We start from the raw sequence: 144,179 nt of genomic DNA, 5'->3' as shown, positions 1-144,179 counted from the left end.
CAACACTCAAGAATAAGAAATTCAAAAAAAGCTCAATGATTTAATCAAAATATTGTGTTTAGTCATGTCACTAAAGCACATTGAACCCAGTCTCTATCCTTCCAGATTTGATACTAAGCATCCAGGTTTGGATGAATTTTTTTAATCAGCAAAGGGGACTACAGATTAAGGCAGGATAGACATCTACCTTACATGTTTATTGAAAAATAGTTGCAGCAGGAAAAGTTCAAGAACACAGAATACTTATAGATGCAAACCTGAGGTGATGTAAGTGTCATTTGCTGTTGTAATTGTTGCTGTCTTATCTGCCCTTGCACAAGACGTTGATTATATGCTCTTAGTTGTGGATTCATGCTAAGGTTACTGATAATACCCATATTCTGCATTCCTTGCAAGGCCTGGGCAGAAGAATTTCCTGGATTGAACTGACCAGCTTGAACTAAGCCTTTCTGCCTTGGCTGCTAATAATAAAAGAAAAAGGGAACGATGAATTAACACCAATAACCAGGAAGTTCAAGATCTGTTCACATACAAAATTGAACTCCCAAAGATTCTTATTTTTGCACAAACAAATTTCTACAGTTCAAATTAAGAGTTCTCAATTCTCAGGAACAAGAAAGTCAAATTATCATCTAAAATATGATCACACAAATTAAATTCAATTTTCTTCAGACCTAGTAAACTATGCAACCAACTCAATAAGCGCTTGAATATCTAAAACTAAAAGTTTGAAAATGTTCAATAGGTGAAGAGGAGCATTTTACCTTTTCAATCAGAAAATATTTATCCAAGGTTTTAAATAACAGCTTAAGCGGCTGCATATGTGACTGTCCGGGTGGATTTGAAAGGGAACTGCATAACATATTGGATATGTGGTCCACTTTAGTTGTTAGCATGAATAAGCAATCAAGGAATCCTTATCAGTAATTTGAGACTGTTTAGACTCAACCAAATTCACTTAAAACCCTAATAAAATGTAAGTGTTAATTTAAACACTTGTTTCGCAAGTGATAAATACTTTACATGTTAATCATCATATTTCTTATATTTATAGCCTAGTATACATTGATAATTAACAATGATTTATATCTAATGTATTTTGCATCTTATGTTTAACTTATATCTTTCTATGTAAAAATATGAATTAAATTTGTTGATTAATATGCCTGATTTTGTGTATACATGTCATTTTTACCAATCAAAATTTTCAAACTATTTTTAACACTGACAGCATATGTCTTTCATACTGCATATCTACTATCCACTGGCTCAATCGCATGATGTTTGCATGAAACCTTGATTTAAGAGTTACTTTGCTATTGAACACGTGTCCTATATATCACCCATGGGCAACTGAAAAGCTAATGCTTCTTAGACCTTCAAGTGGGTGTAAAACGCACAATACAATGGGTAGGCAAGGATCAAGGGGTATAAAACATACAATACAATAGGTAGGGAAGGATTGAGGGGTGTAAAATACACAATACAATGGGTAGGGAAGGATTGAGGGGTTAAAATTAATAGCAGGGAGGCTTATGGATCAGTATTCTTGCTATAGCTAAGTGGCAAACTTACAAAGCCACAAGATGAGAAAGTACAAAACAGTGAGTAAACTTATGATGAATTCTAAATGGAACAAAAAAACGAACAAATCTTCAATCAAGATTAGTAGAACCTATCATGCTTATTCATAAATACGTTGTAACTACGAATGTATTAGGAAGTACCTGTGATGACAATTACTTCCTCATATCAAGAGAGATAAGAACCTCAAAAAGGAAATAAAATAGAGAACGACATTTTCCAAATCAAAAGAGATATTCATACCTCGCTTCCACCAAGGGTTGACACCAGTCTTATTCCATAGCTACTATTGCTAACAAACCCAACTACTAATAGAATATCCCACAAAGTTATTATAATTATAAATATTCTAACAGAGTAAACTTCAAGTTTGTGTTTCCTTGAGCATGGAGAGTATAAGAGAGAGAAAGAGAGCTTCATGGAAAGTTGGAGATTGGTCGACAACCATAAAGGCAGCAGGTGGGCTCAAAGTCAAGGCAGAAGTCAAGGAGGTAGCCAAGGCAAGCAAGGGGACTGCAATGATATTTTCTGTTCAAGTTGGACAGATTAATTTTGAGGAAAGGAAGAGAAAGTTTTATTCTTTCTTTCTCTCCTTATCTAATTACTACCCAAAAGAAATATCCATTTCTTCTCTCTGCTCTCCATGACTCCATCCTTATTTCTTCCTCTACTCCAATCTTTCTCATAAAAGAAACACAGCCCAAACCACATAGTTATTCTTACCTAATAATACCCCAACCAAAAAAAACACTAGATCACTGTTGCTACACTAACCACACTCCAGGAATAGTAGGTGTAAAGAATGATGAATGGATTTGTAGTCTCATTCCAAATGAATGAACATCAAAATTTGCTTGCAACTCTATAATAGACCATGACAAAGAATTTTTACTAGAGATGAAACAACTTGAAAAGATATTGGGTCTTAAAACTGATATTGAACACTTCCCAAAACCTCGAGTTGTTAGGAAAGGTTCGACATATATTCATATTCTCAAAACTGCTTCATGTGTGGAAAGGCTCTAGGTTCAGTGGGGATCCAACTAATTCCAGCCCTAATATATGATATTATAATAACACCAAGACGATTCGAATAAATGAACCCCCCACTTTGATGCAATATTAATGTTGATGATTGACCACGTTTTGAAGCAGGATAGAATCTGAGCCATAAGTTTCGGAATAGGAAGATGCTTGGTCAACGTGTAAAGGAGATAAATGGGTAAGGTATTGCAAGACTTTAAAGCTGTTATGGCTAATGTTTCCTTTGGAGAAATCAGAGTAAAGCTAAATGCAAGAGCAACCGTGTGTTGGCAAAAGTTATGTGTAACATAACTTCAATGACAAGAAGATTGGTGTGACAGAGCAATAAGCTGAACTGCTGAAAAGAAGTGTTTCTAAACAAATGATAAATACAACAGCAACAATCAAGCCTTTATCCCATTAAGTGAGGTTGGCTATATGGATCCTCCTACACCATTAACAGATGATAAATAAGAGTTCAAATTCTACTGTAACAGCCAACCGACTACATTATGATGCCTCTAGGAATCGACAAAGATAATTGCTTGTTTCGTCTTTAGTATAATTTTTTTTAATGATATGATACTAGATACAGCATGATGTTGGAAGGTTCCTTCTTCTTTATGAAGCAATTAAAGAACGCGTAGGAGCAATTAATCAAGGATTTAAACACTTCGATGTGAGTTCTAATAGTCACCCAAAATAATTAGTTTCCTTTAGATTTTTCTAAAGATAAATTGCATAACAGCCAAGATCTTAGAAGCTATACACTGGTTCCTCATTAGGAAGGAAGATGATAAAGAAGTTTATATTTTGGTAAACTTGTTATCTCTAACGTGTGAGGAATTAGGAGTTCTTTTCCTTGAGAATCTGAAAAATCATTGTTTCCCGAGAAAACAGGAATATCGGAAGAAAGAAGAGTTGTTGCATAACCTGAGTAAGCATCTGAGACTGCAGATTGAAATGCTGAGTAGTCTGTGTAGGTAGCATCGGAAGCTGGGCCGCTTGTGTAATAATCCCTGATCGACCCATCCCTCCAGCAGCAGCGGCAGCGGCAGCAGCCATCTGCTGCTGCTGCTGCTGGATCTGAGCGCCCCCAAAATTCACCTGCCCACCATACATCCCCGCATGCTGCCGCATCGCGCCAGCAGCCGCAGAAGCGCCGAGCTGCTGCTGGAGCTGGCTCAGCCGCGTCATCGACCCGGATCGCTGGAGGTTCTGCTGCATCTGGTAGCTCGACGGCGACATCATATTTTGCTGCTGCTGCGCCTGCTGCTTCTGCTGCTGCTGCTGGCCCTGCATCTGCGGCTGAGATTGGAGTTGCTGCGACGACGGCAAGGGCTGTTGCTGCTGGGATTGAACGCTCTGCTGCTTCGAGGCGTAGTCGAGCGCAGCGGCAGGGCTAAGAGCATGGGATTGAGACAATTGAGGGGAGCTGATCTGGGAAAGGTCACCGACGGCCATGGACGGAGAAGGGGGAATTTGCGGGGACGGGAGGTTAGGGTTGGAGTTGGCCGGGGCTATTGTGCCATCTCCGCCGCCAGCTGGGACCTTGTTGGGGGAGGCGGACGCGGGGTTCTCCGCCATGCCGATCGCTTTCGCTCTCTCTCTCTCCCTCTCCCTCTCCCTTTCTCTCTCTCTCTCCAGCAGCGTCGGATCGAACGATCGAGGTATCAGCGGAGCGACGAGAGGAAGGAGATCAATTATTTATTTTATTTTCGATTGAAAAATATTAATTACGCTTGATTGGCTTCGGTACTTAAGGCCATCACATTCAACAATATTTTTAAAACGGCAATTTACTAAAAGACGTACTACAGTTAATGTATTTATCAAAAAGCACATTACGATTTTATATTTATCAAAAGGCATAGGTAAGTGATGTATATTACCGAATATAACCCTACCGCCAACCAACACCTTTGATCAGTCATCAATTCCCAGGCATCCGAACCACATTTTTAAAAAACTTAGATATTAAAAAAAAACGATCATTAGGGTACTTCCCTCCTTCGTGACATGCGAGTGCAGCTCGGTCTTGTGAAACCCTAGTTTAGTGTTCGTGAGCCATCAGTTCGAGTTTTTCTCAAGCGTCATCTAGCTAGCATTTCAGTTTAATTAAAAACCAAGAGTGTTCGTGAGCCATCAGTGAAGGATTCTAAGGTTTACATTACATTAATCAGCTAGTATCATAATGGCGCAAAGACGTCGATCGGGCGAATCATCATCCTCGCCACATCAATTAGCTGTAAAGGTTATCATTTTACAAACTCTGTGATATTGAGAAGCTGAACTAGTATGATTTAAATTTTTTTATTTTTATAAAGTATAGGGTTCAGTTGATGTTGGACAGAAACTGCATTGGAACAGTGTCCTCGGTCACTTTAAAAGTTTTTTTCAACCATCCACGAAGAAAGGAATGCATGGAGGCGGTGTTATTTTACATGACCGACACATAGTGCTGATCAAACAGTCACCCTTTCGTATTTTTTTGGACATAGAAGATATGCAGCACATCCGTGGGATTTTGGTAAATATATTTGAAAATTGAGATTCAAGTAGTCAAACCTTTAGATTCTCAGGTACAATTTATAAATTTGTATTTTAATTACAAAGTAGTTGTATGGTAAAATTTAAGCTTTTGCTAAACTTGGGGCTGATACGATGCCGTATCAGGCCCAACGTGGGCCTGATACGACATAGTATCAGGCCCAACGTGGGCCTGATACAGCATCTTATTAGGCCCAACGTGGGCCTGATACGATGGAGTATCAGTTCTTGATATGACATTGTATCATGTCCACGGTGTTCCTAATACTTTTGTATGTGTTGGTAGAATTCTAATAATAATTTAACTTGGTCAGGTGTTCCGGTTTGCTTCACAAGAGGAGACGTTTCATTGCTGCTCGGTATTGCAGACCGAGGAGCTTCAATTCCGATTGATTCAGCTAAAGCATCCAGTGACCTTTTTCTAACTTACTTCTCAAACAAAAAAGAAGCTACTAGATCAAGAATTGAGGAGTTGCTTAAATTTTATGGCAATCGCGTTGAAGTCGAAGATGATGTTTTATTATTTTGCAAATTCTATATTTTGTATATATTTGTTTGTGTCTTATTTTCTTCTAGTACATATAAGGTCCCGTTAAGTCTTATAGATATAGTAGATGATTTTGAGAATCTTGATAGATTCAACTGGGTTGAATCAATCCATGAATTTATGGCTCCACAATTACTTAAGATTGGGGACATATTTTCATCAACTGAGATAAAACATGCTAACACCAACCTCCCTTACCTAAAGAGATTTGCTGGTCTTTTGGCAGTAAGTGTTTAATTTGTGTGAAAATTTTTAATATTTTGCGAACAATTATAAAATAGTTAACCCTTGTCATGGTGAATCAGGCATGGTTTTTGGAGCATGTTCCAATCCAAAAACCATACAAAATAAAAGGAGCCAGAATAAATAAGTGGAGGAATATTCCTTCACATATTAGTAAGGTGAGAGAAATGATTAACCAAGTTTCATCTGAAGAGGTAAATTTAGAATACTTTGACTATAGTTTGGTAAAAAGTATGGTTTTAACATGTGGTTTAATATTCTTACAGGTTGTGATTAACCTAATCCCTAACCAAGATGAAAGATCATTGGTTGAGAACCTTGCTGGCGTTGAGGACAGTCCACATGCAATGGAGGCATCACAAATTGAAGTGAGTGTAGGAGGAAGGCAGATTAATAAGGATTGTTGTAATTGCATTATGCAAGCAAACATAAATAAAGACCTAACAATGGAGAACATACAATTGAAGGAGAGGGTGAAAGAGTTACTTAAAATAGTTGAAAAAAAAGGCATGGAATCTCAATATAGCGAGCCTGTAGACGATCCTCAAATTGAACCTGTAGGTGTTACAACAAAAAGTAGGAGAGGACGTGACAGAAGTCGCTATGATTACAGGGATACTCCAATTGATAGTCCATTGTGGCTCAAAACTTTACCTAAGAGGCAGTGTAGAAATATACATATAAGTGAGCCTGCGGAAAAAGTTACAAGTATAGGAGAAGGAAAAAAATTTGTCAAAGAATATGTTGTTGTGGGCAAGGGGAAAGGAAAAATAGGTTTGGATGAAATGGAAGAAGAAATTAATATTGTACAAATGATGGAAGATAAATCTGATGAAGAGGCAGACAAGGATGTAGAAATGTTTGCCAAATATGACAAAATGAGGAAACAAGCAATTGCTGTAAGACGATATATGCAAATTTCTTTGCAATTTGTTAGATATAATGGATTATCTAATTGCCTTTTTTGTTTGTATGCATAGTATGTGAAGAAGCATTTTAAGTTTTCCATGAAAAAAAATAAGACGAAGAGGTGGCGTACTTGTTAAAAGCCTTGGAGGAAATAAAGTACGTAAATTAAATAGTTGAATAGTAAAGTATAATATATGCATATCTGATTACATATTTGGGCTAAGGTTATCAAAAAGGAATTTGTAAAAATAATCTGTGATTTGTTTACTTTGTAGGTTTACAAATGATATAGTTTGGGAGGAACCACCCTTTTGTTTAAATTTGTATTCCCTTTTATCTGGTGTGAATGGAGAAATGTTGACAAGAGGGGATGTAATCGACACGTATTGTAAAATTTTATTTAGGGGGGCATTCCCGTCTGGAAGCACATACAACAAGTCAATATATTGTTCAACATTCTTCACAGTAAGGAATTGATTTGATTATAGTTAAAAATAGAATTCTTTTTATTAGTTGGTTATGTATGTATGACTTTGCATATTTGTAGTCATTAATGAAATCGTCAAGTAAGTTTGCCTTCGAACACATGATAAAGACGGATAGACGAGATGAAGAGGTAAGGTATATATTTATACCTTTGTGCAGTGATAATGCACACTTCCACTTGCTGGTGGTCGACACCAAATCAATGACGTTCAATCAGTACAATTCTCTTGCAAGTGGAAGTAAATACAAATATGAATTTGAAGCAGCGGTGAGCATCTAATAATAATGATATTGTTTGTATTTTAATATAAATGCTAGTTGATGGAAAATGAAAATTTCCTCTTCAATGTTCAGGTATCAGATTTTAAATTATATAGTCGTGAGCACGTTGCTGCTATTCATCCAAACTTGGAAAGGCATTATCCGTTTGATAGATGGGTCTCTCGCACAATTGAATGTCCACAACAACAAGCAAGGTAAATCGAGCACAAGGTGTGAATATAAATAATTGATAAAAAATTATTGACAATTAAAATGCTGTTGTTCTTTACAGCGTTGACTGTGGCTTCTTTGTGATGCAATACATTCGATGTCTCCTATATGATATGAAGATGGACTTCAAACAAGGAGACATGAAAAAGATTAGAATTGATGTAATGGTAGCAATTTTGAGGGATAAATATTTTCAAACATTGGATTAAATATCCAGTCTTGTAAGGCAAAAACTTGTATAGATTGTAAATGCAATTATTACGTAGTGTAGGACTTTTAATATCTTTGTATGTAGTCTTTGTTGTATAATACGGTGGTATGTAGTGTATGAGAAGATTAGAAACTGTCACTGGAATATTAATAATATTGCATAGTGATTAGTCAGAAATATAAATCACAAAATACAAAATGCAATGTTGGTGCTTATCAGTGGAAAGAGACAATGTATATAAGTTGTAATGCGCACCATTTCTATCTTCTCAAAACTGAAATCATGGTAATGGTTGGGATTGTTTAAAAAATCAAATAGGCTCGGACCAACGGAGGTTTCCAGAGCACGTCACTAGGTTCCGTGCCAACTGCCACGGAGCAATACCTTATTAGAAATGGGGTATAAATACGTTTTGACACCAAATATACCATCTTCCCAGTTAGAACTTCACAGGGAACATGATTTCAGGTAGAACCAAGTAGGGGAGGGGCATCAGTGGGTTTTGGTGAAAACCCACTGATGGACCTAGACACATCGGATTGGACCCATTTCAGCTCTAGTGGTATTCTGGAGTTGCAAGGACTCAGAATCTGGTGGCAAATAATAATTTAAATATTTATAGGTGCTGGGAAAATTTTAAAATGCAATCAGCCTCCGTTGGGCCGATATCAGTTGGGCCTGATATCCAAGCATATCAGGCCCAAAGTCGCCTTGACACTTATAAATGGCAACTGGCACGGAGCCATACTTCGTAATCCATGGTGTATAAATTATGTTTGACACCATAAATACCATCTCCCCACCATGACCTTCACAGGGACTTGATTTCATGAAAATCCAAGTAGGAGAGGGCCATCAGTGGGTTTTGGTCAAAACCCACTGATGGACCTAGACACATCGGATTGGACCCATTTCAGCTCTAGTGGTATTCTGGAGTTGCAAGGACTCAGAATCTGGTGGCAAATAAATGTTTAAATATTTATAGGTGCTGGAAAAATTTTAAAATACAATCAGCCTCCGTTGGGCCTGATATGCTTGGATATCAGGCCCATACGCTTGGATATCAGGCCCAATGTGGGCCTGATATTCAAGCATATCAGGCCCAAAGTCGCCTTGGCACTTATAAATGGCAACTGGCACGGAGCCATACTCGTAATCCATGGTGTATAAATTATGTTTCGAATAAATATACCATCTCCCACCATGACCTTCACAGGACTTGATTTCATGAAAATCCAATTAGGGGAGGGTCATCGGTTTTGCTCAAAACCCACCGATGGACCTAGACACATCGGATTGGATCCATTTCAGCGCTAGTGGTACGGAGTTGCAAGGACTCGAATCCGGTGGCAAATAAATGTTTAAATATTTATAGGTCTTGGAAAAATTTAAAATACAATCAGCCTCCGTTGGGCTGATATGCTTGGATATCGGGCCCAACGTGGGCCTGAACGGATATCAGGCCCAACATGGGCCTGATATCCAAGCATATCAGGCCCAAAGTCGCCTTGGCACTTATAAATGGCAACTGGCACGGAGCCATACTTCGTAATCCATGGTTTATAAATTATGTTTGACACCATAAATACCATCTCCCCACCAAGACCTTCACAGGGGACTTGATCATGAAAATCCAAGTAGGGGAGGGCCATCAGTGGGTTTTGGTCAAAACCCACTGATGGACCTAGACACATCGGAATGGACCCATTTCAGCTCTAGTGGTATTCTGGAGTTGCAAGGACTCAGAATCTGGTGGCAAATAATAATTTAAATATTTATAGGTGCTGGGAAAAATTTAAAATACAATCAGCCTCCGTTGGGCCTGATATGCTTGGATATCAGGCCCAACGTGAGCCTGATACGCTTGGATATCAGGCCCAACGTGGGCCTGATATCCAAGCATATCAGGCACAAAGTCGCCTTGGCACTTATAAATGGCAACTGGCACGAAGCCATACTTCGTAATCCATGGTTTATAAATTATGTTTGACACCATAAATACCATCTCCCCACCAAGACCTTCACAGGGGACTTGATTTCATGAAAATCCAAGTAGGGGAGGGCCCAACGTGGGCCTGATATGAATATCATTTAATAAAGCAGTATTCTATCTCCCCCTAATATAAACTCCAAGCATTCTTACAGGGGCCTGATCAAAATAATAAAATAACATCAATTTTAATAGTCACCTTCCATAGGGTAGAAAAGAAAAGGTGTGCACTGTTCGGTGCCAACTGACACGGAGCCATACTTCGTAATCCATGGTGTATAAATTATGTTTGACACCATAAATACCATCTCCCCACCATGACCTTCACAGGGGACTTGATTTCATGAAAATCCAAGTAGGAGAGGGCCATCAGTGGGTTTTGGTCAAAACCCACTGATGGACCTAGACACATCGGATTGGACCCATTTCAGCGCTAGTGGTATTCTGGAGTTGCAAGGACTCAGAATCTGGTGGCAAATAAATGTTTAAATATTTATAGGTGTTGGGAAAAATTTAAAATGCAATCAGCCTCTGTTGGGCCTGATATGCTTGGATATCAGGCCTAAAGTGGCCTTGGTATGGTATCCTTTCTTATAAATTTAATTTACAATAATTTTATTCACCATAAATTTTAGTTACACAAACAGTAAATCATTACTACAATAAATTATTACAATTGTTCACTATTTCTATAGTTTAAAATTTTTGTCAGACATGATTTTGTGTCCAAGTCTAAATCTATAAGCTCTCATATCAGCTTGTACAAAGTCTGTAGATCTCCGGAACATCAAACTCTCTGCATAGCGCATTATAAAAAAAGCACAATCCAACCTACAAAACAAATGCACAATCCATCATAGAAAAGGCAAATAGAATTATTATGGAACATACACTAATACTTACGATTTGCTTTGTGTGGGGCCAATAACTTGCATCGTTTTATACTCTCTCCCGGAGAATGGTTCTAAACCTTTATGCCATATGTGATAGTATGACCAGTTCAGCTCCTTAAAAAACAACACCTACAAATATCAAACCATAGTAATTAATACATAAACAATGATTATTGGATATAAGAAATTTGTTACTTACAGTTTGATTAAAAACAGAAGTGTAATTTTCTGTGGTGCCAAGAGAGTTATAATGAATTATTTGTCGTTCCTCCAGGTCCATGACCATTAGATGCCAATGATCATCTTGGTTATGTAAAGGACAAAAAATATATCTAATGTCCTTGTCGTCATCTGTTTTTGCAGTTTGTTTCAATGCATCCACGTGCATCATTCCGAACAAGTCCTATACAAATAATAGAGCTATTATGGTGACTGCATCCAATATATAATTTAAACAATTTACAATGAGATAAGGGACATACTGGGAATCCAACCCCACAAAATATGGATGGGTGGTATGGTGAGTTAGAGTGTTTGGCTTCATTAGCAAGAATATTCCAATAAACATTTATGCAATCCCCATTGGTATATTGTGTCCAATCAAATATTGTCATAAAAGATTGCATATCTAAGGAGAAATTATCATTTGCCCATATTGGTTGCACCGTCACCCTACACACAAATATACAGTCAATGGTATTTAATAAATTGAAAATAAAAAAATTATCATTAACCTCCAATAATAATCCTTTGTTGACATGTGGGTTAAGAATTTAGGTTGGCAACTACGTTACCTTAACTGACTGAGCTTCAACAATGCATCGGCTATCACATCATCTTTGCTCTTTTTAAAAAATGTTTTTGCTTGCTGAGATAATTAAAATAATACTATGTCATTAAGGATTCTAAAATAACAACTTACCTACTCTCGACCGTACCTTCAATATTTTGGTTTTGACCTTGTTAATTTCATGACATTGTGTTTCTATCTGTGATGAACTTGTATTTTCTGTCTTTGATGGTGCAGGAGCATCTGGTTCGACACTAAGAACAACCTGTTTGCCTTTTTTTTTGGTGCATTGGGATATCAACCTTCTCTGGGTTCTCTTTCTTTTGGGGCCTACCCGAAAATTAGTTGGAATTATAAGCAGATTAGGGGCTATGCATTCTGAAGCTTGGATTATGCCTTCTGATGCTCTTGGAGCCCCTGATATGCTCTGTATGACTTGTTGGAGCTCTTTAATCTTATTTTCGGCATCGGCTATGATTTTGTCTTTTACAGTTAAAATTCTGTTATCCACGTCAGAATTTATAGTGTCAGCCTTGTTGCCACTCGTATCCCGTTCTTTACGCAGTTCACTTATTTGTTGATCCTTTTCTTTAAGCATAGCTTCCATATCAGCAATCACAATATCCTTTGCTGCTACTAGACTATCCTTTTCTTCTATCACCGTTGCCAGGTTTTTATTAGCTTCCTCCAAACTTTGAGAAGCTTTATATAATTCTTGCTTTAAACTCTCAATTTTGTTATCCTTTTCCTTGCACAAACTACAATCTACGGCATCGTCACACTGGAGTTGGCCTTCTTCGGCTTGATGTAAAGATCCTTGGCTAACCAACTCAAGATACTCAGATGGCTGAGGCCGGTTTGGTAGTAAATTAAACTCTGATTCTGTCGGAATTAACTCTACTAAAATTTTATCTGCAGTTACACGGTCTATCATTTTTTTTACTGTGTCAACATGATAGTTAGGCCACCTCCATCGTAGTATTCTTGGCAATTTTTCTGGATGGTCTGGATCAATAATGCTGATGTGCTCACACACCCATACCTACAATATGATTATAAAAGTAATTCATAATCTTTACACATATCTTGCTATATATGTAATCGGACTTACAGCTAAAATATTTGGAAATCCCTTTAGCAAGGGGGCCTTGGCCGTTGCATCAGCAACCTGTGGTTTTGGTCTTAATGTAAGCTCCAATCCAATGGAGTCTAATTGTTGAGCCATGAAACTGTATACTGCATTGCACCAGTTAAACCTAGCTAAGTTCTCAAAATCATCTACACAGTCAATTAGGGAGAGCACATGTATTCTGAGAACACTGCTACTCCCACAGAACAGAACTGTTGTAAAAAAATACAGGATAAAAAGCTGACAGTACAGCTTGTCGTTTGATCTATACTTCCTAATCAGTTTCTCTAAATGTTTGGCAGAACAATCCGATTCTCGGAAAAACTCCATGTACAGTGCGCTTGAAGCCTTATTTAAATCGAGACGAACTATATCTCCATTGTCGGGTAGGCCAAGAATCAGTCTCACATCTACCTTTGTAAAATTGAGCTTCTTCCCATGGAAGATAAAGTTTTTTTCCTCATGATCCCAGTTATCAAACATATTTTGTACCTGAGCTCTTACAAAAGAACTATCAGGGAGGTCGAGGATCCAAGAAAAAGGTGTGCCTCGAATCATCTGTTCTTGTTCTGAAGTCGGGTTAACAGAAGAGATAAACTTTCTGAAGTGGCAAATGGTACTTTTTCAGTTCATTCTTTTAGTTCTTCCTCTGTTGACGTAACTTTGATAAGTTGGTCGATCAGCACACAGACTTGTGGAGACTTCTTTTGTTGCCATTGCGAACCTATGTACTGTATAACCAAACACAGAAAAACTCTACGCTCTTATTCTAACACACCCACACAAACCCTAGGTTAACCGGTTATAGAAAGCTTACCTAAATGAGCAACCGACCTCCGTACGGAAATGATTCTTGAACGCCGGTGAAGGAAGAGTGGGTTTTGGCCCGGAGCTGCGTTGAATGGCTTCGAGAAGAAGATGAAGAACGAAGCAGGAGAGTGTGCGCTTTTGCAGATTGAAACTTGGGCCTGATATCTCATTAATTTATTTTATCTAATCGCCTCGATTTATATGTAAGATTATTTATTATTAATTTGAAATATTACTTTTTATATTATCAGTCCCACGTTGGGCCTGATATCCAAGCATATCGGCCCACGTTGGGACTGATATCCAAGCATATCAGGCCCAACAGAGGCTGATTGTATTTTAAATTTTTCCCAGCACCTATAAATATTTAAACATTTATTTTCCACCAGATTCTGAGTCCTTGCAACTCCAGAATACCACTAGCGCTGAAATGGGTCCAATCCGATGTGTCTAGGTCCATCAGTGGGTTTTGACCAAAACCCACTGATGGCCCTCCCCTACTTGGATTTTCATGAAATCAAGTCCCCTGTGAAGGTCTTGGTGGGGAGATGGTATTTATGGTGTCAAACATAATTTATACACCATGGATTTCGAAGTATGGCTCCGTGCCAGTTGCCATTTATAAGTGTCAAGGCCACTTTGGGCCTGATATGCTTGGATATCAGGCCCACGTTGGGCCTGATATCCAAGCGTATCAGGCCCACGTTATCCAAGCATATCAGGCTCAACGGAGGCTGATTGTATTTTAAATTTTTCCCAGCACCTATAAATATTTAAACATTTATTTGCCACCAGATTCTGAGTCCTTGCAACTCCAGAATACCACTAGCGCTGATATGGGTCCAATCCGATGTGTCTAGGTCCATCGGTGGTTTGCCAGTTGCCATTTATTTTTTCATAAGGAGCATGGTAACACATTTTGAGTTTATAGAAAGGGGGAGATCTTATAAATTTATAAGAAAGGATACCATACCAAGGCCACTTTGGGCCTGATATGCTTGGATATCAAGCCCACGTTGGGCCTGATATGCACTCATATCAGGCCCACGTTGGGCCTGATATCCAAGCATATCAGGCCCAACGGAGGCTGATTGTATTTTAAATTTTTCCCAGCACCTATAAATATTTAAACATTTATTTGCCACCAGATTCTGAGTCCTTGCAACTCCAGAATACCACTAGCGCTGATATGGGTCCAATCCGATGTGTCTAGGTCCATCAGTGGGTTTTGACCAAAACCCACTGATGGCCCTCCCCTACTTGGATTTCATGAAATCAAGTCCCCTGTGAAGGTCTTGGTGGGGAGATGGTATTTATGGTGTCAAACATAATTTATAAACCATGGATTACGAAGTATGGCTCCGTGCCAGTTGCCATTTATAAGTGGCAAGGCGACTTTGGGCCTGATATGCTTGGATATCAGGCCCACGTTGGGCCTGATATCCAAGCGTATCAGGCCCACGTTGGGCCTGATATCCAAGCATATCAGGCCCAACGGAGGCTGATTGTATTTTAAATTTTTCCCAGCACCTATAAATATTTAAACATTTATTTGCCACCAGATTCTGAGTCCTTGCAACTCCAGAATACCACTAGCGCTGATATGGGTCCAATCCGATGTGTCTAGGTCCATCAGTGGGTTTTGACCAAAACCCACTGATGGCCCTCCCCTACTTGGATTTTCATGAAATCAAGTCCCCTGTGAAGGTCTTGGTGGGGAGATGGTATTTATGGTGTCAAACATAATTTATAAACCATGGATTACGAAGTATGGCTCCGTGCCAGTTGTCATTTATAAGTGGCAAGGCGACTTTGGGCCTGATATGCTTGGATATCAGGCCCACGTTGGGCCTGATATCCAAGCATATCAGGCCCAACGGAGGCTGATTGTATTTTAAATTTTTCCCAGCACCTATAAATATTTAAACATTTATTTGCCACCAGATTCTGAGTCCCAGAATACCACCAGCTGATATGGGTCCAATCTGATGTGTCTAGGTCCATCAGTGGGTTTTGACCAAAATGGCCCTCCCCTACTTGGATTTTCATGAAATCAAGTCCCCTTGAAGGTCTTGGTGGGGAGATGGTATTTATGGTGTCAAACATAATTTATAAACCATGGATTACGAAGTATGGCTCCGTGCCATTGCCATTTATAAGTGCTAAGGCGACTTTGGGCCTATGCTTGATATCGGGCCCGACATCCAAGCATATCGAGCCCAACTGAGGTCGATTGTATTTTAAATTTTTCCCAGCACCTATAAATATTTAAACATTTATTTGCCACCAGATTCTGAGTCCTTGCTACTCGAGAATACCACTAGCGCTGATATGGGTCCAATCCGATGTGTCTAGGTCCATTAGTGGGTTTTGACCAAACCCCTGGCCCTCTCCTACTTGGATTTTCATGAAATCAAGTCCCTGTGAAGGTCATGGTGATGGTATTCTGTCAAACATAATTTATACACCATGGATTACGAAGTATGGATCCGTGCCAGTTGGCACGGAACAGTCCACACCTTTTCTTTTCTACCCTATGGAATCGATTACTACACTCCCTTTGTGCATGTTTTAACACATCTATATTTCACTACATATTAATGTGACTTTGAAATTACGAACCCCTTCCTGTTGAATTGAAATGTATCGCATTTTTATTTGACACAATGGAGATATGGTGTGAAGTATTATTTCTGCCTTGCAGGTGATGGTTTACACTTCTCATACCTACCATAAAACTGTAACACAAACTAAATACTCCATAAACGTATATAACAGAAACATCACTTTTAACGACTGTTTGTCTTACAAACCTATTTATGTACTTCATACAAAACATATGCCTCAACTCCTCGAATTTACAATTCAGTCAAGATCCAGGGGCTGGCGGCATTCTATAGGTCCTCTGATTATGGCCCAGTTGTTTGCACCTGCTGCATTTGATTTTTACCTTCCCATTATGTTTTGACTCGATCCTTGCCTTCTTTCGCCTACCAGGCTGCACAAGGCTACGTGGACATAGCACTATAATGTTGTTGACACCCCTAGGCCAAAATTCTTTGCTTCGACAGGGGTAAATACGATCCATGTATGTCGTTTTCCAATTATGTGAATGAAAGTAATGCTCACAATATGGGAGTGTATCCATATTCTGGTGAATTATGACGACACTTGCATGTGAGCAAGGCAATCCTGAAATTTGAAACTCCCCACAGTTACAATATTTCCTCTCCAAATCAACAATGTATGAAGCACCCCATGTCTCTACTTCCATTTCGGATTGAGAGTAGGGGTGGACTTTATATCGTCTAGCTTTCTCTCTCCTTGATTGCATTTCTTTGGTAGCATGAGGTGTCAACGCTACATACCATTTCGACGCTTCCTCCTTACGGTTACAGAACCATTGAGCTACCTTTCTTCTGGTATTATCAATTAACCTGTTTATCGGAAGTTCACGCGTCTCCTTGAACAAAGCATTTAAACTCTCTACACAATTGGTGGTTAGCATTGTGTACCTTCTCCCACTAAAGTGTGCATTAGCCCATCTTTTAGGGTCAATGTTCTGAAGCCACTTATGAGCATCTGGATGTTTTTCAAGCATGGACTGCATTATGAGATCATATTGTAGTGTTGTGTTTGCTCGAGCAGCTGCCCAAAACAACCCTAAACCTGACCTACTGCCAGTATCTGTTACCATATTGCAAGACATGTGGTGGCAACAAAAAGCATGATGGGCAGTAGGGTAGACTTTCCTAACTGCTGCTATAATGCCACGATGTCTATCTGATACTATACTCATTGACTCTGGATCAACATTAAAGAATCTCTTCGTATGATCCAGAAACCACTCCCATGCAGACCCACATTCAACTTCAGCGATTCCAAAGGCTACTGGGAGGACATTGTCATTAGCATCTATTGATGTAGCCATCAACAACACACCCGGATATTTGCCTCTTAGGTGTGTGGCATCAATTCCAATTAATTTACGCAGATAAGACCTAAATACTCTCCTACAAGCTCCAAAACCCCAAAAACATCGTTGGAACTGATTATCCCCATTCCTGTGTAGTGCAACATAGGTTTCAGGATCCCTTACTCTTAACTCACGCAGATATAGTGGAAGATCTCTATATGCTTGATCATAATCTCCAACAACTTTCTTCATCGCTTTCTCTCGAGCTATGTAAGTTTTTCTATAGGATATGGTCACTCCGAACCTGGCTTTTATATCTGCTATAATCATACTTGGCTTGTATTGTTCATTAGCAAGAAATTGCTCTTCAAAAAAAGAAGCTACAAAGGATGAAGAGCATGCTTGATGATCAGCACTTTCCCTAATGGTGCCACATTGGTGTTCCTTTATATATTTCGTAACAATGAACTCGACATCCCCCCTGCAACTACTCTCCACTTACACGGTTGATTGAAGCAGACAGCTTTTACTTTATTTTTCCGAGTGTCAACTGGGTTATATCTCATATGTTTAACCATGGCATGCTTCACAAGTTGATTCTTGAACTCGTGTCGAGACTGAAATATCTGTCCTACAAAAAATTCATGCTGATCTGTTGCCTCTTCAATTGGCCTTTGGAGCAATCGAGAATTTAGAATATATGGATCATCAGCTATTGGGAACTCCTCCTCTAAGTCACTATACTGCTCTTGAGATATTTCATATTGTTCAATCTGCTTATCATCAGCAAAGAATTCTTGTACATTTGTATTGCATTGCATTTCCTCTCCATTTCGGTTATAATACCCTTCCTCCTCACTCCAACTAGGCTCATAGTAATCAACAAGTGTTGCACACGGGTTCAGAACCTCATTTTCTTGAATACTAGCTTCTTCATTTAGATCAAATGTGAAATTACTGCTCGTATTTCTATTTGTGTTATGCACACAATTATACTATGAAGATGATGGAATATTTGTTCTGGATACTTCTCCTACATTATCTGCATGTCCAATGCTAGAAGTTGCATCAAGAGTATTCCATATCTCATATAGAATTTCATCAGTTATATGATCATCCCTGATAAATAAATTAAAAAACTATTTTAGTAAATTTGCAACTACATAATCATTTTTTTAGTTAAATTGTAATTTTGCTCAAACTAGGAACGGTCTGATATCATATGTATCAGGCCCACGTTAGGCCTGATATCTATGATATCAGGCCCACATTGGGCCTGATATCTATGATATCAGGCCCACGTTGGGCCTGATATCTATGATATCAGGCCCACGTTGGGCCTGATATCTATGATATCAGGCCCACGTTGGGCATGATCTCATAGATATCAGGCCACTTTTGAAGCAGATACTTCTTGTAAACTAGGACCACCACTGACTAAACCCTAGCCAAACTTAACTATCAACGTCAAAAACTAACGTGAATTAAATCGATTAAGTCTTCTATTACATCATAATTCAGGTGTTATTGAATATTATTCCCCACACAACCAAAATTAACCATAATACCACTTTTTGCTGCCACCCTTCACAGACAAATGGTGTACTTTTTATTTACCTTCACTACCCTATTTTACAGTAAAAAAATCCATACATACATGTCTAAATCTTTAAATGTGTGCTTCTACTCATTTCCCTCTTGCAAGAAGTTTGTCCTTCTCGGCTGACCTTCTTAACTTAATTTGTCCTTGGTCTCCTCTAGCAACTCTTACGCAATTATGCCATAAACCTAACTGGTCTATTGCAATCGCCAACCACCACGAGCAGTAATGGCAAGCGCAGGGTTCATATTTTTTTTTCTTTCAAAGTTTATAACACCACACAGAGGGACGAAGGGAGAGAGACGGTGAGAAGACGTGTATCCGAACCACAAATTATTTTTCTATTCTACTTTCGGCTTGGATGCTTGGAAAAATGTGTTTGAAAAAGGCGGTTGCCAGGTTAGCCAGAGGGGTAATCTGGGGATTGATTTTGGTAAACTCCGTCTTTTGGTAAATACAAAACTGTGATGCGTTTTTTGGTAAATACATTAACCGTAGTACGTGTTTTGGTAAATTACCATTTTTTTTTAAAATATATTTTCAATAGATTATATATTTTGAATATTTAAAAAAATATTATGATTATATTTTTTTAATAAGTATCCAACTCTTAATTTCAGAGATTATTGATCTCGTTTAATCCCACAAAAGATTCCCACATGTCCATCTGGTAAATTCAAAAGGCACAGGTCATGACAGATGATGGATTCAAATTCCATGGGTATAGAAGCTCGTATTATTTTTTTCCATCACCAGTATAAACAAGAATGATAGAAAATTCAATAACAAATTAATCTTAAATTAATTTTCAAAATAGAAGAGGTGGAGCTCTAGACCAGTCAAATTAAGCTAAGTGGATTATGACTTTCACAATATATCATCATTATAATATTCATCATAAAAATATAAAGTTCACTATCACATACTCATTATAACAACATATCTCTTTTACTCACATTCTTTTTAACATTAACACTCATTATTTATGAGTCTCGCAATCCACTCAATCATCTTAAAATTATATTATATTAAATAAATATATTTTAAAATATTTAAATTATTATTAATATTTTAAATAATAATCTTACTTTTTAAAAAATAATTTTACTATTTTTCAAAAATAATATTAAATTTTTTAAATATATTTATTAAATAAAGTAGATGTTAGTGAGAAAATGAAATTACAAAGTTAAAAAACGAAATTATTATTAAAGTGTATACTAAAAGTCTAGCTTTTGTAAACATTTATTTGTTGAAATAAAAGAATCACATTGGTCAATATTTACATTTATTTGTTAAATGTAATTGTTCAATTAATTTATATAGTAGATAATATGGAGTGTGGTGTCACACTTAGAAGATCATGTTGTCGGTTCTCTATAAATTATAAACAGTTGCTCGCGATTAAGATGGAAAGGAACAAACCATCAGAATAGTCGTAGTGTAATTAAGTATTAGTTTATTTTGACTAATAAATTACACCGATACACTTTAAGTGTATTGAGTAGGATCATTTAGGTATGTTCTTTTTGTACTGACTTAGTAAAAGAACTAGACCTTAGTTATTATGGAAGTGTGTGCTCTTAATCCTAATATAATAACAAGCACATATATTTAATATATATTTCTTTGACTTATCAAAGGGTGAGGTTTAGCTCGATAAATCAATATGCCCGATAAGTTGGGAAATGATATTACTTATAGTATGTATTGTTGATTAAAGAAGGAATCTGTGTCCTAGTTATCTAGGTTGAGAATGTCCCCAAGAGAACTCATAAGGATTGTCATGTTAAACCCTGCAAGTGGACCTAGTTCGACATGACAATAAAGTTGAGTGGTACTACTTTTGGAGCTAGATATTAATTAAATGAGTTGTCAGTAACTTACTTAATTAGTGGGCATTCATAATCTTAAACACAGGGAGACTAACACACTCATGATAATGAGGAGCCCATAATGTAATTTGGGATTGGTGCGGTAGTGCGGTAATAACTCTCTAGTGGAATGAGTTATTATCGATGAACTTGAATTATGTGTTCGGGGCGAACACAGGATACTCAAGCTCATCGGAAGACCAAAACCAATTTCTCCTCTATGTCCCTGTCGTAGCCTCATTATAGCCTCAAGTCCATCCAAATGTAAGGCTCTTCTTAGTGTCTAAGAAGTGGGCCGGTCCAATGCTTGGTGACCAAGCAAGGGCCGGCCACATCCTCTCCTATAGGGGCCGGCCCTTTGCTTGGTGACCAAGCATGAAGGGGTCGGCCACAATAATTCAAAAAGGGAGGGTTGTTTTGAATTTTTAAAATATTCTCTTTGTAGAAAACTATAAGTTTTAAAAGAGAGATTTTAATTTTTAAAACTTTCCTTATTTGAATTAGGCCATATGTTTAAATAAAGAGTTTAAAAGATTTTAAAACTTTCCTTTTTTAACCATCCTCATGGTTTAAGAAAAAAAAGGAAAAGAAGTTTTAAAATTTAAATTTTCTATCACCATGTTAAAAAAGGAAATTTTATAAGAGAAGTTTTAAATTTTAAAACATGGTTTTAATTTTTAGAACTTTCCTTTTTAACTCTTACTTTAGGAAAGAGAGCTTGTAAAATTTTATAAGAATTTTTCTTGTAAAATTTTATATAAAAAATATTTATTTCTTTCTCTTGTGGGGGTCGGCCAACCTTGCTTGGTGCCCAAGCAAGGTGGCCGGCCATATTAAAATAATAAAATCATCATCCAATTAATTTTGGTGATTGATTCAATCAAGAGAAAAGAAAAGGAAAAAGGAAAAGGAAAAGGAAAAATTAGAGGAAGATTTTAATTTTTGTAAAAATTCTTCCCTTATTTGCCTTGGGCAAGTAATATAAAAGAAGGGGTGAGGAGGCCTTATGTTATAACAATTCTTATTCTCTTGTTTGGAGACCTTGGTGTGGTTGGCCCTCTCCCTTTCTTTTTTCTTTTCCCTTTTGCTCTCTTCTCCTTGTGGTGGTGGCCGAATTTTACAAGAAGAGGAAGGAGGCTTTTGGGTGGTGTTCATCTTGGAGGATCGTCGTCCACACGATGTCCAAGGCGAGGCGAGGAATATGGCAAAAGATCTCGAGGTCATTAGCATACAAAGAGAAGGTATAATTAGCAATTGTTTTCCGCATCATGCTAGTTTTTCTCTTTGTAAGAATTCTAAATACAAGAGGCAATTAGATTTAGTTCTTCAAATTTATTTTTCGAGTTTGTGTTTTCTTCTTTTTCGAACTTGTGATTCGATTGTTCCTTTTGGTTAACCTAGAGTTATTTAAGGAAATAAATATTAGCTTTTTTTAAAAGGCTTTGCCTAGGCGGTGGTGGTTGCTCCCATATCCAAGAAGGTCATGTGCCTCGCCATGCAGTCCTGGAAGCTAATTTTGGAAATTAATATTTATGGAATTAATAACCTAGGTAGATTTGAATCAATAGTGTTAAGTTCCGCTTGCGATTCAAATCTAAACCATTAAGAACAGATAATTTAAATTTGGAATCAATAATGTTAAGTTCCGTCTGCGATTCCTAATTTAACTTCTAAAGAACACAATAGGTTGTTTAAGGAAAGGTTCGACACTTGTACAAAAATTTTTGTACAGTGGAATCGGTACGTTTTCCTAGGATTAACCAACAATTGGTATCAGTGGAATTGGTACGTTTTCCTAGGAATCTGTGTCCTAGTTATCTAGGTGGACCTAGTCCGACATCACAATAAAGTTGAGTGGTACTACTTTTTAAGCTAGATATTAATTAAGTGAGTTGTCAGTAACTTACTTAATTAGTGGACATTCATAATCATAAACACAGGGAGACTAACACACTCATGATAATGAGGAGCCCATAATGTAATTTGGGATTGGTGCGGTAGTGCGGTAATAACTCTCTAGTGGAATGAGTTATTATCGATGAACTTGAGTTGTGTGTTCGGGGCGAACACAGGATACTCAAGCTCATCGGAAGGCCAAAACCAATTTCTTGTAACGACCCGACCCTTTGGCCTCTTGGGCGGCCCTTGTGGTGGCCCACTGGCGGCCCCTTAAGTCGTCGGCTCATTTGGCGACCTCTCATGTCGTCGACCGACGACCCTTTGGCCGTGTCGTTACTCACTAGGACTTTCCACCCCTGGCAGTGGATTTTTGCCTCCCCCAGGATTCGAACTCTAAACCTCCAGGCTTAAGTATTAGAGTTTATGAATCCTGGTAACCAAGTGAGATGAATGGGCCAAATGAGCCGCCAAATGGGCCGCCAAATGGGTCGGGTCGTTACAATAAAAAGGCGCCTTTTATTGTAACGACTCGGCCCATTTGGCGGCCCATTTGGCGACCCTCGGGTCGTTGACCGTCGGCCTTTAGGTAGTCAGCCCATTTGGCGACCTCTCATGTCGTCGACCGACGACCCTTGGCCGTGCCGTTACTCACTAGGACTTTCCACCCCTGGCAATGGATTTTTGCCTCCCTCAGGATTCGAACTCTAAACCTCCAGGCTTAAGTATTAGAGTTTATGAATCCTGGTAACCAAGTGAGATCACTCTAAGGGCGGTTGTTACCTATCTATACTCTACTTACTAGTGTCACTTATGCTAATATTAGCAACACTTAGATTTATCACGGCCCCAGAGGAATTCCTACCAAAAAATTTCGACAGAGTCTCCCCTGTACCGGTGACCAAATCCATAATAAAAACAATATATACGCAACCACAGGCGGCTGGAACACATTTTTCACAACCACGCAGTAATAAAATCACACTATAACCAAAGCAACTACTCTAGCAAAAGCAACCAACTACATCACTCCACAAATAATAAAAGTAAAGTGCGGAATAAACTTAAATACAGTCTCAACTCATAATAACACTTAAGGAAACTAAAAGAATTAAACATAAAGTCTTGATAATTTTGCCAGCTAATTCTGGATCTCTCCACAGTCCAGTCATCACACACCTTCATCACCACCACCACCTTGTCGCCTCCCTTTCATAACTTAGCTTTTCCTTTATCTGCAGTAGGAGGAAAGAAAATAAAACTATAAGCGAAACGCTTAGTAAGTACTAATCTATCTCACAAAAACTCGAAGTGCATAAAAGTAATGCAACAATACTAAATCTGAAATGCTAAAAGGAAAGCTCATGTACTCATGGTATATAGAAATAAAGCTGAATACTAAACATACTCACTAACTGACAGGAAAATAATGAAACTACTACTGTAGGCTCAGAATTAAAGAAACTAACTTCTATTGATTCTAAGCATAATACTTGTTTCATTTTCTTATATCTTTATACCAGAAATTAATCTTTTAATTTCTCTTTTACTTTCTTCTTCTTTTTCTTTTCTTTTCTTCTTCTTTGGGCCCAGACTTAGTACCATCTTTGTTTTGAGCGCTCTCTAATAGTGACTGAGGTAGCGAGCCTCTAGTCCTATAAGGTAAAGACCTTGGTCTTACCAGGGCCAAGACCTTGGAATTGGTCACCTGGATTTATTTAACGACAACCTTGGAAGTCTGGTACTAGCCTCTTACTTTAATTTACTAGTTATTTCTTTTTAACTAAACTCTAGTCTTTTCTTTACTCATACTTCTCATACTCCTTAATTAGAGCTTATTAGAATCCTGTAGATATATCTAACAAGTGTAGGATTACAACTAACCAAGCATGCTATATAAAAATAACACAAGGGAAGCAGATCTGAACTCTCTAAGCATGTTATAAAACAAAGCAAAGGAAAGCAAATCTGAACTTACTAATCATGCTATAAAATAGAGCAAAAGAAAGCAACTTTGAACTTACTAATCATGCTATAAAATAGAGCAAAAGAAAGCAACTTTGAGCTTACTAATCATGCTATAAAATAGAGCAAAAGAAAGCAACTTTGAACTTACTAATCATGCTATAAAATAGAGCAAAAGAAAGCAAATTTGAACTTACTAATCATGCTATAAAATAGAGCAAAAGAAAGCAACTTTGAGCTTACTAATCATGCTATAAAATAGCAAAGAAAACTAATACTATGCACTTAGATTAAAGGCTATTCATATGACAATTTATTCTAATCAACAAGAAATCTATGAGCTAAATGCAACTAAAAATCTGCTCATGCTTCATTAGTTGTGCACGCCTACTGCTACACAAAGAAAACTAGATGTTTGATATAAAAATCTGGATTTGCTTGACACTTGGCTGTTCTTTTTCATTGCAGCAAGGAGAAAGAAAGAACAAAATCTAAAACTGAGATAAACAAATCTATTTCCTTTCATGCTCACTGCCTAAACAACAAAATTAAAATTTTCAAGGCTATATATAATCCGATCAACACTTATATAACAATAGAACCAACTAAGCATCTTCGGTCAAGGCTTGAACACTACTACAATGTATCCGAAATTTCATGAACCAAAAAGGCAACAACCAAATCAAGCCACACCTATCTGTACAGAATCCAGGAAATAGGAGGAACAAGAGCAACTTCGAAAACTAAAGGAAGATTACTAAATCCTTATCAACTAAATTCTGCATGGCATATTCCGGAAGCAAGAAAAGAAACTAAATCCCTAATCAACTTCAATTCTGTACAACATGATCCGTAGGCAAGGAAGAACTAAATCAAAGCTTGAAATTGATCAGATCATCTACATGTTCCGAAACAAGCAAGAAAAGAGGGCTAAATCCCTAACAACTAAATTCCGTACAAACACAATCCGAAAGCAAGGAAAACAAATCGAAGCTCGGAACTACTCCTACTGCAGGTGAGTAGCAATTCACCGAGCGTTCTTGGACTTACAACCGAGAAGAGGAAGACTCTAGGGTTCTGGAGCAATGGAGATCTCGGCTTCTCCCTCGTGCTCACGGCGCTCCTTGCCGAGGTGATCCCCGTACGGGTGAGGACCGACCGGAAAAAGCCCTCGCCGGCCGCGGGAGGGATGCTTGCTTGCTGCCGCGGTTTCACCCAAGAGGGAGTCGCGCCGTCGCGTGAGAAGAAGAGGAGAGGTTTCGGGCTCGGGAAGAAAATTTAGGTCTTTTTAAAACTAGGGTTTTCCATTATAACTATACCCTAAAATTCTTTTCGATCCTACAATTGGTATCAGAGCCCGGACTGCCAGAAGGTTTAACCGCCGACTGTGCATAAGAGCTATGGTCTGATTGAGCCATGTGGGTACAATATTGACCTCAAATAAAGAAAGTGGGGGCTCCTATGTTCGGATCAAGAGGACCAGACACTAGGCAGGAAGTCCTAGTTGCGACTAGGCAAGGAAGTCCTAGTAGGTCGGGTGGACCGAGGGGCAGGAAGACCTGGTGGGTCGAGATCGGACGTGGGAAGCCTATGGTCCTTTGTTTGAGGGGGGGATTGTTGGGGTTGCAAGGTTGCAAACATAGTCCCATATTGGAAACACATGGGAAAGATCATGGGTTTATAAGAGAAAAGATATTTTTTATTGTAACGACCCGACCCATTTGGCGGCCCTTGGGTCGTCGACCGTCGACCGTCGACCGTCGAGCGTCGACCGTCGACCGTCGACCGTCGACCGTGCCATTACTCTCTAGGACTTTCCACCCCTGGCAGTGGATTTTTGCCTTCCCCAGGATTCGAACTCTAGACCTCCAGGCTTAAGTACTAGAGTTTATGAATCCTGGTAACCAGGATTCATAAACTCTAGTACTTAAGCCTGGAGGTCTAGAGTTCGAATCCTGGGGAAGGCAAAAATCCACTGCCAGGGGTGGAAAGTCCTAGAGAGTAACGGCACGGCCGACGGTCGACGACCCGAGGGTCGCCAAATAGGCCGCCAAATGGGTCGGGTCGTTGACCGTCGGCCTTTAGGTAGTCAGCCCATTTGGCGACCTCTCATGTCGTCGACCGACGACCCTTTGGCCGTGCCGTTACTCACTAGGACTTTCCACCCCTGGCAGTGGATTTTTGCCTCCCCCAGGATTCGAACTCTAGACCTCCGGGCTTAAGTATTAGAGTTTATGATCTCAAAGTGAGACCATCTCACTTGGTTGCACCGGATCATAAACTATAATATAAGCCCAATCTAGAGTTGAGGCAAAATAAATCTAGTCGATCGACACGAGGTCGCCAAATGGGCCGAGGACAGCCAGTTAGGCCGCCCAAGAGGCCAAAAGGGTCGGTCGTTACAATAAAAGGGCGCCTTTTATTGTAACGACCCTTGGCCTCTCATGTCGTCGACCACCGGCCCTTATGTCGTCGGCCCATTGGCGACCTCTCATGTCGCCGACCGACGACCCTGGGCCGTTACTCACTAGGACTTTCCACCTCGGGTTATTCCCCCAGGATTCGAACTCTAGACCTCCAGGCTTAAATACTAGAGTTTATGAATCCTGGTAACCAAGTGAGATGATCTCACTTGGTTACTAGGATTCATAAACTCTAGTACTTAAGCCTGGAGGTCTAGAGTTCGAATCCTGGGGGAAGCAAAAATCCACTTTTAGGGGTGGAAAGTCCTATTGTAACGACCCGACCCATTTGGCGGCCCATTTGGCGACCCTCGGGTCGTCGACCGTGCCATTACTCTCTAGGACTTTCCACCCCTGGTAGTGGATTTTTGCCTCCCCCAGGATTCAAACTCTAAACCTCCAAGCTTAAGTATTAGAGTTCGAATCCTGAGGAGGCAAAAATCCACTGCCAGGGGTGGAAAGTCCTAGTGAGTAACGGCACGGCCAAAGGGTCATCGGTCGACGACATGAGAGGTCGCCAAATGGGCCGACGACATAAGGGCCGCCAGTTGGGCCGCCACAAGGGCCGCCCAAGAGGCCAAAAGGGTCGGGTCGTTACAATAAAAATACGCCTTTTGTGAGATAGATTAGTACTTACTAAGCGTTTCGCTTATAGTTTTATTTTCTTTCCTTTTATTGTAACAACCCGGCCCTTTTGGCCTCTTGGGCGGCCCTTGTGGCGGCCCTTATGTCGTCGGCCCATTTGGCGACCTCTCATGTCGTCGACCGACGACCCTTGATCGTGCCGTTACTCACTAGGACTTTCCACCCCTGGCAGTGGATTTTTGCCTCCCCCAGGATTCGAACTCTAAACCTTCAGGCTTAAGCATTAGAGTTTATGAATCCTGGTAACCAAGTGAGATTATTCTCACTTGGTTATCAGGATTCATAACTTCTAATACTTAAGCCTGGAGGTTTAGAGTTCGAATCCTGGGGAGGCAAAAATCCACTGCCAGGGGTGGAAAGTCCTAGTGAGTAACGGCACGGCCAAGGGTCGTCGGTCGACGACATGAGAGGTCGCCAAATGGGCCGACGACATAAGGGCCGCCAGTTGGGCCGCCACAAGGGCCGCCCAAGAGGCCAAAAGGGCCGGGTCGTTACATTTCTCCTCTAGGTCCCTGTCGTAGCCTCATTATAGCCTCAAGTCCATCCAAATGTAAGGCTCTTCTTGGTGTCCAAGAAGTGGGTCGGTCCAATGCTTGGTGACCAAGCAAGGGTCGGCCACATCCTCTCCTATAGGGGCCGACCCTTTGCTTGGTGACCAAGCATGAAGGGGCCGACCACAATAATTCAAAAGGGGAGGGTTGTTTTGAATTTTTAAAATGTTCTCTTTGTAGAAAACTATAAGTTTTAATAGAGAGATTTTAATTTTTAAAACTTTCCTTATTTGAATTAGGCCACATGTTTAAATAAAGAGTTTAAAAGATTTTAAAACTTTCCTTTTTTAACCATCCTCATGGTTTAAGAAAAAAAAGGAAAAGAAGTTTTAAAATTTAAATTTTTCTATCACCATGTTAAAAAAGAAAATTTTATAAGAAAAGTTTTAAATTTTAAAACATGGTTTTAATTTTTAGAACTTTCCTTTTTTAACTCTTACTTTAGGAAAGAGAGCTTGTAAAATTTTAGAAGAATTTTTCTTGTAAAATTTTATATAAAAAATATTTATTTCTTTCTCTTGTGGGGGCCGACCAACCTTGCTTGGTGCCCAAGCAAGGTGGCCGACCATATTAAAATAATAAAATCATCATCCAATTAATTTTGGTGATTGATTCAATCAAGAGAAAAGAAAAGGAAAAATAAAAGGGAAAAGGAAAAATTAGAGGAAGATTTTAATTTTTGTAAAAATTCTTCCCTTATTTGCCTTGGGCAAGTAATATAAAAGAAGGGGTGAAGAGGCCTTATGTTATAACAATTCTTATTCTCTTGTTTGGGGACCTTGGTGTGGTCGACCCTCTCCCTTTCTTCTTTCTTTTCCCTTTTGCTCTCTTCTCCTTGTGTGTGGTGGTGGTGGCTGAATTTTACAAGAAGAGGAAGGAGGCTTTTGGGTGGTGTTCATCTTGGAGGATCGTCGCCCACACAACGTCCAAAGCGAGGCGAGGAATACGGCAGAAGATCTCGAGGTCATTAGCATACAAAGAGAAGGTATAATTAGCAATTGTTTTCCGCATCATGCTAGTTTTTCTCTTTGTAAGAATTCTAAATACAATAGGCAATTAGATCTAGTTTTTCGAATTTATTTTTCGAGTTTGTGTTTTCTTCTTTTTCGAACTTGTGATTCGATTGTTCCTTTTGGTTAACCTAGAGTTATTTAAGGAAATAAATATTAGCTTTACTTAAAAGGTTTTGCCTAGGCGGTGGTGGTTGCTCCCATATCCAAGAAGGTCATGTGCCTCGCCATGCAATCCTGGAAGCCAATTTTGGAAATTAATATTTATAGAATTAATAACCTAGGTAGATTTGAATCAATAGTGTTAAGTTCCGCTTGCAATTCAAATCTAAACCATTAAGAACAGATAAGTTAAATTTGGAATCAATGATGTTAAGTTCTGTCTGCGATTCCTAATTTAACTTCTAAAGAACACAATAGGTTATTTAAGGAAAGGTTCGACACTTGTACAAAAAATTTTGTACAGTGGAACCGGTACGTTTTCCTAGGATTAACCAACAATTATAACTAAGTAGCTAAAATTATAAAGTTGGGAAAATGAAATTTATTTAAAATCATCATATAATTATGAAATTGAAATGTAACAATAACTTAAATAAACCACACTATGATGAAATTAAAAATAATATATAAAATACTAATTCACGGACTGTTGTTGTATTGCCCCTAGATATGCTCAACTAAGTCAACGCGAAGTTTATGATGAACTTGAATATCACGTAACTCGGAATTTGTCGAAAGATAATCCTGAAATCCTCAATTTGAGCCATGGATAGGTTGTGCGGGTTCATCACCTTCATCGTTATACCAATTTGTCACATGACTTCCCTCATCCTCAACAATTATGTTATGCAAAATAATGCATGCTAACATGATTTGTTTTAATTTTTTTCCTATACCAATAATGAGTTGGACCTCTAACAATCGTCCATCAAGATTAGAGCACCTCAAATGCCCGTTCGACATCTTTTCTTGCAGACTCTTATTTTTCCTTAAACAACTTCTTCTTGGGATCCTCTAAGTAAGGAAAAGTCTTAACGAAAGTAGCCCACTGGAGATATATTCCATCGATTAGATAATAACCCTTCGTATATGCAATGTCATTTACCGTGAAATTAATCTCCATCGTATTTCCTTGCAAGATGTTGTTGAATATGGGAGATTCATATAACAAGTTAATATTGTTACGTGAACCGCGCGATCCCAAAGAATGCATGTCATATCCACAAGTCATGAGATGCGATTGTTTCAAGTACGATTGTTGATGACTCATGTCCCCTTGTAAATTGACTTTTCTAAGCAATTGGACAATTTTTTCATTTCCAATGCATACGATCAAGGCTATCCAACATGCCAGGGAAGTCGTGTCTCTCATCATGCATTTGAAGAAGACGTTAAATATCATCAACATGTGGCCTTCTCAAGTACTTATCACCAAATATTTCAACCATGTATTCATAGAACTTGAAAAGACACCTAATAGCAATTGATTCACCCATACATAGGTACTCGTCAAGATGATCGGCGGGGACTTCGTAAGTCAGTTGACGAATCGCAGTGGTGCATTTTTATAGTGGTGGCAACCCTTTTCTTCGCATAGCATCGTTCCTATATTGAAAAAAGTTGAATGATTCTCTAATGCATTCACTATACGGAGGAATAACTCTCTTCACTGCTTCGCATTCGAAATCGTCTTCGAAATATTTTATCGTAATACACCGGGGTTTATAGAGAAATAATCATTGACAATCCTTTCATGCCTGGCTTCATGATTTCTTTATACGCACCTTCTTCTTCTACGTGTGTCCCTCCTCTGATATGCTTCCATAAGTTGTTGGTGTTGTTGAAGAACCAATAACATCAGTTCTTCACCCATATCATAAGCTTGCTCATCAATTTCAACATGGGCTTCATCTTCGCTTGTCGAGCTGAAACTTGAGCTAAAGTTGCATGTAGAATGAGACATTTTTGGAGGAAACACGTTTTAATATATGTGTTTGAGAAATGGTATGACAGTCGAATGAAAATCTCGTAGCACAATGTGTCTATATATATTGTTTTTCTCATGTAACGGCTAGTTTACAACTGCTAGTTGCAACGGCTAGTCTGCAACGGCTAGTTGCAATAGATAGTTTACAACGACTATTTTGAAAAATTATAATAATTGAAAATCACATTAATTAAAATGAGAAATACAATAATTAAAAATTACAATCACTCGAAAATACAATAATACTATAAAATGAACGTCGAGTAAACAATTTAGATATTCCATCTCGACCTAATATTCTGGCATAGACATTGATGTATGATAAGCTGCTTCTTTGTCATCTGTAAGGTGTCTTTTTTCAATATTTTATACTCCTTCAACTTCAAGCGATGATTCTTAGCTTCAAATTTAGACAAGGCCGCTTTTGCCTTAATCTCCTCTACTTCGAGTTACTTTTGTTTCCAATCGACTTCGGACTTCTTCACGCTTGTGTACTCAATGAACTTTGTGAAAATATTGTTATAGTTTCAGATCCTCCATGGTCGATTTTACTTTGTCTTTTCCCTTTCTTTTTACTGTCTTCTGTCCCATTGGACGAGTATCTTCATCATCCAGGTCTATACTCACATCTTGGTTGGAAGAGGTGTTATTTTCTCCCGACTCTGAGGTTCTTGTCTTCTTTGTGGCCACAAAGTGATCAGCGGAATATGGAGTAAACATTAGATGGTCTTTGACAATTCTCCGCACATGCTCGAGATTGAATGCAACACCATTATTTTCGGATCGATATTTTTCGTACTCAAACCTCACTATATCTTTGTCACTGTGACCACTTCGATATAAACTGCAAACACTATTATAATTTGTATTGAATCGATATACCTTCTTTTGAATTGTATTGTACCAATGTGACCGTATAATATTTGCACTTCTGGTTTTTGAATCTGGGGACGATTTTCATTGTAGTAGCTTGCAACACGTCCCCTTAAAGCATCCGCCTTATGATCATTGCCAATTATTGGATCATCGTTGATAGTGACAAAACTTTTCGCTAAGACCTCGTCTTTAACCTTTGTCCAACTTGAACGCTTTCTTGTACCCTTAACATTTGAAATCGCTTTTTCAAAATTGACCACTTCAATTGGGAATTCACGGTCAAAAAGTTGAATCTCCGGGACAAAAGTCGGAGTTGCAAGTTCATTCAACATCGAAGGAGTGAAAGACATACCAGTTGTGTGCAGGGTACCCTATCCATGAACAACCGACGGCGTGAAATACGGATGACTCATGTTTTGCCAATATTCGGCTAGAAACAGTTGATATGGACATCGAGGGGCATAATTCAGATAATTTATAGAATTTTCAAAACCTTAGAAATTTTGAAGATTTTATGGAGGAAACGACATATTTGAAAATAGATGTGGGTATTAATAATTTGATGGAATTTATGGATTTTGGAAAGATGAATATTCTTGCAAGTTGTTTGTAGAATTTAAGAAATTTGTAAAAATATCTTATTATTTTCATCCATTTCGGACAGAAAATGAGATTGTAAGAACTTAAAAAAAAAAATAGATGGGGAGAATATTTATAGATGGAATTTCGAACTAGTCATTAAAAAACTATTCGTTTTATTCAATTATTAATTTTAAAATTTTAATTTTTTAATAAATAAAATTAAAAAAACACACACACGCTTTGTTGGCTCATCCCACGTTGCTTGAACCTGTTCAATTCTTTGAATGCGTTCAGTGGAGGAATGTTATAACACTCCTCCATAATGGATGTTAATACCCAGAGATATTATAACACCCCTATTAATAGAGCATTACAGATGCTCTTATTCAAACGTATTTTATATGGTTACTAAGTAAAGTCAAGTGAACTTGGTTTGTTTACTTGTTATTAAGCTCTAAATTCTAATTTATTTAATGCAATCAAGTCTTGAGTTGACTCGACACATCGTTAGACAACCAACTCTCTAAGTAGATTTTACTAAAAAAACAAATCTCAAGAATGGTTAAGTTATTGAGCCAACAATCTTACTTTATTATGTAAGTCCTGACAAATTTCTTGTCAAAATTTCAGTTAGATTTATTTAGAAGTTCAATTTTTTTAATAAAATATTAATCATTTCAATTAAATCAGTTGAATTTTAATTTTGAATTTTAAAAACTGATTAAAAGTTTTTTTATTTTTTTATCCTTTCAATTTGTAAGTTTTAACAATAAGAATAAAAAAAATTGATTAATCTAATTTTAATAAATTCAATTCAGCATTTGAACCAAATACTCACCTTTAAACTTGACCTCTCAAACTTTCAACAAATTTCAATCAATCTACTAAGCGCATAGTCAAACTTTTTATCAAGAAGCCAAATCCTTGGTAAATTTTTAACCTTTTGTACTTTCAATCAACCTGCCCAACTTCAACACTTGAAATACATATTAGAAATACAACAACATACAAAAAAATATAATCGAACGGGACGACTTAAGCATGTTGCAGAACAGAAGTAGGTTAAATTCCACTCCACACATAATGTATATTAATAATTATTTATATAAAGAAATTTTTAATAAAACTAATATATTAATGAAAGTTTAAAATAAATTTTATCTCCAGAAAATGTGTGAGTTGTTTGGACGGGGAAATGAGAAAGGGCTATTTATAACTGAAACGGACAGAGAAGTTAGAACCCTGAAAAAGGCCTTCTACTATATATATGCAAGATATCATGAATCTAATTGAGGGTCCGATAATCAGGTAATCAGAAGTAAAAGAGGTGTGATAGTCAAAAGTCAAGAGGATATGTCAGTCAGAAGTCAAGGGGACATAGTAATCAGCAGTCAGGAGGACGTGACAGTCAACAATTAGAGAAAGAAAAAATGGGTCGTCTGACGTCATCAACCGCATGATTCCCGATCGGGTGCTTACATATCAGGATCCTAGATCTGAGATATGGGATGTGACCGGGGGTAATGCCTAACCTGACCTGACTGGTCGGAGTTTCTTAGCTCGGGTTACATATCTAGACCTGGTACTCTCGGTAGGCTGACTCTCGGTCGACTCTTGGGCAATCCAAAAGGGAAGATGAGGCTCACCACAGCTCGTCCCTCTCATCAAGACTCAAACCAGGTGTTATACTTGACAGATCATCCCAAGCTGTCCCTAGTCAAACTCGGGCGAAACAGAAGGCGCTAGACGACAACAAGGTCAGAGAATCGTAACTGGCTATCAGAGAATAACTGCTATATGTCAAGGAATATTTAATGGTTTGCGGTCATCTGCGAATAGAACATTCTTCCGGTCCATGAGAGGGTGCCGCGTGTTCTCCATTACTTGATAGGTCCTGACACCTGACATTCTTTGACATCGGTCAGTCTCCAGATGTACGCACGGTCATACAAAAAGGGAGGTCATCTCCCTTGAGCAGGTACGCTCTCTCGCACATTCACACTTGTCTTCTACAGTTCTTTTTCCTTCGTACATTGTTCTTTTAGGGAAAAAGTACCTGACTTGAGCGTCGGAGGGCCTGCGCCGGGGACTTTTTCCCTGGTGTCTGGTCTCTAATGTTCCATGTGCTTGTCTAAGTGTGCGCAGAGCTTAAAGTACCGAAGTACTGCCGACTCAGGGACAACCATTCGTCAACGCCACATGAGAGTTCGTTCTCTTGGGCACGTACGATAAGAGTGTCATAATTGGGTTCCTGTCAACACCAGTAACAACTCATCTGGCTTTCATCTGACTCAGATTTCAGATAGAATCAATTTGACGTCATCTGTGGGAACTTCCTTCACCTATTCTGGAGCGTGAAGATGGAGGAGACCGAAAGAATCAACATCACCATGATGGTAGGGGAGTATGAACTGTTCAAGGAGGCTAAGAGGCGGGGGCGGCTTCCGAAAAACAAACCACTACTTCACGGCCGTACAAGATGCCTACGATTTCCAAGGACCCGACTCGCGTCTCGAATAGGGGATCTAAGAGAAAATAGCCCGAGGATTCCCCTCCATCCTTCTATCAGGAGTCTGGTCTGGACTATTACCACAAGGGCCCGAACTATTACAATAAGAAAGAGCAACCACATACCTCTATCACGGAGAGCTCCTCGCCTAGAGATTCAAAGAAAGAGAAAGTCATAGTCCTCAGGGAGGAGCCCGGGGGAGCTTGAGGAGCAAGTGTCCTTCTCTCTAAAGGTACTCGAGGAGAAGCTATCGAAGAGGTACAAGCCCCCAGCTATTGAAGAGTATGACGGTAGCAAGGACTCAGAGGATCATCTTCGAAAGTTTCGGAATGTTGTGCTGCTGCACTAATACAGCGACGTCATCAAGTGCCAAGTGTTCTTAAACACTCTGTCTGGCTCGGTACAAAAATGGTTCGATGGGTTGCCGAATGGGTCCATCACCTGCTTCCATGACTTTAAGACTATTTTCCTGCGCCATTTCGCTAGTAGCAGGAAGTACCAGAAGACAGACCATTGTCACTTTGCCCTCAAGCGGGTCTATAGAGCCCTTGAGAGGCTATATCAAACGCTTCAACCAGGTAGCCCAGGGCATTCCGTCCGCCACCTCTGAAATACTGATGAGCGTCTTCTCCCATGGTCTGGTGGAAGGGAAGTTCTTCCGAGCCTCATCCGAGAGCTTGTGAAGAACTTCGATGAGATTCTAAGGAAGGTCGCCAATTACATCAACGTAGAAAAAGCCCAGGCGGCACGGCGGAAAGTGGACAAGGCACCTACTCCTCCCAATAAATCGGAGAAGAGGTCGCCCCAATCGCCGACTCAACCTCTTCCGCGTACTAGGGATTCCCACCCAAGCAGGACTCTCGAATGGCCCAAAGGGTAGAAGCTGTCCAAGCCCCAAGACCCGATCAATGGGGACCTCACTATTACACTTACCACCGGTCTCACACCCATGCCACTGGGGATTGCATCTAGTTCGCCCGTGACTCTCAGCGTGTAGCTGAACTAGACCTGTCTCCACTTGAGATCGCGCCCAAACTTCAGAGGTTGCTGGCTAGCCAGCCTACTGCAACAGGTCAGTCAGGTAAATCCCTGCCAGAAAATATAGGTCAGGGAAGCTAGTAGCCAGGCCGGGGCAAGGGGCCAGGGGAATCCCCGGAGGAGGAGAATAAGGGAAATGCGATCATCCGAGAGATCAATATGATCTCCGAAGGGCCCACGGACGGAGAGTTGGCTAGGGCTCGAAAATCTCATGAACGTCGCCTGGAGATACATGCTGTAGGATGCAGTCGAGAACAAGCTGTCAGGTCCATAATCAGTTTTGGGCCGCAAGACCTAGAGGGGTTGGAGCTCCCTCATGATAATGCCCTAATAATCAAAGATGTCATAGCAAACAGTCACGTGGCCAGGGTTTTCGTTGATACCGGAAGCTCTATCAACGTGCTGTTCAAGAATGCATTCGAGGGCATGCAGATCGATGCTAGTGAGCTCCAGCCTGTGACCACTTCATTATACGATTTCACCGACAATGAAGTAAGACCGATGGGCCAAATTAAGCTAGTCATCTCTCTGGGTAGCAAACCCCTATTGAGGACGCGAAGAAACACTTTCATTGTGGTGGATTCGCCATCCTCCTACAACGTCATCTTGGGAAGACCAGCATTGCATGAATTTCGGGCGATAGTCTCCACTTTTCATTAGAAAATTAAATTCCCTGTGGGAGATCAGGTCGGGGAAGTCAGAGGAGAGCAACTGGTCTCTCGTAGATGTTACATCGACATAGTGAAAGTGGAGGCCCATAAGGCTCAAAGAACTCAGGATGAAGAGATCCACGTCATCCAAGAGGAGTCTCTACCCATAGTAGAGAACTCATCCCTTGGGAGGAGGTTCAACTCTATCCCAAGCTAGTGACCTGCTAATCGAGATCAAGACAGATCTGGTCAAATGCTTGACACATAATAGAGACGTCTTCGCTTAGTCCCCCAAAGAGCTACCCGGCATCAAGCCTGGGGTAGCTGAACACAAACTACATCTTCTGCCTGATTCCCAGCTGATCAAGCAGAAGAAGCGGAACTTCTCGGCTGAACAAAATAAGATCATCCAAGATGAGGTGGATTAGCTCTTGAAAGCAAGATACATTAGAGAAGTACAATTTCCACCTTGGCTCTCTAATATGGTACTGATATCCAAACTTAACAAGTGGAGAGTCTGCATCGACTCCCGAGACCTCAACCGTGCTAGCCCTAAGGACTGTTACCTGCTACCCAGAATTGATCAGATAGTAGACTCAACCTCGGGCTGCGAAAGAATCTACATGCTAGACACTTACTTGGGATACCACCAAATCCCTCAAGTGCTGGAAGATCAGGAGAAGGTTAGCTTCATCACGACAGATGGTACTTTCTGTTATACCGTCATGCCTTTTGGATTATGAAATGTAGGAGCTACCTACCAAAGAATGATGGATAAGATCTTCCGAGAGCGGATAGGACATAACGTGAAGGTCTATGTGGACGGTAACCTCATCAAATCCACCTTAGCCATAAATTTGATTTCTGACATAGAAGAGACTTGTGGCACGTTACGACAATATGGGCTAAAATTAAATTCATTAAAGTGTCTGTTTGGAGCTCAGGGAAAAATTCCTAGGATACCTCGTTACCGAGCGGGGAATTGAGGCTAACCCAGAGAAGGTTCAAGCACTTCGAGACATGAAAGCGCCTCAGAATCTGAAAGAAGCACAAAAGTTGGTGGCCAGAATAACTGCGCTATCAGGTTTATATCTCGGTCTGCATATCGAGCACTGTCTTTCTTCAAGGTGCTCAGGAGAGAGACCAAGTTTCAATAGGATGAAGAATGCAACCAGGCATTCGAAGAGTTGAAAAAGCACCTGGTGATCTTGCCCTCACTGTTTGAACCTATTGCAGGGGAGCCACTCTTGGTCTATCTGTCAGCTACCCCTGGGGTCATGGGAGCGGTGTTGGTGAAAGAACAGGATGATGTACAATGGCTAGTATATTTCTTTAGTCATTTATTGAAATGGATCGAGTCTCGATATACGTCCCTAGAGAAGTTAGTTTACGGATTGATTCTCATGGCCTGTCGCCTGCGACCTTATTTCTTAGCGCACCCGATCACGGTCCTGACCAATAGTACCATAGGGAAGACACTTACCAACATAGAGGTGCTTGATCGTCTCATCAAATGGGCAGCTGAGCTGGAAGAATATGACATACAGTATCAGCCCCGAATGACGATTAAAGCACAAGCTTTGGCAAATTTTTTTACGGAGGTCCATCAGCCTGATTTGGAGGAAACATGGAAAGTGTATGTGGACGGGTCATCCACTCAGCGGGGAAGTGGAATAGGAGTACTCCTCATATCTCCTTAAGAAGATATCATGCAATTGGCTGTTTGATTAAACTTCAGAGCCACCAACAACGAAGTGGCGTATGAAGCACTACTAGTAGGATTGCAAGAAGCTTGGCATGTGGGGGCAACCCGGGTAATCATTCACTCAGACTCTCAACTGGTAGCTCAGCAAGTGGTTGGTAACTTTGAGGTTAACAATGAGAAGATGCAGCTATATAGAGAAGCATATGAGAAAATGAAGGAATACTTCAAGGAAGTTACAGTGATCAAGATTCCTTGAGCAGAAGACCAGAGAGCTAATAAATTAGACAAAATGGCTAGCTTTATGACCACATGGGTACTGGATAGGTTGATAACCCAAAGCTTCCTAATAGTTCAGATAGACCAACAGAACAACATAGAAGAGTCGATCGACCGGAGAGTCTCAATGATCATTTATCTTCAACAAGGCACCCTACCTGCCGATCCTGAAGAAGCTAGATTGATCAGGAGGAGAGCTCACGTATACACTCTGATTGGGGATCAGCTGTACATGTGGGCATTTTCTAGACCACTGCTCAAATGCTTAGGCACGGATGAGGTGGAGTATGCCTTGCAGGAAGTACATCAAGGGTGTTGTGGTAACCACGTTAGAGGAAGGATGCTGGCTCAACAAATATTACTGGTCTGGTATTTTTTGTCCACTCTGCAGAGAGATGTCCAACGATTAGTGAATACCTGCCTATCTTGCCAAAAGTATCAGAACCTGACCCATCGACCGACCAATACACTAAAAACCTCAATAGTCACATGCTCCTTTAATCAATGGGGCATGGGCATTATAGAACTATTCCCAATGGCACCAGGTCAGAGACAATTCTTACTCGTAGTAGTCGACTACTTTTCTAAATGGGTGGAAGCAGAAGCCTTAGCCAGGATTACTGAGGGAGTCGTTATTCAATTTCTATGGAAGAACATCCTATGCCGATTTGGAATATCGCACAAGCTGGTCTTAGATAATGAGAGATGGTTCCAAGGACGCAAGATCCAGGAATGGTGTCAAGGGTTTGGAATAACCCAGGCCTTCACGTCCGTGGCTTATCCTCAAAGTAATGGACAGACGGAGGTCACCAATAGAGAGATAGTTTGGGGGTTGAAGGTCAAGCTGGATCTTGTAAGCGGTGATTGGGTGGAAGAGCTGCCTAGCATCCTTTGGGCATACCGCACGACTCTACGAGAAAGCACCGGGCTCACCCCGTTGCACCTGGTCTACGGTAGTGAGGCAGTTGTGCCCATAAAATTGGGGTGTCATCCGTCAAAAGGCTGCTGTATGATGAGGAAAATGTCGAGCGGCGATTTTTAGAATTGGACTTTATCAATGAAACCCAAGAACAAGCAGCCGCCCGATTGATTGCATATCGGCAACAGATGTGTCAAAATTATGATAGGAGGGTGATTCCCCGCTTCTTCGAAGAATGAGACTTACTATGGAAAAGGACAAAGCGTGTAGGAGACGTGACCAAGTTAGCACCTCAGTGGGACGGGTCATATAAAGTTGTTAAAATGGTAGCGTCAGTTGCCTATTACCTGCAAGACGCTCAGGGTAGGAGGTTGGATTGCCCATGGAGTGCTAACTACCTCCATCCTTATCGTACCTAAGTAAGTCACTCCTTTGTAAGATTTGAGATCGAGACAGCATGACTCGTCTGGGCATAAAATGGCCGGTCGGGGTAACTCGGTCTAGAATGTGGTTGAATCTTCTTTAAAGACCTGTTCGAGTCCTCGTGCTAGTGCTAAGCAGCTCAAGCTCCATTGGGTAAAGACTAACAAAAGGTATAAAATCCAAAGAGGAAGCAGTACATAATGAAAATTAACTTTTATAAGTAGGTCGGGCAAATGTACCATATACAATATAAAAGATTATTTAAATTCAGAAAAGATATTGTCGGGCATCTCTTTGAGAATCCGACGATGGTCTAGAAAGTCCTCAGGAGGGTTGAGGGATAGATACCCTCTCTCCTTGAGTTGTTGGATCACTCCTACTACACCATAGGCCACAGACCGAACGAAACGATCCCCCACTTGAGATCCAAACTCTGAAAAAACATAAGTATTCTTCCCGACTCGCTTGTAGATGATCGCTCTCCATGGCCTTATAAGTCTCTAAGGCAATAATAGAGCTAGATAAGGCAGACTGGGTCTGAGACAGCTCTACCTGCAAGGAGCCCAACTCTGTTGTTTGAGACTCTAGATCCCTTCTATGGTCTTTAAGGAGCATATCCTTGGAGTTCAGCTCCTGGGTTAGGCGATCCATCTCATGCTTATGCATAAACATGAAGTCCTCTAGGGCTGCAGTTTGCTAAATCAATTCTGATTGTGCCTTCTCCTTGAGGGTCAGCTCCTCTTGGCATTTAGCCTCAATTGACTGTTGTAGAGTCTCCAGTCTCTTCTTATCATCCCGTAGTCGGTTAGCCTCCATTAAGGCTTCACCTAAGAGCTGTTCCTAGGATGCATTTGCTTTTCTTAAATTCTCTACCTCTGCTTTTAACTAGGAGACAATCGAGGAAGGGTCAGATAGTTGCAACTCCAGGTCAGCAACACGATCCTTTAAGATCTTCTTCTGCTGATGTATGTGGGAGAACGTCTGACTTAGTAGTAGTGACTTAACAAACACCCGTGCAGATAAGCTACAAGTTAGAAGAGAAGAGGAGCAATAAGAGAGAGTGAGGGCTTACCACAGTAGCTCTTTCCAAGAATCGGTCCAACTGAGCAGGCAAGCAAAGAGTATACATTTGATGCAAACACTCCTCCCAATGAGTCACTAATTGTCCCCACAGTAGGATACTGCAAGTCTTGGCAGCTGGGTGATGACACAATCCCCATGAGAAGAAGGCTGAGATTGTGATGGCCCAGTAATGGTCTCGCTGGAGTTAGGTTGAGTAGACGTGGACGGTCGGGAGGAGGAAGACCCAACCTGGGCAGTTGGGGTAGCCTGGAATGGTGGCGCGGAAGGCCTTTCTGTAGCAATCTCTTCCTTAACGTATGGATTTCTTCCTCGAGGGTCCCCGCATTAGCCTTCTGAGGGAGCGATAGAGCTGACCGGGACTCGGGAAGCCAAAGTGGGAGATGGAGTCGACCTGGGTGCTTGAGTCAAACTGGGCCCTTCGACTACCGGACGTGACTCTGCAAGTCTGCGTCTAGGCCGCTGAGAAAGTGATTGTTCATCCGAGTCTGACTCCTTTGATGAAGTCAGGGGCCGACGAGCAGGAGAATTGGTGGAGTACACCTTATAGGTTCAAGAACAGAACGAACATAGGGGGTTGCCTAAGCGGCGAGACAAGAAATAGTTGGGGCAACCGCCCCTAGAGCGGGCAAAGCAGAATGTGAAAGACCCCACCTATCCAAAATTATGCGTCTTCGACGATTTATTTCCAAATCTTTTAGTGGGAGAGGCCTGGTCAGGGATGTTCAAGTCAGAGTATTTTCTGCAAGAAAGCACCAGAATCAGAATAAGATGGTGAAGGTAGGTCAGTGCAGGATAATCCTTACCTAGAGAATGTGGTAGCTTTGAAGACATGTGGCTCAACCTGAATAGAAATAGCACATTTTCCGTCAGAAGCATGAGCAAGTTGAAATGCCAACCTTCCAGTTGCGCGGATGCCTCCATAAAGTTGGGGTATGTTCGATAATCCCCCAGATAGGGTGCCAAAGAAAGGGTTGATCGCCACTGGGTAGGCCACTCCACGACGATGGGGAAACATAGGAAAAAATATTTATCCTTCCATTCTGATTTCGACGATGGGGGGGGGGGGGGGGGGGGGAGGGGGGGGGAAAGAAGGCAATACAAGTACGGGCTTGGAGACGGAAAAGACCCTCATTATGGTGATGATGGATGAAGAACCAGTGGAATAGACGAGGAGTCCAAGGGGCGTCACACACTTCACAAAGGAGAACGGATTCACACAAGATCCACATGGAATTGGAAGTAAGTTGACAAAGAAGAATGCAGAAGTAACGACTCACGTCAGAGAAGAAAGAGTGGATAAGAAAACGGAGGTCGGCGACAAACTGCTCTTTGAAAAAAGTCACATAACTCGTCGGAAGGGAAGAGACCCTATGAACCTCAGAGGGTATGATGATGTGCATCGCCATTGGGACTTCGTACTTTAAGCGGAGATCATCCAGATCTACACTGGTGAAGGTCAAGACTCCATGAACGTATGCAAGCATAGGGGAGTCCATGAGAAGTTGCAAACACAAAGCAGAAGAGTCAGAACACAGAAGATAACATAAATAAGAGGAAGACTTAAGCTAGAGGCAAAAGCTAAGGTTCAGTGGAGCGGTAGGAGAAGGATATTTATAGTTGTCAAGGGGGACGCAGAGGGCCTCGTCATCAGCGCCAATCATGTGATCCATACATAAGGTAGCTGGCTTCAGCCATAGGCTTAAAAGCAATGCTGGCCATAGGATCGGCATAGAAAATTATGCTCAGAGGTAGTGTCAGAAAAAGCTGGGGTGTGGGACACATGGTAAAAAGGGGATAAGGAGTTGTCATGGCTTCGCGAATAGGCGATGCTACAGTAGCTCTCCCTCAGACCTGCAAGGGGACTATTAGGTATCATGGCCCGGGACTAATCGAGTAATTAGATCGCGAAACTCGGTTGGGGACCCTAGAGTATGGTGGCTCGCGACTAATCAGACTCGTGACTAATCAAGTAGCTAAATCGCTAAACTCGGCCAGGGGATTGAATCAACCAGTCAGGATAGATGCACAATTAGGTAAAGTGACCTTCACGGACGCATGCCCTGACGCTTGCATAAGTGTTAAGCTGACCCGGCCTAACCAGGCAAAAACCCTAGACTAAAGCCTACTTAGATATCAAACTAGCAGGCCGCTGATACTTAACTGAGCCTTAAGTTGACCAAGCACCTGCAAAAAGGATAAACACTTAACAAACTACTCAAACATATAAGATGAAAGGAGCATAGGACTCGGGCGAGCATAATAAGTAAGCAATACACTGCATACGAGTAGTCTGCTCGATCATATATTTTTCATAATTTCCAAGGCTACAGAAAGAGGTGAGACCTTACACCCTGGTAGAAAAAAGAAGAAAGTTACAAGGTGAATACAGACTAGTCAAAGGAGGGGAATGCTTCGTCAAGGAGCTCTTTCAAGAGACGGGCCCGGTCCAGGAAGGTATTAGGGGGAATTGACTGGAGAAAGCCTTGCTCCTGCAGCTGCAACAAGGCCCCTGTGCTACCATAGCAAATCATTTGATCAATAAGGTTGCCTATCTTCAACCCGAACTCTTTAGAGGTTAGGTAGGAGCCTTTGTAAGCTGCCAGACGAGAGCTCTCGCCCTCTTGATAATCCTTCAGCTCTTCCCCAGCTTTGAGGGCTTCAGCCTGTGCCTCAGTTAATTCTAGGCGTGTGGCTGTGGTCTCTGCCTTAGTCGCTGAAAGTTCATCTCGCAGAGACTTGAAAGAAGCTTGAGACGCCTCCCACTATTTCTGAAGGGCAACCTCTCGATCAGCGTCAGCTGACAGATATGCCTTTTTGGTCGCCAGGTCCCTCTCCAGGAGAGTTGTACGCCTCTTGGAACTCCCACAGTTACGAAGAGAGGGTGATCACCTCTGCTTTCCTCTCCTTTAGGTCAGCTAAGATCTAGGCATGCCGCAAGCCCTCATACTTAAATTTGGACTCGCTAGTCTTTAGGGCGGTCTGCAGGGACTGTACTTTCTCCGTTTCTGCATGAGTCATGCCTCTGACAGCTTGGTTCTTCTCCTCAACAGTATGCAAATAAAATTGGATTGGGTTGTCAGTAGTGGTCAGGTAAAAAACGCGGTTGGCAGTCATAGAAGACGTCATCTCCTGAATACGAGCCCTCAAGGACTCATTCTCCTGATGTGGACCGGCCACGTATTGTGAGAGGCTTAGCCCCTTGACACAGGTCTGTCAAGAGCAGAAGGAGAATTAACAGTATTTCAAATACACGAAAAAGAAATAGATAAAACTCACCGATACTAGCCATTGAGAGAATAGGTCAACCAACTCCAGTTGGGGGCATTCCAAAACCTGGTCGGTGGTGCTTTTCCATGAGTCAGACAGAGCCCCATGGAGTTACACCTAACCACAATTGGGAGATATGCTGGTGGAAGGACTGGAGCCCAACACTTGTAAGGAGGGCAGTTGGAAGGAAGAGGTGAAGGCACACCAGCTCTTGAAGCGCTCTTTAGGACGAGAAGAAGGAGCAGGAGCCGAAGTGGGTAGTTGGCTCGAGGATGGTAGAGTGGAAGGCGTAGAAGCCTTGGGCTGGTCTTCCACTCAGGAGAGGGTCTGTTCTGGGGCGGAGACTTGAACAGGAGAAGAGGCCACATCCTCTGTGGTAAGGGGAGTGCTTGCCTGGGCAAGGGGTTTGGCTTTGGAGGACTCCTGAGACGTAGGTAGCCTCTGAGGTGAAGACTGGACTGATGGGGTAACGTGTCGCCTTTTATGCCGAAGGCGTAAACGCTGCTCAAGAGTTGGAGAAGGAGCCCTCTCGCCAGCAGCTGCCTTGGTGGGGATGGATTCAGTTCTAGGGGCCTCAGGATCCCCAGACTATTGAGAAGAAGCCTCTATTGAGGCGCTAGCCTGAGGAACTTCCTGGCCTGCCATGATCTCTTAACCTTGCTTCCGTAGAATCTCGTTGTGCATCGCAGAGGAGTCGAGCACCAAAGCGCAAAACATGACAACTTCTGCAAGCAAAAAGAAGATACCTCAGTTAGTGAAGACCTAAAATGAGAGATATTAGATCTTACCAAAAGGAGCGCTCAAAGGCGTCGGGATGGGGCTAAGCCCAAAAGTGTGCAACACACTCTCTCGTAGCAGAGAGGAAAGCCGAAGTTGCACTCCCTCCAGTTTCTCAGAAGTCGTGAGGTAGTCTGGTCGATGTTAATGGTCCCTTAGCTCGAAGGGAGCTTGAAAAGTGTGACACCATTCAACAGGCCAAGACACAGGTTCAAGTAATTGGACATAGAAGAATCAAGACTTCTAACCTTTATTGGAAGAAGGCATTCCTTCGAAGAACTTATATCCGGTCCGAGATTGTACCATGAAAACATCCGGTTCTAAGTGTTTAAGGGAATATAAATAGTGGAAAAGTTATGGAGTCAAAGGGATTTGATATAGGCGACAAAGAATCATCATTCCACGTATAGCGCGAAAGACATTGGAGGCAAATTGAGATAGGGAAATATCAAAATACTGGCTCAAAGAAGAAAAGAAGGAAGGGATAGGAAAGCGAAGACCGCTGAGAAGCTGATCTTTGAAGAAAGTCATGAAGCCGGCGGGAGGAGGATAAGGATGGTCATTAGACCCCAGGGGGCGAAGCTTGTATACCTCCAAAAGTTGCAAGCTAAAATGAATACACCTAAGGTCACTCCTATCCAAATCAAAATGGAAATACACGTACCAGGGTACTACCATCTCGCCGACCATTGTAAGGTCGAAAAAGGAGGGAGCAGAAGATGAAGGAGGAGAAGTACTTACATAAGAGATGCACGAAGAGGAAGGCGAGCGAGCAAAAGCAAGTAGAGAAGGAAGGGTCGAAGGAAGGCGAAGCGCTAATGAGCAACGACAAATGACCTTTAGGGTTTTTAAATCAAAACCCTTAGGGAACATCGGGATGTGAGCTAGACAATTGAAACGACAAAGCACACATCAGCCATCGGATCTAGAGGAGAAGCACCCTGGGGTCATGTGCAGAAAGCTTGCGTCAAACATCATAACAAGTAAAGTTCGTGGATCACGTGTCAGCTCCCTATGAAAGGGTATTTATGATGGAAGTGACAGGGAAATCATGGAGGTGATATGCAAACAGGAGCACCCTACCTCATGAAGAGCATGCCTCGAGGATCAAAAATTTCAGACGACAGCCTCAGGAAATGAACCAAGAGGCGGTGGGAAGTGTTGATCAAAATTTGGCGCCTCCACCCATCCTCGGAATCAGAGTAAGATTCAAATTTGACTAAAGTCTTATGTAATGCACTTTGTGATCGCAGGAGTATTAGGCTAAGTCTATGAGCATAACTCCTTAAAGCCACAAATGCTGCCCTTCTAAACCAATTCCCGGTTGGTCTGCTAAATTCATTCACAGTAGGACTGTCAAACGACTTCTAGGTCGGGATTCCAGACTCTCACCGTAGCGTGAGTTATAAGTGAGCATGCTCTCACACCTCCAGACTCTAGCCCCAGCACGAGTTATAAGTGAGCATGCTCTCACGCCTCTAAACTCTTGCCCCAACACGAGTTATAAGTTAGCATGCTCTCACGCTTCCAGACTCTTACCAAGTGCGAATTATAAGTGAGTGATGCGGATGTAGCCTTTAGGATTTGGTAGGAATTAAGAAGAAAGAGGGGGGGCATTTTGATCATTTGAGGTTTTAAGGGTTTGGTTTTTAATGGTGGCACTGTTCACCAAGAACAAGGGGGGCTTCATTTTGGGGCTCCGCCGCTGCCACCAAGAAGAGGAACGACCTGTTCTTTATCTCTGGGCACCGCCTCCGAGGGTGACGGCGGACCAACCACTTCTTCCCACCTCCTCTCCCCCTCATACATGCCGCCGACTTCGCTTGCTTTGGATCTACCTCTCCCTCTTCCTACTCGTTCGCCGACGGCGAACTCGGGCGTCATCTTTGGCGCTGGGGTCGCCCCAGTCGACCTCCGACGCCTCCTTCCTCCGTCATATGCCAGTCGCCTAGGCTGCGAATAGTAGCAGCTAGATCTCCTCGCCGCCTTAGGCCATCTGCCCGCTGCTGCCATGGACCCCTGTGGTACTATGTGCTGGCTTCGTCCCCTCCAGCAGTTGCCCATCGGCCGACTCACAACTTCTACTAGCCTCACAGCGCCATCGTCGTTGCCCCTCGGTCGGTCCCTACAGTTTTTCTTCGCATATTCACTACAATCGACTCCAGTGGCGCTACAGCCGCGGTCTCTGTCGATTTCAGCGCAGATCCGACCCACCGCTGCGCCCCTGGTAGCCACCTGTGGGGTATTCGTCCATCGAGCCGTTGTACTTTATCCTTCGTATCACCAATGGTATTGTGAGCTATTGTTATTGACCAACCTATGAGTCGTGACTGTATATCATATTCCGGCTTGCGTGCCGATGTCACATGACGGCCGTGTCGCCGTTGTATTTCGATTGTGTCTCACCTTTCGGATCATGCCGTATTCGGCTCCATGTCGTCACCTCTGAACCTCCTCTTCGGTCAGCTCAGATGCATCCACTATTCCGAGTCACAACAACTCGATCAGCTTCACTACCAGTTCACCGATCCACCCAAGGGCACCCCCCCCCCCCCGGGGCTAAGGTACGTCACCGTACTTGTCTTATGCTTATTTCATTATTTTGCTATTATTCAACTGCTTATACATCTGTGAGATCCGCCTCGAGCATCGGGGTACCGGGGAGAGGTAACCCGGTCGTTGGATACAAGTACTGTTGACCAGAGGACTTCGGACGACTTGGTCAACGAAGAAGACAGCTCGCCACCGGGTCATGGGGATGCGGTCAACTTTCCAGACACGACACACCGGCAGGTCCATCTTCTCAGCTTCCCGACAAGAACATATTTGGCGCTGTCTGTGGGAACACACCTGATCTGGAACGTGAAGATGGGCGATGCCGAAAAATTCTACCATCCTCATGACCTTGGTCAGTTTGTGCGTTAACTTTTCTCTTTCAGTTATATGATCTGTCCTAGTTCCTCGATCGAGGACCCCCGTGTCGATCGGTCGGGCATATATTATTTGAGCCACGCGCTCGATGTCGAAGACCCCGTGTTGATCGACCGGGCATATATTATCTGAGCCATGGGTTCGAAGTCGAAAGCCCCGTGTCGATCGGCCAGACGTATATTATCTGAGCCACGGGCTCAATGTCGAAGGCCCCGTGTCAATCGACCGGGCGTATATTATCCGAGCCACAGGCTCGATGTCAAAGACCCCATGTCGATCGACCGGGCGTATATTAACCGAGCCATGAGATCGATGTCGAAGGCCCCGGGCCGATCGGCCGGGCGTATATTATCCGAGCCATGGGCTCGATATCGAAGACCCCGTATCGATCGACCGGGTGTATATTAGCCGAGCCACGGGCTCGATGTCGAAGGCCCCGTGCCGATCGGCTGGGCGTATATTATCCGAGTCACGGGCTCGATGTCGAAGGCCCCGTGCCGATCGACCGGGCGTATATTATCCGATCCACGGGCTCGATGTCGAAGACCCCGTGTCGATTGGTCGGACGTATATTATTTGAGCCACGAACTCATTGTCAAAGATCCCGTGCCGATCGGTCGGGTTTGAGTTATGCTAGAAGACCGTCGAGCGACGACATTAAACCCCAGAGTCGAATCGGCGACTATAAACACCCGGCTTGAAGACCGTCGAGCGGCGACATTAAACCCCAGAGTCGAACCAGCGACTATAAACACCCGGCTTGAAGACCGTCGAGTGGCGACGTTAAACTCCAGAATTGAACCGGGGACTATAAACACCCGGCTTGAAAACCGTTGAACGGTGACGTTAAACCCTAGAGTCGAACCGGCGACTATAAACAACCGGTTTGAAGATCAACTAGCGGTGACGTTAAACCCCTGTCTTCACAAACCAGCTTATCGAATATTCTATCTCCCCCCTTCGGGGTCGAGCAGTCTTCACGAGCATTTATCTTCCCCGTTCGGGGTTGTGCAGGTGTCACTGGTCTCGGACCAGCTTCAAATATTTTATCTCCCCCGTTCTGGGTCGAGCAGTTTTTCACGAGCACTTATCTCTCCCGTTCGGGATCGAGCAGTCTTCACTGGTCGCGGGCCAGCCTATCGTATCTCATATCTCTCCCGTTCGGGGTTGGGCCATCTTTAATAATCACGGACAAGAGTGTCCACTGGTTTCAGACCAGTATATCTCACGGGCTCTATGCCCGCTCGGCTAAAGACTTTCGCTTTGGAGCGCCTTCGTTTCCTAGACTACGCTTCCATTCAGCTCACAGGTGATGCACCCGCTCGGTATCATCCCACTCAGTAGTACTCGATTGCCGGGTTGACATTTTAGGATCACTCATTTGACATTCTATGGGCCACTCGATCAGCACTCTCGTAGTCATCCGGCCGGTATCGCTTGGTCGTCCGTTCAGTCGCACGCTTGAGCTAGGTCGCACGCCCGACATCGCGCGCTCAGCATCATCTGCCCGGCGTCTATCCACCTGATCGACATCCTTTTGGTGGCTCAGTCTACTATCATCTTACTCGTCGCTCGCTTGATGTTTCGCGGCTCGCTCGACATCGGTCCGATTGTCGACTTGGTATTATTTCTCGTAGTTTGCTCGACATCGCTACCATCTCTCGCGCGACGCTCTCGATTACTCGATTCGCATTTTTTCGGTTGCCGGATCGGCACCTTCTCGATCGCGCCCTCGGCTCGATCTCCTGCCTTTTTGTTGGTGCAACATTATCTCCGCTACCTGGACCACATTATTTCTCGTCGCTCGCGCGATACTACTTGAGTCACTTGCTCGGCATCGTCACAACTACTCGTTCGAAGTGATAAGACGAGCCCAGTGATCTGAATGTTGGTGCAACCTTAGGTCAAGGTTGACCTGGTTGACCCGACTCGAGTTGACCTGACTCGAGTTGTATTTTGATGTTTGACGAGAACAGAAGAGAGTTGTACTTTGATGGGAGATTGTTGGTGCAACATTAGGTCAAGGTTGACCTGGTTGACCTGACTCAAGTTGTATCTTGATGTTTGACAAGAACAGAAACTTGGGAGGTTGTGGGTGCAACCCTTGGTCAAGGTTGACCTGGTTGACCCGACTTGAGTTGATCTATTTCGAGAAGTCCAAGCAGGGAGCTTGGCACGGGAAAAGTCCAAGTATGGAGACTTGGCACGGAAAAGTCCAAGCAGGGAGCTTGGCACGGGAAAAGTCCAAGTATGGAGACTTGGCACGGAAAAGTCCAAGCAGGGAGCTTGGCACGGGAAAAGTCCAAGTATGGAGACTTGGCACGGAAAAGTCCAAGCAGGGAGCTTGGCACGGGAAAAGTCCAAGTATGGAGACTTGGCACGGAGAAGTCCAAGTATGGGAGCTTGGCATGTGGAAGTCGGAGAGGCTCTGCACTGCTCTCCTGACTAGGTCGAGAGGGCTCAGCTCGCTCTGGACCGGATGTGGAAGTCAAGAGGGCTCGGTGGCTCGTTCTCCTGACTAGGTCGAGAGGGCTTGGTAGCCTGCGTTCGACCGGGACAGTCGGAGAGGGCTCGGTAGCTCGTTCTCCGGACTAGGTCAGAGAGGGCTCGGTAGCTCGTTCTCTAGACCAGGAAGGCAGATAGAAAATCCTAGTGAGTGAAACTAGGTGAAAGTAAAAGACCTGGTGAGTGAAGCCAGGCAGGGGAAAGACCTAGTGAGTGAAGCTAGGCAGTTTGGAAGTCCTGGTGAGTGAAGTCGGGCAGATGGAAAACCCTGGTGAGTGAAGCCAGGTAAAAGTCCTAGTGAGTGAAGCTAGGTGAAAGTCCTGGTGAGTGAAACCGGGCAAGGGAAAAATCCAGATGGATCAAGGATGATCGGACATCTGGTGTTGGAAAGACCAAGTGGGTCAAAGGGATTGATCAGTGGATCGATCCAGTGATACACTGGGTATCTGGATCGGTCTGGTGACCGATCAGTAACCAAACAGTAGCCTACTGAGTGTTATCTGATCGGTCTGCAGACCGATCAGGAAACAACGATCAGAAGGCAAGAAGCTCGGGAGAAAAGGAAGGGGATCGGTCCCTGGACCGATCAGAGAAAGATCTGATTGGTCCTGGGGACCGATCAGGATGAAGCTGGACCGATCAGGAGCATGCCTGATCGGTCCAGACCTTAAGTCCAGAAAGGTCCAGGAGGGCTTAGCCTGATCGGTCCCCATGACCGATCAGGAGCTCTGTGGACCGATCAGGATGGAGCCTGATCGGTCTAGAACTATCCGTTATGAGTGACAACGGCTATCTTCGTCTTCTTCGATGTCCTCTTTGCAGTGCAGGTTATAAAAGGAGATCGAGGGCTTCTAAGCTTATACTTCTTCCTCTTCTTTCTACTGAGCTGCTGGTGTGCTCTTGAGCTTTGCTGAGTTCCAAAGCTTCGTGTGAGCTTCCCCGGCTGGTCAGCTGCTGCTGTTCTTCCGTGAAGTTGCTGCTTCATCAACGGAAACCAGTCGAAGGCAAGCAAGGTGTTTTACATTCATATTGTTTGTATTTCTTGCTGTATTTCTATCTTGTTGTTGCAAGTTATTGTGGCGAGGTTTCTCCACCCAGAAGGAGTTGTTATTAGCCGGTTTTCCGGGGTCTCATCCACCGACGGATTGATAGGCTTCGTCCACCTTACGGACACGCCGAGGAGTAGGAGTTTATCTCCGAACCTCGTTACATCATCGTGTTAGGTTTGATTTTCTTCTCCTTCCTAGTTTCGTTTCTTGTTTTTATTTCCGCTGCGCTAACCCTAGTTTGTAGAAAGAAACGCGAATTTGGGGTCGGCTATTCACAGCCCCCTCTCTAGCCGCGATCATCGATCCTAACAAGTGGTATCAAAGCGAGGTCGCTCTTTGCCGGATTAACACCCGAGGGAGCACAAGCTAGAGATGGATCTATTTGGAGAAGATGTCACGATTCCACCCTTCTACGATCGCGACGACTTCGCGTTTTGGAAGGTAAGAATGAAGTAATTTCTTATGACTAACCTTGAAAATTGGAGTTGTGTTCAATTAGGTTTCAAGCCTCCGATGGACAAGAGAGGATAAACCCTAGAGAAGAAGGAGTGGACCAAGGAACAAGTCCACCAATCCCTAGTCAACGATGAGGTATTGAAAATTTTTGAATTCTCATTACCTAACGATATCTTGTGTAAGATAGGTGGTTACAACAATGCCAAGGAGTTGTGGAACAACTTGACGAAGTTCCATGAGGAGAGCTCCAATTCAAGCCATGAAGAAGAGTCAAGTGAGCCAAGTAGCTCACATCATGGAAGTGTCGAATTAGAAGTTGAGGGCCACTCAACATCTAAGGATGAAGTGGAGGAGAGTTCTTCTTCAAGTTCGGAGCAAGAAGAAGAAGCTTCTATCTCCGGAAGGGATGAAGAAGAGAGCGTTCATCCATCCTCAAACCTAGGTAACTCAAGCATTTTAATTTCTAGCAAATTACACATAATGTGCTTTGAGTGTAGGGAATTTGGGCACTACAAGAGTAAGTGTCCAAGGAGGATTAGGAAGACTCCACCGGCGCCAAAGGTCAAGGAAGTCGGAGTCCCGATACGCAAGGGCAAGGAGCACGTGGTGTGCTTCCAATGCAAGCGAAAGGGACACTATAGGAGCCAATGTCCGAGGGGGAGGCAATCTCACAAGGACAAGAGATCGAGCACATCAATAGGGGGAGCTAAGGCAAACCCTAAGGTACCCTCTAAGGCTCATTTTTGCAATTATAATAAGACACATGCTAGTAGCCTTATTGCAATTGCCAATAATGATAAACATGTTAACCTTAGAAATCAATACATGAGCTTAGGAGCCAAACATGTTAACCTAGATAAGGACAATTCTAGAAATGCTAACCCTAGAATTAACTCATCTAAGGCTAAGGAGAACCTAGGTAGAAATCCCAAAACTTCTAGACATATGCCTAGGAATACCTCAAAGAAAAATGATAAATTAAAGCTTGAGGTATTAGAGAAAGAAAATCAAGTCTTGAGGTCAAGACTTGACTCTCTAGAAAAGGCTCTTGAGGATTTGACTCTAAGGTTTAAGGGTCAAAAACCAATGTCCAAGGACAAGAAAGGTTTGGGTCACAAACCTAAGTCCCAAGTGGTCAAGCCCACTTATCACAATGTTCCATTCGATTATGGAACAAAATCTAGGGCTAGAAAGACCATCACCAAGGTCACAAGGAGAGTCACCCCTAGAGTTGATCTTGATGAGTCCCAAATGACCAAGGCTTTAAAGCCTAGGAGGGTCATTAGAAGGGTTGCTAGGGAAGTCATCCCTAGTGAATACTTAGTAAACCCAATGAGCTCCAATAGGTATTGGGTTCCTAGGAGCGTGATTTCATCACGCTAGATGAGTTAGAGTGTGCCAACCTTACTTGAATAGGTAGTTAACCTAATCATGGCAAAAGGTGGCACTTTAGGAATTTTCAAGGTGTAATCAAGCCTTGGAAATGAAATGGAAAATCATTCCTAAGGTGTTTAGGATGTGCCAATCACAATTGAAGAGTTTTCTAGGGTCAATCTAATTGGCACATAGTGATCTAAAAATCCTTAGTATATGATTTTAGGTCTAATACACTTAGGAATATGGATTTTATGGAAAAATGATCAAAAATGGCAACTAAGGCTAGAGTTAGGTATTTTCTATACCTTTACGTGTTATTCGTCATATATTGCTTGCCATATGCCATGTCATGACATCATACTTATTTTATGATCATTTAAAATGTCATGATAATGCTTAGATTAGTTTAAATGTCATGCTTTGTTTAAGTTTCACACTTTATGCCATAACATCATGACATCGGCACATGTTTTTACTTATGATATCATTATATGTCATGTCATCATCTTTTGCATTTAAAATCAATTAATTTGATTTAAGGACAAAAACACAATTTGATATGGCAAATTGTTATTTAGAAAATGCATGAGAACTTAGCCTAAGCTAACCTAAACCCATATCTCACATCAAAATTGACTTGGATGTGTTTGATACACCTTAGACGTGTGTGAGATATTAGGATTATGAGTTAGGATCAAGGTGCATAGTTCTTGTACCTAGATGAACCTAATTCGAAATTGGGGGATCATAGGGAAAGCTTGTGTACGAGTCATGTACATTTCGCCCTAAGATTGTGGTTCCAAATTAAAGGGTTTAAAATCATTTCAAAATTGATTTGAAAACCTTGATGAAGCTTTTCTAGTGAGAGCATTCATCATTGAACAAGTTGATACAAAGATGAGTTAACTTTGAGCTATTTCAAAGACTTGTGAACTTTGTATCAAGATTGAAAAATGGAAGTTATTTTCATAGAAAACTATTTTTCCTTGATAGTATATGTTATGAGGAATGTATCCTCAAAATTTCACAATTTTTGGAATTTTCTGTAATTTTCTAAAGGTTTCTGAATTTCGTGGAGACAAATCAGAACTTATCGAATATCAGAGTTGTGGACCGATCAGAAGAGTTTCTGATCGGTCCAGGGGAGCCTGGATCGGTCACTGTGACCGATCCAGAGGAAGACCTGATCGGTCTGGTGACCGATCAGGGTGTGCCAGTTTCGACTGTGCTGTCTGAAATTTCAGCAATGAAGTTGGGGTTTTGGATTTCTAAAGGGTTGAAACTCTCCAAGACATTGTTGGTGCAATGGTCAAGGGGGAGTTGACCTTTAGGGGGAATTTTACCTATTAGTCAAGGGGAGTTGACTTTTAGGGGAGTTTTTACTCCTAAAGACTTGAGTGATATGGGATTATCACTAAGTTAATTGTTGACCTTAGTATCAAGGGGGAAATTAAGGGTTTCAATGAAAGGTATGGGACTTTTATTAGGAAGAAACTCTTGACCTTGATTCACTCTTTTTTATGTGTGTCAAAAAGGGGGAGAGTGTAGGTTTGGGGAGAATGTTCAAGGAAGAACATTAGAAAACCTAAGTTGGGTGATGGTTTTGTCAAACATCAAAAAGGGGGAGATTGTTGGTGCAACCTTAGGTCAAGGTTAACCTGGTTGACCCGACTTGAGTTGACCTGACTCGAGTTGTATTTTGATGTTTGACGAGAACAGAAGAGAGTTGTACTTTGATGGGAGATTGTTGGTGCAACATTAGGTCAAGGTTGACCTGGTTGACCTGACTCAAGTTGTATCTTGATGTTTGACAAGAACAGAAACTTGGGAGGTTGTGGGTGCAACCCTTGGTCAAGGTTGACCTGGTTGACCCGACTTGAGTTGATCTATTTCGAGAAGTCCAAGCAGGGAGCTTGGCACGGGAAAAGTCCAAGTATGGAGACTTGGCACGGAAAAGTCCAAGCAGGGAGCTTGGCACGGGAAAAGTCCAAGTATGGAGACTTGGCACGGAAAAGTCCAAGCAGGGAGCTTGGCACGGGAAAAGTCCAAGTATGGAGACTTGGCACGGAAAAGTCCAAGCAGGGAGCTTGGCACGGGAAAAGTCCAAGTATGGAGACTTGGCACGGAGAAGTCCAAGTATGGGAGCTTGGCATGTGGAAGTCGGAGAGGGCTCGGCAGCTCGTTCTCCGGACTAGGTTAGAGAGGGCTCGGTAGCTCGTTCTCTGGACCGGATGTGGAAGTCGGAGAGGGCTCGGTAGCTCGTTCTTCGGACTAGGTCAGAGAGGGCTTGGTAGCTCGTTCTCTGGACCGGACGAAGTCGGAGAGGGCTCGGTAGCTCGTTCTCCGGACTAGGTCAGAGAGGGCTCGGTAGCTCGTTCTCTAGACCAGGAAGGCAGATAGAAAATCCTAGTGAGTGAAGCTAGGTGAAAGTGAAAGACCTGGTGAGTGAAGCCAGGCAGGGGAAAGACCTAGTTAGTGATGCTAGGCAGTTTGGAAGTCCTGATGAGTGAAGCCGGGCAGATGGAAAACCCTGGTGAGTGAAGCCAGGTAAAAGTCCTAGTGAGTGAAGCTAGGTGAAAGTCCTGGTGAGTGAAGCCGGGCAAGGGAAAAATCCAGATGGATCAAGGATGATCGGACATCTGGTGTTGGAAAGACCAAGTGGGTCAAAGGGATTGACCGGACACTTGGTAGGGAGTCTTAGCAGGTCAAGGGAGTGACCAGATGCTAAGCATGAGATACCAATAGGTCAAGGTTGACCGGATATTGGTTTGGAATGCTTGGGACTTGATTTGGGCAAAAACCAAGCTCTAGATCGATCAGTGGATCGATCCAGTGATACACTGGGTATCTGGATCGGTCTGGTGACCGATCAGTAATCAAACAGTAGCCTACTGAGTGTTATCTGATCGGTCTGCAGACCGATCAGGAAACAACGATCAGAAGGCAAGAAGCTCGGGAGAAAAGGAAGGGGATCGGTCCCTGGACCGATCAGAGAAAGATCTGATCGGTCCTGGGGACCGATCAGGATGAAGCTGGACCGATCAGGAGCATGCCTGATCGGTCCAGACCTTAAGTCCAGAAAGGTCCGGGAGGGCTTAGCCTGATCGGTCCCCATGACCGATCAGGAGCTCTGTGGACCGATCAGGATGGAGCCTGATCGGTCCAGAACTATCCGTTGTGAGTGACAACGGCTATCTCCGTCTTCTTCTATGCCCTCTTTGCAGTGCAGGTTATAAAAGGAGATCGAGGGCTTCTAAGCTTCTACTTCTTCCTCTTCTTTCTACTGAGCTGCTGGTGTGCTCTTGAGCTTTGCTGAGTTCCAAAGCTTCGTGTGAGCTTCCCCGGCTAGTCAGCTGCTGCTGTTCTTCCGTGAAGTTGCTGCTTCGTCAACGGAAACCAGTCGAAGGCAAGCAAGGTGTTTTACATTCATATTGTTTGTATTTCTTGCTGTATTTCTATCTTGTTGTTGCAAGTTATTGTGGCGAGGTTTCTCCACCCAGAAGGAGTTGTTATTAGCCGGTTTTCCGGGGTCTCATCCACCGACGGATTGATAGGCTTCGTCCACCTTACGGACACGCCGAGGAGTAGGAGTTTATCTCCGAACCTCGTTACATCATCGTGTTAGGTTTGATTTTCTTCTCCTTCCTAGTTTCGTTTCTTGTTTTTATTTCCGCTGCGCTAACCCTAGTTTGTAGAAAGAAACGCGAATTTGGGGTCGGCTATTCACACCCCCCTCTCTAGCCGCGATCATCGATCCTAACACTGAATTCACGTTCGGTAGCGATTCTGTTTTGGGCTTGGTCTAGTCAGTCGGACTCGCACCTCCTTCGATTAAACTTGAAGGGGAGGCTTGTGATGCGGATGTAGTCTTTAGGATTTGGTAGGAATTAAGAAGAAAGAGGGGGTGTTTTGGTCATTTGAGGTTTTAAGGGTTTGGTTTTTAATGGTGGCACTGTTCACCAAGAACAGAGGGGGGCTCCATTTTGGGGCTCCGCCGCCACCACCAAGAAGAGGAACGACCTGTTCTTCATCTCTAGGCGCCGCCTCCGAGAGTGACGGCGGACCAGCCACTTCTTCCCACCTCCTCTCCCCCTCATGCATGCCGCCGACTTCGCTTGCTTTAGATCTACCTCTCCCTCTCCTTACTCGTTCATCGACGGTCAACTCAGGCTCGTCTTTAGCGTTGGGGTCGCCCCAGTTGACCTCCGACGCCTCCTTCCTCCGTCGTATGCCAGTCGCCTAGGCTGCGAATAGTAGCAGCTAGATCTCGCCGCCGCCTTAGGCCATTTGCCCGCTGCTGCCATGGACCCCTGTGGTACTACGTGCTAGCTTCGTCCCCTCCAGCCATCGCCCATTGGCTGACTCACAACTTCTGCTGGCCTCATAATGTCATCGTCGTTGCCCCTCGGCCGGTCCCTACTGTTTGTCTTCGCAGATTCGCTACAACCGACTCCAGCGACGCTATAGTCGCGGTCTCTGTCAATTTCGGCGCAGATCCGACCCACCGCTGCGCCCCCGGTAGCCACCTGTGGGGTATTCGGCCATCGAGCCATTGTACTTTGTCCTTTGTATCACCATTGGTATTGTGAGCTGTTGTTATTGATCGGCCTATGAGCCGTGACTGTATATCATATTCCGACCTGCGTGCCGATGTCACATGCCGGTCGTGTCGCCGTTGTATTCTGATTGTGTCTCACCTTTCGGGGTCATGTCGTATTCGGCTCCATGTCGTCACCTCCGGACCTCCTCTTTGGTCGGCTCAGATGCATCCACTATTCTGGGTCACAGCAACTCGATCAGCTTCACTACCAGTTCACCAATCCACTCGAGGGCCCCCCCGGGGCCAAGGTACGTCACCGTACTCCTCTTATGTTTATTTCATTATTCTGCTATTATTCAACTGCTTATACATCTGTGGGATCTGCCTCGAGCATCGGGGTATCGTGGACCGGGGTAACCCGGTCGTTGGATACAGGTACTGTTGACCAGAGGACTTCGGGCGACTTGGTCAACGTAGAAGACAGCTCGCCACCGGGTCATGGGGATGCGGTCAACTTTCCAGACATGACACACCGGCAGGTCCGTCTTCTCGGCTTCCCGACAGGAACAGTGAGCATGCTCTCACAACCCGACGATCTCCCGGTCGGGATTCCAGACTCTCGCCTAAGCGCGAGTTATAAGTGAGCATGCTCTTACGCCTCCAGACTCTCGCCCCAGTACGACTTATAAGTGAGCATATTCTCACGCCTCCAGACTCTTTCTCCAGCGTGAGTTATAAGTGAGCATGCTCTCCAGACTCTTGCCTCAACACGAGTTATAAGTGAACATGTTCTCACGCCTTCAGACTCGTGCCCCAGTGCGAATTATAAACGAGAATACTCTCACACTTAACAACTCATGGGTCAACTTTCTACACTATTGCTCCCGAGCGGGTTATCAGCAAGCAGAGCCTTCACTAACCCCCGTCCCCCTTAGGGTCTGCATAAAGTAAGAAAGTGCCAGAGAGGAAAAGAAAAAAGAAACATGAATAAAGATAGAAATCCAACCAGATTTACATTTATTTGATAAAATACAGAAGACACTCCTCAAAAGCTCATTTTTGCATTTAAGACATCTAAGCGATCAGAGTTCTCTTCCAATATCAGCAGTCGATCGACACTTTGAGCAAAAGTGTTTCGCTTGACCTGCCTGCTCCAGATGGATTCGAGCCTGTGTCAGCTCAGCCTTAGTTGACTGAATAATGTGACGTTGCTGAGTAATGGTTTCATCTATGTTCCAGTTCTCTTCTTGAAGAAGGGATATGGAAGAGGTGTTTTTTTTTTCAAATAGATCAGGAATTGGACTTGACTTTCCAAGTCTGAATATGTTTTCTATTTCAGCGCCACCTTATCCTGGACCCGAGATTTATCGGCTAACCAAAGTTCCTCAATTTCTCGGCGAAGAGAAGATTGAAAATCTCTATCTTGCGTCACCTCGACTAAGGTCGTACCCCTTTGGGCAAGCAGTTGAGTCATCTGATCTAATTGTTGACGGAGACATAATAGTTCATTCGACTCGGAATTCAGATCCATGATTAAGGGACATCAGTAGAAAGAAAGTACGACTCTAGGGATGGTGATTAGCCTCCTTTTAAAGAAGAGGGAAAAGAAAAGGCAACTTATGCAGAAGTTAAAGTGACCCTTCCTCCTAGATTGATTGAGTAATTAAACAGATTACATAACTGAGGATCTGGGAAAAGGACCAGCATTTAGAGTCATAATGGCGAAATAAATGAAACCAGGATCTGGGTCTAGTCAGTCGGACCTGAATCTCCTTCGACTAAACTTGGAGGGGAGGTTTGTGATACAGTGCATAATGGTAGGGGACATGGCAGTCAGAAGTAAGAAGGACATGACAGTCAGCAGTTAGAGAAAGAAAAAGTGGGATCGCCTAACATCATCAACCGCATGATTCCCGATATGGTGCTTATAGATCAGGATCTCATATATGAGACATGGGGTGTGACCGGGGGTAATGGCCGACTTGACTTGATTGGTCGAGGTTTCTTAGCTCGGGTTACATATCTAGACCTGGTACTCTCGGTAGGCCGACTCCCAGTCGGCTCTTGGGCAATCCATAAGGGAAGATGAGGCACTCACCACAGCTCGCCCCTCTCATTAAAACTCAAGCCAGATGTTATACCTGATAGATCATCCCGAACTACCCCTAGTCAACCCAAGCGAGACAGAAGGTGCTAGACGACAACAAGGTCAGAGAATCGTAACTACCTGTCAGAGAATAACTGTTATATGTCAGTGAATATTTAATAGTCTATGATCATCTGCGAATGGAACCTTCTTCCAATCCATGATAGGGTGTCACACGTCCTCCATCATTTGACAGGTCCTGACACCTGACATTTTCTTACATCGGTCAATCTCCAGAGGTACGCACGGTCATATAAAAAGGGAAGTTCTCTCCCTTGAGAAGATACGCTCTTTTGCACATTCGCACTTGTCTTCTACGATTCTTTTTTCCTTTGTACACTATTCTTTCGGAGAAAAAATACCTGACTTGAGCGTCGGAGGACCTGTGCTGGGAACTTTTTTCCTGATATTTGGTCTCTAACGTTCCATGTACTTGTCTGAATATATGCAAAGCTTAAAATACCAAAGTGTCGTTGGCTCAGGGACTACCGTTCGTCAACACCACATGAAGATCTGTTCTCTTGATCACGTAAAATAAGAGTATCATAAGCATCTCCCCATCAACACCAATAACAATAACTGATCCGGCTTTACTAACAATTTAAAGGATCTTTTCTAAATTCCTTCACAAATACTACGACAGTCAATACTCGAAGAACAATAAAATAGTCAAAGCTAGAGAAGAGAACCACACAGTCTGGGACCTTCCATGTCGTCTCATCATCATCATCACTCAACTAGTGAACAAGGCATGCTCAAAAAGCATTTTCTCACTTTGCAGGAGCTCCACAAATCGTGAGACTATGGAACATCATTCATACATGCCCTCGTGGGAACCAGTTACAAGGCACTTCGAGATAACAGAAGCAGCCACTGATTGATTTGCTCATAAGATGATCAGAAGGATCTCTTGTGAAGTCATGCATGCATTGCTTGTCGAGGAGAAGAAGCAGGATAATGAAGCAAGCATTTCTTCTACTTCTTGCCTTCTTCCTCTTCTCCTCGAGGGCCTCAGCTTTCGATCTTAGCAGTCGAGGTGGATTTGGTTTCTGGTTCAACGGAGAAGGCGGCGCCGCCGCCGTCCCAGCAACCAGCCGAGAATACAGAGCTCTGCAGGCTTGGAAGCGGGCGATCATGGAGGATCCGTCGGCGATCTTGAGCTCTTGGGTCGGCCCCGACGTTTGCTCTTATGGAGGTGTGGTTTGCTCCCAGGACCCTGAGGGCATCTCCCCCTTCCCTGTTGTCGCAGGCATAGACCTCAACCATGGCGGCCTCCGGGGCGCCCTGGTCGACGACCTCTCCCTCCTCACCCACCTCTCTTTCCTCCATCTGAACAGCAACAGGTTTTCAGGCACCGTCCCTGATTCCTTCAGGGAGCTCTTGTACCTCGTAGAGCTGGATCTGAGTAACAATCAGTTCTCCGGCGGCTTCCCCATTCCCACCCTCCACATCCCCGGCCTCCTCTACCTTGACCTCAGGTTCAACAGCTTCTCCGGTGAAGTCCCGGACGAGCTGTTTGTCAAGGAACTGGATGCCATTTTCCTTAACAACAACCAGTTCGGAGGACAGATCCCCATGAACCTCTGGGCCTCCCCTGCTTCCGTGATCACACTGGCCAACAACAACTTCTCCGGCTCCATCCCTGCCAGCTTCGGCTACATGGGCTCCGGGCTCAGGGAGGTTCTGCTCCTCAACAACAAGCTCACAGGTTGCGTTCCTGAGGGGATCGGCTTCCTCGCTGACATCGAAGTCTTGGACGTGAGCTTTAACTCGCTCGCTGGCCACGTTCCCAGCTCGATGTCATGCCTGTCCGACCTCGAGGTGCTTAACGTGGCGCATAATATGCTCTCGGGGGAGCTGCCGGAGCTGGTCTGCGACCTGAGGAGCCTCCTGAACCTGACTGTCTCCTACAACTTCTTCACTGGGTTCAGCCGGGACTGCGACGGGCTGTTCTTCAGGAACGTGGGGTTTGATTTCTCCGGCAACTGCATACCGGAGAGGAACATGCAGAGGCCTCCGATCGAGTGCATGGGAATTCCCAGGGGAGGGCTCAGCTGCCTAAGGATACCGTCGGCGAAGGAGACAGCTTGCTCTGGGGCCGCGAGCGTGGGGCAGAGCGGTCGCTGGATGCCGGGAATGCCCTTCACTTCGCCCATTCCATTTCCTCCTCGGCCATGAGCTTTGCCTGATTGCTCTGCTGCCCTGCACATAGGCAAACAATTTGCATAAACAACAACAATAAATATTTTTATATGACAATGAAAAATTGGTGGGGGCAAAAACAAAAATTACAGTGTTTTACGCAACCGCGAGAGTAACTTTCAATATTATTCATCTCGGCCATGAGTGTTTGACGGCAGCTTTTCTTTTAAAATCGGGAGACGGACGGTAAGGAATGTTGAGAGAGCGTAATCATATTTTTAATATAATAGGGCTAGAGTCGATTCTGTAAAATACCTATCAACTCCCTAAGTTATTATTGAACATAATTTATCTCCATAATAAGAAATCATTTTAGAGGAATCGTCGAGATAATGATTTTATCTTTTACTGTCAGTATTATTCATCTTGCCGCCCCCATGGATAGGCACAATAGATGCCTATATGAGTCCTTATTTCAATAGGATTAATTTCAAAAGATAAAAAAAAAGTTGGTTGTATGACATTTTTAAATTTATCTATCTATATTCTATGATGATACGAGGATAATATCATTTGGGATGAATGATCATCTTTTGACTCCAGTCGTATTCATCTGGCTTATCTATTTTCACAATTCTAAAAATATATCCTAGTCCTTCTTTCTATAACAATCTCAAAAATTTTATTTTGTCCATTTAAAAATTTACTGCTATCCATTTATATTATGATAATTGCATGGATGACCGATTCAATTGCATAAAAATTTTCTATCGATCATTAAGATAAATCGAAAAATATTGGTCAATTCATAAACCCGCATTTTTTGATAATGCCCTCATTTAGAAGAAAAATTCTCGTACAAATACGGTATAACTTAGGTTCAAATCCTAAATGTTTGGATAACAACTTAAATATCTTATCACACATCGTAACGTAACCAGAGACATTTATATTATGAATCTAGAGAGCATGAGGTTTATAAAATTAATTTTAATTTACATTGATGGGAAGTTTTCTATATTAATTGGTCAATTTTAGACACTACAAAAAAAACAAGCTTACTGACGAAAATATCCGTCGGCCTTCCGTCGCTACATGGCCATTCCGACGGATTTCCGACGGAATAATTTTCGTCGGTAGAATATCCGCTAGCCAACATTCCCGACCGAAAACATAATTCCATCGGTATTTTATACCTACGGAAATTTAGTTTCTGTCGGTAATTATACCAATGGAAATTAAACTCCGTCGGTATTGTTTCAACATTACACCTCACCACATAATAGGAAACTCCCGACGGAACTTAAACGTTCCGTCGGGAAATTGCAATAATACCGACGGAAAAAGTGTTTCCGTCGGTATTCCCGTCGGTGACCTATCGAAATTAAGTTTCGATAATTACCGACGGAACGATTTCCGTCGGTATTCCGACGGGATATCAAAAAAAATTTGACAGATTCATTCCATTTACATGCTATTCCCACATATATTTTCCAAATATATAAACAAACCATCACAATTGATGGTTTCAAACCATCCACACAACAAATACAATTCACAGCAAATATAATCTACATCAAATATAATCCACACACATATATCTATCATATGATAATCACAAACTATTAAAATCCACAAAAAACTATATTCCATACAATCCATAGCTAACCAAATCTACAGAATATATATTCCACACATATCCATATCTAAAATCGAGTTTACATAATATATACCGAACTAAAATGTAGTCCAAATAATACAAGAACGCGAAATCATAAAGAAAATCATGTAAAAAGACAAATACAAAATGATCTATAAATAAACAGTTTGCATATATATGTATTAAGCATTTTATATGAAATAATATCTGAAAATATGTAGTAAAGAGCCAATGTGTAAATAAAACTGAACGTGACTCCTGAAACATATAGTAATAAAACTTTTAGAAATAAACATGTTATAATATCAAAACAGGCTCACGTTCTATATAATAAATAAAAAACTAAAGTGTAGTTGAACAAACCTCAAAAAAGCTAACGATCATCGTCTGATGGATCTTGAGTTTCCTGTGGCTCGGAACCCTGTGATGCCTGGGTGAAAGAAGCCACGATCACCCGCATTTGGGCCATGAGATCTTCATTACTCTTGTCTTGTCACGTTCAGCTCTCTTCTTCTCCTCATCAGCTCTCCACTGATCCATATCAGTCATCCTCTGATCCATTGATTTCAGTTGAGACCACAATTCTTGATTTTCAAGTCTTAAAGACTGCATCTCACTAGAAGAAGAGGAACTAGCACGACCTATTGGATTCCTCAAACGATCAAATGCCACTTTGGCTTGAGAGCCAAGGCGGTAGAGGGTGGAGTTTTTTGTCCTTCAACCGACAACATCATAATAAATCTCATTTAGATCGTCGGTGGATAAAGACTGTGACTCTCCACCCTCTGTTGATGGTTGAGATGCCTGAGCCACCCTTTCTGTCATTTGTTACTGCATAAAAAATAATATAATATCTAATTTGATCTGTATTACTAATTACTAATCAAGATAGAAATGAGCAAATGTAATAAAGTTAATTATCTTACATGTAGAGTTTGAGATCGAAAATCAACAAATGATCCATCCTTCTTCTTGTGGGTCTTCAGAAAAATCTCCATACATGTAGGCTGTCGGGCAAACTCACGTTCCTACATTCAAAAAATTAGGGAAAAAATTAGTATGCTCAACAATACAAGGTTGGCAATAAATACAAAATTTGTTACAAAGTATAATTTTAAATTATACTCACCAGATCCATGGTATGCTCAACAATAGATCTGGATCCTGATGTATGCCGAGCGGTTCCGGTGCTCGGGCCATCTGGCTTTGTATTCCTATTTGCTTTTGCCTTTTCGGCATTAGCTTGCCACCTTTCTGCAGCCCAGGTGGTCGTCCATGCACTCCATATCGCCTCTGAAACATACGCAGGCCTAGTGTCCTTCTTTCTCATGTAATACATATGATCTCTGTAGAGTTTGACACAGTAAATATTCCATGTAGCTTTAAATTGGTCTTCTTGCCCGTCCACCCATGTATATCTTTTCTGTAATTATAAGTTAAACATTTAGTTAATTGATAACTATATTATATAATGTGAATTAAATATATTAAATTTACTTACCACAAATTCATTATAATAAAATAGCTTCATCTCCTGGTCTACATGCTTACATGTAGTACCAGACGTGCTAACTCGTTCCTTGAATTTTGCAGTGATATATGTGGCAACTCTGTGCCCATCTGGAGTGAACATGCACAAAATAATATTAAGTTAAGAGAAATATATTATAACTAATGTTATATATAAACTTGAATAATTAATAAGACAATATACTTATGAGTCCCTGACAACGGTAAGGACCTTATGACCACGGGGTGCCACAGGCTGCTGCTCTGCCATGATAATATCTGCAAAATAACATTGCAACACATCATAATAAGGTCTAAAAACTTGATAATATAAATACAAAACATTATGGAAACATTACTTACCGATGAAAATAATAATGTTAATATTTAAGCATCATTAACATCTGACTAGTCAAAATTAACAGTTTCTATGTCCTCATTGCTAGATGAGCTTAGTTCAACTTCATCCTCACTGTTGGACATCTCCCCATCATCTATCTCTTCGTAAATGTCTTTAGCATCTACAAGTAATTGAGAAGTATATTGGAGTTGTAAATCAACTGAATGTATCTCCACTTCATCATTCTGAAATGCATCATGATTTTGAGCAGTGATTGTGTTCGACATCTCTATGGTCGAGCGAGGCTTGATTCGACAAACAGACAATCATTCACTAGATCTTCTTCTCTTCGTAGGGTATTCAAGATAGAAAACTTGACCCGCTTGTATTCCAAAAATAAAAGGCTCAAACTTGTTGAATCTTTTATTTGCATTAACCTCAACTAAATTATAATTTGGATGAATTCTAGTACCTATTCTTGGGGTCGGATCATACCATGAATATTTGAACAACACACACCTCTTTATTGGTAATGCAGGATATTCAATCTCTATGATTTCGTCAAGTCTACCATAGTAATCAAATTCAGTGTTATTGTTGTCCACAGATCCTTTGACACAAATACCAGAATTATAAGTTAATCTCCGTGAATCTCGTTGTGCCACGTGGAATTTAAGACCATTAACATAGTAACCAGAACACACCTTTATTTTACGAAGGGGTCCTGATGCAATATTCATTATCCTATCATCTTGCACATTTGATATTCTACGGTCTTTCACCTATAAAAATAAGTAACATATATCTTAGTACACTTCTTAATAAACATGAACTCAAAAATTTCACAAATTTTCTAACTTACATATATTTGAAACCACAATGCAAATTCAATCTCTAACTTTGTAGCTACCTCACTTGCACCAATTGATGGGTTTTGTAGATATAATTGTTGTTCGTATAAGTTGAGAAAATAAGTAATTATATTAAAATTGGGATATCAAGCAAAATAATTAAACGAAAAGGATAAATGTTTGATTTAAGAAGTTTACTTACTTTATGTATGGTTTGATCTCTTCACAATTTAAAAGTATATATGTTCTTGTAGCATGATATTCTTCCTCGGTTAACCATCTAGCAAGCGATGCACCCATTAACTTACTAGGAAACTTAAAAATAGAAAGCATCGATGGATCTATCGGCTGACAACCATCATCGGGATTTCTAGGACACTTGCGATGTCTTGTTTGCACACTATCAACAAAATAATATGAGCAGAAAGAAGATGCTTCTTCTACTAGATAAGCATTGCATATTGATCCTTCAACTCTTGCTTTGTTACGAACATTATTTTTTAATTTCCTCAAAAACCGTTCAAATAGATACATCTATCTGTACTGCACAGGACCTGCTATTTGTGCCTCGTATGGTAAATGTACTGGTAGATGTTCCATTGAATAAAAAAAACTTGATGGAAATATGCGCTCCAGTTTACATAATATGAGTGGAATGTCTATTTCTAGCTGAAGCATATCATCTATCGTAATACACCTTGCTGTCAAATCTCTAAAAAATAGACTCAATTCAGTGAGTGCTTGCCAAACATTTTGAGGAAGTAAGTCATGGAAAGCTACTGGAATAAGTTTTGCATAAATACATGACTGTCATGATTTTTCATTACAAACATCTTTAATCTATTCATATCCATGCATCGAGCCATATTTGAGGTATAACCATCTGGAAATTTGATTTCTTTCAACCAATTACATAAAGCTTGCTTGCCATCTTTATCCAATATATAACAAGCCTTTGGAAATCTATTAGTTATTTCATCTTGATGCAACTCTGGTCTATTGACTAGGTCTTTTAATTCCTCGCGTGATTTTGCAGTGTCTTTAGTTCTTCCAGGCACATTCATCACAGTGTTAAAGATATTATCGAAGAAATTTTTCTCAATATGCATAACATCTAAATTATGTCGAATAAGCAGATACTTCCAATACGGTAACTCCTAAAAAAATACTCCTTTTCTTCCAACCACACTTGCACATCCTAACAATATATTTATTTATCTCATCAGAACCAGATTGTGATACTGGTAGAAATCCATAACTATCAATTTGATTAATGATTTGTTCACCTGAAGCATGGAGTGGAGGGGGTTTTCTGACTACAATATTTTTTAAGAAATTGTTCTTATTTCGCCTAAGAGAGTGATCAAGTGGTAAAAATTTACGGTGATTATCAAACCAAGACACCTTCCCACTGTAAGGTAATGAAAATGGATTAGAATCAGTCATGCAGTGTGGATATGCTAATTTACCAGTCGTGCTCCAACTCGACAACATTGAGTATGCTGGAAAATCACTGATCATCCATAATAATGCAGCATGCAATCTAAAATTAGTTTTGCTTGCAACATCATAAATCACCGACCCTACATTCCATAATTCATTTAACTCGGCAATCAGAGGTTGTAAGAAAACATCTATCTTCTATTTGGGATTGGTTGGACCAGGAATAAGTACTGTAAGAAACATAAATTCATCTTTTATACACATCCATGGCGGTAAATTGTACGGTGTTAATATAACCGGCCAAGATGAATATTATTGTCCTGACTGTCCAAATGGCTGAAATCCATCTGCAGAAAGTTCTAATCTTACATTACGTGGTTCCATTGCAAAAGAAGGAAATACAACATCTAGATGTTTCCATGCAGGTGAATCAGAAGGATGACACATTATACCTCCATCGTGCTCATGCTCATTATGCCACGTCATATGGCAAGCTGTAGCAGCAGATGCATACAAACGTTGAAGTCTAGCAATTAACGGAAAATAATACATCACTTTCCAAGCTATTTTTTTCTTCTTCTGCCCTGGTATGCGAGTACCATGATTATAACGAGAGTGTGTACAGATTTTGCATTCACGCAGATCATTGTCTTCATTCCAAAATATCATGCAGTTATTTATACAACAATCAATCTTCTCCACAGGCAAACCTAAACCTCTGATCAATTTTTTTGTACTGTAAAAACTATCCGTCATTATGTTATCAGCAGGAAGAAATTCTGACATCATCTGACAAATGTCGTCATAACATCTTTCTGAAAAATGATGTTCTGCTTTCATATTTAATAACCTTGCAGTAGCTGATAATTGAGAATGACCAGAGGGAATGTCTTTCCACACTTCTCTTTCACTAGCCTTTAACATTTCATATAGTTGCTGATATTCAGGTGTTGGTGTTTCATCTATATTGGAATAATCAATTGCAATATTCATCGTATCATGAACCATTGATTGCATTGCAATATCAATATTAATTGATGCTTCAGGTGCGGTAACAGTTGTCCTAGATGACGAGCCACCAAAATGTCCAATTGGTTCATATAAATAAGGCTCTCCGTGACAGTACTAATTGTAGTAATTTGGCACAAAACCATTTCTACATATATGCATTTTTACAATATCCTCATCACGGAAATCTCTATTTTGAGATTTTTTATGATTACATGGACACCGTAACTCAGCACCATTCATACATTCAGGGTGACTTTAGCAAAGTTCACAAACTGTTCAACTTCAGCAATAAAATCATCTCTGATAAATCCTTTTTCTAATCGATTATGCATCTAAGCTTTGTTCATAGACTTTTTCACCTAAAACTAATATATTGAGAACTAAAAATTAACATAGATTAAGATACTAACACAAAACAAACAAACAGACTATATTATGTTATAAATTAACATACTAACATAACATATTTCTAAATGTAATCATGTTAAATGACATACAGTATAATTTAGTAAATTTTATCTGAAGATGTATAGGTCAACTGGAGAAGAGCAGCAAATGCTATCTGTTTACAAAATAAAAATAATTTAGTTAAAAAACTAAGACAAAAATAATTTTCAAGTTGCTCGCGGCACCAGCCGCCAGCAGTCGGCCGGCACAGCCAGCACAGCCGCCAGCAGCCAGCTGGTGGCAAGCGGCCGCCGGCTGGCGCAGAAGCCCGCAGGCGGCCGATGGCGGGTGCAGAAGCCCGCTAGCGGCCGATGGCGGGTGCAGAAGCCCGCTAGCGGCCGAAGGCGAACGTCGCCAACCGCTGGCGGCCGGAGAAACCCGCTGTGGGCGAGGAAGCCCACTGCGGGCATGCGCTGCCGCTTGTGGGCGCAGGCCGGCGGCAACTGCCGATCGTCGGGAAAAAAAGGGAAAAAAAACAAAACCTAACTTGCGATCGGGATCGGGAGAACGAAGAAGCTGTCGGCCGGCCGCGCGCGCGAGGGAAACAGCGAGGCTAGGGTTTTTTTAGGGAGAGTTGTCGACGGAATTCGAATTCCGTCGGTAGACTTTATTTTTACCGACGGAATAACTCATTCCGTCGGTAAAATCCTTGGTTCACCGACGGAATTCAGATTTCCGTCGGTACCACAAGGATTTACCGACGGAATGAGTTATCCCATCGGTAAAAATAAAGTCTACCGACGGAATTCAGATTCCGTCGGTATTCCGACATAATTCCGTCTGTGAACCAAGGATTTACCGACGGAATGAGTTATCCCATCGGTAAAAATAAAGTCTACCGACGGAATTCGGATTCCGTCGGTATTCCTGTCGGAAATGCTGATTTTTTTTGTGAGATAAAATTGAGTAATAAATCATTCAGAAATTATTTAAAAGTTTAATATTTTTAATAAAAAATCTTAAAAATCTATTAATAGTGTTGATTAGTGAGAATATATTTAAAGTTTTTTAGTCTATCAATTAATTTTATTCCAAGTTCACTCGGAATGGAAAATTTGCATGTACTCCTCAATTACAATTTAAATTTTGTATGTAGTCCCGACTCAATAACTTATGGTAATCGCTGAAGCTTACTTGAAGACAGCTGAAGCATACAAGCTGCATGCATCTTTAAAACAATATGGGCTGACTCCAGAATCAATAACTTATTCAATACTGAACGATTAGATAGTCGGTCTCACAATGTCGTGCGAGTTCGCAAACAAAGCCGAATTACTGGATGGGTTGTAAGCCCCCTGAGGTAGCAAGAAGCCTGATTGCAGATGTATATATTTATTTGTTCACAGCATATCAGTCATTCCTATGCTGATTTTATAATAATGTCTAAATTCCATTAGAAAAGATGAAAATTTTGTTTCTTCATTGTATACAATCACCTGATTGCATTGCGAAGATATCCATTTGGATATGGTTGCTGTACGATCAGATAGAAAGATGTCGATTATAATCATCATTTTGTATTCAAATACTGATTTTATTTTTGTTTATTAAACTTTTAGATTCTTGCAAAGTTCAATTATTAGAATTTGTTTTTTTTGGATATATTGTCTTTATTAGCAAGTGTTATCTTGCGTGTGTGTGTTTTTTTTTTTTTGGTCTCAAGGCCCATTTTTGAAGTTCCAAATTCAGAATTTTATCTTGGTCAATATAACAATTATCAGACACATTATTGATCAATGGGGTTGAGGCATTTTATAAGGTTAAATTGATAAATTCTCCTTGATCAACAATATAAAAGTTTTAAAATTCCAAGTTCGTGAAGATCCAACCGAGAACATTTCCTCAAACCAACTTAATTAAGCCACACAATAAAGCAAACCTGACCTTGTTTGGGTTCAATGCTTGCACAATCATCAAGAAGATATATAGGTTTATGATCTTATCAAGTTGAGAAAGGAAGCTTTGACGCAAAGTTATTGTCGTGTCACCTTGATGTCACGGATTCGCTAAGTCTTGAAAATAACGTCTTGCAAGGTAGGATAAGGCTTTGCTTTTAGTATAACTAATAGATAATTGCATTATTCATCGCACATCACAAAATAATCAACTTGATTTTAGAACTTGATTCAAACATAACATCGAGGACCAAAGCTTGACCTCAACAAATGCATACAGATTCTTGTTGTGTTATGGCCCATACAAACAATTTCGACACAATGGAATATGATAGATCTTGTGCTCGAGATCAAATGCATGGATTTGGCTTCACATTCTCATTTGATTTTCCCTGAACGTTGGCACAGGTTGATGTTGTCGTCTTGTTCCCTCTTGCATCGCCGGTGTAATGTAAGTCGATATCATTTAGTATCACACCTTGACATGGAAACGAGCTACTACAAATGAACTTGATGGCTTCCGCCGAGGAAGAAGTTCCCTTGACATTTGTGAACTTGATATCATAGATTTGAACACGAGATGGATCCTATAGCAAGCAAGATCAATAAAGGGAACTTATCGTTAATACACACACGAGCTAGCTTTGAACACCAATGTTTGCTTACCTTTTTGGCGCAAGAAACATAGGGGCAATACTCTTGGTCTATTATGATGGGGTTGAAGACGTTGTTCATGGTGATGTCCTCGTAGGTAAAGTGGGCAGCCTTCAACAGAGTTGGAGAAGATTGCCATGTCTTGATCCGCAACCCGTTGGTCGTGCCATTCAAGGTGCAATTCCTAACCGTCAAGCCAATGACATCGGTTTCGCCCGAGTTCTTACCAAGGCTCCCGACACTAATGCCATGGCCAGGGCCACAATGCACATTAGAGATGGTTAGGTTGGAGTTTCCTGGTCCAATGGAGATGCAATCATCCCCAGTGCCAATGGTGGCATCTGTAATGGTGACATTGGTGGAATCAGCAACATGAATGCCATCAGTGTTTGGGCTGTCTCCAGGGGCACTGATGGTCACAGACTCGATATCGAAATTCTCTGATGAAAAAATATGAATGTGGAACAGTTTGCTATCCACAGAGGAAATGTTTTTGATCTTTGCATTCTTCACAAAACTGAACACCAATGACTGCGAATTGCAAAATGAATATACAGATTCATCAAAAGATATATTCATAAGATTAATTAGGGTTGTAAACGAACCAAACCGAGCTAAACTTTATGTAGTTCAACCTTGTTTGATAAGCTAACCGAACCTAACAATGCCAAACTAAGCCTAAAATCAATTAAACCGTTGAAATGATTAGCTTGGCTTGAGTTTGATAGTGTTATCGAGTTCCTAATTCAAGCTTATTTAGTTTGTTTGAAGCTTTTATATTTTTTAGCATGTTTAGTTTTGTTTGTTTATTTTCTTTGAAAGCTTCTTTGCTTAATTATAAGTTTGATAGTGTTTTGTTTGTAGATATTGTTCATGAATAGATGAGGTCAGGAATATTAATGAGCTGAATATGTATGTATTTAAATTTATTCATTAAGTTTAACAAGTTATTTAAACCTATCTATTTAATTAACTTTATGTATATTGAACGAATATAAACAAATTCTTGTAAAATTGAATACTAAATTTACTCATGAACATTTGACTCATTTAGAACCCTAAATAAGATGTTCTAGCACTATTATCATAAATAATTAATAATAATCAAGTTAATCCTTGTGAATTTCAATGAACATTAAAGAACCTAAATTATATTTGTAAATATAATATTGAACGATATTAAGAAACAAACTAAATAACAAGAAAAACTTATATACCATTGGGAGAATCTTGCAACTCCATTTCTTTGGACATTTATTGTATGGCCATGCCGAAGATCCTTGTCCGTTGAATATTCCACCGCCCGATATCACTAGTCCATTTATGTATTGGAAGTTAACCCAATTTTTAGTGTAAGCATTGAGGTTGGTCGATGCAAGCAATTGCCCTCTCAAATCGATTGCCATGACACCTTTGCAAGGCCCTTTGAAGAATAAAGGACCGACCAAATACGATCCTTTGGGGATTAGTATCGTTGGATTCCCTTCGACGGCACAAGATACATCCCATGCTGCTTGAAAAGCCTACGATCATATGAAGAAGACAATTCAACATATATACTTAATTACGATCGAATAGTTTCAAAGGACATGATCAAAATCACCTTTGTGTCATCATTTTTGCCATTTCCTAGTGCTCCATGCTCCTTCACATTATAAACATTGCTCGATTGGGCAACACATGTATCGCACCATATCGAGAACAACAAGCTAATTGCAAGGATGGCGTTGTTCGAATCCATTTGTTATGGGCCTTTGTAGCTAATATCTACTCCTATTGTTGATGGTCGCTATAATGATGTGTTCTATACATACAACAACTACTATTGATGCAAGTATAGAACACACACACAAAAAATAAAAGCTTTGATAACCTGAATTGCCTGACTTCTAATCATTTTATAGGCAAATCCAGTCAAAACTTTCTTTTATGTTTGTGGTTAGTAGAATTGTAGTTCTATATTTAATATCTCGATCGCTAATTTCGTTGTTGCCATGGCCTATTTTTATAATAGTATGATTGGCCTTTTTTTTTGTTTTTACATTAATAATATATATAGCTAATTGGTCTCTCTAGTTGAGCAAAAGGTTTGTCTCATTGGTATAAAACCACATTATATAGTCATAATTGAATAAAGACCTCATAAATCGGGTTTTTATAGTTTAGTCGAGTTGGATTAGCTTGACCCGCGAAGAAATACATATATACTCCACTTGTTTTGGATTTCTTCTCCTCCCTATATATCCTCTCACTCATTCAATCGAAAGGAGCTATCAAAGAATTCAACCGACTAAATCGGATCGAGATAATGGATACTTGCTTCATCTACTTCTCCTATCAATCTTTTACAAATCAATTGGTCACTTATTGTTTGGGCAACAATGATCCTCCTTGAGTATGAACTTTTCAAGCTACCCTTGTAAGGTTTGTTTGCAACTAAGGCGAAAAAGATAACTTCTTAGGGAAGAGCCACCAAAGATGGCATTGGACAACAAGATGATGATGCAGTTAAAATCGGTCATCGATGAGGTGGGCTTTGTAATGGAGGGTGTGCCTCATCTCGGTGATTATTTACTTGATCTCCTGGTGGGTGGTTCGATCGATCATCTTATATATAGATGGTCTCAAATTTAAAAATTAAGTTGATGAGTATTTTTTTTCTTCTTAGATTTGTTTTTTTCTTATGTTGTTCATTGTATTATTCATTGTATTCATCTCTTAGTTATGTTTTTTTTTATTTTTTATATTTTGTAAAATTTGTAAATTGTTATTTAAATTTTCAGTTTTTGAAAATGGAAAATATGAAAAGTGGAAATGATTTTCACTCCTCGACAACTTACAATTTAATTTTTATTTTATGTACCAAAACAGAATAAATAGCACTAAGTTTGCAAAATTGAAGCCCACTAAAATAGATTAGAAATATTCTTAACAAAATATAGCTTGATATTCAACATTATAAGTCTTTGGGCAATTAGCAATATAAATAGTTAATTACTTATTAAACTACTTCCAAGTTTAATACTTCAAAATTTTATTAATGTCAAAATATCCTTCTTTTCATTTTGTTATCACAATCAATAACCACATTCATAAAGAAACATTAATAAAAAATTGAGTTAGTAATAATAAAATAAAATTTATTTAAATATAAATGATAATATTGTTAAGATCCAATCTAATAGTATATGACAATTCATATAATTAATTCCATAAGAATTTGATTATGGTTGTTATTATATTATATTAATAATCTTTTTTTCTAATATTATTTGTTCACAGGCCTATTCAAATCCACTTCAAAACAATCCAACATATTCTGCTGTCAAGTAATTACTCAACTCTTTTATATATATATTTTTTTTTTCAATGATGAAATTATTACCGTGTGACCTTATGGTTACGGGTTCAAGTAGCGGAAATAGCCTATTACAATATAAAATAAGATTATGTATACTAAATACAATATGGTTCGACCCTCCTGCTTTGAAATCCTGTATTAATCGAAACTTCATGCACCGGGCTATATTTTCTGATGTGTTTTCCTTTGTTCACGAATTTAGACAATATTTTGTGAATGACGACGATGCCATGGCACAAAAGGTCAGATATCACTAATGCATCGATAATAATTTCACCATATGTTTGATAAATTTTCTTGTTTTCTGAAAATTTAACTGACTTGAGAACTATATTGCACGCATTTCAGGTTGTGGTTCATAAGAATGATCCGAAAGGGATGCACTTCCGGTGAGCTGGGCCTCTGCAAAAGGTAGGTTTCACCGAATGAATGCCCCAAATATAAGTTATAGAGATCATTGATATTTCACTAATCTTGTTATCTTTTATGCTTCTTCAAGTGTTCTTTGAGTTGGATGAGGTGCATGCTTGCATTGTGACTTGTGGAGGTTTGTGTCCCGGACTCAACACGGTGATACGAGAAGTAGTGTGTGGACTATACAACATGTATGACGTTCGCAAAGTTCTTGGAATTGAGGTGAGTACAATTGTGTAGTTAATTTGATTTACGGGGTTGCTGGATATAAATTGTTAATTTTGATAATTTGTCAAATTGGTGTTATATTTTGATTCGAATTGATGGACTTTTGGATTTATTTGGTTTGAGTAATTGACTTTGGAGTTAGATTTTTGTTATTTAAGATATATCTTGAGCTAATTCAATTAGATACTTTTTATTCAAGATTGGTGCCTCATATATTTTAATCTTGGTTTTAGGTGAAGATTTGGACTCATTGATCACACTCGGATGCACTCAAGCTAGTTAGATTGAACTTGGATTCGACCCGCACCAATTCATTGTTGAACTTGGCGGATTGAATTAGTTTTTGTTGCACCTGAACGGAACTAGGCAGTGAACCCGACCCAAGGCTAAGCTCAAAATCGAAACCCCTGCACGGTGAACAGTGGCTTGCGCTACTGTTCATCGTGCCAACTTCTCTTTCGCGATATGCAGCGACGCAAGTTCCATTTGCACTCCAAATCTTCGATTTCAGTTCCGTCTTCAAAGCGAATTCATAATCTACCAGACGATCAACAATAGAAGGATAATCGGGATCGGAGGGCGTTCCCCAGTTTGCGATTCCCATTTCTGAGATCGGTAAAGTCACAGATTTGTGGGCGTTCCCCAGATCTGTGGCTTCCACTTCATCTCAGAGGTCTAAAGGGATTCTCCTGAAGCTTCTACATTCACGCCATCTTCATTTTCGCGAACAGCTTGTGCATCGACCTGATCAATCGATTCCAATTCTGTGATTCCGTTGTCTTCCCCTGTTCTTTGTGTAACGAGGTGACGAGCTTGAAGGGCGTTCCCAGGAGCTCAGCACATCTTGTTAACTAGTTGGAAACATCGATGTGGTAAAGCTTGAAGGGTGTTCCCAACAGCTCCTCTGCAGATCAGCAGAGAAAAGGGATTGGATCTATGATTTGAGTTGTGAATGCCCACTTTTATCTAGTTTAAAGATTTATTTTCCAGAATTCGTGTTTGATTTAGATTTCCTTTTAGCAAATTACAACCCATATTTGAATTCAGCATGTCAAATAAGTGAAGTTAGGATTATTGTATCTTGACTACATGTTCAACTTGAAATTCTGAGTTTCATAGTTAATCTTGAGATTGAACTTCCTAATTGTTAGCTAGATCAGTTCTTGAAGTCAAGTTTGTTTGCTTTGGTTAATGATGTTGTTTCTTGTAATCCTAGCTGAAAGTTAGAGTTGAATTCTTGCAAAGTTAGATCAATTGAGTTGGTCAGTTTTCCTTGTTAGTTAGTATAATGACTTTGTTAGTTAGTTTAGAGGATAACTAGTTCTTACTAATTTTTAGTCTGAACTTAATTTGCTTCATTCGGTTTAGTTTAGTTTTAGATTTTCGTAGTGTAAGTTGTTAAAGTGTCATTTAGTAAAATAGTTCTAAGTATCTAGACAGTTTTCTTTGAATTAAGTTTGTTTAGCTCAGCTATTTGGTTGATTGGGATAAGGATCTGAATTATTTTTGATTCCTTTCATTGCATTAGAGGGATAACTTCTGCTAATAGAGTTTTGGATAGAATTTTAATTAAAAGCATGAATTCCATTTTCAATTCAAAAATCCAAATTAACAATTTATATCCAGCAAACCCCTTAACTACACAATGATGATATAATAACGAGCCCAGGATCGAATCTCTCGAGGAACTAAAAATAGGATGATAATCTAGGATTGTATGTTATTCCTATTTTTAGGGTTTTAATATAGAAATGGGGGTTTCGGATTTGATTCTAAAATTAACAAATTGAAAGCATAACTAGTAGGAAACTAATCTAATGCATAAATGAAATCTACCTAGGTGCCAACAATCAATCCATAACGCATTGTCACCCTACGTTATGATTAAACCATCAATAGTCTTAAACTAAGAATGAAATAACAATACATAATTAAATCTGATCCAAAGCAAGAATTAAACCCTAACTTAAAACTAAACCACTTAACAATTAACTAAGCATCACACAAGACTTACACTAAATTGCATCAATGAAATTATAACTACTAAACACGAATTAAACTCTAACAAGTTAAAGAAATGCTAGATTATTGATACGAACATAACAAACATCAAAAGAAATCTGTTCTAACTACAAAAACAGTGAATAAATGAAATAAACCGATCCAACTCACAACCAATCTACACAAGACAACAACTCTTGCCGTCACACAAGAAGCCGGAGATGAGAACACCCAACTCCGATCATCAGTGAAGAACTTCAGCTGCGTCTCAGTTCATAATTGCTTAGCCACACCAGAGGAACGCCTCCGGCAAGCTAGAAACAACCTGGAACCTGAAAATGGCCGAAAATCTAGAATTCTGCAAATCTGGAACTCTGAATTTAGATGGGAGTTGTGGATTGTGAATGATCGTCGGATGAATCTCAGGAACACCGGAGGAACACCGCCTAATGTCTCTGATTGGAAGGGAATCACAGATCTGAGGGAACACCCGCCAAATTTATGGAAAACTGAGTATCGAAGAAAATAGAACACACGCCGAAAAGAACGCTTGTCGGCGGCTTCAGATGATCGGAGAAGCTCCCTCACCGACGTCGTCGCTCGAGAAGTTGATAGGAGAAGGAATCGGGGTCGGAGATCACCGGAGAAGCTCGCACCTCCCTGCTGTTCGACGCGAAGCTGTGTGGAGATTTCGACGAAGCAAAAGGCTACTGTAGCTTCTCATTTAAATCAGATCTCAGATATGTGATGGACGACTATGGGTGATTTGGATCCTGATCAACGGTGGAAAGTCACTCAAAATTCGATCTGAAGGTATTGATCTTGATCAAGGGTCTGGATCTACTCTTCCTTAGGTCGGATGGGCTAGATCTTCAATGGATGGTTCAGATCCCTCCTGTTCTTGATGAATGACCCATAATGCTCCAAAGCTTGATGTCACGCCCCAGAGGAGTCCCTGTCCGAAGAAATTTCGGCAGCACCTCCCCTGTACCGGTGACAATCTGAAGCATTTCTACAGACATAATATACCTCAGCCACAGGCGGCTGGAATTTACACACAACCACGCAGTTAATAATCTCAGCCTACACGGCTGGACAATTATATCCAAAAACCAACACAGCGAAAAATACATAAAGACAAGTCCATACAGCAAAAAAAAACACACTGCTAGCCGGCTAGGCTTACACTACACAACAACACAACACCCCGGAAACAAAAACCGGATCACACAAAGCCAAATACTTACATCTCATATACCAAGATAAAATAACAATAAAACGGAGGTATGTCTTTTGATGTGACGTGGGGACCAGCAGACAGGATGCTCCAAGCGACACCATAAATAACCTGGTACCTGAAAAGATAGTGTCAACGAGGGTGAGTTCAACAACTCAGCGAATACCAATGGACATGAGTAGTAAGATATATCTAACAGCAACAAACATGGAATACAACTTCCTAATCATATATAGGGAATATGTAAAACTGAAAGGTAACTGAGGAAGCTGTACTCACCAGGAACTCCTATCCAGACAAAAGGGTCGACAAACCGAAAGTGTCAATAATCCTGTATGCAGGTCAAAAGTATGCATCCAACCAAAATGCAGCAACCAAATGCAGTAAACACAATCATAAGAATATAAATGCATCAATGCATATGATGCTAATGATGCGTCCTGGTCACCCCTGACCGGTCATCTCACACAAATGGTGAGACCAAGTGGGTAGGTGTGACAACCGTGCACTCTGTCGTCACTTCCTCGATGAGTGGCCGAGTGGACGGGATCTTGTCGGTGTCCCATCCTGTGACCCCAAATCATAAATGGGGAGCTCGATGCTCTCATCTCCGGTACGATGACGGGAGGTATCTCTGCTACCAGCTGAGTCACGACCAGCGGAGCCAAGCGAGTCCACCGTCTGCGGCTACTACTGCTACACTAAATGCCGTGAGCCAAGCAGGCGGGCCACGGCTACCTGAGTCATATGACCAACGGAGCCAAACAAGAACCGCCACACCTGCATGATATACCACTAAATCATGAGTGGGAGTGTGTGCAGTATATGTGGCGATGAGCTCAACCATAGTGGAGCCGACAATCGACATGCAATCATGATGCATGTCACTATGCATAACAAAAACTGATCAACATAACCATATCCATATATACAAAATAGGTACTGTAAAAGCGATGGTCACATACCAAGATCTAGAGTACACAGGTCAGATAGAATATCAAAAACCTATGTCCTGAATATAATAAGTATGGAATATCCTGATCAGCATAGAAAAATCCATATATACATAATATGGGTACCACAGTATCAGTAGGTCAAATCCACGGATCTAGGGTATACAGGTCCTCTGTGGTATAACAACCTAGATCCTAAATCTATCCCCCTTCCAAAACATATGTACCAACAATATACCCAGATCAAAGAATCAAAGTCTAGGTACACGAATCATGTATGATATACAAATAGAGGTACACAAGCCAGGTATGGTATAAAAACCTAAGTATCAGATATTCTAGATACACCTGCCAGAAATAAAATCCAGAACCTAGTCCTAACCTCAGTAGAGCATGGTATGTCACTTACTCTAGGAACTAAGGTACTCATGGTAATACAGTACTCATGCAATAAGATACTCATGGTAACAAATCACGAGATATAAGCACGGATACATAACAAGCGACAAACCTAACATGCTATGGATATCAAACAGTGACATACCAAAGACAAACATGTTCATTGTTTGTAGCTATAAAGTACTATGCATATCCAAATGCCGATATCATAAAAGATAAGTCAAGAGGTACCCGCCTCCGATATAGATCGAATCGAACCAATCCGATGTCGAGACGCCCAATCTCGAATCACAGTCCTGTAACAATATGATATACGGATTTAGCTAATTACATATAAATTAATTAGCTAAATCATATCCTCGAGAAATTAACCTAAATCCAAATCCAATTATATATGTATCAATTCATACCTAGAGCATGTATCAAAAGTGTGCCAACTCACTCCATAAACCAAGCACTTACCTTACTGTTGCAGGATGGGGTTACTGCCGAAATCAAAAACACCCCCACAATATATAAAACCTCACCAATCCGTGACCTAGATTAGCAGCAAAGAAGAACATGAACTGCGATCTAGCCACAGCCCTAATTCCACAGCTAGGTATGGCCCTTACCTTCAAGATTCGGCTAGGGCAGAGAAAATATGGGTCGGCACTAGGGCTGAGGAGTGGCAACAAGTGGCAGCGTCGGCTGTGGTGAAAACAGGAGTGCTAGGGCAGAGGCGACAGCGCTGCTCTGGTCTAGTGAGGCAGCGGCTTCGGCAGGGCTCAGTGGCGGCCGGCTATCGGGAAGAGGCGCCTGTGTGCGGCTCGGGGGGAAGAGGGAAAGCCATTCTGCCGGAAATGGCTAAGGCACAGGGGGTGCGGCGCTGGCTCCGTGTGTCGTCGACGGCTAGGGCACCGAGACAGAGAAGAAGTGAGGAGATGGGTCGGCGGCGGTGCTAGGGGCACGACGACGGCGATGTCGGGCAGAAGGGTGCGTCGCAAGGAATGATGAGAAGAGAAGGGAGGCGGCTGGTATCGGCGCAGAGGAAGAAACCGCCGGCACCGGCGGTTAGGGCTTTTGGCGTCGGGTTCGGGAGTGAGGGAGAAGAGAGGTGCGGGTGAGGGCTTGGGGAAAAGAATAAGAGAAAAAAAAAACAAAGGAAATAGAAAATAAAAAGGAAAAGAAAATAAATCTTTTCCTTATTAAAACAGGGTAGCCTAAACTGGCTTTTCCGGGTCCCGTTTTTATCCCCGTGAACTCGTCCGTACGAGCTCCGAAAAATTCCCGAAAAATTTCCAAAAATTCCAAAAAAATTCCCTCATTAATATTGGCATGTTTTCGGTATTTTACATTCTCCCCCACTAATAAAAATTTGGTCCCCAAATTTCAGTATTAACCATCAGCAAATACTAACAACAGATATAGAAAGTATAAATGCTGAACGGTAAATTAAAGCACATACCTCAAGTGAAAAGATGGGGTATCGAGCTCGGATCGTATCCTCGAGCTCCCAGTTAGCCTCCTCATCCGAATGATACTGTCATCTGACTTTAACCAGTCGGATAGTCTTGTTCCACAACTGATGCTCTTTCCGGTCAAAAATCTGTACCGGAATCTCCTCATAAGTGACGTCAGGCTGAACGACGCTGTGATATCTGTCAGTACATGTGTCGAGTCGGATATATACCTCATCAGCATAGACACATGGAATACGTCGTGAACACCCGCCAAAGCTGGTGGTAGCACTAAACAATAAGCTACCGCTCCAACCCTTCCCAAGATCTAGAAAGTGTTAGGATCCTTCATACGGAGGCTAGAGAGGGGGGTGTGAATAGCCTACCCCAAATCGTCACGTTTCTACAAAACATGTTAGCGCAGCGGAAAATAAACACAGAAACGAAAGGGAAAGAAGAGAAACCTCAAACAAACCGATGTAACGAGGTTCGAAGATAAACTCCTACTCCTCGGCGTGTCCGTAAGGTGGACGAAGCCTATCAATCCGTCGGTGGATGAGTCCCCGGAGAACCGGCTAATAAATGCTCCTTGTGGGTGGAGAAACCTCGCCACAATACTTGTAACAACAAGAAAGGAGTACAAGGAAAGCAAGAAGCAAATACAAACAACAATATGAATGCAACACTCGCTTGCCTTCTCTGTCGATCGGAGGCGATGAAGCAGCAACTTCACAACCCAAACGCAGCAGCTGATCGACGACTGGAAGCTCACGCGAAGCTTCGGTAGCGAGCTCAACAAAGCTCAGAACCTCAGAGCATAGAAGCAGAAGCTTCAATCCAAGGAAGAAGAAGAAGCAGAAGAAGAAATTTAAGGCTCGCAGCAGCAGCCCTCCTTTTATAACCTGCGAAGAAAACGAAGAAACACAGAAGAAATCTAGCCGTTGCGTCGCAGCTAGTACTGAATCGATGCGTGGACCGATCGGGCTCGTGGATCGGTCCACGGACCGATCCATTCCCTAGCCTTCACTTCTGTTCCGTCCCGATATGAGAAACCTCCGATCGGTCCGTAGACGATTAGGCTTCTCTTCTCCGAACTTCTTTGCGCCTCGATGGTTATCGATCGGTCTCGGGCCGATCGAGATAACTCTGATGAACTCTTGGATGGTTCTTGATCGGTCCGGTGGCCGATCGGGCTGTCTTCCCTGGATCGGTCCCAGACCGATCCAAACTCCAGCCCTAAACCTCAGGCTTCTACACCAACATCCGGTCAACCTTGACCTGTTGGTTCATCATTCCTAGCATCTGGTCACTCCCTTGACCTGCTAGAATTCTCCACCAAGTGTTCGGTCAATCCCTTTGACCCACTTGGGCTTTCCTCTTCGTGCCAAGTATCCGATCACTCTCTTGATCTACTTGGATTCCCAACACCAGATGTCCGATCACCCTTGATCCATCTGGATTTTCCCTTGCCCGGCTTCACTCACCAGGACTTTCACCTAGCTTCACTTACTAGGGTTTTTACCTGGCTTCACTCACCAGGATTTCCAATCTGCTTGACTTCACTCACCAGGACTTCCAAACTGCCTGGCTTCACTCACCAGGACTTTCCCGAATGCCTGGCTTCACTCACCAGGACTTCCACTTTCACCTAGCTTCACTCGCTAGGATTTTCACCTGGCTTCACTCACCAGGACTTTCCACTTTCACCTAGCTTCACTCGCTAGGATTTTCACCTGGCTTCACTCACCAGGACTTTCCACATCTGGTCCAGAGAACGAGCTACCGAGCCCTCTCTGACCACAGTCAGGAGAATGAGCTACCGAGCCCTCTCCGTCTTCCCATGTGCCAAGCTTCCATACTTGGACTTCTCTGTGCCAAGTCTCTATACTTGGACTTTCTCCCGTGCCAAGCTCCCTGCTTGGACTTTTCCGAGTCAGGTCAACTCACCTCGGGTCAACCAGGTCAACCTTGACCACGAGTTGCACCCATAATCTCCCAAGCTTGTATCCTTGTCAAACATCAAGATACAACTTTTCTGTTCACGTCAAACATCGTCATAACTCGTCAAACATCAAAACATAACTCGAGTCAAGTCAACTCGAGTCTGGTCAACCAGGTCAACCTTGACCTAAGGTTGCACCAACAGAAAGGTCCAAAGTATCGAGGAGCTAGCTTGCCTCTGAGGCCAAATCTCTTCACCCCTTTCGTGGGTGAAACCCGCAGAAATACATGATCACCAATAGAGAACTCCAAAAGTCTCCGTCTCCGATCAGTATAACTCTTCTGGCGGTCCTGCGCCTCTGACATCCTCCGTCTGATAATACGGATCATCTCTGCCTCATGCGGAGCTCTATGAGGTCCCGACAACTGGGCCTGAGGTCCCGACAACTGGGCATCCCCAACCTCATCCAGAGGGTGGGTGTCCGACAAGACCTACCATACAACACTTCAACGGTGGCATTAGGATAGTCGAATGCAACCCGTTGTTGTAGGCGAACTCTACCAATGGCCAATGATCCGCCCAACTGCCTCCAAAATCCACTACACAATACTTCAGCAAGTTCTCTAGAGTCTGAATGGTCCGCTGTGACTATCCATCAGTCTGAGGATGGAAAGCTGTACCGAAACAGAGTTGCGTGCCCAAGGCCTACTGCAGTCTCTGTCAAAACGAGACGTGAACCGGGGGTCTCTATCTGAAACAATAATCAACGGGACACCACGTAATCTGATGATCTCCCAGCAAAACAGATCTACCAATCGATCCAGGAAATCAGTCTTCCGGATCGCTAATGAGTGCGCAGATTGGGTTAATCAATCAACGATTACCCAAATCGTGTCATGACCTCATCGTGTTCTAGGCAGACTCACCACACAGTCCATGGTAATATGTTCCCATTTCCACTCAGGAATAGAAATCCGCTAAAATAATCCGGCAGGTATCTGGTGCTCAACCCTCACCTGCTGACAGACAAGACATCTATCTACAATATCCACGATGTCTTTCTTCATACTGTTCCACCAATAGGAACACCTCAAATCTTGATACATGCGTGTCTTGCCTAGATGGATCGCAAATCGAGAACGATGAGCCTCCTGAAATAGCTCCGACAAAACCGGGTAAGACTGAGGTACGCATAATCTGCCTCGGAAGTATATAATACCCTCCTCGTCTCGGGTGAACTCGGTTTTGCTGCCCGGAAGCTATCTGGCTGCCTATAAATTGCAAATGCTGATCAGCAGCCTATACCTCTCGGATCCTCGTCCTGATCGACGACTGAACAACCATGGTAACACGAATACCTTTCTCTGTCCATTCTTACTCCTCAAGGCCTAACCTGGAAAAACCTCGAATCAAGTCTGTGACCACAACTCGGTGGCAAGCAAGAGTCCCTCCGGACTTCCTGCTAAGTGCAACGGCAACAACATCAGCTCTCCTCGGGTGATAGCTAATGGTACAACCAAAATCCTTCAGGAACTCCATCCATCTCCTCTGTCGGAGATTAAGTTCCTGCTGAGTGAACAGACATTTGAGATTCTTATGGTCAGTGAGAATCTCAATTGTAACACCGCACCGATAATGCTGCCAAATCTTCAAGTCAAACATACTAGCATTCAATCACAAGTCATGTACTGGGTAGTTCTCCTCATACTCCCTCAACTACAGAGAAGTAGAAGACTACCCTGCCGTGCTGCATCAAAACAGCGCTCAACCCTGTAGAGATGCGTCGGTATAGAGCACGAATCCGTCATTCCTAAAAGATAAAACCAAAAATCGGAGCCGACACTAGTCTCCGCTTCAGCTCCTAGAAGTTGGTCTTGCAATCCTCAGTCCAAGTAAACTTCACGCCTTTCATGGTCATGCGTGAAAGTAGCATAGCTATGCGGAAGAAACCCTCGACGAAAGGTCTATAATATCCTGCGAATCACAAAAGACTGCGGATCTCCTACACTGATTTCGGCTGTTCCCAACGGTAACAACCTCTATCTCCTGTGGAACCACGGTACACTCCTACTGGTGACCGTGTGTCCCAAACATCATCACAAAAGACAATCCAAATCAGCACTACTGATAATCACATATAGATATTCTCGTCGAATCATCTCTAGATCTATGCAAAGGTGGTACACGTGACTCACCTCGGATCCGAAATAGATCACCACATCGTCAACAAAGACAATGGAAACCAATCTAAACATCCTAGGAATACCCATATCATCGAGTCCATGATAACATCTAGGCTCTGTAAGCCATAATGATAAAACCAAAATACATAATGTCCGTATCACAGACATTCCTAACAATAAGATCCCCAACAATAAACAGATCTAATCACCAACGATATATAATCACTAAAGAATAGAACCTCCAGTGTGAGAGCAATGCTCTATCACACGAAATACCACATATGTGGGAGCAACGCTCTACCACAAGAAATCCTCCATATGTGGGAGCAACGCTCCACCACAAATAATCCAAAATATGTATCCACAATAAATATGGGAGCAATGCTCCGCTATAAACAATCCGCAATATGTAGGAGCAACGCTCCACTACAAAACAATCCCTAAATATGTGGGAATCCAGAATATATGGAAGATACGCTCTACCACAAACGATCCATAACATGTGGGAGCTATGCTCTACCACAACAATACATAAGTGCCCAAGCACCTAACTATCCAGTTTGAGACTACACGAAATCTCTCTACCACAGATCACTGTGGTTAGCCTAGGGTATATCAACCTAGTAAGCAAATCAAATCCATAGTCAACTCTATCATCATCCTAGTGGGTCAGTCACCCACTAATAGGAGAAGTAGTTGACAGGGTAATACAAACAATAACATAATGTAGACACCAAGCATTCTACATTCAACATAGGTAGAATCATCATGATACTACCCACCATACACCTGGTACACTCAACACATGTATGATCGACATAATCCTCCAATTAGTACACACCAACATACTCATAACACAGGTAAAAATCAGTGTAATACCCTCAACATTACATATCGAACTCGTGTGCATAATCATCGTAGGTATATTTGACAATACACCTCAAACAACACTCACATGACATATATATCCGCCTATGCCAAGAGTATAATCAACATCAACTTCCAATAAAGCATACTAAACCCAGGTGCACTCACATATCAAACATAAGCAACAATATACCTCAGATACCACACCAAACACATCTGCTCATATCACAACTCAGATTAAATCGATAAGATATCTTCAATAAACCAACCAGACCACTCAGGTATAATCTACTAGAAACCCACAACAATCATAACTGGAAAAGTATGCACCCACTACATACAATTAGATCGTCCATCAAAATGCTCCTACAACCCGTAATAATCGCCTGTACACACTACATAGATATGCAGAATCAGCATATTTAATCCAATCTACCACACAAATCCTATGCCACCTTCTAAGTTATCCCATTAGGTACATACAGTCTAAAATTAAAGTACCCATGAAATAAGATACATCGATCCTCTATCGACTGACCAAACCGACAATAGTATATGGCTAATTCAGTCCTTTCCCACGTCAGCATAAGCTAGGTACTCGATGTGCTCAAGATATCCAACTAAGCACGAATAACCCAAGATTCAAACATCTAAAAGTAAAGTAGGTCAATCCCCTACTGATCGGATCAACAAAACTAATCGGTCATCAACTAACTAATCAAGAACAAATAAAGCCTCTACAAGCGTCTAAGGTAAATCAACCCACGACTACCCCAAGTCAATATGTGTAAATCAGTTTTCTATTGACCGATCTAACCAGAGTACAATAATCATCTACCGACGAAGACTAACTAAAGTATATCGGTATTCTACTGACTAGTCAACATGAATATGAAGGTACTATCTACTACACACTAATAATAACAGAGTCTGGTATGTGCCTCCATCTTCTAACCAATTAGTAGTAACAGAAGCTAATACTACTAATGATATGATATGAAAAATCAGCAGAGACTATATTCCTTAATCTCTATTAAGGTCGATCAAGATCAGTGGCTATCCCATCACATATAATATGTGCTACAACAACCAGACAAATACTAATAAAGAATGCTAATACAGATGATAAACTGTAATATAGGGCATATACTAACAGAAAGGTAGGATAACAGTATATACCAACATACCTCCTATAGTTGGAGATGTCCTGCTGCTGCCAGGTCCCAAAACCCGAAAAGTCACATCGAGAAGACCAAAACACAAAATCTGAAACACCGGGAAAATAAGACTCATAAGCCGATCTCTGATACCAAATAAATTGGTATCAGATAAATCTCGAAAATCCAGAACACATAGCAAGTATCGTATACCTGCTCTGATACCACTAAATTGTCACGCCCCAGAGGAGTCCCTGTCTGAAGAAATTTCGGCAGCACCTCCCCTGTACCGGTGACAATCTGAAGCATTTCTACAGACATAATATACCTCAGCCACAGGCGGCTGGAATTTACACACAACCACGCAGTTAATAATCTCAGCCTACACGGCTGGACAATTATATCCAAAAACCAACACAGCGAAAAATACATAAAGACAAGTCCATACAGCAAAAAAAAACACACTACTAGCCGGCTAGGCTTACACTACACAACAACACAACACCCCGGAAACAAAAACCGGATCACACAAAGCCAAATACTTACATCTCATATACCAAGATAAAATAACAATAAAACGGAGGTATGTCTTTTGATGTGACGTGGGGACCAGCAAACAGGATGCTCCAAGCGACACCATAAATAACCTGGTACCTGAAAAGATAGTGTCAACGGGGGTGAGTTCAACAACTCAGCGAATACCAATGGACATGAGTAGTAAGATATATCTAACAGCAACAAACATGGAATACAACTTCCTAATCATATATAGGGAATATGTAAAACTGAAAGGTAACTGAGGAAGCTGTACTCACCAGGAACTCCTATCCAGACAAAAGGGTCGACAAACCAAAAGTGTCAATAATCCTGTATGCAGGTCAAAAGTATGCATCCAACCAAAATGCAGCAACCAAATGCAGCAAACACAATCATAAGAATATAAATGCATCAATGCATATGATGTTAATGATGCGTCCGGGTCACCCCTGACGCCAGTCAGTCATCTCACACACAAATGGTGAGACCGAGTGGGTAGGACAGTGCACTCTGTCGTCACTGCTCTCGATGAGTGACCGAGTGGACGGGATCTTCTACTCCTCTCCTGTGACCCCAAATCATAAATGGGGAGCTCAATGCTCTCATCTCCGGTACGCGATGACGGTGGCTACCACGCTGAGTCACCGACCAACGGAGCCAAGCAGAGTCCACCGTCACGGCTACTACATGCTACACTAAATGCCGGTGAGCCAACAGAGGCGCGGCTACCACGCTGAGTCATATGACCAACGGAGCCAAACAGCAGAACCGCCACACACCTGCATGATATACCACTAAATCATGAGTGGGAGTGTGTGCAGTACATGTAACTGGCGATGAGCTCAACCATAGTGGAGCCGACAATCGCACAGCATGCAATCATGATGCATGTCACTATGCATAACAAAAACTGATCAACATAACCATATCCATATATACAAAATAGGTACTGTAAAAGCGATGGTCACATACCAAGATCTAGAGTACACAGGTCAGATAGAATATCAAAAACCTATGTCCTGAATATAATAAGTATGGAATATCCTGATCAGCATAGAAAAATCCATATATACATAATATGGGTACCACAGTATCAGTAGGTCAAATCCACGGATCTAGGGTATACAGGTCCTCTGTGGTATAACAACCTAGATCCTAAATCTATCCCCCTTCCAAAACATATGTACCAACAATATACCCAGATCAAAGAATCAAAGTCTAGGTACACGAATCATGTATGATATACAAATAGAGGTACACAAGCCAGGTATGGTATAAAAACCTAAGTATCAGATATTCTAAATACACCTGCCAGAAATAAAATCCAGAACCTAGTCCTAACCTTAGTAGAGCATGGTATATCACTTACTCTAGGAACTAAGGTACTCATGGTAATACAGTACTCATGCAATAAGATACTCATGGTAACAAATCACGAGATATAAGCACGGATACATAACAAGCGACAAACCTAACATGCTATGGATATCAAACAGTGACATACCAAAGACAAACATGTTCATTGTTTGCAGCTATAAAGTACTATGCATATCCAAATGCCGATATCATAAAAGATAAGTCAAGAGGTACCCGCCTCCGATATAGATCGAATCGAACCAATCCGATGTCGAGACGCCCAATCTCGAATCACAGCCCTGTAACAATATGATATACGGATTTAGCTAATTACATATAAATTAATTAGCTAAATCATATCCTCGAGAAATTAACCTAAATCCAAATCCAATTATATATGTATCAATTCATACCTAGAGCATGTATCAAAAGTGTGCCAACTCACTCCATAAACCAAGCACTTACCTTACTGTTGCAGGATGGGGTTACTGCCGAAATCAAAAACACCCCCACAATATATAAAACCTCACCAATCCGTGACCTAGATTAGCAGCAAAGAAGAACATGAACTGCGATCTAGCCACAACCCTAATTCCACAGCTAGGTATGGCCCTTACCTTCAAGATTCGGCTAGGGCAGCGAAAATATGGGTCGGCACTAGGGCTGAGGAGCGGCAACAAGTGGCAGCGTCGGCTGTGGTGAAAACAGGAGTGCTAGGGCAAAGGCGACAGCGCTGCTCTGGTCTAGTGAGGCAGCGGCTTTGGCAGGGCTCAGTGGCGGCCGGCTGTCGGCTGTGGTGGTGGCGCGAGGTGGCTTGGGCAGAGGCGCCTGTGTGCGGCTCGGGAGGAAGAGGGAAAGCCATTCTGCCGGAAATGGCTAAGGCACAGGGGGTGCGGCGCTAGCTCCGTGTGTCGTCGACGGCTAGGGCACCGAGACAGAGAAGAAGTGAGGAGATGGGTCGGCGGTGGTGCTAGGGGCACGACGACGGCGATGTCGGGCAGAAGGGTGCGTCGCAAGGAATGATGAGAAGAGAAGGGAGGCGGCTGGTATCGGCGCAGAGGAAGAAACCGCCGGCACCGGCGGTTAGGGCTTTTGGCGTCGGGTTCGGGAGTGAGGGAGAAGAGAGGTGCGGGTGAGGGCTCGGGGAAAAGAATAAGAGGAAAAAAAAAACAAAGGAAAAAGAAAATAAAAAGGAAAAGAAAATAAATCTTTTCCTTATTAAAACAGGGTAGCCTAAACTGGCTTTTCCGGGTCCCGTTTTTATCCCCGTGAACTCGTCCGTACGAGCTCCGAAAAATTCCCGAAAAATTTCCAAAAATTCCAAAAAAATTCCCTCATTAATATTGGCATGTTTTCGGTATTTTACACTTGATATTCTCGTTTAAACTACGATTCGAGCGCAAATTCAGTTCAAATAAATCCACATCCAAGATCCTTTGATGCCTACAAAATAAGAATCAAATATTAGCATCAAATAACACAAAAATAAGATAATTTACAATTAAGTCCAAGAATAAATGTAATGCCCGAAATGTGATGTAAACATAGGTTTCATCTATGAAAACAATATCAAATCATGCATGTATGAATCCAAATAGTATAGTAAAATCATAATTATCAAATCCCCACACTTATTCTTGTTCGTCCGGAACAAGTCAAGAAAACTAAGGAATCTACTTAAATGACACCCCCTAAACAAAATCCTAAACATGATTAGAAAAATAAAGAAGGAAAACCATCTAAGATTATCACATTCCAAAATCTCAAGCATTCATGGACTTTAAACTTTACTCTTGGTTAACAACATAATAATTTCCATCTATCATGAATAAATTGAAAATGATTTCACACTAAAACCTCACAAGATAAATTTTTGGTGGCCCTCATCCTATTTCACATGTAATCACAAACAATGGAGGGCACTCATGCTACTTTTGCTTCTTGTACTACCATAAGCTTGTTTATCTTCTACTCTCCACCACTATCCAAGCATTAGAATACACAATTATGAAGGTTAATCATAGAAAGGAAAAGTAAAAACATGAATCAAATGCAATTGGAAAATTGGTCCAAGGAATAGATAAGGAATGAAAAATTAGCAACAACTTCTAGTGGAAGATATGGATACATAAGAATGCTATATAATGAATTCCAGCCACTCTTCCCTACTTCTCTTCTTTCTCAACACCTCCAAACATATCTCCAATGATTCCTCAATTCAGTTTCTAGGATAATTCAGTAAACTTAACTCAAAACTCAATATAATTTATGCTGATTTTCTTCTCTTAATGTTCTAAAAATCTGAGCTTGATTCCCTTTGATATGAACCTAGGGAAAATATTTCATTGATTCTCAATTAAAGTCTGCTTCCTTGATTTCAATTCAATTCTAACTCTTTCCAAACATTGGCACAAGACTGCAGTTACATATTCAAACTGAACCTTCAATGCACTTCTTTAACTTGCTATCTAACTTTTGCCCTTTGACACTAAATCTATTAGAATCTACTCTCAATAAACCTCAACATGTGCCTATCTTCTCCCCCACACTTAAGCTTTGTCCATCCTGGACAAAATTTCTTTTCTTTACTTGCACTTCATTGGTAAAAAGAATTCAAACTAGAACATAGTTATTTAGCACCAAATTCTGCATTCCACAGATTTAAAACTACAATTACTTCCCTGCATAATCCACTTTCTCACTTAACAGTTATCTAACCTCGAATTGCTTCCATACTTCATGCAACCAATAGATTTCTTTAATTTCTGCATTTCAGGATACATATTCAACTTAACAGAGCAAGAAAAATTAGAAATCCCCCTTGTTTTAACCAAGAATTTGAATTGGCACATTGCTCCAAAAGTTAAACAGCCAATAGAATGAGTTAACAATCGAATGCTCATCAAAATCAAGTCCAAACAAAGGTTTAATATAGGCCTGCAAATCCAATTTAAGACCTGTACTTAAGTTCCCAGATTCTGTGTCTTCTTGAAGTCAAAATCCAATTCCTGAGTTGATGAGATTCAGCTCCACTTCCAGCATTTTAATATCCTTTATTTCTGTAGTTTTATTTTTGCATTTTGCATTTATTCCACAGCAAGCCCTAACCATATTCAGCTCAAATTATACCATCAATAATTGCAGATTCAGAAATCTAACCCAACTGCAAAATGGCAGTTTCAATTTCCTGTTTTCAGCTTCAAGTTTTCAGCTTGTGTCATTGTTTTGTATCAAATTCTCAGCCCAAAAATCTTGGAAACTCTAGATAAAATAGATTAGCATTTAACAAGACAAGAATAACAGTTGGAATTCAATTTTTCAATGATAAGCTCACTCAAAAACTCAAATAGCACAGCAACTGCAGGTTGCTTGAATTTTCTATACAGTTTCTGGACTTTATCAACTAATCATCATTTAGCCTCCAAAATTTCCAATTCCTTTTCATCTAGCTTCTTAAGATCCTTATCAATTCATTCTCCAAAGATTTTCAAGTTTTAACAACTCTAGCTTGTTGTAGCTCATTTCCGAAATAGGCACATCAAGTTGCAACCTCCAGAAATTTCAGTGATCTATAATAGCTTCGCAAGCAATTGCTGCTAATCCAGTGAGTTCCTATACGAAATCAGAATTCAGCTTCTCAAAATTATTGATTCTGGACCATAAGGGATTATGAACTTATTCCAGAATTCAGATTATTGAACTCACAGTTTTTACTTCTCTATGGCACAAACAATTTGATGTTGACACCACAGTAGCTTTTTACATCCGATTCTAAACAAATCTATGGTATCCAGATTTAACAACCATTTCCAGATTCAGCATTACAATTCCAAGATACGACTTGTATTTCTTAAATCTATTGCTTTAGACTTCTTCACTACAATTCAAACAGACAGAAGTAATCAACAGTAATTTAGGTATGTTACATGAAGAATTCTCTTGCTAAAAATAGAGCACAACAATAACCCCATTAACCACCATTTGTCACTGAAAATACAAGATCTTCACTTAAGTTTCTCAATGATTCGAAGCCTGCTGATAAAACTTTGGCACACACTTGATTTAACTCAAAAACTGAATTCTATTACTTGCTTACTGCTTCTTCTGCTTTTACAATCGATTACTTCATTTTCCTTTAACAATTATTCCAATTCAACACAAAGATAGCTCTTGATGTTTAGTGTAGTAAAGGAACCAACAAATTCGTTCTTCCATTAAAACAACATTTTGTACTAAAACCATTTCTGCACAAAGGTAACTCAACTTACATTTCATTTCTATTTCAATTGTGGCTCTGCATTTCTGCACAACTTCTAAAACTGATACCATTTGTTCCCTTCTTTTACCATTACAACTCTTTCCCTGATTAGTTGAAAAGTGATCTCATTTTATATGATTAGCCTTCAACTTAAATCCCATCAGCATTTTTTTTCTCCCAATAGCAATTTCAGCAATTCACAATTTTCCTTTTCAGCCATTCTAACAATTCAGAATTTTGTCAAGTAGATATGTGAAGATATAGAAAGGAGGTGAACATAATTTGCTTCTGAAAATACAAGAACTTCACTTAATTCCATACTAATTTTTAGAGCTGATGAATAAAGATTAATACCAACTTGATACAACATGTAAAACTGAATTCTGTTTCCAGCTTTTCACCTCACTATTTTGAATATCAATTACTACCTTTTTCTTCAACTTTTCATAATTTATGATGCCATCATGAAGTGCTTTATTAGTGGAATGATATTCACCAACTGAATTACGAATTTTGATCCATTTTGATCAGATTATAGTAGGCTACAAAAGTTCACTGTTTCTGAATTTCTGTGTCCAGATAAAGTTTCTGAATTTCATCCTTTCTTATTTTGCAGATGTCATGGAAGCAAGAATACCATTAGCTTGTTCCTGATTCCTGGCACAAAATCTGTAGATTTCTACTTCTCTCAATCAACTTCTTATTCATCAAATTTCAGAACCTTGTAATTGTCTTCATTGACACCAGTAACGTTCATATGCAGTCATATCCACTATCATTCCTTCAGTCTTCCATTACTCCATAGTTGCAGTGTCTATTTCTGCAGAATTCGGTGCAGCAACATATTCTCAGCACTATCCTCAGTAACCTACACTACCCCAACTTCCTTGATTCAACTCTCCTATCTCAGCTGAGGATTACTAATAACCACATTCTCCAAAAGCTATAGCAAAGCTCCTGATCAGCAACTCCAACAGAATTTTCAGATTTCAACATTTTCAATACCTTCTTCCAACATATGTCTCTCAAAGTTTTGAATTTATCAACACAGTATCAAGTCTTAAAATTCAAAGCAATTGGAGCTTACTCTTGACATGATAAAACTCAAGATATGGATACATTTAACATATAATCTTAAGAGTACTCCATTCATAACAACATTCTTCCAAAACTCCATCATTGGCTTGAATTTTCCCGACCATTAAAAAATGTATCCAAACCTTCAAAAATACTACACACCTCCCTCACACTTAATCCTTTGTCATCTTGGCCAAATCATCCATCATATAACAATCAAGGTATCCACATCCAAAAGATTAAGAAATGAGAGAAAATGAAATAATATGATGATGAACAAGAAGATTAGCAAGATATTGTGTGGAAGAATATTAAGCAAATTGATTTACCTTCACAACATTATTCAACTAGTAAATTGTGGTTTTGAAAGAGTCAAAGCAAGTTCTAGAGTTACAATAACACAAGTGCATCATTCAAATTAAGACTCATCCTCACTAAGTATGAAAAAGTATCATATCAACTTATCAATCTAGTGTCCATCATTAAGTAGTAACCTTGAGAAAATTAAAAGTCCATTTTTGAGATTAAGCCCCAAAATAAGATACTCAAATCTAGCTTACATTCTCTACTTCTATCATATTATAGGAAAATGTTAAGAGGTGCCATTTTCTTATTCAAAATCAAAGCTAAATGCAATAAGAAGACATCCTACAGTAAAGAACTCATTTCTCAAAACTAAAATCAACATTTACACAAAAGGAATTTACTGAAGAAAAGACTAAACTCAAAGCATGAATTAAAATGCAAAAGAAAGCTAAATTGGAACCAACTCCCCTTTATTCTCGGTGGTTAAAGAAGATTAAGAAGAAGAATCCACTCCGGTATTGGAGTAATCTTTGTAACCAACAAATCTTTTTTATTCATCATTTTTCAATTGAAAATTCTTTCTGGAGGTCGGAGACAGTTCAGTTTGAGCATCCACTCCGGAAGCTTAAATTCTCCTACACAATCAATAAAAGACAACACCTTCCACACACATATGGGATAAAAAGAAAATAGGAAAATATTAATTTTGGTAGAAAATATATCAAATAATGAATCACATCTAATAAAGTCAACAATTGGTACCTCTATTAAATTTTCTGATGCATCACAAGAAATACTCACCTTCTCATGTTGAAAGGTACCTGGAGTGGTGATTGTTACCTCCTTTTCATCAATGGCTCAGGCTCTAGTTCAAGTGAATGTACAACCAAAGGTAATGATTCTTGGGTCCTTGCCTCAATAGCACAAGTCTCTACACTCTCTTCATCAACTATTCTTGGTGATTCTTGAGGTAATGCTTCTAGTAAGTAATCCCCTATACTTAAATCATCTTCTGCATTTGTATCTGCATCATTCACAACATCTAAAGCAACAACATTAGTAGAATCAGAAATATGTACAACTACATCATCATCACAAATAATACTAGAAAAATCTTGTGAAGTAATAGAAGTAGGGTCAAACCTGACAGAATCTCTACTTTCCATCTCCCCACTGGAGTTTTGTGTTTGTAACTGATTGATGCATGATGCAATTTAATCTAACTGATTCTGTATATTCTGTATCCTTGAGAATTATTACTCTTGATGCTCTCTCATTTGTTGCATAACCTCATTGAAATTCCATGTTGACTCTGTAAATTGTACTTGTGCATCCTCATACCTAAAATGTGAATAATCCACCCAATTAGAATAATAGGTATTAGAAAATGACTCATACCTATTTTGCTGATCCATAGGTGGGTAGTACTGATATTCAAGTTGATAGAACCCAGTCTGAGGCTGATAATAATGACTCTCTATCCCATCTCTAAAATACTGATAATATGGACCCATGGTCAAATAGATTCCATGTTCTTACTATTGGTTGGTCCTAGGAAGATCGTACCAGTTCCACTATAAAAAAAATTTTATACAAGTGTTGAACCTTTCCTAAACAACCTATTGTGTTCTTTAAAAATTAAATTAGGAATCGCAAACGGAACTTAACATTATTGATTCCAAATTTAACTTATCTGTTCTTAATGGTTTAGACTTAGATCGCAAGCGGAACTTAACACTATTGATCCAAGTCCAACCTATGTTACAAAGTTAATTAAATATTTATTTCTAAAATCGGCTCTCAAGTCAAACATGGCGAGGTACAAGGCCTTCTTGGGTATAGGATCATCCACCACTGTCTCGACAAAGCCTTTAATAGAAATTCAATATTTAATTTCCTAAAATAACATTAGGTTTAACAAAAAAGAACAATTGAATCACAAATTTGAAAAATAAAACAAAAAACACAAACTCGAATTACAAATTCGAAACTCTAGAATCATATTCCTCTTGCGTTTGGTATTTCCAAAAATAACTATACAAAGAAAACTAGTATGATACGGAAAACAATTACTAGTTATACCTTTCTTTGTAAGCAAATAACCTCTTGATCTTCTACAGTATTCCTCTTCTAATCTCGGACGTTGTGTGGGCAACGATCTTCCAAGACGAGAACCACCAAGCTCCTTCTTCTCCAAGCTAGATTCGGCCACCATCAATTCTCCAAGAGAAGTAGAGGTCCGACCACCACCACCAAGCTCCAAGGGATGTAAGAAACAAAACCTCCTTTCTCTCCTTCTTCTCCTAGCTAGAACTGGCCACTATCACCAACTCCAAAAGAAAGATGAAACCGGCCACTAAAGAAGAAGAGAAGAGGAGAGGGAGAACCTCTAGGGCCGGCCACACCAAGGAGGAAAAGAGAGGAAGAAAAAGAATAGAGTCGTTCCCATGAAGGCACCTCTACCCCCTCTTTTATAATCCTTGGTCTTGGCAAATAAGGAAATTTAAATAAAAACTTCCTTAATTCTTTTGCCATAAAAGGTAACATTTTAATTAATTAAAATTAAAATCCTTTTCTTAATTATAATGGTCGACCACTTTAATCTCCAAAACAAGGAGAGTTTTAATTAACACAAGAATTAAAACTTCCTAATTTGTTTCCAGAAATTTATAAAAAATTTCTCCAATAAATTTTCCCTTCATGGTGGTTTGTAAAAAGGAAACTTTTATAAATTAAAATCTTTCTTTTAAACATGTGAATGATTTCCAAAAAGGAAAGTTATCTCTAAAAATTAAAATCTCCTTTCAATTTATAAATAAGGAAAGATATTAAATCTTTTCTTAATCTTTTGTAGAAACTTATAAAAGAAATATTTAATTTTTAAACTCTCTTTTAAATCATGAACATGGTTAAAAAAGGAAAGTTTTCTCAAAATTAAAATCTACCTTTCAATATATAAATAAGGAAAGATTTCAAATCTTTTCTTAATCTTTTGTAGAAAGCTATAAAAGGAAAGATTTAAATTTTAAACTTTCTTTTAAAACCATGGAATCCACATAAGAAAAATTTATAAATAAAATCCCTTTTAATGTGATGTGGCCGGCCACATCATGCTTGGATTCCAAGCATTGGCTGACTACCAACTTGGCTCAAACACTTGGTCTTGGTCGGCCCTAGCTTGGGTTCCAAGCTAGCTTGGCCGACCCCCTTGGGTTGGGTAAGAAGTGGGTATGTGGTGAGTATAAATCTCTATATACAAGAGGCTACGATAGGGACCGAGAGGAGGAATTGGTTTTGGTCTCCCGATGAAATTAAGCTTCCTCGTGTTCACCCCGAACACACAACTTAACTTCATCAATAATAATTCATACCACTAAAGAATTATTATTAAACTACTGCACCAATCCCAAATTATATTTTGGGCTCCTTCTTATTATAAGTGTGTTAGTCTCCCTGTGTTTAAGATGTCAAATGTCCACTAATTAATTGAGTTACTGACAACTTATTTTAATTAATATCTCAGTCCAAGAGTAGTACCACTCAACCTTATCGTCATGTCGGACTAAGTCCACCTGCAGGGTTTAACGTGACAATCCTTATGAGCTCCTCTTGGGGACATTATCAACCTAGACTACTAGGACACAGTTTCCTTCTATAATCAACAACACACACTATAAGTAATATCATTTCCCAACTTATCCGGCTTATTGATTTATCAAGCTAAATCTCACCCTTTGATAAGTTAAAGAAATAAATATTAAATATATGTGCTTGTTATTATATTAGGATTAAGAGCACACACTTCCATAATAACTAAGAATTTGTTCTTATATTAAGTCAGTATAAAAAGAACTTTCCTTAAATAGTCCTGCTCAATACACTTAGAGTGTACTAGTGTAATTTATTAGTCAAGACAAACTAATACCTAATTACACTACGACTATTCCAATGATTTGTTCCTTTCCATTTTAGTCGTGAGCTACTGTTTATAATTTATAAAGAACTGATAACACGATCTCCTGTGTGTGACACCACACACCGTGTTATCTACAATATAAATTAATTGAACGACTACACTCAGTATATATAAATGTAGACACTTGACCAATGTGATTCTTATTTCTAAATAAATGTTTATATAAAAAGCTAGGCTTTTAGTATATACTCAAACACTTACACTGACAACTAGCAAATAAAATCAGAATACTCGGGAATATATAAAATCAAACACATGGATCTATAAACATGAAAGCAATTGAAACAACAAAATTTTTTTAAAGTTTTTAAAATAAAGAACAATCCTAAGATCACCAAACACCGTATATGTTCCCCGGCAATGGCGCCAAAATTTGATGACAAATCTGTCACACCCGTAAATCAAATTAACAATTTATATCTAGCAAACCCCTTAACTACACTGTGATGATGTAATAACGAGCCTAGGATCGAATCTCTTGAGGAACTAATAGTAGAATGATAATCTAGGATTGTATATTATTCCTATTTTTAGGGTTTTAATATAGAAATGGGGATTTCAGATTTGATTCTAAAATTAACAAATTGAAAGCATAACTAGTAGGAAACTAATATAATGCATAAATGAAATCTACCTAGGTGTCAACAATCAATCCATAACGCATTGTCACCCTACATTATGATTAAACCATCAACACTCTTAAACTAAGAATGAAATAACAATACACAATTAAATCTGATCCAAAGCAAGAATTAAACCCTAACTTAAAACTAAACCACTTAACAATTAACTAAGCATCAAACAAGACTTACACTAAATTGCATCAATGAAATTATAACCACTAAACACGAATTAAACTCTAACAAGTTAAAGAAATGCTAGATTATTGATACGAACATAACAAACATCAAAAGAAATCTGTTCTAGCTATAAAAACAATGAATAAATGAAATAAACAAGAAGTCGAAGACAAGAACGTCCAACTCCGGTCATCAGTGAAGAACTTCAGTTGTGTCTCAGTTCAGAATTGCTTAGCCACACCAGTGGAACGCGTCTGGCAAGCTAGAAACAACTTGGAACCTGAAAATGGCCGAAAATCCAGAATTCTGCAAATCTGGAACTCTGAATCTGGATGGGAGTTGTGGATTGTGGATGATCATTGGATGAAGCTCAGGAACACTGGAGGAACGCCGCCTAATGTCTCTAATTGGAAGGGAATCACAGATATGAGGGAACGCCCGCCAAATCTATAGAAAACAAAACATCGAAGAAAATAGAAATGCACTTGAAAGAACGCTCACGCGGCGGCTTCAGATGATCGGAGAAGCTCCCTCACTGACGTCGTCGCTCGAGAAGTTGATCGGAGAAGGAATCGGGGTCGAAGATCACCGGAGAAGCTCGCACCTCCCTGTTGTTCGACGCGAAGCTGTGTGGAGATTTTGACGAAGCAAAAGGCTACTATAGCTTCTCATTTAAATTAGATCTCAGATCTGTGATGGAGGGCTGTGGGTGATTTGGATCCTGATTAGGGATGACAATTTCACCCGAACCCGATGGAGGATCCGACATCCGACCCGAATGGAGGAGGGTATGGAGGGACTATCAATACCCGATACCCAACCCGAATACCCGATTAAATAATATATATACATATATTAAAGATAATTTTATTTTTCTAAAATCAAATTACTATTTTTTGTTGATATTAGGAAGCCTATATAGATGTTTAATTTTTTTTTAATTATATATATATATATATATATATTTTAATAGAATGTTAATTTTAATATATTTTTGTTGAATGATAATAGCTCGATAGAAAGAAGAAAAATTACACATATAGAATATATCCGGTCCTTTATGGATATGGGTATACCCATTGGATATCCTATACCCAATGGATATGAGTACGGAGGATATAGAATCCGACCCGAACCCGACCCATTGCCATCCCTAATCCTGATCAAAGGTGGAAAATCACTCAAAATTCGATCCGAAGGTATTGATCTTGATCAAGGGTTTGGATCTACTCTTCCTTAGGTCGGATGGACCAGATCTTCAATGGATGGTTCAGATCCCTCTTATTCTTGATGAACGGTCCATAATGCTCCAAAGCTTGATATTCTCGTTTAAACTACGATTCGATCGCAAATTCGGTTAGAATAAATCCACATCCAAGATCCTTTGATGCCTACAAAATAAGAATTAAATATTAGCATCAAATAACACAAAAATAAGATAATTTACAATTAAGTCCAAGAATAAATGCAATGGCCGAAATGTGATGTAAACATATGTTTCATCTATGAAAACAATATCAAACAATGCATGTATGAACCCAAATAGTATAGTAAAATCATAATTATCACTTGCATTGTGACTTGTAGAGGTTTGTGTTCCGGACTCAACACGGTGATACGAGAAGTAGTGTGTGGACTATACGACATGTATGACGTTCGCAAAGTTCTTGGAATCGAGGTGAGTGTTCAAATGTGGTATCGCTTATCGGTTTGGGTTTGTTTAGGGACTTAAAATGAGTATGTTGAGACCTCTTCTACTACTCGGTTATATGCTTTTGTTGGTCTATAAACTCGTAGTGTGGATATAAAGGCTTCTACTTGAGCAACACCATTAACTTGACACCGAAGAGTGTCAATGACATCCACAAAAGAGGAGGTACTATCCTTGGCATATCGAGAGGTGGCCATGATACATCAAAGATAGTAAACAGTACTATCGAAGATCGCGGTATCAATCAGGTTATCACAAATTCTTAGACTATGTTAGCTATTCTAGCTACATATCGGGCATATCAATTTGATTCGATAACAAAGATAGCTTGTTATTATTTTAGGTTTATATATAGGAGGCGATGGAACTCAAAGAGGGGCAGCACTCATTTATGAGGTAAATTTGGGATAACTAGTTCAACCACTACATGTATTGAAGGCTATCAAATTTCTTATGCTCTATATTTTTGTAGGAAATTCAAAAACGCCCTGAAAGTTGCGGTAGCCGGTATCCCCAAGACTATCGACAATGACATTGAGGTACTTCGGTTTCATTTCCTTGAAATGCTCTTGTATTTCCATAACATTTCTATTTGCATTTATTTCCCTACCTTATATGATTAGGTTATCGACAATTGGTTTTGCCACTGCTGTTGAAGAGGTTGTAGGAAATGGGAACGTGGGAACATGCCCACGTTCCCCACTACTCTTAATGGAAAAGTCCATTACACCCCTGGGTTATTTCCTTTTATAAGGGGTGCGCCCAAGGTTCATTCGTGAGGTGAGAAAAAGAGGAAGAGTTTTTCACACGACGGTGGAAAAAGAAAGAGAGAGGGAAGAACATCTGTGAAGGTGGGATTTAGTTCGTGGAATTGCGAAGAGCTTTCTGATCCTGTAATCGTTCTTCCGACAGCGAATCTTACCATTGTCGATTGTAGATCTATGGGAGATCGTTGTAAGAATTTACTGTTTATGTTTTAAATTCATTTTATTCATGCATTTAGAATATCAGCATTGGTATCAGAGCATGTTATTTCTAAATGCTTAAGGCGAATTATGAAATCAATTTTCGGATATTTTCTGTATTGCTTTGCCATTTCTCGTCGCTGTTTTTCATGACTAATGTGTCGTAGCATACAAGCATCGGTGACTGCATCATGACAGGGAGACCGGTGATAGGGTCGCTAGTAGTCGTCGCTCACTGGCGACAGGGTCGCTGGTAAGAGTCACCGTCGGCTTTAGCATCGCTGCTCACTGTGCCAAGTTTGAAAAATCGCGATAGTGTAGTGATTTCCATCAGAGTAGGGCTCGAGTGCGGGGATATGCCGATGACGACATTCCGTGGCCGGTGATGGCGTCCTGGCTGGTAGCTATGTGTTGGTGGCTGGGGCAGGCAGAGCAAGTGTCGGCGATCTCGTCGAGCCTAAAGATGACTGGATTCCGGTGCCGGAAAGGACCGGCTACCACCTCAGAAGATCGGCAGAAGGCTGGCATGGCTAGCGATCGAGTTCGTCGCGGTTGCGTGGCGTGCGGCGTGCAACGTGCAGCGTGCGGCGTACAGTGTGCGGCGTGCGGCGAAAAAAATGAATGGAGAAAATGTGAACATGTGGCAAAAGGTGATTCGCTCGCCTCCATCGCCCCCGCCAACCCGTCCCTAGGCCAACACGGAGGAGGTAAATCACGGGTGACTACTAGCCATTAGTGCAAATGGCCAAGACATGGGGGAGGTTTGTTGGGTCTTTCGGGCCGCGAAAACCGCTTTTTCGCTTCACGGAAACCCTGAAACCCCCAGCCACCGGATCCGTGCGAAGTAAAATAAAACAAAAATTTATGAGTATGAGTTTCTTGTACTTAGTTCTAAACTAGATTTACAAGGAGAAAACCTTTTACCCTTGATGCGTGCCCTTTACGAATCCCGCTCGTCCAAGGAAGTGCCGGATCTCGAGATCGTCAAGCGTACGATCCTCTAGAAATATCCACACGAACAAATGGGTGGAGAAAAACTAAACAAAGGTGTGCTAGCACCCTTGATCAGTCACGGCAAGAGGAGGAGAGGGAGAGCAAGAAGAGAGAGCAAGGAAGAAGATGGAATGAATATCCCTTGAATGAAAAATCAATCTCATTCAACACCATAAGTGGCCGGCCACAATGGGAATTGAAACCCCCATTCTCATTTAATGTGGCCATTAAAGAGATTGTAACCTCCATGAGGTGGCACACACATGTGCTAAACATGATGTGTAACACCATTATTGGCCACTTAATGCTAAGTCACAAATGATGTGGCATAAAGTCAAGTCAAACTTGACTCTTCCTCTTCCTCTCAAGTCAAGTCAAACTTGACTTAATCTCTCTCATGGTTGATCTAATCCAACCATTTAATTCAAGCCAATTTAATATAATGAATCTAATTCATTTAATTAAATTGATTCAATGAGTCATAATCTAAATTAGACTCATTGAACACATGAATCAACTTGAGTCCAACTCAATTAACCCAATTAGGATTACTCTTAATCCAATTTGATTCATCACATGAATCTAATCCTCTTGGTTCATCATATGAACATAATCTCCATCTAATTGTCCTTAGTGTGTGACCCTATAGGTTCTTGTAACGTTGGCAATGCCCCTAAACCCATTTAGGAGCATAAGTAATGAGCGGTATCTAGCAACACATCATTACTACCCAAGTTACAAGAATGTTGAGATCCAACATCACCTTGTGACTACTAATTGTGACTCCTCACAATATATGACAAGTGTCCTTCTATCCTAGACATCTAGATTGATCAATGTGAGACATAGACCGTGTCATCCTCTAACCAATCTAAATCTTGAACTTCAAGTAGACTCACTCAATCAAATGAGCTCAATATCTCATATTGACTCATTTGGGCATGGTCATGCACTTTGTGGTCTCACTCTATCAAGAATATCGATGTCTCTCTCGTCATATAGGAGGGATAGATCCCATCTACATCACTCACATCCCTCTGCATAATTCGTTACATACTCAGTAATCGCCTTTATAGTCCACCCAGTTACGAGTGACGTTTGACAAAACCAAAGTACATAACTCCTTATGTAGGGATCCATGGTGACTTCAGGTCCAAGGACTAGTAGTCATACTAATAGTCACATAAGAAAGTATATGACACTCATATAACGATCCATGATACTTTCTCATGGCGGGTCATTCAGTATATATTCTCCAATGCATACCCATGTGTCAACTTGATATCTCTATATCCATAACTAGTGAGATCAAGTCATCGAGTTGACCTACATGCTAGTCTTATTGCATTAACATTGTCCTTGAATGTTAATACTCGACTAGGAATGATTAAGAGTAGTGTTCCCTATATCATCTCACTATCGGTTCAACTAACCGATTGATATAGGTGAGAACCTTCTACTCAAGGACGCTATTATACTTAGTTTATTTGGCACCAATACAAGTAAGTATAATAACCAAAACAAATGCCTTTATTTATATAAGAATATGATACAACAAGTCCATAATACAATCATCAAATGATTGGCTCTAGGGTTCTAACTAACAAGGTTATGCTCGATCACACCGAATTTCGACCCCAAGACCTCATGTGGTAACACCTCATGTCTTAACCATCGCACAGGAGAAAATGTGAACATGAAGCATAGTGTCATTGAGAAAATGTTGGATATTTATAAATCAAATAAAATTAATAAAAAAAAGATAACGTTTTTTTCCTTTTCTTAGCATGGATACATTTTATTGTTTAGAAGAATTAATGCATATGAAAAAAAAACCATGCACGATTGAATTTTGCTAATACATACTTAGTGTAGCATTAATTTTGTTTGCACGTGATAATTAATTGAATATTGAGTTCAATTAATTGACTATTTATGATAAATGGGCAAGACCAATTTTAGTCCAATTAGATCCTGTTTAAATTAAATTATTAGTTGATTTAATCAAACCAATTTAATCCAAACCTGAATCAGTTTGGATTAATTAATTGGGTATGGATCAAATATGATCAAATGACCAGATTTATTCTATTGCATCAGATTTGATCAAATGATTAGATTTGTTCTAATTGGTCAAACTTAAACCAATGATCATTGGTTTGATCAAACGGATCAAAGTTTGATCGATAGTCTTAAATTGGTTGAAATGGACTTAGATCAAACAGTAACAGAACTTAGATGCAAAGATCCCTATCCAATTAGATCAGTTCTAATTATGGATAATGGACCAAGCTTAGGATCTAGATTTATAATCAACCGATCCAATGGGTCAGTCGACTTAGACTCCTGAAAATCGAGAAGATTTATTTTTCTTGATTTATTATGTTGGTACTATGCTTGTATAAATTGAATTAAGCCGATTTTGTACTAGTTAGTCGGTTTTGTACTGACTTATTTAATTTTAATTTTTCAGATGGCTAGTCGCGATTTACGACAACATGAGCTTTGGGAGGAGATTAAGGAGCTTGATTTTGACCCGGTTCAAGGAGTTGGATGGCTTATTGGTCAACTCGATCAGTTGTTCTGGAAACTCAAGCGAGAAGAGTTTCCAGTCCAAGACACACACAAAAGATGAGCTATGGTCTATTTAATGTCAGAAAATATTAAGCAGATAGCATTCCAACTTTGGGATGATTATAATGGGCACATCTCATATTCAGAGATATGCAGACAATTACTTTATTTCTATTAGAGTCCTGAAGATCCAGAAGAGGATCCAGATGAATCTGAGGAGGATTCAAAAGATGCTAAAGATCCAGAGGAGAATCCAGATGAATCTGAGGAGGATTTAGAAGATCCTGGAGAATCAGAAGAGGATCTGGGAGAGTGAGAATCCAGAGATGAATCCAATTATGGATCCAATAGAGAATCCTAGAGCAGTCCTGCTTGATATTACCCTAAATGAGTCTAGGCTAAAAGGGATAATATTGTCCACTGCACTAGTGTCTGTCCCCTTGAGAGTGGTAGTAGCCTATCTAATTTATTAAAGTTCTGTTATTGTTATTTTCATTATGTGTGAATAATTTTAGTCCATTTCGTTCATGTCAATCGGTTATATGTTAACAATATGCAACATAATTTTGTATTAATGATATGTTCATTTATTTATGTTGTTTACTTGACATGATGCATGATTAGTTCATTTTTATTAAATAATCAGTTTATTTAATTAATGTAATCATGATTTATTAAATGATCAGTTCATTTAATTAAAGAAATTATGATTTTATAAATGATTAGTTCATTGGTTGGGATGTATATAATAGAATTGATCAATATTGATTTGATTGGTCATACGAATAATGAGTGAAAATATTATTGTCACTTGATTTTGTAAACCAACTCAAATTAATATTGAGTCAAGCATAAATTGCATACATATGAATTCCACTGAATACTAAATAATGTGTTTATTTATGATAGATTATGGCAACCAAAAACATTATAGCTGAACTCAACAAGGGTGAAAAATTTAATGGGGATAACTATAAGATCTGGCACCTCAAGATACAGTATGTACTTGAGGAACAAGAATTTTTAAAAGCTGTAAATCAAGTTATGATAGAACCTATAGATAGTCCCATTGCACAACACAGACGAGATATTGATATCTATAAGGTATGGAAGAAAAAGGACTCCACTGCAAAGGGCATATTGATTAGTTCAATGGTAGATGACCTAGCTTTTTAGTATGAGTTGTATCTTTCAGCTTATGCAGTCTAGGTAACCCTTAAAGAAAAATACATTGGAGTAAGTCTGAGCAAGTTTCAACAGCTGGCAATCAAGTTTGACAGCTACAAGAAGCGTCTGAACATGATTCGGGAGATGTCGAACATGATTCGGGAGCTTAAAACTATTGATCATGAGTTGACCGATGAACAACAGGTTCAAGCAGTTATTCGTTCACTTCCAGATTCTTAAGAGACCATGAAGCAGACCCTAACTCATAGTAAGAGTATCAAAACTTTCACTGATGTCTCACACCATGTAGAATTGGAGGCGGAGAGAGTTAAATCTGTAAGGATTTCTGGACAAGCCTATGTGGCTGTAAGTTCTGCTGGATCATCTGGATCCATGAAAAAGAAATGGTTCAAGAAAGGAAAGGGAAAGAAGAGGGAAGCTGCTGCTATGGGACAAGGCCCAATCAAGAAGACTAGAAAGAAACCTAAAAACAAGTTGACTTGTTTTAACTGCGGCAAGAAGGGTCACTTCGCTCGGGAGTGCACTGAGTCGAAAAAGGTAAATCCAAGTGGGTCTTCTTTCCCTGAGCATTTTATTGCTAGTTCAGTGTTGTTAGCTGATTCTTATCCTTTGTAAATTATAGATTCGGGAGCAACCAACCATGTAGCTCGAGAACGAGTTACATTTGTTGAGTACCGTCGGGTACCAGCTAGCAACAAGTGGATCTATGTGGGAAACAATGCAAGAGTTGAAGTCAAAGGAGTCGACACTTGCAAACTCAACCTCCGTGGTGGTAGAGTTTTGTTTCTACATGATGTTATGTATGCTCCTGAAATTCAACGAAGTCTTGTTTCCACTACGTGTCTTCTTGATTTAGGGTATTGTATTAATTTTTACAATTGGCGTGTTGAACTTAAGATTGGCTCAGTGTCAATCGGGCATGGTTTTTAACAAATGATTTTATGGTTCTTGATGTAGAACCAGATGTCAATTATGCTATTGATAGTTATTTTTTAGACATTGCTCTAACTAGTGATGTAGATATAACTGATGAGGTTTGGCATGCTAGATTAGGGCATATTGGACAAGAACGTATGAATCAGTTGGCTAAAGAGGGTCTACTGGGCACTCGGACTAAGATTAAATTGTCTATATGTGAGCATTGTCTTGCTAGAAAAGCAACTAAAAAACCATTTGGTAAGACTATTAGATCTGAATCAAAATTACAGTTAATTCATTCAGATATTTGTGCTCCAATGAATGTGGAGGCTAGACATGGAGCTTCCTATTTCATTACATTTATTGATGATTTCTCTCGGTTCAGTCATGTGTATTTGATTTCTCACAAATCTGAAGCATTGGATTGCTTCATTCGTTATATGAACGAAATTAAGAATCAAACGGAACGTAAAATTAAGACTTTACGCATTGACCGTGGAGGAGAATATTTGTCTGATATGTTTAAGAAAATATGTAATGATAGAGGGATTATAAGACAACTGGCAATCCTTGGAACTCTACAGCAAAATGGGGTAGCTGAAGGAAGAAATATGACTCTTCTTAAAATGGTTAGGTCTATGATGGCGCAAACTAATTTGTCAATCTCCTATTGGGGAGATGCATTATTAACTGCAACCTATATACTTAACAAAGTACCTTTAAAGTTAGTTCCATCTACCCCATATGAACATTGGATAGGCAGAAAACCAGATTTAAGTAATCTGAAACCCTGGGGGCAGCTGCTTATGTTCATGATAGTTTTCACAAGTATGGAAAACTGGAACCTAGGGGTAATAAATATATCTTTATAAGATATCATGAGACCTCCAAATGTTATGTTTTCATAAGTGAGTAACTAGATGGAACCATCTCCTAAATAGACTCGAGAGATGTAACTTTTCTCGAAACAGAGTTCCCAATTACAGGTGATGTTGATAAAAGTGTTCCTCTATTTGAAGAGGATGAGATATTATCAACAAGAGAGGTGTCAAAAAAAACGCTTGAGTCTAGTCAACAGAGTGGAAGTGATATGCCGAGTTATGAGTTGATTTCTTAACAACCCAACTTACGAAGAAGTGTTCGTAAGATCAAACTGAAGAAGAGGTTTGATATTGAGAATGAGGCATTGATTACACTTCCAATTGACGATGGCGAACCTCAATCCATTAAGGAAGCATTGGGATGTAGAGTTAGAGAAAAATGGAAAGCTGCAATGGTTGAAGAGATGGAGTCCATGATTCAAAATCATGTTTGAGACTTAGTCAATCTTCCTTTGGGCTGAAGGGCTATTGGGAATAAGTGGATTCTCAAAATAAAGAGGAAAGCTAATGGATCGATTAACAGATATCGTTTAGTTGCGAAAGGATATACCCAAATGGAGGGTATTGACTTTGAAGAGACATTTTCTCCCATAGTGAAATTTATGTCAATACGAGTTATTTTGGCCTTTGTGGCACATTATGACTTGGAATTACATCAAATGAATGTAAAAATCGCTTTTCTTAATGGTGATCTTAACGAAGAAATCTATATAGTTCAACCAGAAGGTTTCATTGCTGAAGGTTAAGAACAGAAAGTATGTAGACTTGGAAAATCTATATACGGGTTAAAGCAAGCGTCAAGACAATGGAACATAAGATTTAACGAAGTCGTTTTATCTTATGGTTTCGAGATGATCAATGAGGATCATTGTGTTTTCCTAAAAAGGGAAAAAGGAAAGTATGTCATTTTATCATTATATGTTATTGATACGCTGATAACTGGAAATGTCATAGGATATGTGAATGAAGTCAAGAAGTGGATGTCATCCCAATTTGATACAAAGGATATGGGAGTTGAATGCATCTTAGGAGTGAAGATCATAAGAGATCATCCTAAAAGACTTTTGGATCTGTCACAAGAGTCTTATATAAATAAGATGTTACATCATTTTAGCATATCAAATTGCAACGTAGAACATACACCTATTGTGAAAGGTACTGTTTTAAGCAAGAGTATGTGTCCTAAAACTCCAAAGGAAATAGCTGAGATAAATAAAAAACCATATGCCAGTGTTATTGATAGTTTGATGTACACTATGTTGTGTACACGTCCTGATATCAGCTATGTTGTGGGCTTAGTCGCTTACAATCAAACCCAGGACCGAGATACTAGAAGACAGTGAAAAGGATATTCAGATATCTGAAGGCGACAATAGATTATTGTCTTTGTTTTTAAGGATCAGATATGAGTTTGAAAGGTTATTCAGATGCAAATTGGGTTGGGGACCTGGATGATAGAAAATCTACATTAGGCTATGCATTCTTGTTGAATGGTGGTGCCATCTCTTGGAACAGCAAGAAACAAGCTTGTATATCTTTTTTGACTATGGAAGCTGAATATGTGGCATGGTTAATGGATCTGCAAAAAGCAGTTTGGTTGAGAATATTCCTGAAGCATATGAAAATTACTGAGAATAGTGTGATAGTCAAGCTGCAATAGCTTTTTCCAAGGGTCCCAAATATCACAGCAAGGCAAGTATATAGAAATTAAATATAATTTTATGAGAGATATTGTGGCTAAAAGAAAAGTAATTCTTGAGTATGTCCCTACATGAGCTATACTTACAGATCCTTTTACTAAGTCAATGACTAAAGAGTCATTTAAAGAACATGTAAAGTCTTTGAGACTTCATAAAATGTAACAATATTGAAATAACAATCAAACTTTGTGATTTGATTGTGTCATGTACCATAATTTATTCAGTGTATATGTTGTATTTGTTACATTTATGTAAGATATTGGTGAGCATGTTGGCAGGTTGAGATTAGTCTACTCACATGGATAATTATCTTTGTTTGTTAAGTACAAATAGAGGTAAGACCGTTACTTATGGAATATCTTATCTAGCTGAAATTAGAGACAGATCCATAAGTTGAGATCGCCTTGATAATTGTATCAAGATGAGATCATTTATGTGTTAATAATGATCGAAGTAAATGAACCCACCATTTACTGAACATATTGAAGGCCAGATTAGAATTCATATGTTGAATTCAGGGTTAGACATTAGGTATGTCTAGATCAAAATCTGTACAATATTAAATTTAGGAAAAGTATGTTCTCTTTTTAGTAAAGAGAATAGCATCGTAACATGAGATTCATACCACATGTGTTATTGCGACAATAAAAGTAGTAGAAGAATGAATCCTTGTTTCTCTACTATGTTAGACCTTTGAGATTATAAGTTAATCTCAGTTTTTTTCCTTAGTGACTATTTAGTTGTTTACTTGAAGTTCTAATCAGTATCTGCTACTTTAGCGTGTATCTTATGGCTATGTATAATTCGATCTATGGAACATAACTAGGAAAACGACTGATTAATATGAATAGATTCTAGCTAAAAAGTAAAATTAAATATATTTACATCATTAGATGTTATTCACTGGTCGACTCATTTTTGTTATGTATAGAAATGAATGTGAATATTGGATATAGAACATGCTCTTGACATAATAGTCATTATAAGGGATTAGAGATGTTCATATTGATGTAAATGAAAATTATTTAATCTGGGTAAATAGCAAGATATGTATATCTCCAAGATAATGGTTATGTGCCACTGGAAGATTGGATGGATCCTGAATAAAGGTTATGTGTCACCAGGAAAGAGGTTATGTGCCATATAGAGTGTGTTTTTAATTTATTTGAGCGGCTAAGTAAAGTGTAACAACTTTGCTAACATTGATTGCTCAGAGAACCACTATGTAAGGTGTAACAATCTTCTTAGCAACTATCGCTTAGTGTGTTTGCTGTTACACAAACCATTTTATCTAAGTATGGATTGGATGTTCTAATATGGTCTTTGTGATCAAACTCTCAAATAGTCTATGTGACTTATTCGATCTTTGTGATCAAACTCTCAAATAGTCTATGTGACTCATTAAGTCTTTGTGACTAACTAGTATTTGTGACTTACCTGAATGAATTAGTCTTAGTGACTTACATTGGACGAGTGGGAGATGTAGGAAATGGAAATGTGGGAGCATGCTCATGTTCCCCACTACTCTTAATGGAAAAGTCCATTATGACCCTAGGTTATTTTCCTTTATAAGGGGTGCGTCCAAGGTTCATTCGTGAGGTGAGAAAAAGAGGAAGAGTTTTTCACACGACGGTGGAAAAAGAAAGAGAGAGGGAAGAACATATGAGGGGGTGAGATTTGATTCGTGGAATTGCGAAGAGCTTTTCGATCTATGATCGTTCTTCCGACAGTGAGTCTTGTCGTCGCCGATTGCAGATCTACGGGAGATCGCTGTAAGCATTTACCGTTTATGCTTTTAATTCATTTTATTCATGCATTTAGAATATCAACAGAGGCTCAACGGGCGATAAATGCTGCTCATGCGGAAGCTGAAAGTGTCGAAAATGGTATTGGCCTTGTGAAGCTTATGGATCACTATAGTGCTTAGTTATCTCTCTCTCGCTTGCTCAGACTAGCAGTTATTGTTGGAAGTTTGTTTTCTAATAACATTCAAACAATTCGATACCGCAGGATTCATCGTTATGTATGCTACACTTGCAAGTAGAGATGTGGTACATGTCTAGAGTCATTTTCCCTTGCATATCATATCATTCGGATCTTGAGCTAAAAAGCAAAATCATCAGGATTGTTGTTTGATTCCGGAATCATCTTTCCACATGGAAGGTGAGGGCCAACTACTGGAGTTCATCGAGAAACGACTCAAAGAGAACAGGCACATGGTCATTGTCGTCGCAGAGGGTGCAGGACAAGAACTGATTGCAGAGAGCATGCGATCCATCAGCCACAAAGACGCGTCCGGCAATAAGTTACTGCTGGACATTGGACTGTGGCTATCACACAAGATATAGGTAACCGAAATGCTGTGTGATACCTTCTAAAGAAGAATAACTTCAACACGTTTTCTTCTTTTTCGCAGGATCACTGTAAAACGAAGATGTCGATAAACCTCAAATACATAGGTTTGTTGTAGATGCGAAAAAATAAATTCAATTTGAAAAAGAGATTTTTTCTTCTCCATCTCTTTATTCCATTCACATTTTCAACATATCCTATTCATATCTTCATATCAGGATAATATCATTTGAGATGAATGATCATCTTTTTTACTTCAGTCGTATTCATCTCGCTTATCTAATTTTCACAATTCTAAAAATATACCTTACTCGTTCTTTCTATAAAATAATTATATGAATTGCCTGTGCATCTCAAAAATTTTATTTTGTCCATTTAAAAATTTATTGCTATCCATTTATATTATGGTAATCGCAGGCTGATCGGTTCGATTTCATAAAAAATTTTATCGGTCATTAAAACAAATCATTGGTAAAAGGTGGAACCGTCATCCTAGCGACCCCCTGGCCCCGGCCCCATAAGATTCCAGAGGGAGTAAATCACGGTTAATGCTGGGCAGAATAGGTGACTGGGGGTCAAAGGAATTTTTGGTGCAACAGACCAGGGTTTTATCCCCGAGTGCAACTGGCGACCTTCGACCCCACGATTTCATTGACAAGCTACAGACACCTAACCAGCTGATTCAGCCCGTGGGGGCGATCACTAAAGCAAATCAGAAAACACATACGGTGGTCAGTTCAAAAGTCCAACATTTTTTAATTATGCCCCTATTTGAAAAAAAAAATCCTATAAATACATTATAGCTAAGATTCAAATTCTAAATACTTTGGTAATAATTTAAATATCCTACCACAACATCATAATCCAGAAATATTATCCATTTATATTATGAATAACACCATAACCCAAGCACATTATCCATTTATATTATGAATGAAGCATGAGCTTTATAAAATCAATTTTAATTTACATTGATAGAAGTTTTCTATATTAATCGGTCAATTTTAGATAAAAGTGGGTAATAAATCATTCAGAAATTATTTAAAAGTTTAATATTTTTAATAAAAAAATCTTTAAAATCTATTAATAGTGTTGATTAGTGATAAAATGTTTAAAAAATTTTAGTCTATCAGTTAATTTTATTCAAAGTCCATTAAGAATGGAAAATTTGCATGCACTCCTCAATTACGATTTAAATTTTGTATGTAGTCCCGATCATTGAAAAATTGTATTTCGACTCCCTAATCAAAGATATCAATTTATCTAATTACTCTTCATATTTTTTAGATATAAAAAATTTTATCAGTAAAAAAATAAGTATAATTTCTCTTAAATTAGTATATTAAACTAGAATCTAGTATATTTTCTATTAAATTGAGCGTGACTCTTTTTCTATCATAAAAATGTATTAGATTTTTTTTAAATAATATTCAATTAGATGAAAAATATACTAGATTCTCTTTAAATAATGCTGAATTTATGAGAAATTATATTAAATGAGAAAAAACCGTGCTCAATTTTTTACTCTCTAACCAAACATAATGGATATCAATTTATCTAATTGCCCCTCATATTTTTTAGGTATAAAGAGTCTAAAAATGAGTATAATTTCTCTTAAATTCAGTACATTAAATTAGAATGTAGTATATTTTCTATCAAATTAGCACAACTCTTTTTTACCTCATTTGGATGAAAAATATACTAAATTATCTTTAAATAGTACTTATTTGGATGGAAAATATACTTACATTCTCTTTAAATGTTGATGAATTTAGGAGAAATTATATTAAGGGAAAAAAATATACTCAATTTAATAGAAAATATACTCGATTATAATTTAAAGTACTAAATTTAAGAGAAATTATATTTATTTTAATTTTTTTATATTTAAAAAATATGAAAAACAATTAAGTAATGGAATTTATATGAGAGAATTAAAATAAATAAAACTTTATACACAGAGAGTGAAATTTTTTTTTTTAAAATTAGAATTACATATAAAATTAAAGTTGTATTTACTTTTTTTTTTTTCCGAAATTACTCCTGGAAAGGACCCTCAATCACTCTAAATTAAAATTAATATATTTTTTTTAAAGTCTCAAAATAACGAACTAGATATATATTATTCACAGCTGACTTATGGATAATACTGAAATTTTCGGTAGGGCTGTAAATGAATCAAGCGTTCGTGAATAAGTTTGGTGTTCGGTTTGATAAGATCTTACATAAGAATAATTAAACAAACAAGCATGAACAACTCGTTAAGCTAAACAAACAAACTTGAACACATATGTGTTCAGCTCGTTAACGTTCATGAATAATGTTCACCAACTATATTCATTAATAAAATTCTTTTCAATATATTAAATAAATAATAAAATAAAATAAAATAAGTAAATAAATTTAAATTATCAAGCTCAATAATCAATCAAACAACTAAAAGTTTCAAACAATCAAACAAATTTGAATTGAGAGCTTGATAACATCTAAACGATCCAAGCTCAAGCCAAGCTTAAATTGAGAGATTGATAACATCTAAATAAATTAAGCTCAAGTCAAGTTTCAAATAAGCTCAAACTCATAAAAAATAAACCAAGCCACGCTTGAATATTCATTTCAAAAGCTTATTCATTTCGATTCGGTTTGGTTACCTATCAAATAAGTTTGAACATCCTAAAGTTCGGTTCGGCTTGACTCGACTTGTTTACCGTCCTAGTTTTCGGAGCTCCAATAAAATATCATAAAAATTAACCACCTTTTATTTGATTATATAATTACTAAAACACCCTTTAAATTATTTAAATTTCTCCTGTAATAATAATCAATCTTCGTGAATCTCAAAGCAGCGAACTTGACGGTTTTCGACTGTTGATCAGTCATCCACCCTTAATCCTCCCCGTATTTTTATGACCATGGGCAACTAACTATCTCTCCAGCCAGCTCACGGACTCATACCCCGCGATGAGGCGGCGGCGGCTCCTCACTTCGACCCGCTCCTTTTCCACTCGCTACAGCGGCCGAATCGTCCGAGCCGACTCCTCCGGCGGCGCCCTCGCCGTCGAGGTCGACCCGCCGAACCTTCCCCGCGACGTCCGCGGCCACCCCCTCCCACGTCGAGACCTCGTCTGCCGAGCCGCCCGCATCCTCCGTTCGGCCTCTCCCGTCGCCGATCCCCTCCTCGACCTCACCGACTACTTCCAAACCCTAAATATCATCCCCACCACTTCCGAGGTAAGCGAGATCCTCAAGTCCGTGAGGGGCCCTGACCGTGCGCTCGAGTTTTTCCGCTTCGCCGCCTCCCTCCCCGGCTTTCGCCACGATTGCTTCACCTACAACCGGATCCTCTCGATCCTCGGCAGGGCGGGCGAAAAATATGATCAGTCTATCCGTGAGATCCTGGACGAGATGGACCGTGATGGGGTCAGGGGGAACATCTCGACGGTCAACATCTTGATCAGCATCGTCGGTGGCGGAGAAATCAACCGGTGCTCGGAGCTCGTTAAAAAAATGGAATTTGACGTTTACTGGATACACCTACAAGTGCTTGATGCAGGCCTATGTAAGATTTCGAGATGTGGAGGGAGCGTTTCGGATTTATGAAGAGTTGAGAAGGAAGGGGCGTAAATTGGATATTTTTGCTTTCAATATGCTCCTGGATTCCCTCTCTAAGGCAGAAAAGGTGTGTTTGTGTGTGTGTGTGTGTTTTCCATTATTAAGTTTCTTTTGTTGCATTATATCTTGCTTTAAAGACTTTAACTTGTAGTTTTTATTCTTCTTGTTGATGTTGCATTTCTAAAACAAATTTGATTTTCTGACTGTTTGACGAGTAATATTGTCTAACAGTAGTTTATGAAGTACATACTCTGTCTACAAAAAAAAAATGGCAAATTGTAATACTCTTTCTAAGATGAATTCCACTGGATGTTTTTCTCAGACTATGTGCTAGTTATTTGGTAGTGATATTTAGTTTGATTGGTAAGGAAGTAACCGGGATTTATTTTTGACTATGTGCATTTAGATCTGATGCATGTTATAAGGAATTAAAATATGTATGTGATTTAGAAAGATGAAACTATTAGTTCACATGGTCAAGCAAAAAAAAACTTCCAGATTGGTTTGTTGGGTATCTTTTCCTTTGTGGTCTATCACTTCTATAAGATGAAAATAAGATATTTAGTAATTTTTGATTCAGACAAAACTTCCTAAATTCATATGGCAATTTGCTTATTTTTTATAGAAAGACTATGCTCATGTCAATTACCTCTATTTTTTTTCTCTTTCATTTGATGTATGCCACTTTAACAGGTTAAACAAACTTACAAAGTTTTTGCAGATATGAAATGTTGTCACTCCAAGCCAGATGCATATACTTACACAATTTTGATAAGAATGCTAGGAAGGTTAGGGAAAACAGATGAGTTCATCTCCTTATTCGAGGAGATGATAGTAAAAGGCTGCACTCTCAACATAATTGTTTATAATACTATGCTCGAGGCACTTGCTAAGAATCATATGGTTGATAAAGCTTTTTTTGTATTTTCCAAAATGATGGAGAATGGTTGTCAACCCAATGAGTTCACATATAGTATATTTGTGTTTATGTTAGCAGCGGAAGGGCAACTAGTTAGACTTGATCAGGTTGTGGATGCTGCCAATAAGTACCTGAATAAGTCGATCTATGCTTATTTGGTAAAGACACTGAGTAAGCTAGGGCATGTTAGTGAGGCTCATCGTATGTTTTGCAGAATGTGGAGCTTCCATGACAGTGGTGACCGGGCTGCTTGTTTGTCTATGCTTGAGACTCTTTGTAGTGCAGGTAAGACATCAGAGGCTATGGAACTGCTGGCCAAAATAAATGACAAGGGGATAAATGCCGATACTGTTATGTATAACATGGTATTCTCAGCTCTCGGTAAGCTAAAGCAAGTATCATGCATTTATACCCTTTACGAGGAGATGAAGACTTCAGGCCTTTTGCCTAGCATATTTACTTATAACATTCTAATCTCAAGCTTTGGTAGAGTTGGTTTGATTGATAAAGCTTCCGAAGTGTTTGAAGAAATGGAAAGAAATGACTGTAACCCTGATATAGTTTCCTACAATTCTTTGATAAATTGTCTTGGGAAAAATGGAGAGCTAGATGAAGCTCACATGCGTTTCATGGAGATGCAGGAGAAAGGATTGAATCCTGATGTTGTGACTTATAGTACGCTAATTGAATGTTTTGGTAAATCCAACAAAATTGAGATGGCTTGTAGGTTGTTTGATGAGATGCTTGCTGAAGGATGCACTCCGAACATTGTAACATACAATATTTTGCTCGATTGTCTTGAGAAGTCTGGGAAGACAGCTGAAGCATACAAGCTGCATGCATCTTTAAAACAACATGGGCTGACTCCAGACTCAATAACTTATTCAATACTTGAACGATTAGCTAGTCAGTCTCACAATGTCGTGCGAGTTCACAAACAAAGCGGAATTACTGGATGGGTTGTGAGCCCCCTGAGGTAGCAAAGAAGCCTAATTGCAGATGTATATATTTATTTGTTCACACCATATCAGGCATTCCTATGCTGATTTTATAACAATGTCTAAATTCCATTAGAAAAGATGAAAATTTTGTTTCTTCATTGTATAAAATCACCTGATTGCATTGAAGATATCCATTTGGATATGGTTGCTGTACGATCAGATGGAAAGATGTCGATTATAATCATTATTTTGTATTCAAATACTGATTTTATTTTTGTTTATTAAACTTTTAGATTCTTGCAAAGTTCAATTATTAGAATTTGTTTTCTTTTGGATATATTGTCTTTATTAGCAAGTGGCATCTTGTGTGTGCTTTTTTTTTTTGGTCTCAAGGCCCATTTTTGAAGTTCCAAATTCAGAATTTTATCTTGGTCAATATAACAATTATCAGACACATTATTGATCAATGGGGTTGAGGCATTTTATAAGGTTAAATTGATAAATTCTCCTTGATCAACAATATAAAAGTTTTAAAATTCCAAGTTCATGAAGATCCAACCGAGAACATTTCCTCAAACCAACTTAATTAAGCCACACAATAAAGCAAACCTGACTTTGTTTGGGTTCAATGCTTGCACAATCATCAAGAAGATATATAGGTTTATGATCTTATCAAGTTGAGAAAGGAAGCTTTGACGCAAAGTTGTTGTCGTGTCACCTTGATGTCACGGATTCGCTGAGTTTTGAAAATAACGTCTTGCAAAGTAGGGTAAGGCTTTGCTTTTAGTATAACTAATAGATAATTGCATTATTCATCGCACATCACAAAATAATCAACTTGATTTTAGAACTTGATTCAAACATAACATCGAGGACCAAAGCTTGACCTCAACAAATGCATACAGATTCTTGTTGTGTTATGGCCCATACAAACAATTTCGACACAATGGAATATGATAGATCTTGAGTTCGAGATCAAATGCATGGATTTGGCTTCACATTCTCATTTGATTTTCCCTGAACGTTGGCACAGGTTGATGTTGTCGTCTTGTTCCCTCTTGCATCGCCGGTGTAATGTAAGTCGATATCATTTAGTATCACACCTTGACATGGAAACGAGCTACTACAAATGAACTTGATGGCTTCCGCTGAGGAAGAAGTTCCCTTGACATTTGTGAACTTGATATCATATATTTGAACACGAGATGGATCCTATAGCAAGCAAGATCAATAAAGGGAACTTATTGTTAATACACGAGCTAGCTTTGAACACCAATGTTTGCTTACCTTTTCGGCACAAGAAACGTAGGGGCAATACTCTTGGTCTATTATGATGGGATTGTAGACGTTGTTCATGGTGATGTCCTCGTAGGTAAAGTGGGCAGCCTTCAATAGAGTCGGAGAAGATTGCCATGTCTTGATTCGCAACCCGTTGGTCGTGCCATTCAAGGTGCAATTCCTAACCGTCAAGCCAAGGACATCGGTTTCGCCCGAGTTCTTACCGAGGCTCCCGACACTAATGCCATGGCCAGGGCCACAATGCACATTAGAGATGGTTAGGTTGGAATTTCCTGGTCCAATGGAGATGCAATCATCCCCAGTGCCAATGGTGGCATCTGTAATTGTGACATTGGTGGAATCAGCAACATGAATGCCATCAGTGTTTGGGCTGTCTCCAGGGGCATTGATGGTCACAGACTCGATATCGAAATTCTCTGATGAAAAAATATGAATGTGGAACAGTTTGCTATCCAAAGAGGAAATGCTTTTGATCTTTGCATTCTTCACAAAACTGAACACCAATGACTGCGAATTGCAAAATGTATATACAGATTCATCAAAAGATACATTCATAAGATTAATTAGGGTAGTAAACGAGCCAAATCGAGCTAAACTTTATGTAGTTCAACCTTGTTTGATAAGCTAACCGAACTGAACAATGCCAAACCGAGCCTAAAATCAATTAAATCGTTGAAATGATTAGTTTGGCTTGAGTTTGATAGTGTTATCGAGTTTGTTTGAAGCTTTTATATTTTTTAGCATGTTTACTTTTGTTTGTTTATTTGTTTTGAAAGCTTCTTTGCTTAATTATAAGTTTGATAGAGTTTTGTTTGTAGATATTGTTCATGGATAGATGAGGTCAAGAATATTAATGAGCTGAATATGTATTTAAATTTATTCATTAAGTTTAACAAGTTATTTAAAGCTATATATTTAATTAACTTTATGTATATTGAACGAATATAAATAAATTCTTGTAAAATTGAATACTAAATTTACTCATGAACATTTGGCTCATTTAGAACCCAAAATAAGATGTTCTAGCACTATTATTATAAATAATTAATAATAATCAAGTTAATCCTGGTGAATTTCAATGAACATTAAAGAACCTAAATTATATTTGTAAATATAATATTGAACGATATTAAGAAACAAACTAAATAACAAGAAAAGCTTATATACCATTGGGAGAATCTTGCAACTCCATTTCTTTGGGCATTTATTGTAAGGCCATGCCGAAGATCCTTGTCCGTTGAATATTCCACCGCCCGATATCACTAGTCCATTTATGTATTGGAAGTCAACCCAATTTTTAGTGTAAGCATTGAGGTTGGTCGATGCAAGCAATTGTCCTCTCAAATCGATCGTCATGACACCTTTGCAAGGCCCTTTGAAGAGTAAAGGACCGACCAAATACGATCCTTTGGGGATTAGTATCGTTGGATTCCCTTCGACGGCACAAGATACATCCCATGCCGCTTGAAAAGCCTACGATCATATGAAGAAGACAATTCGGCATATATACTTAATTACGATCAAATAGTTTCAAAGGACATGATCAAAATCACCTTTGTGTCATCATTTTTGCCATTTCCTAGTGCTCCATGCTCCTTCACATTATAAACATTGCTCGATTGGGCAACACACGTAGCGCACCATATCGAGAACAACAAGCTAATTGCAAGGATGGCGTTGTTCGAATCCATTTGTTATGGGCCTTTGTAGCTAATATCTACTCCTATTGTTGATGGTCGCTATAATGATGTGTTCTATACATACAACAACTACTATTGATGCAAGTATAGAACACACACAAAAAATAAAAGCTTTGATAACCTGAATTGCCTGACTTCTAATCATTTTATAGGCAAATCCAGTCAAAACTTTCTTTTATGTTTGTGGTTAGTAGAATTGTAGTTCTATATTTAATATCTCGATCGCTAATTTCGTTGTTGTCATGGCCTATTTTTATAATAGTATGGTTGCCCTTTTTTTTTTGTTTTTACATTAATAATATATATAGATAATTGGTCTCTCTATTTGAGCAAAAGGTTTGTCTCATTGGCTTTCGATCGATAATATAAAACCACATTATATAGTCATAATTGAATAAAGGCCTCATAAATCGGGGTTCTATAGTTGAGCCGAGTTGGATTAGCTTGATTTGCGAAGAAATATATATATACTCCCCTTGTTTTGAATTTCTTCTCCTCCTTCTATATCCTCTCACACGTTCAACGAAAGGAGCTATCAAAGAATTCAACCGACTAAATCGGATCGAGATAATGGATACTTGCTTCATCTACTCTCCTATCAATAATCTTTTACAAATCAATTGGTCACTTTTCAATTGGCAACAATGATGCTCCTCAAGTATGAACTTTTCAAGCTACCCTTGTAAGGTTTGTTTGCATGGAAGCTGAAAAAGATAACTTCCTAGGGAAGTGCCACCAAAGATGGCATTGGACAACAAGATGATGATGCGGCCAAAATCGGTCATCGGTGAGGTGACTTTGTAAATGGAGGGCGTACCTCATCTCAGTGATTATTTACTTAATCTCCCGTTGAATGGTTCGATCGATTATCTTATATAAAGATGGTCTCAAATTTAAAAATTAAGTTGATGAGTATTTTTTTCTTCTTAGATTTGATTTTTTTTTCTCTTATGTTGTTCATTGTGTCATTCATTGTGTTCATCTCTTAGTTATGTTTTTATATTTTGCAAAATTTGTGAATTGTTATTCAAATTTTCATTTTTTAAAAATGAAAAAATATGAAAAGTGTAAATGGTTTTCACTCGACAACTTACAATTTAATTTTTATTTTATGTACCAAAACAGAATAAATAACATTAAGTTTAGAAAATTGAAGCACACTAAAATAGATTAGAAATATTCTTAGCAAAATATAGCTTGATATTCAACATTATAAGTCTTTGGGCAATTAGCAATATAAATAGTTAACTACTTATTAAACCACTTCCAAGTTTATTTTGTTATCACGATCAATAACCACATTCATAAAAAAAAACATTAATAAAAAATTGAGTTAATAATAATAAAATAAAATTTATTTAAATATAAATGATAATATTATTGGGATTAATTCCATAAGAATTTGATTATGATTGTTATTATATTATTAGTAAAATATTAATAATCTTTTTTTTCTAATATTATTTGTTCAGAGCCCTATTCAAATCCACTTCAAAACAATCCAGCATACTCTCTGTCAAGTAATTACTCAACTCTTTTATATTTTATTTCTTGTTTTTTTTTTCAATGATGAAACTATTACCGTGTGATCGTTACGGGTTCAAGTAGCGAAAATAACCTATTACAATATAGGATAAGATTATGAATAATAAATACAATATGGTCCGACCATCCTGCTTCGGAATCCCGTATTAATTGAAATTTCATGCACCGGGTTATATTTTCCGCCCTTAATTATGATGTGTTTTCCTTTGTTCATGAATTCACACAGTATTTTGTGAATGACAACGATGCCGTGACACAAAAGGTCAGATATCACTAATGCATCGATAATAGTTCACCATATGTTCGATAAATTTTCTTCTTTTCTGAAAATTTAACTGACTTGAGAACTATATTGCATGCATTTCATGTTGTGGTTCATAAGAATGATCCGAAAGGGATGCACTTCCGGTGAGCCGGGCCTCGGCAAAAGGTAGGTTTCACCGAATGAATGTCCCGAATATCAGTGTTAAAGATCGTTTACATTTCACTAATCTTGTTATCTTTGATGCTTCTTCAGGTGTTCTTTGAGTTGGATGAGGTGCATGCTTGCATTGTGACTTGTGGAGGTTTGTGTCTCGGACTCAACACGGTGATACGAGAAGTAGTGTATTGGGATTCAATCAAAGTCCCACATTGGAAAGATTTGGTAAAGATCATGGGGTTAAAAAGGATGCATGATATCTCCATTGGAATGAAGTCTTTTGGGGAGAGCCCAAGAGCAAAGCCATGAGGGTCTAGGCCCAAAGTGGACAATATCATGTCATTGTGGAGATATGTGGATATCCTTTGGGCACAACAATGGTATCAAAGCCATGGTCTGGACCAGGTGCCATGTGGCGTGGCCTTGAACGAAGTTGAGGGTGTGCCCAAAGCAGGTCAGGATGACTGGATGTTTGCGGGGAGGCTTGGAGTAGGTCAAGGTGACCGGATACTTGCAATGAGGCGAGTAGGTTAGGGTGACCGGATGCTCGCAGGGAGGCCCGAAGCAGGTCAAGGTTTGACCGGATGTTCATGGATAGGCCCGAAGCATGTCAAGATTGACCGGATCAAGCTGCTCGCAGGGAAGTTCGGAACAGATCAGGGTGATCGGATGCTCGCAGGGAGGCTTGAAGCATGTCAAAGTGACCTGATGTTCACGGATTGGCTCAAAACTAGTCAAGATTGATCGAATGCTTGTGGGAAAGGCCCTGAAGCATGTCAGGGTGACCGGATACTCGCGAGGAGGTCCGAAGCAGGTTAGGATGACTAGATGCTTGCGGGGAGGCCTGAGTAGGTCAGGGTGACCGGATGCTCCTAGTGAGGCCTGAAGCAGGTCAAGGTGACCGAATGCTCGCGGGGAGGCCTGGAGTAGGTCAAGATGACTAGGTGCGGATGCTTGCAGGGAGGCCCAGAGCAGGTCAGAGTGACCAGATGCTCGTGGGGAAGTCTGGACCATGAGAGTAATTGTGATCCTTCGTTTAAGGGGAGGATTGTTAGGATTCAATCAAAGTCCCACATTAGAAAGATTTGGTAAAGATCATGGGGTTAAAAAGGATGCATGATATCTCCATTGGAATGAAGCCTTTTGGGGAGAGCCCAAGAGAAAAGTCATGAGGGCCTAGGCCGAAAATGGACAATATCATGACATTGTGGAGATATGTGGACATCCTTTCGATCACAACATAGTGTGTGGACTATACGACATGTATGCCATTCGCAAAGTTCTTAGAATCGAGATGAGTGTTCAAATGTGGTATCGCTTATCGGTTTGGGTTTGTTTAGGGACTTAAAATGACTATGTTGAGCAATGTTATCAAAATCGCGAGTCGACTCATAAAATTGTGCAAAATCGCGAGTTTACTTAGGAAAATCGAGTGAAATCGTGTATTAAAGTAAAATCAGATCAAAATCGTAAAATCACATTTAAGCTTGTAAAAACATGATTTTTGAGATAATTTTATCGATTTTGTGTCGTAAATAAAGGAGAACTATTTTGGACAAAATGATATCATTTTGGAACAATTTTAGATTTACATTTGTCTATAAATAATTTATATTAATTTGTTATCTTGTGTTTTATTTATCTTTAGATTTAGGTTTAAACTTGAATTTATGTTTATGTTGTATTTTCATGGTAAGTATTTAGTTGTTTAAATGTTTAAATATGAGTAGTTTAAGATTATATGAATTAAAATGTTCTATATGTAGATTTATGTTATAATTTGGATTAAAATATTTAATGATCAATTAAAAAGAATATATCATGTTTCTTTTAAAATTGATTTAAAGTACGATGTAAAATCTTACAATTTTATGATTCGATTTTACGATCCGATTTTATGATTGCTCTAATGATTTTACCTAAACTCTCGATTTTGACACAATGATGTTGAGACCTCTTCTACTACTCGGTTATATGTTTTCGTTGGTCTATAAACTCATAGGGTGGATATACAGGCTTCTACTTGAGCAACACCATTAACTTGACATCGAAGAGTGTCAATTGTTAGGATCCTTCGTACTCGGCTAGAGAGGGGGGGTGTGAATAGCCGCCCCAAATCGATCGCGTTTCTTCCTACAATTCGTTAGCGCAGCGGAAAAACAAACAAGGAAACGAAAACAAGAAGATCAAACCTCAACGCGTCGATGTAACGAGGTTCGGAGATGATACTCCTACTCCTCGGCGTGTCCGTAAGGTGGACGAAGCCTCTCAATCCGTCGGTGGATGAGTCCCCGGAGAACCGGCTAATAATATACTCCTTGTGGGTGGAGAAACCTCACCACAATCTTTTGCAACAACAAACAAAGGAGTACAACAATAGAGACAACAAACAAGAACAATAGAAATTGTAAAACACTTGCTTGCCTCTTGTTGTCGACTGGAACCTTGATGAAAGACTTCTCGGATCAGCGGCTAGAACACCGGCGGAAACTCACGCGAGCTTGATGAGAGCTCAGAAAGCTCAAGAGCACACCAGCTGCTCGAGCGAAGCTCAAGAAGAAAGGAAGTCGCCCTAGAAGCCCTCGGCCCCGAAGAAGCAGCGAAGAAACTAGCCGTTGCGTCAACGGCTAGAACTCGATCGGTCTACGGACCGTCGACTATCTTGATCGGTCCCGGACCGATCGATCGATCTGAAACCCTCATGCGTACTCGATCGATGCGGGCGATCGAGACCTGGATCGGTCCACGGACCGATCCTAACTCTGTGCTTCCGCGACATCGTCTCTGATCGGTCCCGGCCGTCGGACATAACTGATCGATGCGTGGACCGTCGGCTGCCTTTTCGCCTCGTTAAGCTTGCGATCGGTCACCGATCGATAACAGAGCTTGACCGATATCGATCGGTCATCGGACCGATCGAGAAAACAGGTATCCTTTGGATCGATCGGTGGCCGATCGAGCAATTTTGCCCAAACCAATTCCCAAGACTTCCAAACCAATATCCGGTCAACCTTGACCTATTGGTACTTCATCCCTAGCATCTGGTCACTCCCTTGACTGCTAGAACTCCACGAAGTATCCGGTCAATCCTTTGACCTACTTGGACTTTCAACACCGAAGTCGATCATCATGATCCATCTGGATTTTCCTTGCAGCTTCACTCACGGGACTTTCACCTGCTTCACTGATTTTCCTTCTGCCTAACATCCCGTTAGGACTTTCTCCTGGCTTCACTCACGGGACTTTCCCACTGCCTTCACTCACGGGACTTTCCACACCGCCTAACATCCAGTTAGGACTTTCCCATTCACCTAGCTTCACTCACTAGGATTTTCACTGGCTTCACTCACCTCGAATGCCTGGCTTCACTCACCGGGACTTTCACCTTCACCTAGCTTCACTCACTAGGATTTTCACCTGGATTCACTCACCGGGATTTCATTGCTGGCTTCACTCACGGGACTTTTCCCGTGCCAAACTCCTGTTTGGACTTTCCCGTCAAGTCTCCATACTTGGACTTTTCACGTGCCAAGCTCCTGCTTGGACTTTTCGATGCCAAGTCTCCATACTTGGACTTTTCGGTGCCAAGCTCTTGGACTTTTCGATGCTAAGCTCCTGCTTGGACTTTTCGATGCCAAGCTCCTGCTTGGACTTTTCCGTGCCAAGTCTTCATACTTGGACTTTTCCCGAATCAGTCAACCAGTCAACCTTGACCTACGGTTGCACCAATAATCTCCCAAACATCTATTCTTGTCCCACATCAAGAATAGAACTCTCTCACGAGTGTCAAACATCAACATGCAACACAACTAGGTCAACCTTGACCTAAGGTTGCACCGACAATCTTCCCAAGTCAAACATCAAAATACAACTCGAGTCACGTCAACTCGAGTCGGGTCGACCAGTCGACCTTGACCTAAGGTTGCACCAACAATCTCTCCCTTTTGATGTTTGACAAAACCATAATCAAGTTAGGTTAACGATAACCTAACTTAGGTTTTCAATCATCTTTCAATGTCGATGTTCTTTCCTTGAACATTCTGGACATTCTCCCTTAGGTTAACCCGATCGGTTGTGTCTGATCGGTCCCGAGACCGATCGAATGCGCCTGATTTGATCGGATCGGGACCCGATCGACAGTCTGATCGGTCCGTAGCCGATCGAGTTCTAGCGTTGCGGCTAGTTTCTTCATTGTTTCTCCTTCGCGGTATAAAGTGAGGGCTTCTACGGTGACTTCCTTTCTTCTTGAGCTTCCTCTTGACTCTTGGCTTGGTGTGCTCTTGAGCGAGCTCTCATTCTGTTGAAGCTCTGCGTGAGTTTCCTGCTGGTGTTCTAGCTGAGGCTGCTGCTTCGTCAAGGTTCGATCGACAACAAGAGGCAAGCAAGTGTTTACAATTTCTATTGTTCTTGTTTGTTGTCTCTATTGTTGTACTCCTTTGTTTGCTGTTGCAAAGATTGTGGTGAGGTTTCTCCACCCACAGGAGTATATTATTAGCGGTTCTCAGGGACTCATCCAAGCGGATTGAGGCCGTCACCTTACGGACACGCAGAAGTAGGAGTATCATCTCGAACCTCGTTACATCGGCGTTGAGGTTTGATCTTCTTGTTTCGTTTCCTTGTTTGTTTTACTGCGCAATTGTAGGAAGAAGCGCGATCGATTTGGGCTATTCACCCCCTCTCTGGCCAGTCGAAGGATCCTAACAGGTGCTCGTACCACTTGTTGGGATCGCCGTGTCCGTAAGGTGGCGACGAAGCTCAAGCGTGAGATGAGTCGGCTAACCGGCTATACTCGCGTGGTGGAGAACTCACCGCAATCTTTGCAGCGAAACAAGGAGTACAATAGAGACAACAAACAGAACAATAGAAATTGCTGCTGCCTCTTGTTGGCGGCGACTGATCGAGCGACTCCGGCGGAAACTCACGCAGGCTTCGGCGGCGATGAGCTCAGCTCAATCGGCGGCTCGAAGAAACTAGCCGCGCCGCGTTAGAACTCGATCGGTCTCTGACCGATCAGACTGTGTCGATCGGTCCCGATCGATCGATCGATCGCGGAAAGATAATATGTCTATATACTTGTATTTGGTCCTTTATCAATTGTTTCACGTGGAATCAAGACATCTTTGATCGATCCCCAAAAAACTTGATAGGAGTCCATCAGTGGATAATGGAACATCATTTGCATGTAAGGGCGAATGTCGAGTCATTCAAATAGAAGAAACATTATTTTGGCCTCGATAAGGACAAGGTCATACACGAGGAGGTGCAAAAACTACTAGAATTTGGGCATGTCCGAGTCAATACTTGACCTAGTTTTCAAATATAGTATTGGTACCTAGACCATCCAGAACTGGCACATGTGTCGATTTCCAGGATTTGACTCAAACTTGCCCTCACAATCGATTTCCCTTGCTGCCTAACATCAGTTAGGACTTTCTCCTGCTTCACTCACGGGACTTTCCCCCTGGCTTCACTCACGGGACTTTCCACACTGCCTAACATCCAGTTAGGACTTTCCCATTCACCTAGCTTCACTCACTAGGATTTTCACCTGGCTTCACTCACCAGGATTTTCCCGAATGCCTGGCTTCACTCACCAGGACTTTCACCTTCACCTAGCTTCACTCACTAGGATTTTCACCTGGATTCACTCACCAGGATTTCCCGACTGCCTGGCTTCACTCACCAGGACTTTTCCCCGTGCCAAACTCCCTGTTTGGACTTTCCCCGTGCCAAGTCTCCATACTTGGACTTTTCACGTGCCAAGCTCCCTGCTTGGACTTTTCCAAGTCAAGTCTCCAGGACTTTTCCAGTGCCAAGCTCCCTGCTTGGACTTTTCCAGTGCCAAGCTCCCTGCTTGGACTTTTCCAGTGCCAAGCTCCCTGCTTGGACTTTTCCGTGCCAAGTCTTCATACTTGGACTTTTCCCGAATCAGGTCAACCAGGTCAACCTTGACCTACGGTTGCACCAATAATCTCCCAAACATCTATTCTTGTCCCACATCAAGAATAGAACTCTCTCACGAGTGTCAAACATCAACATGCAACACAACTAGGTCAACCTTGACCTAAGGTTGCACCGACAATCTTCCCAAGTCAAACATCAAAATACAACTCGAGTCACGTCAACTCGAGTCGGGTCAACCAGGTCAACCTTGACCTAAGGTTGCACCAACATCAATGACATCCACAAAAGAGGAGGTACTATCCTTGGCACATCGAGAGGTGGCCATGATACATCAAAGATAGTAAACAGTATCGAAGATCGTGGTATCAATCAGGTTATCACAAATTCTTAGACTATGTTAGTTATTCTAGTTACATATAGGGCATGCCAATTTGATTTGATAACAAAGATAGCTTGTTATTATTTTAGGTTTATATTATAGGAGGCGATGGAACTCAAAGAGGGGCGGCACTCATTTATGAGGAAAATTTGGGATAACTAGTTCAACCACTACATGTATTGAAGGCTATCAAGTTTCTTATGCTCTACATTTTTGTAGGAAATTTAAAAACGCGACATGAAAGTTGCAGTACCTGGTATTCCCAAGACTATCGACAATGACATTGCTGTACTTCGGTTTCATTTCCTTGAAATGCTCTTGTATTTCCATAACATTTCTATTTGCATTTATTTCCCTACCTCATATGATTAGGTTATCGACAAGCCGTTTGGTTTTGACACTGCTGTCGAAGAGGCCCAGCGGGCGATAAATGTCGCTCATGTGGAAGCTGAAAGTGTCGAAAATGGTATTGGTCTTGTGAAGCTTATGAGTCGCTATAGTGGTTAGTTATCTCTCTCTCTCTTGCTCAGACTAGAAGTTATTGTTGGAAGTTTGTTTTCTAATAACATTCAAACAATTTGATACCGCAGGATTCATCGCTATGTATGCTACACTGGCAAGTAGAGATGTGGTACATGACTAGAGTCATTTTCCCTTGCATATCATATCATTCCGATCTTGAGCTAAAAAGAAAAATCATTAGGATTGTTGTTTGATTCTAGAATCACCTTTCCACATGGAAGGTGAGGGCCAACTACCGGAGTTCATCGATCAACGACTCAAAGAGAACGGGCACATGGTCATTGTCGTCGCAGAGGGTGCATGACAAGAACTGATTGTAGAGAGCATGCGATCCATCAGCCACAAAGACGCGTCCGGAAATAAGCTACTGCTGGACATTGGATTGTGGCTATCACACAAGATAAAGGTAATCGAAATGCTATGTGATACCTTCTAAAGAAGAATAACTTCAACACGTTTTCTTCTTTTTTCCAGGATCACTTTAAAACGAAGATGTCGATAAACCTCAAATACATAGTGATCATGTCCGAGAGTCGAGTCGACGAACGCTGGAGAGATGACGCTTACGTTGACAGAATATAGACTGAAGATGACGTGGGCCTCCGACGAGCTAAGCCTGCAACCACAAGTCGTTAGTGCCGAGCCGAGGAGGGGTTCCTTGGCGATGGCCCTCCGACGCTCAAGTCAATTCTTCGGCGAAAGCGACAAGCAAGCAAAGCAAAGAAATGAAAATGGCGGCATAAGTGTAGCTATAGTAGAATGTGCATACCTCCGTCGAAGCCCTTGGGTTCCTTATATAGGGCTCCCAAGAGACGCGTGCATGCTTCCCAAGGCATGCACACTCCCCAAGGCATACCTTGAAAGGATGTGTCAGAAAAGCATGCCTGACGCCATACCTTAACAACCCGAGCATATCCCTGACGTGACAATAGAAGCTTCCATCGTACGATTCTCTGTCTGACCATGTCACCAACCATGCCTCCTGTCGGCAACACTGGCACATAGGAAGATATTCCCAACTGCTCCTTTTTGTCCGTTATTGGGCCGAGCGGGAGAGCCGCTCGGTCAGTCTGTCGTCCGGGTGATACCATGGTCGGGCTGAGTGGGAGAGCCGCTCGGCTAGTCCGTTGTCCGTGCGATATCGTGGTCTGGTCGAGTGTCCGCTCGGCCAATGGTCTGCTGTCCAGCTCCGTCCTATCGAGCGAGGGAGCCCTGCCTACTTGGTCGGGGCTGCGCCCACCATTTAACCGAGCGAGACGGTAGCTCGGCCTTCGTCCTTCCATGCTTGAGTTTTTTGATCATCGGAAGCTCGGTATTTGGCCGAGCTGTCGAAGTGTTAGATCGGTTACTCTTCATGCCGACCGGGAAGGTGGTTCACTCGATCGAACGAGTGCCCAGGACGTTGACCACTTTGACTATGACCCTCCACGTGGCGATGACCTTCTACATGGCGGGCCCGACCCTTACCACCTGATCACGTGCCTCCCTTTCAAATCTAGTCGAAGCAGGTTGTAAGTCCGGCTGACTGGACAAGTAGTCTGGTGACCGATTGGCCGATCGACCAAGGGTTGGTTGCGTCCCGATCAACCCATGTAGGGTTGATCTCCTAGGCCGTTCGACACCTTGAGGATTTACATTTGGGAAATTTCTCCTTCGGCGTCTTCGGATGGGCGCGACTCGCGCGGTCAATGTTAACGTCACCCAAATCTCCTCGAAATTCATGCAAATCTTGTCATTAAGGTCCGAGCATGCGCCCACGCCTAATCATGGCACTCATTAAATGCCTCCCCGTGAGCATGCCACGTGGCGCTATCACCGTCACTGAGTGATCGAAGCGCCAGAGCTGATGTGACATTTGACGGTTCGAATTCGACGGCTGGATTTGTGCTTTGGTTCCTGTGCCATGGATCGGATGGCTCCGGTCGGCGGAGCCCACTCTTTATAAAGCCGCAATGTCAGCTTCTATTGCATCACTATTTGTTATGCAACCGCAAGTGTACGGTTTCGTTGTCGGTAATAAAAATATCGAATCCACAGGGACTGTTGATTAAGCACTAGAGATGTCGCAAGGTAAGTTATCTAGACGTTCGAAGGCTGACTTTGGCGTTTTCAAACTAACGAGGGTGATTTGAAAAGGGAAAGAGAATGATGAGAGAAAGAGAAAGAACTGATCTTGGATGGAATGAGCTTCGAGAGATGGATTCTAGGATTTCGGTTTCATTGTAATACTAGGAGATACTACATAGATTGCTTAGTTTCTGTCCTCTATGTCCATGCTCTTGTAGGAAATTAGATTGGTCAATATCCCTAAGTATCGAATAGAGACGATCCCTGTGAAATCCTGTAATGGTTAACCCCCCTGTCACGAGGGCGCCTCGATAGATCACTGGGATACACATCTAGTAAATAACAATAAGGATAAGGGTTACCTATCTCTTTATGGAAATTTCCTCTCCCTTCAAGAGAATGTCCTAGACATCCATGAACGGGTTACCCTTATCACTAGGGCCCCTCAGGTATACGATCTAAAGCACTCTCTTTACGAGAGCAACAGTTCCTAAGGGATTGTTTCTCCTTTTAAGGGAACGTCTTAGATGTCCGGAAATGGTTACCCCTGTCACTAGGGTACCTTGGTCAATACGCTCTAAGGTATCCCCTTTGCGGGATCAACAATCCTCCACATCAAGCAATCAAAGCATAGAAATGTAAACATGGCACACACGCAACTCATCAAGCATGAATAAGGCATCAATAGGTCATTGAATAGAAACAAGGTGAGTCTACATAGTTCTACATCTCCATCATATTAAAAATACTTCCTAATCTTATAAGAGGATGTCTACTCCATTGTGGGGGAAGAACAACCCCAAAACATAAAGGAGAACATACTTACAACCCTTGATATGAGAAGGAAGGGAAGAAGCGATGTTTGCTGAGGTTTCCGATGTCTTGGAGATGCCCCCTTGCTCTAGAGATGGACGGAACATCGAGGGACGGCGGTGGATGAAGCTCTAGGGTTTCCCCCGAAGGAGAAAACCCTTTCCCAAGGAGAGGGACGAAGTCCCAGAACCAAAGATATCCCCAAAAATAGGTTTCTTGACCCTTTTATAAGCTAGGGTATGGGCGCCGCACGGCCCGTGGCACGACCGTGCAAGGTTGGCATGACCACGCCCATCCTCTCTTCTGGCGAAGCCGCACGGTCGTGTGAAGCCACATGACCGTGTCTTCCTTCTGCACTGGTCAAGTGGCATGGCCGTTCGATTCCGCACGGCCATGCTCTTCCACTGCACTGGTCGACCAGTGGCACGACCATGCAATTCCGCATGGACATGCTCTTCCGCTGCACTGGTGAAGTGGCACGGCCGTGCGATTTCGCACGGCCATGCTCTTCTGCTGCTCTGGTTATGTATCAAGGTCATGCCTATTCTTGTAAGCCATTTTAGTACATCTTAGAGTGGTATTCTTGAGATGTGGTCTTCATGAAAGTTGTAGATCTTGAAGTTAGCTACAATTAGGTATAAAGGTCAGCCCAAAACCCCAACGGACCACAAAGTTATGGCTGTTTTACTCTTCATGTGCAGTGCAAGATTTGACACAGCCGTGTGCCAAGGCCATGTCTCATAGAAACAAACTTTAGACCTTCAATACTTGGTTTTCTCTGGTCAAAGTCTTCATACGAGTTGTGATCTTTAAGTTATCTACATTTTGATATTTGAAACGGCTCATAACTCCAATCGAGAAGAAAGTTATGGTCATTTTACTTTTGGTCTGCAGTGTTAGAAATTCCACACAGCCTCACACGCCCCCCACACGGCCTCCACATGGCCGTGTGGGTTCTACACGGCCAGAACATGAAGAAAACTTAGTCTTCGCCTGCCCGTGACATTCTGGAAGCTCTAGACTTCATGTAGGCTTCGTTTTTACTCCAAATCACACCCTATCAATCAGAAAATACACAAAAGAACAGATCTCCGAACAAAAGAGTATTTATGATGAATATGTACTAAAAGAGGTGCACATGCATAGAATATACGTGAATAGAGTAAGTGAATGTGCTTCAAAATATGTATAAATGATCATAAGATATACGCACATCACACCCCCAGACTTAAACCTTTGCTTGTCCTTAAGCAAAACCCGCAATCTATATTCATGTAGTTAAATAGTGCATCATAATCTCTAGCAAGTCAATCTAATTCTATCAAATGATTTCATTGGTGAGCAAGATACAAAAGTAATTTAAGTATGACCTAAGTAGTAGTCCTCCATGCTCAGTGTGAAAGTGGCCTAAATTTATCAAGTTTCAATCCCTGAGTCTAGTCAAGTCGTCATAGAGTTGTGTTCCTTATGCTTCCGACGATAGGCACTTACCTGCCACACGTAAGGTTCGTTCCCCTCAAAAAAATGCTATACATCATCTACACAAGGTCTCAAAGGAATACTCAGTATAAAGAGAAACATAGCATTCATTTCCCCAGTAACCTAACTCGGTCTCAAAGGGGTGAATTGCTAGTTTCCACTCACGACAATAAATTTTTTGTCCCTTATTTTTTTTTTCAATCATTTTTTTTCTTTTTAAATGTTTGCAAAGTACCAAACTTGAACAAACTTTCATTTTTTTTTGGGATTATTTTTTTTTCCAAATGAGCTTACATGATCTGAGTTTATCTAGTAACCAAAATGTAGTTGAGAGGTTACCATAGAAGCACAAGTACTAGTCCAATTCTATGAATCATGACTATTTTAGAGTTATCAACCATCAAAAATAGGCATAGTGTATAGAGATCCTAAAACAAGGCCAATACTTAAACTCTTATAGTAAAAGCATTGCTCACTTCATGCTATCAAAGATAGAAAAAGATATATCACTAAACATACTAGCACCATAAGTAACACATACAATCTAGAATAAACGTGCTAGTATTTTGCAATAAGGAACAAGCAATCATGATGTGATGTAAGATGCAACTAGAAAAAAATTTATTATGCAAAAAGAAGAAAACAAAAACAAAAACCAAATGCATCCCCCCAGACTTAAACTTTTCATTGTCCCAATGAAAACTAATAACAATGTGGAGGAGATTAAAAGTAAGAGAAATTACCAAATAATGTGTGTCAAATGCCCATGTCATCAACTTCTCCATCATGTAATTGCACTCCTCCTAATCTTTAAGTCCTATAAAAGAAGGTAGACAACGAAAATTAAGTAGAGGATACATATTTATTATAAAGAAATGAAAATGGAAATAATTAAAGATATGAATGAAAACAAAGGTAAAGAACTTGGGTTGCCTCCCAAGAAGCGCTTGTTTAAGGTTATTAGCTTGACTACCTCATTAGATACATCGAAATCTCACTCTTGGAGGGGTAAGATATTTTAGAACCCTCCTACCAAGGGCTCTTATTATGGAGGGAGCTTTCATCAAAAAGTGAAGACTAACTCTCTCCATCTTCGTCTTCTTGGAAATTTTTTCAGGAGGTCGAAGACAGTTCAGATCGAGCTTCCAATTATAGGCCCCATGAAAATCTACACACCCAAAAGAAAAACATACCTCTACCAAGCATGCTATATCAGATAGAACTAGAACCTTATTAAGATGAACTGAGTATGTATCAAAAATTGAATCACATCCAATAAAATCAATTATGGGTACCTCTATAAAGTTTTCCAAAAGATTGCTAGAAATACTAACCTTGCATTGTTGAGATATACTTGAAAGTTCTAAACATGTGGATGTGACTTCTTCAGAATTAAGTGTTGATTCTAGCTCTGACTCAAGTGGTGGTGCTTCTGAAAATGGTGATTCTTGGGCCTTTGCTTCTATTGCACAAGTCCCTACACATTTATCATCAACCAATTCCATTCTTTCAACTTCCATAGTGTCAATTGGTTGTGTGATCAAAGTAGGTGATTCTTCGGGCGTTCCCTCCATAGTACACGCCCCTACACTTTTATCCACCACATCACCATCAAAAGTATTGAGGAGTCCACTAACATCAATAGCATCAATGGAGGGATCAACAACATTATCAGATATTTGAAATAATATTCGTAAAGCTGAGATCCCCCGTTGCACCATTAGCTCTTCAGAAACTTGTGTTGTGGTCTCCATCTGACTTGGAGCAAGGATATTTGTGTGTTGGGAGTCCTCCAAGTCAATCGGCTCATCTGGTTGTGAATGATGTGGTCTGTCCAGTGAAAAATCCTCCTGAAAGTCTGAGAAACTCTGAAATGCTTGAAAAGAATGATCAACACCTTGCACACTTCTATAATCAAAATTTTGATAATCCCTCCAATCCTGATTGTAGTGTTGAGATGGGTCAGAGTTCTGCTGCTGGGAAAATGACTGCTCACTCTGCTCTAGAATTAACTGAGGTTGAAAGTTCTGAATTTGATAATCTCCCCAGTCATAGCCATAAGTATCAGGAACCTGCTCATACGCATCTTGATGTTGAGGTTGAACCAAATACTGAAGTTTCGGAGTATTAGTAGATTTTTGGAAGAAGTGACAAATAGCAACTGGATGAGATGTGCTACCACACACTCCACAAAGGAACTCAAATTCCTCATCTTCTGAGTCATAATATTCATCAATGGAAGATCTTGCTCTTGCACTCATGGGTGTAAAGAATTCTCTTGAAGCCCTGCTTGACATGTTAGTGCTCATGGAAATCTAAAAAAATTATGAGAAAAAACAAAAATGAAGAATTAAAGACAAGAAATAAAATGCTATATGAAAAACAAGAAAGACAATGCAGAATTTAAATTGCAAGAAAAAAAATGCATAAAGAAAACAAGGGAGAAAAAACAAAAGAAAAAAGAAAAACGTCTAGAGTAACTCATATTCTAATCAACTAATGTTAATGCGAACAGTCTCCGGCAACAACACTAAAAACTTGTTACGTAACCACAAGTGTACGGTTTCGTCGTCGGTAATAAAAATATCAAATCCACTGGGACTATTGATTAAGCACTAGAGATGTCGCAAGGTAAGTTATCTAGACGGTCGAAAGCTGGCTTTTGCGTTTGCAAACTAACGAGGGTGATTGAAAAGGGAAAGAGAAGGATGAGAGAAAGAGAAAGAACTGATCTTGGATGGAATGAGCTTCGGGAGATGGATTCTAGGATTTTGGTTTCATTGTAATACTAGGAGATACTACATCGATTACTTAGTTTTTGCCCTCTATGTCCATGCTCTTGTAGGAAATTAGATTGGTCAATATCCCTAAGTATCGAATAGAGATGCTCCCTGTGAAATCCTATAACGGTTAACCCCCCTGTCGTGAGGGCGCCTCGGTAGATCACTGGGATACACATCTAGTAAATAACAATAAGGATAAGGGTTACCTACCTCCTTATGGAGGAATTGCCTCTCCCTTCAAGAGAATGTCCTAGACGTCCGTGAACGGATTACCCTTATCACTAGGGCCCCTCGGGTATACGATCCAGAGCACTCTCTTTACGAGAGCAGCAGTTCCTAAGGGATTGTTTCTCCTTTTAAGGGAACGTCTTAGATGTCCGGAAAGGGTTACCCCTGTCACTAGGGTACCTTGGTCAATACGCTCTAAGGTATCCCCTTTACGGGATCAACAATCCTCCACATCAAGCAATCAAAGCATAGAAACGCAAACATGGCACACACGTAACTCATCAAGCACGAACAAGACATCAACAGGTCATTGAATAGAAACAAGGCGAATCAACATAGTTCTACATCTCCATCATATTACAAATACTTCCTAATCCTAGAAGAGGATGTCTACTCCATTGTGGGGGAAGAACAACCCAAAAACACAAAGAAGAACATACTTACAACCCTTGATACGAGAAGGAAGGGAAGAAGCGATGCTTGTCGAGGTTTCCGATATCTTGGAGATACCCCCTTGCTCTGGAGATGGACGGAACGTCGAGGGACGGCGGTGGATGAAGCTCTAGGGTTTCCCCCGAAGGAGAAAACCCTTTCCCAAGGAGAGGGACGAAGTCCCCGAACCAAAGATATCCCCAAAATAGGTTTCTTGACCCTTTTATAAGCTAGGGTATGGGCGTCGCACGGCCCGTGGCATGGCCGTGCAAGGTTGGCACAACCACACCCATCCTCTCTTCTGGCGAAGCAGCACGACCGTGCGAAGCCGCACGACCGTGTCTTCCTTCTGCACAGGTCAAGTGGCACGACCGTGCGATTCTGCACGACCATGCTCTTCCGCTGCACTGGTCAAGTGGCATGGCCGTGCGATTCTGCATGGCTATTCTCTTCCGCTGCACTGGTCAAGTGGCACGGCCGTGCAATTCTACACAGTCATGCTCTTCCGCTGCTCTGGTTATGTATCAAGGTCGTGCCTCTTCTTGTAAGCTATTTTAGTGCCTCTTAGCGTGGTATTCTTGAGATGTGATCTTCATGAAAGTTGTATATCTTGAAGTATTCTACAATTTGGTATAAATAACAGCCCAATACTCCAATGGACCACAAAGTTATGGCTGTTTTACTCTTCATGTGCAGTGCAGGATTTGACACGGCCGTGTGCCAAGGCCATGTCTCATAGAAACGAACTTTAGACCTTCAATACTTGGTTTTATCTAGTTAAAGTCTTCATAAGAGTTGTATATCTTGAAGTTATCTACATTTTGATATTTTGAACGGCTCATAACTCCAAACGAGCAGATAGTTATGGTCAATTTACTTTTGGTCTGCAATGCTAGAAATTCCACACAGCCTCACCCCCCCCCCCCCCCCATACGGCCAGAACATGAAGAAAACTTAGTCTTCACCTGCCCGTGACACTCTGGAAGCTCTAGAATTCATTTAGGCTTCGTTTTTACTCCAAATCACGTCCTATCAATCAGAAAATACACAAAAGAGCATATCTCCGAACAAAAGAATATTTATGATGAACATGTACTAAAAGAGGTGCACATGCATAGAATATACATGAATAAAGTAAGTGAATGTGCATCAAAATATGTATAAATGATCATAAGATATATGCACATCACTGTTCTTCGTGCGCTCCGACGATTCTACTCATCCAGTGCTCCGGCGATTCTGTTCGTTTAGTGCTCCGGCGATCGTCGGTATTTTCAACACTCTTTCTTTGTAAGCTTTTCGATCTTTCGCCACCCTTGTAACTGCTCAGTTCTTTTCATTCGTGTTTTTCCACTTCTGTTTTAGTGCTTTTCCGTCTTCTTTGCCGCCCCTTTCCTTGTTGTCTTGTTTTCCGACGATGGCTAGTTCTTCGCAGCCGTCCGACCCCGCTCCTGATCTATGGTACAACACCATGGAGACTCGGTTCGACGCGGGCGATGCTGCGAGCCTCATCAATGCCTTTGACATTCCTCCTGACCACGAAATAGTCTTAGCTTCCCCGTCCGATCGACCCAATGATCTGCCGATCGACATTGTCTATTTTTTCCGCGACCAATTCGTGGCCAGTCTGCGCTTCCCAATCCATCCTTTCATAACTGAAGTCTGTAATTATTTTCGTGTCCCTTTGGCGCAGCTCGTCCCTAATTCTTTTCACCTCTTGTGCGGTGTGGTTATACTGTTCAAGGTGTATGGAATTCCCCTCACACCTCAGGTATTCCATTACTTCTATTACCCCAAGCAGTCCGAGCTGGGCACCTATCTCTTCCAATCTCGGGTTGGCTTGGTCTTCTTCAAAATGTCATCTTCCAATAAACATTGGAAAGATTACTTTTTCTACATGAGCCTCCCTGAGCGATCGAGCTTCCGTACCAAGTGGCAGGGCAAGCTCCTGCCTCAACTGGAGCTGCCGAAGTATAAGAGCCGACTGGACTATCTCCATGCGGCCAACCTATTGTAGACCAGAAATTCAACATCCATAAGCTGTTGCCGAAGGTAGACCTGACCACGGTTCGGAACCGACGGTTCGACGGTTCGGAACCGCCGGTTCGACGGTTCGGAACCGCCGGTTCGACAGTTCCAGGCAGGTCGACCCTTAACCTTAACCGCCCAAGACGGTTACGGTTCACGGTTCAGAACCACCGGTTCACGGTTCGTCACGGTTCAAGATTAATATGTTAAAAAAATTAAAAATTAAACATTAAACATTAAACATTAAAAATTAGAAATTAAAATTTATTAAACAAAGGGCTTGCACTTATTTAAGTTGCCTACGTATTCCTTTAGGGGAATCAAAGCCCACGTAGTTCTTTTACATTTTTTATCCTTTTACATTTTCATTCACTTCCATTTCCTGTTCCTGTCGTATTTGTTCCTTCAGTATCAAAATCTTCAACTTCGTCATCTGAAAGTTGCATTCCTTGGATTCTTTTCTCCGCTCTGGTCCAATCGTCCAGTAATGCTTGGGCTTCCAATGAGTCGGGAGACAAAGTTGATCGTCGTTCATCTAATATGTTGTCGCCGGCACTGAACGTCTGCTCCACAGCAACAGTTGACACTGGACAAGCTAAAATTTCTTTTGCGATCACGGAGAGAACGGGAAAGCTTTGAGCCTTCTGTGACCACCACTTTAAGATATCGAAGTTTTCGCTATCTGCTTCATTAAAATCAAAAGAAGTCGTAAAATAATTCTCAAGTTCCTGTGTGGAACTTGAGGATCCCCGTGGACGTTTTGTCCGTTCTTTTAATAAGAGTTGTGCTTTTGTAAGTTTTAAATTACTACTAGTAGTTTGTTGAATTTCAGAAATATTAATTTGTGTTCCATATTTTGCATAATATTGATTATAAATATCATATAAATAAATTCTAACATTATATATAATATTAGCGGGATCAGGGGAAGAAGAATCTTTAATTGGAATTAAAGCATCATAATATAAAGTTAACATTTCTTGTAAAACTTCTAATTTAAATCTAGGATCTAAAGCAAATGCAATTAAATACATTTCAGGAATTAAATAAAAATATTTTTCCCATTTAGTTTTCATAGCTAAGATGCAAGGAGATAAAGATTCATTATTAATATGTTCATTTAAAACTAATACTATATTAGAAAAATTTTCTAAAACTAATTGAGCAGTGGGATAATAAACATCGGAAAGTTGTTCGGTTGCATCATTAAATACTTTTAAAATTTCACAAATACTATTACAAATATTCCATTGTTGTGAAAATAAATATATATTAGTATTAGTGTTTTGTGCAAAAAATGAACATAATAATTCTTTATATTGAAATGAATCTTGTAATAATTGGTATGTTGAATTCCAACGTGTTGGTACATCACGTGGAAATTTTTTAGGTCTCATTCCATTAATTTTACAAAACCTACCCCATTGTTTCATTATAGATGGATGAGACCATAAATAAGAAATTGCAATTCTAATTGGTTTAATATAACTTTCTAAAATTTTTAAACCATCTTGAACACATAAATTTAAAACATGGCATACACAACGAATATGAAAAAATAAACCTCCAATAATAGGTTGACAAACAAATTTTAGATCATCTATACAAGCGGTATTAGAACTAGCATTATCTAATGATATTGAAAATATTTTATGAGTTAAACCATATTCTTCTAAAATTAAACATAATAATTGTGCGATATTATGAGCATTATGTGATTCATCAAAAACTCTATAAGCTAATAATCTTTTTTGGAGGTTCCAAGAGTTATCGATCCAATGGCAAGTCACACCCATACACGAATGTGTTTGCCAATGATCACTCCAAATATCGGAACATAAAGAAAATTTATTATCTAATTTACTAAATTCATCAATTAAATTCTTTTTTCCTTGTTTTACTAATTTTTTAATTGTACGAGTAAGTGTAGTCCTAGGAACACGTTTAGCACATGGATTAAGAGATTCTTTACAAAAATCTTCAAATGTGCATTTAGATCCAAAACTAAAAGAAAGATGTTCTACGGAAACAAATTTAGCTAATGATTCTCTTAATTTATTATCCGAATATAAAAATAAACCGGAATCGGTACTACCGCTAGTTGAAGAAAATCTTGATAATTGTGTTTGAGAACGGTCGAGTTCATATTCCGTCGGGTGCTTCGTTTCTACATGTCGTTTCAACGACCCATAGCCGCCGCCGACTTGGAATTTGTAGGAAGCATTGCAGTGCTTACATTTTGCACGCATTTCTCCCGACGGAAATTCTCAAAATGTTTAGTAAAAATAGAAGACTTTAGAGGAGGAAGTTCCCGAACCTTAGAAGTAATTGCATCGGTACTTCCTTGTGTTTCGGGTGTCGGATTCGGAAGATGCTCGATCTCATCATCGGTAGATTGAATGTTGGGGTCCTCCTCCCGCGGATTCATTATTTGCATGAGATTAAGAGTAGAGAAGATGTGTGTGAAAAATGATGAAATGAGCTCTCTATTTATAGAGTTTTGATGGTAACGGACACTAAATCATAGCCATTGATCAAAAAACGATCAAATGATCCTAATCGTTGAAAAAAATACCTAAAAAACCCTCCCAACGGCTACGAACCGCCGGTTAACCGGCGGTTCCAACGGCTATGAACCGCCGGTTAACCGGCGGTTCAAGCCGTTTAAAAAAAAAAATTTGCGGCTGAACCGCCGGTTCAACCCGTC

At 40.4% G+C, this 144,179-nt stretch overlaps 5 protein-coding genes and 3 pseudogenes across 6 annotated transcripts in view; 4 read left to right on the top strand and 4 right to left on the bottom strand.

Annotated features, from left to right (window-relative positions):
* The window catches only part of LOC122009510 (transcription initiation factor TFIID subunit 12b-like), an 11,485-nt gene extending 7,165 nt beyond the window's left edge, over nt 1-4,320 (bottom strand). The window contains exons 1-2 of one of the 2 annotated variants that reach the window (XM_042565692.1): nt 3,541-4,320; nt 258-458 (exon numbers count right to left, since the gene is read on the bottom strand). In XM_042565692.1, coding sequence (XP_042421626.1) covers nt 258-458; nt 3,541-4,194 — 855 coding nt within the window. In that variant the 5' untranslated portion in view covers nt 4,195-4,320. The remainder of the gene's footprint in view (nt 1-257; nt 459-3,540) is intronic. The other variant, XM_042565693.1, reaches the window with a different exon arrangement.
* Nucleotides 4,321-32,085: 27,765 nt separating this feature from the next.
* On the bottom strand, nt 32,086-32,774 carry LOC122010967 (glutathione S-transferase T3-like). The gene is made up of 2 exons (XM_042567422.1): nt 32,449-32,774; nt 32,086-32,389 (listed from the first exon to the last, which is right to left on the bottom strand). The coding sequence occupies exons 1-2, from the start codon at nt 32,772-32,774 to the stop codon at nt 32,086-32,088; spliced, it is 630 nt and encodes a 209-aa protein (XP_042423356.1).
* A 28,696-nt stretch (nt 32,775-61,470) lies between these two features.
* LOC122009508 (leucine-rich repeat extensin-like protein 4) lies at nt 61,471-63,114 on the top strand. Its single transcript, XM_042565691.1, has one exon. The coding sequence runs from the start codon at nt 61,600-61,602 to the stop codon at nt 62,851-62,853; it is 1,254 nt and encodes a 417-aa protein (XP_042421625.1). The 5' UTR covers nt 61,471-61,599; the 3' UTR covers nt 62,854-63,114.
* A 7,131-nt stretch (nt 63,115-70,245) lies between these two features.
* Nucleotides 70,246-74,368, bottom strand: LOC122010966 (exopolygalacturonase-like). The gene is made up of 5 exons (XM_042567421.1): nt 74,231-74,368; nt 73,845-74,150; nt 72,640-73,158; nt 72,348-72,560; nt 70,246-70,521 (listed from the first exon to the last, which is right to left on the bottom strand). The coding sequence occupies exons 1-5, from the start codon at nt 74,366-74,368 to the stop codon at nt 70,246-70,248; spliced, it is 1,452 nt and encodes a 483-aa protein (XP_042423355.1).
* Nucleotides 74,369-75,105: 737 nt separating this feature from the next.
* On the top strand, nt 75,106-114,396 carry LOC122010965 (annotated as a pseudogene).
* A 2,925-nt stretch (nt 114,397-117,321) lies between these two features.
* Nucleotides 117,322-120,188, top strand: LOC122009507 (annotated as a pseudogene).
* Nucleotides 120,189-120,847: 659 nt separating this feature from the next.
* LOC122010964 (polygalacturonase-like) lies at nt 120,848-122,862 on the bottom strand. The gene is made up of 3 exons (XM_042567420.1): nt 122,725-122,862; nt 121,160-121,678; nt 120,848-121,084 (listed from the first exon to the last, which is right to left on the bottom strand). The coding sequence occupies exons 1-3, from the start codon at nt 122,860-122,862 to the stop codon at nt 120,848-120,850; spliced, it is 894 nt and encodes a 297-aa protein (XP_042423354.1).
* An 813-nt stretch (nt 122,863-123,675) lies between these two features.
* On the top strand, nt 123,676-132,224 carry LOC122010963 (annotated as a pseudogene).
* The last annotated feature ends 11,955 nt before the right edge of the window (nt 132,225-144,179 follow it).

Source organism: Zingiber officinale, chromosome 8A, assembly GCF_018446385.1.
Source record: "Zingiber officinale cultivar Zhangliang chromosome 8A, Zo_v1.1, whole genome shotgun sequence".
Lineage (NCBI taxonomy): Eukaryota > Viridiplantae > Streptophyta > Magnoliopsida > Zingiberales > Zingiberaceae > Zingiber > Zingiber officinale.
This window is presented reverse-complemented; position numbering and strand designations above follow the sequence as displayed.

Bases quoted from the DNA above. Each gene is read 5' to 3' on its own strand.
- LOC122010967 (XM_042567422.1), bottom strand. From the start codon at position 32,774: ATGTTGAATGAACTTGCAACTCCGACTTTTGTCCCGGAGATTCAACTT. The intron at 32,390-32,448 runs GTATATCGATTC...AAGTGGTCACAG, and splicing joins ACAATACAATTCAAAAGAAG to TGACAAAGATATAGTGAGGT.
- LOC122009508 (XM_042565691.1), top strand. From the start codon at position 61,600: ATGCATTGCTTGTCGAGGAGAAGAAGCAGGATAATGAAGCAAGCATTT.
- LOC122010966 (XM_042567421.1), bottom strand. From the start codon at position 74,368: ATGGATTCGAACAACGCCATCCTTGCAATTAGCTTGTTGTTCTCGATA. The intron at 72,561-72,639 runs GTAAGCAAACAT...TGCTTGCTATAG, and splicing joins ATGTTTCTTGCGCCAAAAAG to GATCCATCTCGTGTTCAAAT. The intron at 70,522-72,347 runs GTGAAGCCAAAT...GACGATCGGCAG, and splicing joins AGGGAAAATCAAATGAGAAT to TTGCCGCCGGCCTGCGCCCA.
- LOC122010964 (XM_042567420.1), bottom strand. From the start codon at position 122,862: ATGGATTCGAACAACGCCATCCTTGCAATTAGCTTGTTGTTCTCGATA. The intron at 121,679-122,724 runs GTGATTTTGATC...TGCAATTCGCAG, and splicing joins GCAAAAATGATGACACAAAG to TCATTGGTGTTCAGTTTTGT. The intron at 121,085-121,159 runs GTAAGCAAACAT...TGCTTGCTATAG, and splicing joins ACGTTTCTTGTGCCGAAAAG to GATCCATCTCGTGTTCAAAT.